Here is a 144,179-nt window from a genome sequence, read left to right as displayed (position 1 = left end):
CTCTATGCACTCGCAGTGTCCACCGTGTACGATATCTCTGTATATTATATGAGATATATTAGTGTGAGATCGCTGAGTTGTGTGCACACGAAACCTCCCACGTTTTGCCAGAGTGATGCGACATGCGAGTACCCGTATAGTGTTACGTATATGCATATATACATATAGTATTATGGAGACGCGACGGTACGTCCGTAAAATATAATATACAGTAAAACCTCAATAAGACGGAATCGCTTTGGGACCGTGCAATTGTTCCGTGTTACCAGGGTTTCCGTTTTACCGAAGTTCCGTCGTCTAGTCGAGGTTTTACTGTAATATTGCTAATATTAAAGATTATTGTTGTGTATGTGTTCGGTACGGTGTAACCACATACAAATGTATATACCTATATAAAACCGTATAGTATTTTGAGAAATGCATTATGCGTAGTATACTAAACTTGCAAGCAAAAAAGCAAAATAATGAACCAATCGGAGAGCATTTTTAAAGTTTGTCAAATAAGCTCTTTCAAAAAGATCTTGTTCGGACTTCTTACTAGTTTTACATCAATCAATAAATGGATATGAAAGAGACGATTTTCGCAGTTCGTGATGATATTTTTCGACAACCCTATTGCACAGGAATGCCTATAAACTACAATTTTCAGTTATTTCGCACCCGTAAAGGTACATATGTCATATGCACATACATATATAGGTATGTGTAATTGTGATTATGTATACAATATTGTGCTGCGCGATTTCGTTCTGTGCATCCGATTTATGAAAACATCACGTACTACACGATGTACTCGACATGCGTGCCGGTGCAAGCACCGTGCATAATAGTAAAACAGTTTTATTGGCTTCGTTTGGCGCATGTAACGCGCACACAATATAATAATTATTATATCACATATACGTTTGACACGATATATTATTGCCTATACGAATTAAATGATGTGATTTGTATATACCGTGTATGACATACATGCATGTATATGTAGATCCCGTCAATCAAAATAGAGAACGTGTTTGCGCGTATACCACATATAATTATTAACTATTTACCGCGGATTCGTTTGCACATCGGTAGTTCTATTATGAATATGAAGAGTAAATTATTTATGTTAACTAACTTCAGTTAACCATATATATATGGTTTAAGCGAGTTTCATTAAATTTGTTGAGTGGCAACAATGCTAAGTTTCAAGTAAATTTTACAATAAAAATATTATTTCCCTCACAAACTTTGGCCATCCCTACCGGCTTCCACCGGTATTAGGGGTTGAATTTCTCAAAACCCTTCTTAAACGATACATACATTATAAAATCAACAACCTCTCCATAATTTAAATCTATAATTTCTATCCACGCAATTGACTTTCAATCATATAAGAATGGTTATTCAGTTTCACCTCCTTATTAGGGGTTGATTAAAAAAAAAAAGTATGTACTATATGTTTTCTCCGGGTTGAAGCATATCTCCATATCAAATTTAATTTTAATCTGTACAGAATTCAACTGTATAAACGTAACTGCAGACAGATAGCGATATGACGCGCTATACATATTGTAATTTATAATAGTTCTATTGCATAGCTGATTACGCGTATAAACGTATTCACGCAATTGTGCACGCGTGCAATACACATTTTGACGAACGTTGTCATTAGAAAAAAAAATAAACTGAAAATCACGGCCATAAATATTATTATTTGTGTTACGTGTTTACCAATAAGGTTACCTGTATACTGTAGCAGTGAAACCTAATTGCCTCCTAAAGTTACAAATTTTTTAGTTGCATTGATATACACGAACATTGTAAAATTCCTATAATAATATAGCGTTTACACGATTATATATCGATTATAAATCATAATAAACTAACTTTAAGAATGAACATTTTACAATTTAGACTTTCCGGATTGATTTACGGAGTTTAGATTTAGCGGGGCATGCAGCTAACCCTCTTGTACAAGACTTTAAAAATCCGTCACTGACCCAGCTCGGCCATATGAGTATATGACCCTTAGAATAGACCCTTTTATAGATGAATACTCTATATAGGTATATATACCGTTATAAGTCCTGTTATACATTATTTATGTATTTATATTATATATATATATGTTATATAGTGAGAGAGGTACTTTGTTCGAGGATTGAACGGCGGTGGGTGTGCAGGACGTCGTTATTTAATTTTCGACGCGGAAAGACGAGTGCGATAAGTTCCGAAGTCGGAGGGTGGAAAACGGTTTACCCACGCCGCGGCGGTGGCGAAAGAAAAACAATTTAGTTCGGCGGTGGGATAAAAGGGAAGAGGAAACAACTTTTGATTTTCATATACGCGAGGTAAATATATATATATATTATATATGTGAGTGTGTGTGTGTGTGTGTGTATATACAACCGTACCCACTCGTTTTGACTGAAAACTGATTTCTTGGTAAATTATCAGTGCAAGCGCTACAAAACGCGATAATGTTTTCGCAGTTCGTGTAAATCTCTTTTTTCCTCCGTTCCGCTCGCGTTCACTTTCCTCTCACTCTACCTCTCATCTTTATACACTGTACACACCCGTACGTCTTCCAGCTTCACGTGTGTCTATCTGTCTCGCACGCACACGCAAACACATATATAACATAACACAACATAATATATATAATATAATATACGCCATACACAAGCGAGTGCGCCGTGAATAACGCGACGCGACGTAAATTCCACGAAATAGTCGAAACTTTTCAACAGGTATTGATCCGAGAATAACACGCGCGAGCTCCGCCGCTTGCACATTTGCCCGTCGCTGCCGCAGCATTGTATACACCAGTGTTATTCCCTTATTCGGCGAAAGCGATTTTTCTCTACTTGCTACGGTAACGCCATTTCGGGAGGACAGTGGTATGGTGTACCGTAGTGGCATCCCTTTATCTTTTCTACGTCTTATTACACCGCCGTGAAATTTACAAACGCACCGATGGCTGTGGGTGCATTAAACATAACAAACTGCATATTATTATTAAAACCATTATGCGCATAATATAATAACATTATAATTATTTGATGCGTATTAATCATAGAAATAATGTACGATATTAGATTCCGAACGGAACGATGAATGCATTGATTTTACAATGAGGTGTTCGTTTTTTCAAGGACGAGTACTACACACGATAAGTAGTAGATGAAATTCTTCGATTTTCAAAAATGAGTGTGATTTCGGATATCGAATTGAATTTGATTTGTACTCAAGAGAGGTCAAGCTTACAAATTCCCAGGTCTTAATTTTATAATCAAGTAAAACAAACAAAAAAAATCTATGCCCACCATATTGTTTTGTAAACGTTTAAAGATAAGCGAAAATTAGTAATTTAGTATTTTTTTAGTTAGAAATTCATACTTTAAATGTTTATGCTTAAGATTTAATCTTATTTATATTGGTATACACGACAAAAGCTATTTACAATTTTCCGATTTAAAATTATATTAAAATCCATGTATTTATTTAAGAAATTCAAATTGCGCCACCATAAGCACTGTCATCGCCTCAAAATATCATAATTGATGTGCGTGTTACACGTGTAACGTTATATTATGTACATTATATGTATACATAGGAACATTATGTATTCGTTGGGACTTCGGAGAATCCCTTTCGATCGCGAGTCGACGAACCGCGTCAGACGCAATTATTATATTATCACACATTGTAAATGTGTATACCAAAGTTTGAACTTCACTCTGAAAGAGTATCATGCATACATCAAAACTAATTTGAAAGTAAAAGTATAATGACAAGACGGTTAGACGCGTTCCGATCGTATAAGTATAGAATATATATTATATATATATATATAGGTATCAAAGCCGCGAATCCCGTTCGAGTACGCGGTAGCTGCCTATCGTGACTGTTCCCGCGAATCTTTTTACTAGACTATTTGAAGTATATATGACTCACAGATTATAATATCGTAATTTAATAACGCGTGTTATACCTCATCCTAACTTTGTCGATCTCGAGATTATTATTAACCATGACGATATCCATGAGGTAATATAACACAATATTATTATTATATTTATGCGTTGCGACCACGCTGCGGTGTATATATAAATATAGGTACTAATGCAGTATGATGAATGATTATTAACGCGTGGGATCGAGATTATAGAACTATTATGTTCTTTAAAGCAATTACAATTTCTTTGCGCATTGTGCGTCGGCGTTTTTTCACCATCTGCAAAAGTCTGTCTGTTCGCACACAACGCGATCGCGGTTTCAACAGCTTTGTATACAAATTAAATTATCATAAAATATATAATATTACACGTATCATATAGCTCGTTAACAGTTACGAAAATATTTCTAGGAATAATGGGTAGCTATAGGCCCAGCGTATTCGACTAGAGAATTTACGTGAGAATTCATCGCGTTTGAATAACAAATGTATACTGTATACACTATACATACACGTATGTACGCTGGATTAAATACTCAATGTTGATTTATGTTGAATTTTATAAATATTAAACACGGATAGAGATTAAATGAGAAATTTTCATATGGTTTTAAAATATTCACTTTTTTACACTCACAGTTTTAGGTCAACGATTTCTAGCATAATAATATACATGCCATATATATGTGACATATAATATACATCTACTCGTTTGAAAAAATCGCATACTTTCAATCGCATATAATATATATTGTACTAATAGAGGTATATCACCATATAGGTAGGTATATACATCCATATATATCGTGTATTTAAGTACATGTAAAAAAAACTTACTGCTGTTCTATTTATACGAATGACAAAGCCATAACACTTTTTTTTTAAAAAACTTCTCGTTAATTATCGACGTCTCACCCGTATAGGTATATTATTATAGAGTAGACAGATTACTAACACCTAAACCAAAGTTAACTACTAAGATTACCTTTAACGAATAACATTTTGAGATGTTCTATAAAAACATGATATATATTATATTATGTGTTAGTTGTTTACCATTAAATTCGAGTATTATGATATAGACCTAATCTAAGCCAAATATACGTAACTTTTTGTTATTGTTGCGTCTTAATCAGAAGACTTTATTACTTTTATCTTTAAGTAAGGACATTTTAATACAGTTATTATATTATAGAATCTCTGTCAAATTCTCATTGTTATTCTATATTTTTTTTTACAAAAGTTAAGTCTAAATGTTCGAAAGAAATTTAATTCTCAGACGTATTTTAAAATCTTCGTGTTTTATTATAAATATTATTGTCTGTTAAGAATTTGTGTAAAAAATGGTTATTTGATTACTTTTAAATTAGATAATATATGCTATAAGTAAGACAAAATGACATTATTTATCATTTTTGACTTACCTAAGTAAATATATCATTAAGAAAAAATAAATGTACTGTTTCCGTGTTTCGTTTGTGAAGTACTTGTCGCAGTGAGATAAGATTAATAAAGATTCGGGTAGAATACCTTTGTGCTAACGTATAGAATTGAAGAACAAGAAATATTAAAAGTCGTTTGGCAATCCAGAAATGTCGTGTAAGACAATAAATAGCTGGCGCTATTCGAGAATTATTAGATAATATTTCTCTAATGATAAGCTACGCGAGTCACTAGTATATTTTTATCTATACCCATGAGCAAAAGTCATTTTTATTTTTGCAGAAAGTCCGATATTATATATTTATTTTTATTGTAAATAATTTTTTATAAATATTTATTTAGTCTTCGACTTATTAGTGTTAACAGTTTGTAACTAAACTTTGAAATACTGTAATGTTGGATCATTATTTATAAGCGTCCGTACGTATTGTAAACGCCTATACGCATCTCCGTAAATATTAGGTATTTTAAAAATACTGTGCCGACAATAATAATACGTTATGAATGTATATGATTATGGCGGGTATACCAGCGATGTAGGTACACGCGATCAAAACCAGTCGCGACGACGATTTTATTTTTTTTTCCTAAAAAAAAAAAAAAAAATATGGTCAAACAAAATGGAGAATGGAAGCAAACGGCTTATTACATATTATTATCATTAGGAGGTACCTGGGTAGGTATAGAAAATAGAGATAGGTATAGCTATGTATTACGTAGGACTTAACCTCTATCTGCGTGTATGATGTACGTACTGTGCATATATAAATATATGATACAGTATCACGATGCTTCGGGCAACCAGTCGAATCAGTGGCGCAGTCGTATGCCTATTTTTACACGGATATTATAATAATATTATGTATTATTATAACGCGATGGTGCATGCGTGCAGCGTGCACACGCTCCGCCCAAAAAAAAATTATTGTCTCCGGGGCTTTGTCGACACAATTACGCCGCGGGAACTCTGGCCGATGATGTACACGTCGTAACAATAATATATAATGATATTATTATAATATTATGTTGTAGCGGACGAGAGGTCAAACGCCTTATTGACGATGACGCCGCGGACGCGGACTAGTCGAGCGTTTCTCGTCGCTGGCATACAAATATACAATTGTGTATATATATGCCGTACGCGCGACTGTCGTGAATGTGGCCCGCGGGTGATCCATATTAAACGTAAGACACTCACCATTTATCATTATTTCAGAAAACATCGTTAGCGTTTTTGAAAATATTTCTTTTGCATAATTTTTGGGTCGTTACATTTCTGAACAAGTTTTATTTTTATTGTTTTTTAAGATTTTTACTCTTTTGAATGATATAATATACAGTTTTAATTTCATGTTCCGAAGCAGGCTATTATTCAGAGTATTTTGAACTATAGTAGGTATAACCTATTATTTGTCAGTTGTAAACATATTATTTTATTTTATTTTTAATAAGTACAAGCCTAGGCCCAAAACAAATGAGATAAACTATATAGGTAACAAAGTAATAATTATAAATAGTAACAGTTATAAAAGTTAAAAATCTATCAAAACATAATAATGTTTCAAAAAATATTATCAACAACCCAGTTGAACAGATTTTACATATAATTGAAGGTGGGGGGTCTTCATTTGAAATTCACATATGATCGATAGGAGACTTATTAGCTAAATAATTAGTAGAAGAAAATTGAATTAAAAATGAGGGGTTATATCTAGTGGGACGAGGTGGAATTTTAAAACTCACTTGAGAGAGAAGGGAAGGAAGGGCAGTCAATTAAATCAGATAATAGCCTTTTAAAAAATGATAGTATATTAGCACTACGTCTACGATCAGTAAGACTAGATGAATTTAAAGCAATACGCACAGGCTCGTAAATTCGTAATCATGTGGGGGACAGGGTATTTTTAGTAAATAAGCAGCGAATGATATTATAAGTACCTATTTAAAGTTTGTACTTAATTAGTTGTAGTACTCCAAAAAAAATTCTGTCAAAAAGAAATTCTTAAAAAATATATTTTTTTAGAAGAATGTTGTTTTTTGATGATTTAAAATTACGTAAATCAAGTACGTTCAAAACGTTAATTGTTTTTGAAATAAATTATTATCTTACATTAAATTAACCACACAAATGAATTTAAAACATCCATTACTACACTATTATACAGTGACTCACCCTGGACACCTGCTGTTCAGAAGAGTGGTATCCACTTAGCTATCTCTCATTATTTCTATTGTTAATTTGTCATTTTATTATTTTAGACGTACCACAATATCGATGTATGTATAAAAAAACATGATCCAACCGCTAAAAGAGGGCGAAAGACAGTGATCCTCAATCCTAAAATGGGCCACTGTCGGAGTACTTGGTTATAAACTTAATAACTGTTTGTATTATAATTGTATAAGTATATTCGCGTATACTTACTATGCATATTATAGTAAACAACAGTGGTCAGATAGTATATATAATCAAGGTATAGTACCTACCTACGCACTTTAGAACATTATACACACACACATACACATCACTCTCTACAAATGCATAATGGACCGCCGCAATCCTTTTGGGATTCAACACTATATGTATAATATAATAATACTTATATATGCATATATAGTATATACATGTATATATATATATATATATATATATATACATACTCGTAGATATTTTATCCTACTCACATCCCTCCAGCAGCAGAAATGAAAACACGGTTCGCAGAAATAATCCTCTCAGGGACATCGGCGCGTTTCTGACACCAGATGGCGGTGCTCCTAAGAGCTTTCGGTACCACCCCCGCGTGAACACGACCCCTACACAAACACTCCTCCATCCCCACTCTCGCGCGTCGTCCTTAATCTCTGCGCAAACACCGTCGACCGATTACAATACGGCGCGCGCCCTAATGTGTACACACCCCGACCGCCTGCACCGCCGCCACATCGCCGTCATCTGCCGCGTCGGCTTTAACCGCGACCGACCGACCGACCGACCGACCGACGACCGATCGCGTTCGGCGCGGGGTGTGTGCGCCATCCACGCGGTTCGTCGCATTATTGTTTTTAACTTTTTTGTATTTTTCTTCCGACGCCCCCGCCCGACGACAATCCTCGTCGTCGGAGTAATTCTCCGTGGCACTATATATATATATGTATATTATATACGTTCGCGCGTGTACACATAATACATAAATATATACATGTACACTCGGTCTTATCGGAATAAGTGCGTGCATTTATATATGTATTTCACAACCACCGCGTATATACAACAATAACAGTAAAAAAAAAAAAAATAATAATAACGCTCCGCACAGAGCGAGACAACTGCTACTGCTGTGCTGCAGTTCAGACACGAGGAATACTATGCACCACGACGTGACGGCGGGAAAGTGTGAAAAATAATAATAATACAAATACCGAAATACGCAGCTGTATATACGCTTTTATAATATACATATACATATATATATATGTAAACACTGATGCAGTGCTGCTACAGATACGCACCAGCGCGGCCGACCGTATTATATACATATTAGTGTGTATTATACGCAGTAAAAGAGACTCAGAATTTACATGATTTTGTAACGAAAATGAGAATTACCGGTATCAAAAGAATAATGGTTTTTGGGCCTCGTTCCACAATCGAATTAGGTTGGATCTACACACACACACACACACCACAGATACACGGTCTTTGTGCCAAGGCTCACGCTCGGAAATGGTTTAAATCATATTTAGTCGTCAAAACGAACTACACGTATACGAGTATTATTATACTGCTTTATATAATATTTTATCGTATAATAGTTTATGCTTTATAATTTTTATATAGGTACATATAACTATATACACACGCGACGTTGTAATATACTTATTATAGGTATATAGAGACGAATAAAAATTCATTAGAAAAGTATCGAAACGAAATAACTAGTATAATATTGTATCAAGCGTATGATATGTACATAGAGTTATAGGTACCCACATATCTATTTAATGTACATAAACGTAATATAATATAGACGAGATATTCTTCTCGTGACACATTATAATAGTCATTAATCAAACGTGTCTTCGAGCATAATAGTTTTGGAGGTGCGATATAATAATATTATATACTATATGTGCATATGTATAGTATAATGTCTATAGGTGTATACCTAGGTGGTTACTGGTAAGGTATAGGTGTTGATAAGGTGTATCTAACGCGTTTTCAATACGATTTTGTCGTGACGTTCAAAACAATAAAGTAAAAAAATCTTTAGAACAGCGTGTATCCGTTAATGTGCATAATATACACTTAGGAAGGGAGTTTACCAAAAGCGCTAAAAAAAGTAGGTAACTTTATAAGGTCACCTGTATACATGTTATACCTATTTTAGTACAACATTTTTTCTTTGTCATCTTATACAAAAAATTATTAAGAATTTTTTGAAATAAACAATTTTTCTAAAATGTTATAAAATTAAAAATAATGTGTTACGTTCATAAAAAAGTCTGCGTGATAGGATCTACGACTTCTGTACAAAAAATTTGAGCAAGGCAATAATATCAATCAGGTATTCAGTCATTTTTTAGAAAGTCGAATTTGAATGTAAAATTTTTAGAAATGTTCAAGTGTCTTGCTTAGGTATCTACTAGCATACGTATGCATTGTATATTTTAGAACATATCTTAACACAATATTATTATATTATATTTAAATATATTTCACAATATACGAACGCAAATTTAATCTTTAAAAATAACAATAAATGCCACGAGGTGTATACCATGTGGAGATTCCCTCGTTTATGCGGGAATGCACTTATTGCCTATAATCAGTTCGGCAAATAGAATTTAAGTTGGCGTTCGCTGCATTAGTGCTGACTCCAGAGAGATTTTTCGTTTATTTTTATTAAGTATAATTATATTATGAAATCATACAAATATATTAAAATTGTCCATAACAGTAATAATATAACGCACCTACTGTTATCTGTTTTAATTAATACAAATTACACAAAACAATTGCAACATGTATACGTTTACATATATATATCAAAATATTTTTAAATCATATTGTATATCTCTATATTTTTTACAATAATAAACGTGCATTATGATAAAAAAAAAACATCCATGATGATAAATTCCATCAACTGCAGTATACAGTAGTTTTCACACTTTAATATTATACATTTATAATATTTAAATGTGTGTGTGTGTGCACTATGCAGGTATCAAACGATTTGTTTTAGGTTTCTTTCCACACACGACGGCAAGTCGATTTTAATAATTCACCTAGTTATACATGTATAATAATATAATGTATTATTATAAAACGTTAACGTCGCGGCGGTGGCGGTAATAGTAATAATAATAATATTCCGTCGAGAAGTCGGTCGGTCGATCGGCTGCCTACGGTTGTAAAATGGTAAATGGACAAATTACGACGTTCGTGGCGGCGGCGGCGATGGTGGCGGTGACGGGGCCTCCGACGATTATGATGTTGTTGGTGGTAACCGAAAGAGCTACCGGATAATTAGGGGTTATCGAGGAGGCCAGATCGTGACCGGCGCGGAGCTCCGGACGGGCGAGCGGGAAATCTTATATACCGACGTCGACATATATAATATCTAATATATGATATATATATGTATATGTGTGTGTGTGTGTGTGTGTATATATGTATATACATTCGTGTACATCTACGGTGTGGTTGATGTGCGCACAAAGCTATGGGTTTATACGTAATGAACAATATAATATTATGCTTATCTATGTATGTGTGCGTATACAGGACGATTCGCCGAAAATGTTCAACTCCACGTTTAATAATGAATTTATTGAAATTTCTGAGATTTTTTTTTTTTTGTATAACTTGAGGTTAGTATCTTGTAGTAGTAAAAACTTTTGTTCATTTGTTTGTTTTTTTATAGTAAATTAAAAAGTCGATAATTTTCATGAAAATTTGTATGTACCTAATTTAAAGTAGATAATAGTTTATCAATTATATTTTTACCGAGAATAATAGCCATTACAAACGATTTTATGAAAATATTAAATTTATACACATATGTAATATTGGAACTAGTAATTTTTATACTTGGACCATTTTTTTCAAATTATAAACGCTGTTAAATGAATATACATTTTCAGTCGAAATCGTTTATCCATAATACACTAAGTTAAATAACTCAACAACTATTCGTTCAAATTTTGATTTTGACGCATTAAAATATTCAGAAAAACGAACAACTGAAAAAATGAGCTAGCGAACATGCTTGGTTAATCACCCTGTATATATAATACATATAATGTATATATTATACAGGTATGTATATTATATGTACCTTCCTGCAGCCGCGATTCGACAACTCATCATCTAACGATTCATTATATTTACGCTCTCGTGAACCTCATTACATATTGTTATCAACACTAACACAGGCGCGCGCCGTCTGCGCCCGTCTAACCCCTTTTGTAGGTATTACAATCAAATTTGGCCTTTTGTATCGAATTATAAAATTTTATACGTATATATGATGTATATTTGTTCGGCGTATTATTATTATTACCGTCACGGTCGTTATTCTATTATTAAAATAGCCCTTCACCAATGACACCATGAGAAACTATAAAAAAAATACCAACAGGAAATGACTTATAGTAAATGCCATTCTAATTGTTCGTATAAATAATATATACGTATATACTCTCTATACTCCACTCCCCCGCGGTGTATATCACTCTAGTATATATATATAAGTATATAATAATATATAATACAGACATATATGTATATATAATATAATTCCACACACGCGAGAATTTCGACGACCATTGTTCTTCTACTGGCACATAGTAGGTACATAATATAATATACCTACCTATACCGAAGTTAAGTTTCATTTTTGCAGTACATACCGACCTACTTATTATTATTACGTACCGTAATTAATTCTTTCATTACACCGTTTTATTTTTCTATTCATTGTCATTTATACGTATAGTGATTTAGTATTAATACTTAGACTTACTCACGTGTAGTGACTCATTTTGAGTGAATTATTCCTTCTGATGTTATTTTAGCTACCTGTTTCAATTATTTATTTATTGAATATAAATATTGATGATTATGTTCAGTCGCTATTTGAATTATTTTAAACATGTTTTATATTTTAATACCTTATTTTAAATTAATTACGGAATATTTATTGCCGTCCTTGTACCTATATTAACTAGCTATACAAGAACATAACTATATTAATGGAAAATGTAAACAAAAATAAATAAGCTAAATAAAAATCAAACATTAGTAGCGAGTATATAATGAATCTAGCTAACGACGAACGACATTAAACATTAAAACAGAAAATAAATAAATTATATGTGATTTACTGAATATATTTCTTAAGTACCTATCCTTGGATTATTATTGTAAATGTAATCAGTTAAAAAAAAATAGTTATTTTAGCTAGATGAAAACTTGACGTTTAAATCTATCCTGCTAACAGAGCTAACTAGTGCTAACTAGTTACTATAATAACTCTATATACTTATAACTCATAAGCATGGAGTAAATTATATATTGCTGCAGTTCTCTTCTACAGTGTGGTATTATACATAGCAAAAGACATTTAAAATTTTAAACAAATAAACAATAAGTATTACTACAAAATTATATATATATATATATATATATATATAAATATGAATACGAATTATAAGAGATAAACAGTGAATTATTTGTACGTTTTATAATCCTGTACAACAATTTGCTGATGCGCAGCGTCCATTTGCTGTTTTATAAATGGTTACTACATTTCCACTAATGTATTTTGTACTTACTGAAATTTTAAGATATTATTTATACACACAACAGTTGTATAATATATATATATTATGGATGGTAAATAGTAATAACCCTTAATTTATAAAATGATATAAAATGGTTTCATTTTGTGAAAAAATTGTATAGTTACAAATTCACACAGCACTATTATTATAATAGTATAAGTATTAAAATATACCTATACCTATTTCTATGTATAATAATAACATGCAATACACACTTCAGCAAATAATTATTACTTCGTTGATTTTAATATAGTTTATGGGTAAATATTTGATATCCGACGATTTTCTGTTAATCTGTCGAGAAAAAACACTGTCGACATTTTGCTATACGTTCCTCGCGGCCACTGTAAGTTTGAAATCAAAATAAATCACGTACGTTTATGAACTATTTCAAGTATCGAATATAATATCGTCGATAGTGGATCGAGGTATGTTAATCTTTTTCGTTTAGTAGGTGTGTAATTTTCATTTATAATAACAGCCCTCCTTATCGACGAATTTAAACGCACCGTTAATCCGTTAATTAAATTACCAACGTTCGTTTTAGATATTTATCAAAAATGATTAGGTTTTTATATTTACCCCCGATAATGCGATTATATCATAACGTTTGTAAGTATATAACTATTAATTTGATATTAGATGAAACTAGTGTTTAAATGGACAGTACTAACTACAGTAACTAACTGTCTGTATTATAGACTCTGTAACAACCGTATATTATTATTATTTCTTTAAATTGTGTTATACTATTATTAGTTAACGACTAACTATTAGTATTTAATAATTTTATTATATTCTAATTACTCAATTATATGTTGTATTACCGTGGAACTGTTGAGCTACAATAACCTTATATTTAAAACTAATAAAAATAAAACCACCCTTGTATTCCTATATCTAGCAGCTGGCTACAAAAATCGAAAGTAAGGCCTTGCATGGTGCCCGTTCTTAACTATTATTTTTTTTTTCATTTTAGCTTTTATTTTTTGACACTGCGAATTGCGATATATTGTAATCTTTGGTACAATATACATATACTTGTGGTCAAGCCGAACAAACATCAAAGAAAAAACGTTTAACAGTATCACATTTAGATATGATACCGCCTATGTTATTATATATTTATGCATATCTGTGAATAGTATTGACAGTCAAACCTAAAGCGAAAACAACGGGTACGACAGTTGGAGTGCACATAGCATAGTTAAAAGTTCGATAACCGGTAAAACCGTTAAACTCTAGCACTACTCTGCGCGTCATTGTATACATTAATATATTTGTATAAAAAAAATTAATAGTGTCGCGAAATATCGACAAGTAATATTCATTATTATTATTATTATATTATATTATACGTTGCAGTAAAAACAATATTTTGCATAATTATGTGTACGGTTTACCTCTACCGATTGTATATCTGAACTATACAGTATACAGTGCTTATGCGCACTAGGTTTTGACTAACAAAGCTTTATGTATATCTGTAAGAGCAGTATATACCTAAGCGCTATACATGTATTATATATATATATATATATATATTATTATACACAAAGCGATTTAATATATTCTCATAGCGTGTTTGGTTTGACAGTAATAATAACAATGATAATAATAATATTTATAAAGATAATATGTGTAATAATGACGCGGGATGAAACGAAAACACGGTGAACTGGGCTAATTATCATTGTCCGACGTATTACACTTCACTTAATATCGATATAACGCGGCATTGTTTATCATTGTTATATATTTTATATTTACGTGTGATAAACGGCCGATGTTTGTTTTGTATATACGCGAGCTATACATACAGGACACCGGTCATCGCACATTTGTATAGATACAATATAATAAAATATAGTTGGCGTATAATAATAATAATCGTTTATACGATCGCGATGGGGTTGAAACCGTATACGTATTATTATTATTATTATTATATTGTACGTGGTCGCTGCTGTTACTACTGATGTGGGATGTGTATATATATATATATATATATATACGTGCATCTGGCACACAGCGCACTTGAAAGGGTTGCGGAGGGAATAGCTATGTCAAGACGCGCGCACAAGCTGTCAAAATATACGAACGCGCGCGTATATTTAATATATATCGTTTAGCCATATTGTTACTATTACTGTATACTATTATTATTATTATTGTTTATTATTATTATCATTATTATTATGGTTATTATTGTGTGTGTATGTGTGTGTTTCATGTGATATTTTATTGCTAATTTCATTCCATTCGTATAATACGGTAGGACCTACTTATAGGTCACAAGTGTATATACGATACGATATAATAATAGATAATGCGCTTTATAATATTAATATAATATTATTGTGCTATTGTCGTTATTATACTCGCGGTTAATAACATATATATATACGAATAAACCATATTACACGCGCACAAAATCCGGACTTGCTGCAGCCCCGGCGTTTGTATTGCGTATAAATCAGCTGCGCACATACTATTAATAAATTAGTAGTAGGTGGCAATGGTGGCAAGGGGCGCAAAGATAGTGTTTTTCCTCCCTCCTCAGGTATGCCAACAGTATAAATCATTAAATCTTCTAAAATAAAGAAAGAGTGACACACACCGAACATGGATTTAAAAGATAAGACGGATTTAGATATTTCTGCTAAGTATAACGTTTATTTCACGTTTCTCATCCGGTTGTATAAATGTATCATATGATATATTGACGTACGCATGATATGAGTACGGGATACCTGCGATTTCTTTCAAACCCATAAAACAAATTTTAAGACTCTTGTGTAAAATCAAACAATTTGCTGGTCATGGTTCGATTTTGGTGAACAAGTGATTCACTCCCTTCGCAGTTCTTACCCTGTTACGCCACTGTATTATACAATTATATGGCGTTAAATACAAATTTTAACATACGTCGTAATACCATTGAGTTTTTCGATTTTGATTTTCGCTATTGAGGGGTTGATAATGTTGATACGTCGGTTTCTTCAACGACGAAAATATGACAAATGTCTGTAAATGTCAAATACGCTTCGACTCGTATAATCCCGCCGAGACGCCAAGTAACTTGTTCGGCTCGTAACGAATTCACGAGTCGGATAAAAAAAAAGTACATTACAGCGCATAATAATACACACTCCAACGCGTGACAGTGTGGTTTTATAAAAGTCTGAAGTAACATTAAATTATTAAAAATAATCGTTATATTATTATTAGGTGGTATGTATATAATTGTAGTCATAACTGCAGCAATGTCGTTTGGAAAGCTTTCTATATGAATGACATCGAATCGAACATTAGAAATATAATACAGGAACACAATATTATAAATACGCGATACGCTTCTATAGTGTATACACCGGTACATACTACTGGATAAAAATAACTCATGTCATCGGATGAAACATCCCGTGGCATCGGTTGGTAAAACAAACATGTACAGTGACCAGACGGAAATTAAGCATACAACGAAATCATCCATATTTCAATATAAATATATAATAAGTATTACATCTTTCCAAAAGTCGTTATTTCCTAGTAAATAAGTGATGTAAAAAAAAAAAAACAGCAACGCTATACAGGGCCGACTAGTTCGCATTTTTTAATCCAACCTATAACGTACTGTGTGTTTTATCGTATTATTAGCTATATGTGTACCATCGTAATATTTTTACACTTGAATCCAAAAATATCCTTCGTTCTACAATCGGACAATCGGTGTATCGATATATGTACGTTTAAAAGCAACTTCACACTCCGCCTTGATAATCGAAACGGTGATTTTCGAAAAACAATTCAGCGCTGTGATTAGCTGAATCTAGGCGGTTGCCGGTTAGTAAGTGGTAAGCCACTGTATCATATGTTATCATAGACGAGTTAGACGACCATAACGCATTCCGTACACCAGAAAAATAGAACACAATCATACACAAAGCAGTCGAATCATATCACGTTGAACCAGTTACAACTTATTAGCAGTACAAACAACATGGATTACTTCATCACAGTCAAAAAACTGTAGTATGAATGTCTAAATGATTTTTTTCCGAAAATCGCGATGCAATTTGAAGTATAGCCTCAACGCAGCGTTATACATTACAATGCCTCATCATTTTACGTTATTATCGACGAACGTAATCGAAATTACGAATTGAACAAAATTGACAAAGATAATAATAAATTATTATAAACATGATACGATTGTATTATCTATACATGAGTATGGCTCGGCGCGGACATCGTGTTTTTCACGCTTTTCGTTTACACTGCGATGCACACTATAGCAGGCATCACCCCTGGAGCACCCACATTATTTATTTATGATATTTTAATAGGTCAATAATTGCGGTCCCCTCTTTAATACCGAACCCAAATCTCAATCACAAACTTTTTTTGTTGTTATTTTTATTTTTATTTTTTTTTCCCCGTTTTGTTGTCCAATAAATTTCCATCTCCCGCATCGGAAGTTAATACTTTTTGTTGGGTATCGGGTTACGCCGCAAATGTACGCCTGATCGAATCATCTTCATAAAAACGTTTATGCTCATCCGATTCCATTGTTGCTGTGGACGTTTCGTCGAAAAAAATAACCAACAATAAAAAAACACCCTTATGCACGCACTTTTGGGCCCATACAACGATGATTCGAAACCTTCAACAAGTCGACCGCCGCCGACTGCAGACTAATTTACCCGATGTACATTATACACGTATATAGGTCCGTGTAATTAGAGCTTTGTTATTGACGTCCTCCTATATCTAATATAATGTATTATTGAAAATATCAAATTTATTTTTTTTTTCTTCCACTGTCATATCATATAATATAATGTTATGAGTTATAACTATGCCTATTATGTTATAACACAATATAGGTATAGGGTATATTATATTATGTTTATACAATTATTTTTCTCACGTGGAAACACCCGTTATCGCGGCGGACGGGTGCGCGTGTGTAACTTATCCGCTTTCTGACGACCAATATAATTCCATTTCCATTCCGCGCGTCTGAATATCACATCGTTATATTATTGCAACGTGGTCTGAAAACAACAAAATATATACATTACTTACCTATATTGTTAGGAACCACTAATACTGGTTATTTAACACACGGTTATGTTATACTTCATCGTAAGTACCTATGTAGGTACCTATAACCAGAAGCGGCTCGTGGGTAAATATTCTAGGGAGACTTAAATTATGTAACATAAATTCCATATAACAACGAACATTTTTTTGTTCGTATGTTAAAGCATTAAAACCACTGGTCAGTAAAAATTCTATTATATTTTCTTTTTGCATTTTAAGATATGAATAGATGCTGAAATGCTTATAAAAATGTAAAAAATAATAAATATTGGACGAATATACGTATATTAATTATTAAATAATTAATAAATCGTGAATAGAACGTCTAAAACTAGAAAAAATAATTAAACACGGGCTACACGGCGCAGCGGCATGGCAATTACTGTCGTGAACCCAGGTCCAATAGCGTCTATGATACGCAGCTTTTTCTCCCCGGCTTCCACCGACCAACCAGCCTTGCCATTAAATGTTACGATTACAACTGACGGGCTTCAGTTTCACTGAACCGGCGACCGTCGTAGTGAGACGTAATGTGACCCGCAGAAATGACTAAAATAGTATTTTTATCGATTTTTATTAATAGGTTTTCGATTTTGTGACTTAATTCATAGTAATAAACAATGAAAACGATATAACATATTTTCAATTCAAATAAAAATATTTCTAATTTTTATACATTATTATTTTTAATTAATTATGTTGTTTACAAGTAGCTAATTTATTTTTAAGGGGATACGCAGTCTCAAAGTCTCCCCTGACGAGCCGCCCCCTCCTATAACGTATACATAATTTAACGAATTATTATAAATGTTCGGTTTTAACAACCTTGATAACAATAAATATTATTTTCAAGCACCGCGTCACGTATAAAAAAACTGAAATAATTTAATTAATATTTAAATTAGATGGTCTAAACATCTTGGTGGCTAATATTCGTATAACGCGGGTAAGCCCCCCGGTGCCTCATCCACCATAAATACATCTATATAAGCATTGCGTTCTACAGTTACTAATACAATGACTGTCGCACTAATACAGTATACGATTCTCAAAATATGATAAAACGAAAAAAAAAACTGTACGCAGCATGCGGCATGCTGAAATTGAAAATAAACTACATAGAATATTATTTCTTAATTTATCTTTATTTCTCACGTGACGTACCTACATAATGGAAATAAATTTATGACTTGAATTCATATTCAGTGATCTATATATTATTATCTCGAATCAAAATACGCGCGTGGGTGGTAATTTATTGTAAACAAATACGATTCAGCAATTTTATCCGATGAAGTCGACGCACAACGACTCAACGCTAAAACAAAATCAAAAAAAAAAAAAAAAAAATCTATATTGTCCTTATTATTATGATTATTATTGTCGACACGTATACAATAAAAATACCATAATATAAGATATAAACGAACGGCAATCGGATTTCGTAAATATAATATTTCGTGAAAAAATAAAATGTTAAGTTCATATTACAGCATACAGACGGGTACTTACGTGAGGTTTGTATTATTTTCGAACGGTAGGCGCTATATAGATAATATTTTTATTGGAAGATTTCGCGTTAAAATCACATGGCACGTTCACGTGTTATAATCTACTTTGAGACAGCCCAAAACCTTTTGAGCGGAGCAAACTGCACGCGCAGTCCTCCCCGAAATATTGTTGTAAACAGATTACGGTTTTATTATATTATATAGAAATATCGTCGTTTGTTTTTTTTTTTTTTGTTATTTCGTTCAATACGAAATGGAAATGTCAACGAATGTATATTGCTTAGTGAGTTTTCGAAAACCTTTGAAATTGGATTATACTTGGCGAATGTAAGGATGATGGATGATTGACCCCAAGTTTTTTTTTTTTATTTATAAATATACTCAATATATTATGTGTACTTATAAAGACCATATTTTAAAATATTATTGAGATTTTTTTGTACTGTTTAAAGGGTGTTTTATACTTTTATGGTGATATGAACTTCTGTTTTTCAAATTAGGATCATAGTTTTTTAGTAGGTATAAGCTATTTAGTGAATCATTTTATTGAAAATATTGATGTACCTAATTCGAAACTGAAACCATTAGGTAGTTCTTCAGTTAAGGAACTATTTATACTAAGAATAATAGTCTTTAAAAATGGTTTTACAAAAATATAATGTAATATATGTAATATTGGATTCTGTATTTATTATACTTGGACCATTTTTACAAATTAAATTACTGACATTTTTAATTCACAATGACCCCTATATTTTCCAAACTAAATTCTACATAGACTTATTATTCTTCGTAAAAGTTTAAATATCCCAAAAACTATTTGTTCGAATTTTTTTGATTTTCAGTTTTTACACATCATCATATTCAAAAAATTTTTTGCTAAATGTAATTTACAAAAGGGGGGTTCTTATTTGATAAACATAATTCTATATCTCTACTGGGCATTACTACTAAGTAGTAAAAAAAATCTCGAAAATAAAATATGCAGAAGGTTTGTTTAAAAATCAGGCTATGAATAATTGCGTAATTGAAGATAAAAAGGGTTACATGGTTGGTGAATTACCCTGTTTATGTTTAACTTGTTTAAGTACATCAAACATTTAATATCTTATACATTTGTACACCATTTACGCCTAGTGCTTTGCCTTTAAGAAAATTTACCATTCCAATTAAAATGTGCACTTAACAGACTCCGTTCCATGTCTCTTACTTTTATTACAACAGTGCACGACTTAAAGTATATTATACGTAAATATACGTAAATTTGTATTTGTGGGACAATATAATAATAACGAGAAAACGTTCGACGGGTATCGGATTCGTTGTCAAATATTATACGTCCGTCCTTTTTTTTTCCTTTCTAAATCTTATTATATTATTATTCGCGACCCGCAGCTGCCCCATTTAGATAATATATTTCACACGCGTGTGTGAATCATATCATAATATATATTATACACGTTTGCAAAAACGTGTGTGGTGCGTATTTGTTGTGAATCGCGGTGAATTGTGTAGTGTAAATTTCCAGCATTTCCACAGAGACGACTTGTCTAGAGAGGTCGTATTATCAATATTATTATTATTAAAATTGTGTACACCACAAAAATCGTATGGTGTAAATAAATATAACGTTCAATATAATATAATAACAGCACCGTCGTTGTCGTCGTCGTGGTCGACACGGGTCTAGCGGCCGAAATCACTACAACACGCCTAAACACAAACAATCCACACACTAACCTACTCCGATGACCTACGACGGGTCGTGTTATTATATTATTTATTCATCGGTTTGAAAAATAATAATAGTTGTTCCTACCTACTTTTTACAATAATATACACGAGCATAATCGACCCATCGCCGTTCCGGGAAAAATACTCGTATCAACTAGCAGGATGTACGACGCGTTCCTTTAGGGACGGTCACGTTCCATTTGCAAAACTCGTTTATTGTCAAAACATCGTTTTGTAGCTCCCGAAATCCCATCAAAACCGCACATTTGTCGTCCTACGCACCACACTCACACACACACGTATAATATACACATTTTTAATCCCTCTATCTGCGGTCGACGAAAATGCTGACAGATTTGGTCACGATCGATATCCGGCGGACGTCGTGACAATAATGTGATTATTATATTATATTATTATTATTATTATTATTATTTATTATTATTGTATTATCCCAAATACAATGCGACGCGCTTCTGCGGTGTGGCTGCTGCTGGTCAACCCATTCACTCCCGCGCGACCGTCCGGCCCCGGCCCGGGTATAGCCCGCCCGTGTTATAACAATATAATGAAGTGCGTATATTTGCACGTCCCGGTCTCTGTATACAGGAATCGTGTACAGTGCTCATTGTGCTCGGACGATCCGGGAAAATGGAACGCGACGATTGTCGCCGTGTTAACGAAAACGCCGCACACACGAATATGCCGGACGTCGGCTCGGGGGCACGTTTCCGCAGCTAACGGGGTGGTCATCATCTTCATAACGTGCGTGTCAGTAGCGGTTCTGGTATTAAATTTTCTAGATGGTGACAACTTGACGTATCGTCATTTCCAATACTCCTTATTATTGGGCTTAGAAGTATATATTTTCGATCAAAATCTCGCACGGAGGACAGTCATCACATTATATTTCTCGTAATCAGCATAACATAGTAAGGCCGAAAAAACAAAGCGAACAATACCTATACCGGCTATACCTACAATATCATAGTTAATCGAGTCTATAGTTTTTATTTTTAAACTAAAAAAATATTAGCCAAAAATATTAATTCAATCAAAACGTTTAAAACTACGTATATTTACTCATTAAAACGTCTCCCTTATTGTTTGGCTGGCAAAACCGCCACTATGTGTGTAGTGATTATCGTATTATAATATTGTGTCTTATTGCTATTTTCATTTTGCGCGTCCTCTGCCTTGTCCCATATTTTTATGTATACATACGATAGCTAGTGTCCAAACCTATTTGTTATTAATACGCAAACATCAGTTTAAAGCACGTCCCCCCCAATACTCTGCTATGGTTTGCCAAATGCCAACGTTGTCAGAAATAGTTAGTGTACACGACACACAATACCTGTGTAGGATATGGTATACGTGATATGATGGAACTTAAAGTATGCATGCTGTCTTTTTCTAAAAATACGCCTAAGGGCTTTAGTTCTACTTTGAAAATGTTATCAATTATGTATATATTTAAATTATTTAAAACCTTATTTAATTCTATATTCTATATTATGTAATAAAATTATAGCTGAAATTTTTTCTGAAAAAAATCTTTCCATTTTAAATTTATAGATCTACTTTCTAAGCTCTTGTATTGTCATATTAAACTGTTGACTTATAGAATATATAACAAGACAGGCGCCCATACTATTCTCCTTCTGCTTCTTATTTTTTCACTTTTAAAGCCCATTATTAAAGCTCACCATTGCTCTACAATCTACACATAATTCTTATCATTCATTTAAAACTTCTTTCAGGTTATTAACTCCAATAAGTTTTATCCAGAAATCTTGATTTCTTTAACGTAACCTAATCTATCCGCTTTTTCTTTATGCTGTCCAGTAGTCTTTTAGTGCTTTCCAGTTATCCAGTTAAGTGCGTTCTTTATTATGTCACTCGTTCTTCTTACGAGTCTCAGCCAGCTCATTTTCCTTTCTAAATATTTGTATATAAAATGTCTCTTATTCCCAAAAGTTATTTTATTTCATTATTTGTTTTTATTCCGTATTCCCCTACTGTTTTCTTCGGCTCACAAATATACACCTGATAAACTTTTCTAGAATTGTCGGTTTTGTTGAGATTTGTCACGTCTTGCATATGTTATACAATTCGTTATACGTTATACAACAATTCGGTGTATAGTTCGCTTTTTGGTAATAACTCAGATATTTTATTTAGAATTATTATTTTATAGTATGAAAACCGCGATTTTTCGTTTCGAACGTACGACACATTGCTCGTTAGATCATCGGCATGTTTCGGAATGTTTATATATATATATATATTTGGATAAATTGGCCGGTGGCCAGGCGTTTCATTCTATATACATCGAGATAACCCTACGCTTTTTTGAGTGCTTTGGCTAGAAATCAATATTAACAGTGCTGTATATAACGTACATGCCTTGGAGTTTTGCGACGAACATCCCAGCACATAATATAATATTATCTACCGATCATTCGTTGTAACTCTTGTCTCCTGTACCCTCCAGCACCACTTCGACAATGATGGCGTGTGGGGATACGACCGTCAACGACGTCAAAAGCTTTTCGACTGTTGTCTATATAATATTACACACATGCACATATAATGGACATATATATTATACATTATACAAATATATAGATTGTATATACCTATAGTATAAATCGTGTATAAATAAATATTGTTATAAATAAAAATTATTCGTTTGGGACGTACGAGTTTTACCGTTACGAATCCGGTGCTTTGTATATACGTAAGTTTATTATGCACTAAAATAATAGAAGACTTGTATACATAGTTATTTAATATACATGCGCGTTAAGGTGTATCATTTTTGTGTTGCATATTATAGATAATTATTTATAAATATTGTTAACGATAATCTATAATGGTACACATTGGTCAGTGCCAATATTATAGTAGAGTATATTGTTATTATCAAAGTTATTCTGACTTTTACGATTAATGAAGGAAATCGTAAATCGTAGCTTTCACAAAATAATATCTGATTAATAATCAAACATAAATAATTTAATATTTTTACCTAGCACACTACACTGTATAGTGTTGTTCTTGTTTTGTAAGCGTATAAAGCATACTGCATAGTAAATTTGTTTTTAGAAGTGGTATCACTAATATCTGGATTCTAATACTATTTGGATTATCCGGATATCCGAATACAAATCATATGACGGATAAAAATCGAATAATCCGAATATTTAAATTTTTGCTTTATTACAAGTATTTAAAATTTAAATATTTGTTATTTAATTTATAGGTTATAGACTGTGTTTTATTAAATCTGGTAAGACTTGAAATTATGCATTTTACATATTTTTAAAACCTTCCTTTATAATCATGAGATATGTGAAAATTCAAATTATCCAGATTATTCGAATTTTCAATTTTGGATCCGGATTTTTGACATCACTAGTTTTTAGTAGTTCCAAATTTGTTAAGTAACTTTTAATATTACTGTAAATTAACTATTATATAAAAAAAGAGATACCTAAGTAAAAATAGTATCCGTGTTTTCACTTAAGGTTATTAAGATATTTTAAGTCTTGACTTTTGAAAATTTTTAAATTATTGTAATATTTTAAATAATAAGACAGATAATTTACTTATAAATTAAATTCAAAAATATCATAATAAACCACATGAAAATACTTATAATATTTTTAGCATGTACACACATTGAAACTTTGAAATATGTGAATTTGTCTGTTAAATGTATGCAATATGTATGTGCTCGAGTTTTGACGGTTGCCAGTTTCATTAAACCGATTATTTCACGACGAAATGTGGGTTTTTTCTCACGCATTTCCTATTTTTTTTTTTTTTTTATAGAATATATAGGTACACAAAATACCGTTTTTTGGTCTATGCATTACACATTGCTCGAATAAGAATGAATCGAAAAGGATATAATACGTATACAGGAACGGAACGGGCGCATGGCGCGCTTATATATTATGTACGAAATACGTCAGTATATCAGATCGGATAAGATTATAGTAGTTCGATGGTATATAATAATGGAGTGGGTCATTTTGTTTACAGTGATCGGTGCAGTGCGCCAGAAGCGAATGGCATAGGTTAGGACAGCAGAAGCAGATGAAACGAGTTGATAATATAATAATAATATAAAATAATGATACGAGCAGGTATGTAGGTATACACAATATAAGATATAATAATCATAAATGTACATATATATATATATATATGTATTATAAATGTATAAAATAATATGAATGGTCGTTGCCGTCCGTCGTGCAGCACAGATGACGGAAACCGGTAAAATAGATGGATCAATGGTGATAAAAAAAGAAAAAAAAAGAGTAAATGACTATAGAGTGCATCAGAGATACAGACGACGCGGGATTATTCATGAACATCTCGCGTGAAGTGTAACGCAACACAAATACAATAACAAATGGTATTAAAATATTATATACACATTAATTTGACGAAGTATATACTATATACTTGTGTATATGTACATGTATGTGACGTGCACGGTGCACGAGCCGTATATACATAGACTGTAAAAAGAGAGAGAGATTGAGATTTTCGAAAACCTTTTATGTATACATGGTTAATGCGTATATACTATCTTATACAGGTAGGCAAGTACATAGGATGTTGTATAGGTACTGCATGCGGTACACTCTGACGACCGTCTAATATTATACACGTGTAACGATATTAATGTATAATATTATGTAGGCATATTATGTTTATGTATTATTTGGTGTTAAGACCGTGTCGATTTATTGATAAAATAAATATGTGTTTAGTTGTGTATAATATATGTATGTATTCATACATAGTATATACCTAACCGATACGGCGATAAGAAGAATACGATTTGGACCGTAAAAATATATCGTCATTTATATTTTAATATGTTCGACGATTGTTTGAAAACAACATCTGTCCAATAGGTAGGTACCACGGTGTCGTCCAGGTGACCTACACTGCGTGTTAAAAACGATTATGCACATCTGATGTTAATCGTAATGTTTAGTCGTGTAACTACGGATTGAAAATGTACATCGATAAAAACAAAAAAATTAACCATTACAAATAATGTCAATTCCTGTGCCATAGTCGTAATATATAAAAAATAATAATAATACAAGCCATTAGATTTATTTTGGAACGATTTCGATTACAATAAAAATGAAGAAGATATTCGTAAACATTTTCATTTTTGCAAAGTATTAAATTTCTAGACAATACGGTACCGTATTCAAAGCAAGAATACTTATGCAAAAAAAATTTCACAAAAATATGTTATTTATAATTAATGTGGTAAGAATCGTAAAAATATTTAACAAATGTACAAATATTTTATTTTTTTTCAAAAATAGATAATATAGTAAACTATTTTCTATTTACTCGGTATTAAATCGGATAATAATTATTGTAAATCAGGTATTATAACAGTATAAAATAAATTTAACAGCTTAATTACGTTGATATACCTATATTTAATACAAAATAAATAATATTTTTGTGAACTTGTCTAACAATATTATGAAAGAGAAAGTTCACATAAAAACGACGATAGATTCGTATAGTTGAAAAAATGTGTCATATTATAAATATGTACTCAAATATGTTCTACTCGCCAACGGATATTATTATTTTATACCTTTATAAGACTAAACAATTTTAATTATATAATTTAATGATTACACTTCAATGCGCATTAAACATTAACTGTCGAAACGTCCATAAATATACAATATAATCATCAAAAATTCAGAAATATGCAAAAAACAACAAAAATGTATAACATTCTAGCTTACAACTAATTCTATGAATTAATTAAAAGAATATTATACCGGTTAAATTATAATATTATAAATACAAAATAAGCATGTTAATAAGTATACATACATAAAAAATGTATTATCCTAATAAAAATTTAAGAAGGAGACAACACGCGCGTGTGTCCTCTTAAAAAAATCACCCAATCGCCACGTATATTATTGCTGTCGTTACACCCTATTTTAAGACTAATATAGTAATAAATTATCCACCGCGCTCCGGGCAGAAAATCGGCAGGGTTATAAAAATTTGCTATTACACACACACGCGCGCGCAAAACTACCGCATTTAGACCTTTGGCGCTCCAGGGCAAAAACTAATTTGCCCCCCGCCTCTACTCAAATATCATGGTCGTTATATAAATAAAATAAAGACTGAAGTCCTTGATTTCACTTTTTTCAATTTCACATTGTTTTTTGGGTGTATAATATAACATATTATACATCATTATATTATAATCGTGAAAAATTTCAAGTTATTTACAAAAATATTTTGGTAAATAAGTTGGCGACCATCTTATAAATTTGCTGCACCCTTAAATGTTTTTCGTTCGAGGCTCCATCCCTAAATACAGCCCTGTGCGCACATGCACACACACACGCGTGAAATATATTATAGGTACGATATCAATACTCTAACGTTGTATAATACAATCTGTGCTATTTTATTAAATTGTATAATATTTAAACAGTAATGAGGCTGTATAGCTGTTATTGTGTTACAGTTAGACTAGACGAACTGCACATTTATTATTGCGGCACAAACGATAATGTCCGATTTTTGAAAAAGTTTGTTGTCACGATGAGGGTCCATCTTAGCGCAGTATTGCCATGTACCTACGTATATATAATCAGAAACAGATTTTCACCGCTAAGCAACTTTTTTGACGTCGCCTTCGGTTTACTTATCCGATGGACCGTGATAATAGCTTTTACTTTAGAATGTAATTTTATTTTTTTCACTTACGTTAACTCGCACACCAAGGATATTAATGGTGGACCTATCCTCGAAATGCCTTGAATTTTCGTATGGGTCCACCCTGTAAAATATATGTACATATATTGATTATTATATTTCATTGAACAATTGTAAACATAAAATAGTATTAGTATATTACATACCTATTTTTATTTTCCCGTCAAACAAAACTTAATACAATTTTATATTCCTTTTTTTTAGAGTTTATTAATATTATATGGTACTATATACCTAAATAATAAACATTCATACTAAGTATTAAATAGTTTGTGTGTGCGCGTGAGTGAATCGTTAATCGCCAATAACTTTGAAATATCCCTGTACATAGTATATAGCTATAAATAGGTAATAAAAATATTCCGCTGTTACTTTTACCGTATAATAAAATAAATTTTTTGGATCCAAAACTCATTAAACTTGTTGGCATGTTTGATAACTCATATATTTTATGAAATAATGTTAGTAATATTACTATATCGGATTTGAGGAATATCAGATTATTTGATCGGCTCTACAGTAGTTATCCGCGATCTTGCAGACGGGGCCGCTTCCCATTTCGCCCAAAGGCTGTTGTATTCATTAGTTATAAGTTATAATCGACCATTGGGGATACTCGGTCTATATCAACCGATGTCGCATATAGTATCGTAAATTATTTTCGGATAATAAATCTTTGGTCTAAACGATTTGAGCTTGTCACTATTTATCAAGTATCTATATTAACAAATTAATGAAAATAAAACACACATGCAGTTTATACATTACACTATTTAAATTTTTTTTCGAAAATGTTGAAAATAAAATATTAGCAATATAATATTGATATTGCTCTTAAATTTTACGTAATTTAATTCCCATATTAGCCCAATACCACACATCTATAATATTATAGATATCTACTTACTTGCACGTTATACTTGTGTTATTTCACGATGTGGTTATAATCTGCTCTATAGTTTTGAATATTTAAAAAACAATAGAATATTGATTTAGTTATCCGAAAGGTACGGCGCATAATATACCGCCAGTTTATAACATCATTATACGACACTGCAAATGTATCGTTTGGCTTATATCGCGTAGGATTTCGTTTTTGATTCTGTAAGCCATCACTGTAAGTGATGATTGCGTTGAGCAGAACTCGCTGTGTAATAATATTATTATACGATCGCATAATACGACCTATAGCGCAGCTATAACACGCGGCGGGCACGTCTTTTATATACTTTATATTGTATCCGTCGTCTCCTCAACTTTCCACGCGCATTGATCAGATCCCTCGGTATACATATAATACATATTATGGCGTGTCTGTGTGTGTATATGGGAACCGAAGCACATGGGAAAAAGTAATTTCGCCGATGAATTTCTCTCGTCCTATCCTTTTGTGCGCATTTCGTATAAAAACACACACACAATCCGATTTTCTTGTTCTCGTGTTTGTGCACATACACACACACATACTCCCGTTTGCGTATGTCGGGAGGCGGAGAGAGCTAAAAGAAATGTGTTGTCGTTTTTCCATACACCCTTTATTTTATTTTATTTTTTACAAATGTTCTAAGCCTGTAGCCATTTAATACATTAGGTGTCGGTCTCACGAGCGCACAACAACAAATCGAAACAACCGCACGTCGTCGCCGCGGTGTACATTATATTATTTATTTATTTATTATTATTACTATTATTATTATTTTTTTATATACTTTACTACGCCCCGTTACGAAAATAAGGCTATTAAGGACCGCCGCCGCCGCCACCACCGATCTCCCGTTCTCATTATTAACCGCAACCGCGTGTATTTATTTTGTCACAACACACTCGCATACATAGAAAGGGGAAAAAACCCGACGTGGGGAAGGGTGGATAAAGGCGGGGTGGGGGTTGAGTCGGGGTGTAAAAAAAATGAGTATATGTGTGTGTGTGTGTGTGTGTGTGTGTGTGTGTGAGAGAGAGAGAAAATATTCTTTCGCGTACGTATAATAGGTATATAGGTACCTACACCGAATCGTATGGTATATAATACTATAATATACCTACGCGTTATATATACGGTATATAAACCGCACACAAACTGCATCCTGGAAATGGACATTTTTAAATAGTATTTAAAGATTAGTGTTGACGGGGGAACGAAACCCCGTGACAATGGCGGCTCAGCATGTGGCTGACATAATAGACTACGGCGTGTGTATATAATGCCAGCGTGCGTGCGTGCGTGCGTGTGTGTATAAAGAGAACTATATATTATTATTATTATTGTATATGCGCGCGAAGGACCAGTGAATCCATAGCTAAATTTATATATACATATATATACGCACGACCCTTGTCACGGAGATGTATATGTATATATATATATACACACACATATATATATATATATATAAATATACGTGTATAATGTGTATATGTGTTCCGAGACAACACCTTTTAACGATTAAGCTACCGGGTATTTTGGTCGCCTCGCGGGATTAAATCTCTCGCCCCGCGGTCCTCAGACGGGGCTTTTTAACATAAATGCCAATGTCCTTTATATATATTGTTACACGCGCGCATATAGTATATATATATATATTATCCTATGCATATGCGCGACACCTTTCTTATAATATATTCCCTCGTACCTCTTCTATCGCTGCTTTTTTTTTTTTTTTTGTCAACCATCCACACACACACACACACACACACACTCGTACCACATAATATATATAATATAATATTATACACACGCATTGTTGTCGTGTGGTCAGGCAAATGTGTTTATCCACGGCCGTCTGCGCAGAGTATGTGTTATATTATTATATACCCATAGGTGTTCATGCGTGACCCATCATAACGCGCCCGTTCGAGGAAATCTGATCTGATAATAGTTACATATATAATGTCCCGTCACGAGCACGTCCGTCTACTAGTAAACGCGTACACACACACACACACACATGCACGAGCGACAGTGTTCAGTAAGTATATAATAATAATAATATAATATTGTCACTCACAAGATTCCCATACAAAAGTAACGTGCATATCGATAATACGTATGTGTAAGAGTATATAAGTAAACGATAGCGACATATATGTATAGTGTTATACAGCAGTACATATAAATGAGTATGTAATATAGATGACGTGTCCACAAACATATATCGATGTGCAGACCACGACGACTGGTACAGTACACGATGTTCAATGTATGCAGCCACAACGTTTGTCGCTTTTCACTGCGAAAACTATATATATATATATATATATATTAATATTATTATATGCATATGTGTATATAATAACACCGCATAATAAGACTTACACTCATACTTCTGCGCGGTTGTCGCCGTCGTCCGTCAGACTAAAATAAAGTAAGTCCGGATCGAGTGCACTGCAGCGACACGGACACCGGATACTTGATCGTGTGCCTCGATCGACCGAATTCTGTATTCCTGTTACAATCAAAGATTCAAAAATGTAATCGTTGTATAACATGGGATATTATATATACCTGATGCTCTTTAACGTATAGTTTTATAACAATAAAAACTATAATTTTATTATTGGGGTAATTGAGTTTAAAGTAAAATGCTAAAATGTAATAACTTTGAATAAAGAAACACGAAATAAAAAGATAATTTACATAAATGTCAATTATAAATGTATAAATATAAACTATTTTATCAACAATATACTTAATATTATGTCATAATAATTATGAATATCATACTCGAATATAGTTTATTTCAACAATGGTCAACGCTCAACGTTATATTAAATCTATACAAGTATATCGACTGTGCTATTATAAAAAGTTTATACCTGCACGTATTTTAATGTTATCTGTACCTATATTAGGCAAATAGGTGGCTAATAATTAATAACCTACTAAATAATATACAATTTAATGACCAATAGGCAATACTGTAATAGAGTAATATCGAGGTGATACGTAACTACTTATTAGCTATTACAGTAACACTGTAACAGTATTAATTTTCATCGATAAATATTATTAGTTATAATACTATAACTACTCATCCAATCACGGTTTTAGTTGTTTCAAACGCAACATCTTGAGTGCACAGGTACTCTGCAGCGCCACTGATTCTTATAAGTTATAAGAATATACAGTTACGCTAAGTAATAACAGATTGAATTGGTTGGTAAAATTCTCCGGCTGAACAAATCATACGTCATTTAACGCTCCGAAGCGTGTTTTCTTCAATACTATATATATCGTACAATACACCACTTGTTGGCGACTGATCTCGGTAATAAATAATAATTTAAAGCCCCACCCAACAATTTAAAACGCACCGGCCGCGAACAATGTCTCACCACCACCATGTTGTTTTGATTTTTAAACGCGTTGTGCGATCGCCGGCGGAAAATGCGATTTCTAGTGAAAACTAAAAGCAGAATATTGTACAAAAAAAAAAAACACCTAACACTAGAGTACGAGTACCTACCAATATTATTATATTATCGTGTATATACCATCACTATGTGTCGTACAACTGGTACATTATATTATATTGTCGTGTATATTTTGTTCATGCAAGACAGTACAAAGCGTATACACTTTTGAAATGTGTAGATAATTATAACGAGAGTAAAATATACAATAAAATGTAAAGATAATATGGTATGGCTCGATGTATCTATTGAGTTTAGGTTTAGCGACGAATGTCATCGCGCGCACGACTTGCACGACGATTGACTATAACTACAGTGATGGGTTATACAATATCTGGTTAATTCAATATTCTGGGCATTTATTCAGTATTCACTTGTTATTTTGAGTATTAATAGATATACACGACAATGAATCGTTTGTTTAAACTGTAAAGTATATTAAATAGTATTAAATAGATAGTCTTTAGATAGTGTAAATATGAATACAAATTAATTCGTATTAGGTATGCGTATCACTGTCAATAAAAATACTTCTTTAAATGTCTAATTTAATTATTTTATCCCTATACGGACGTGAGTTATATTCCTATGGCATTAATCGTGAATATTATGGAGCAGAATTTATTCTGAATTATACAATAAGACAGTCGGTATTGATTAGATACAATATTAAATTGAATATAATGAAAAAATAAAATAAGTTATTACAAAAAAACAATAAAGACAATGTACAGAACTATTTAACATAATATATAAATAAAATATATATGTTATCAGAAACCGTTAGGGGGTTGCCTACACATATTAGGTTAGCTGCAGGGGAGCTTAAAATATCAAATTTAACGGTTTGAAAGCTCTAGATATTAAAGTATTAAAACATTTTAAAATAATTAATAAAATTAAAATTAAAAACAATCAGTTTATGACACTTATGAAGGTCATAATACCAATTTGTATAAAATTATATTATACTTTATTTGTACCATAATAAGTTCTATGATTTAGTTAGTATTCTTACCTACATAAATAACAATAACACACGTTCATATTGTCCATAATATATTATAAAGTATACGGTGATCGACGTATTATTTTTTATAATAATAAATGCAACTGTACGACTCAGTCGTGATATACTCTATATAATGTGTATAATGTATACACCACTATAGCTCGACCTGTAGAGTGTATATGGTATGATTCATTTAAAGGGAGACACTTATTTAATTAAGAAAACACGACATGTTTGAAAATATTTCTTTTATGTCATATCAAGACATTACAAAACATCATTTTTGGAAAAGAAATTGTATTCTTTTCTTCGCCATTACTTTAAAATGTTTTTTATTCTTTTGATTGGAAAAATATAATTTTAATATAATTAATAATAAAATATATTGTTTTAACGGCTTGATATAATATTATGTAAAAATAAATATTTTCAAAAACGGTAATAGTTTGTTAAATAACGAATGTCTTACGTTAAATCGATCACTTGAGATACATATATATATAGGTGGGTGTAGCACGTTTCAGCCATATATAATGCAGGTATACCTATATGGCTCGGCTCGTTCGTGCAGATGTTCACGCGGAATCATAAACAAACTTCAAGATTCCCTAGGACGCACACTACTTCAATTATTATTAAAGTTGCGTGTGAAGTGGTCAAATCAAATAAATAGGAACATGATGTTCACTTGGTAGGTTTACTTCATTTCGCCGCCATTACAACACTCGAGAATCGATCGAGAAACGTTTCCGAGTGTGCACTCAAAACGACTTTCAAAACACTGCATCTGTATGGACGTCTATCTGTTTATAAGTATATATATAAACGGTAAATACGCGTTTGTACACATTCGGACTGCGTCTGTGCGCATACTTAGGTGAGCGGTATTCGCCCATATACACATATTATAATAAGGCGTTATGGAAGTTTTGACTGCATAATTATATGCATATAATTATATTATATTATTTTTGTATAAATTATAAATATTATTAACGCCAAAAACATATATATATATACACCCTTTCCACATCGCAGTGCCTGAAAACTATACAGACAATACATATTATATATATGGCGGCGTGCTCACTCCATCAAATTGTTTCATTTAATAGCTACATTTTTTTCAAATCTGATTTTTGGAATTTGTAAATTGTTATTAAAGACAATATTTTTTAAAATACTCGATGTTTTTCTTATATTGCTTAAAGAGTTTTTTGTGGAAATACAATCATCTGTTTTTCAATTGGCAATCCCATCTTCTTTTTACTGTAAATAATTTAACGGATGATTTTTCCGAAAATTTGACGTAGGTTTACGTAGGTACCTACAAAAAGACTAAATTTAAACAGGTAATTTTTGAGTAATTTAACTTTGTGTTCTAAGTATAATATATAGGAATTGGGTACATCAATATTTCCAAAAAAATTATCCACATAATAGTTTATACAGTAAAAAGGGGCATTTCATTTGAAAAGTTTATACTGTAACGGAACATTTCTCAAGTAGAACGCACAAACCGTTAGGGTGCTTGCGAATCGCCCTGTTTATTGTGGAAATATCAACATCAATATATTATTCGTATATATGATGAGTTCCGCACGAATGTGGCATCATTTTTATGTATACATAATTATAAATTACAGTTAGATTTTATGTTTCCAAAATGTATATGTCCAAAACCGACGCGGAATCTATGTATGCCTACATATAATTAATGATTTATCATAAAAACATACGATATCACTAGGAATATGTAATATGTATTATATGCTTATATGATACACTATATTAGTATATTATTTTCTCTTGAAATAGGAAACGCGTAATTCGAGTTGCATATTATCAAAGACTCGGCTTAAATCTTTCATAGACCAAAATTATATTAGACCAGAAACTGAAAACAGTGTTGTTAAAATGTTACACGAGTATAATATTATAATTTGTATATAATATAATATTATTATTATGTTATGTTATAGAGTTGTTTATATTTAATACTTATTCTATACAATATAATAATATAAAGGCATATAGTATTTCATACCGAATAATGAAAAACTGTAGCGGGTTAATATGTTAATATTATAGTGAGCAATGGCGTTATGATTTTTAATTAATTTTATAATATTCCATATAGGTATTTATACTATCGTGGAAGTTATACCTATCGCTGTCGAACATTATATGCAGTTAATATAATACTACCGCAAGTTCTGGGGAGATAACATTTAACTGGACTATCAACTTACTATACTATTACTTTTTAAACAAAATCAGTTGCATAATAATATCGATGATATTATAATATTAATAAGGTGAACGATGTGTGAAATATACATATATATATAATATAGACACGTCGTCGTTGTTGGATTTGTTACCTATATTATATAGTTTACATATTATCATTTGCTATAGTGTTATAAAATTCGACAAACACTGTTGTATTATGCAGTGTTTATATGTTACACGAATTTAAGTAGATTGTGCAACATAATTACATGGAATACAATCATATATGTTTAACTAACAATCCAATATACTGAGTGATTTTGTAATGTATAACTAAAATATTAAGTATTAATACGTACAGTATATAATGTATCATATAAATATAATACACGAAAAAGCAGTCACCCTAATATTAATACCCTATAAATATACATTATAGGGGCTAGGAATACATTTTTTTTAGCGTCCCTCTCTTTTATAATATATGTTTTAGATACATAAAATATTATCTATATTTATTATATGTATAAAAAACACATGTTTAAATCACCCTCTCTATTATAATAATATGTATCAGTACTAATAATATACTCCATTATTAGGTATAATAATGGTTTCTATGTTATAGGTAGGTATAAAATATATACGACTTGTAAACGTATGTTTCTCTGTTTGTCCCCTTCTTAAACTACATTGGGTACCGCACTGGTCGCTATATACAATATATATAATATATATTATAATATTTGTTACGTCTTGTGTATAAAATATACACTAAATATACACACTTTAAAGTTGACCAGCACAAAATATATACACTCGAAACTTTTTGGCTTCGTCCAAATCGTTATTTATTATTGAAATGAATAAAATGACATACGACAGTCAGTTCGACAACCATTATCAACACGGATGAGGTCGAATATACAATTTATTATTCCGATATAATAAATATATACAGTAAAGTAATATTTAAAATATTATTATAAATAATTATTCTAGATTTGTAAGCCAAACATATATCTTATTGTTCTAAAAAAACTCTTGCACAAATGTTTGTGCTCTCGGGTAGCTACGGGAAAGAATAGAGAAATCCATCCCTGTGTAGATAACGATATGTATACTATACTATCTTAATAACCTGCTGGTTCCCCCAACCATTACATAGCATAGTTTAGTGGAGCGTCAAAGTTTTAGGTATGTGTAAAATTATCAAGAATACAACATTCTAGCTATTAGGTTAGGTTAATGTTTCACAGTGTGAAATTTTTTTAAATGTAATTGCCTATATGTAATATTAATATTTTTTTGTATGTAAAAGAACTGAATACATTTGTGGCCGTGAATTTTATTTATGAAAATTAATTATTTTTATACGTATATTTAATTGTACACAATAATTATTATATGTAATTCAACTTGTTAATATCATTTAATAGTGTATAATTCATCATACATATCATGTAAAAGTGATACATTAGACAACTGATGTTTTTTAAAATTCAAGCTATATAATTATATATATATGTGTGTGTGTGTGTGTGTGTGTGCGTGTGTGTATATTCCTATACGGAACATAATATAAAAATGTCTATAATGTCTATAAAATGTATATAAAAAAAATAAGTACCAATAGAAAATGATTTGATTCCACATCTACTATATATCTACTTAATATAAAATATACCTATGTGGCTATGTCCCATATAAACAAATTCAAGAAGTCTTATAATATAATTGTTATTATATAAATATGGCCTATCAATGATAAACATATTTGTTGAATACTTGTATTTTATGTATATATTTTCATACGAAAAATGGTTTTGAGCAAAAACAATCTATTTATAACAATGATTATATTGTTATTATTATTTTATATAACGTTAAAAGTTATATTTTATTTATAATATTTAAACCAATACACAGGTACGTAAAATCCGCAAAAAAATGTAAATTAATAGGTTTGTGGTAAAAATAGTTTAAAATCAGTTCAAAAATCTCATAAAGTATAGATAATGATAATTCAAGCAATAATATAATATTTTAAATTTTTATCACCAATATTTTTTTAGTTTTCTCCCAAGTCAGAAAGTATCTAGTATTTATACTAGTGATCCCCCTTATTCACGTTATTTATGTTGTTATTTTTGGTTACTGAATTAATTTTCTCACTGTTTATAAACATAACAGATTGTAATATTTATTGAGAAAAAATCGTTATAAGACGTTATTATACGTTTGAATATCCATTGTTGTCGAATTTTAGACTTTAATCGCTCTCATTAAAATTATATGTGATTTAGCGCGAAGATAGAAGTTATTAATTTTAGCAGTTATGTTTTATATTTTGTATTTTTGTTAGAAATATTTTTTAATTGTTGATTTTATTAGAAACCTTTTTCCATTTTGATTAAATTTCAATTTTTTTGAGGAATGAGAATGAATTTATGAGACTTATTATAATGTATGATTTTTAACACTAAAGTTCTTTTTTTTGTGTGTTGTAAGTAATAAAATTGTGAATTTTTGAATAAGAGGTTCGTATTAAACGGTTTTTAACAATAGTTAGCTAAAAAATATTTGTTTAAAAAATAATAACTCCCTTAGTTTATGTGTATACTGTATATATTATTATATACATACCTCCTAATAAGTATAATGTGTACACATATATAAATATATAGTAACCACAGGGTGCACACGAGACACATAACGCCACAGCCGGTTAAAAGAGAAAAATAATAAAAATGCTGCTCTCTTTGTATTATTCTAATATTATTATTGTCGCAAATGCGACGGCATCGAGTCCGTGCTTTCGGTCTTTCGCAATATAACAATGTATATATATATATATATATATATATACATAATATATAATAGTAGCATAAAATGAATATACAAATAAGAGCGAACGATTCGAATTACTGTACACACACTGCAACGCAACGTCTAAAATACTAACGCATATTATATTGTATATAATATAATATAATGTAATATTATGTTACGCGCGTTTTTTCCCTCCTCTATATGCACATAACTACGCGTATATCAATGAAACGGTTTTGTCCATTGACAACCACGTTGAAACTCAAGCACACAATATAATACACACACATATATATACAATATACATTATGTATTATACATACATAAATGTACCAGAATAAACAGTTTTCGTGTTTCATATAGTTTTTAGTCTGTACTACGACAATAAATAATGATAATAATTGGGCGGGGACTCTAGTTAATGTCAATCGTATATAATGTTGTGTTGTACTTGTACACCACTACAATGTCAAACATAATGTGTGCTTCGTCAAGCGTGCTCACCCCAATTTTTTTCTTTGACGACAATCCCCTCCTCCCTTTCCACTATAAATCATTTAACAGATATATTTTTTCTGGACATTTTGTGACATTTTGAAATCGAAATTCAAACGAGTATTTTTTGAGTTATCTGACTATTTGTGTACCAACTACTAAGAATAATACAGGTTTATGAATCATGGTAATACCGTATTGATGGTTTTGGAAAATATGGATGCTTAGGCAAATTTTAAATTTTATAGCCATTACTATTAATCTCTCGACATTTATAATTTGTAAAAGTTAGGTCTAGATTCAATATGACATCAATTTTTAATTTTTTAAAACCATTTTTAAGAATCATTATCCTTAGTGCCTATATAAACATATTGATAACTGAGAAGTGACTAGTTAAAATATTGAATTTAGGTATACCTATATGAAAATCGTCAAAAATATTATTCAATTTACAGTAAAAAAGTGCGTTTTAATTTGAAAACATAAGTTTATATCGCATTCTTTATAAATAGGTAATATATATATATATATATATATATATATATATATATATATATATATATATGAATTCTCAGGAATGTTAAAATACGGTCTTTAAGTATATATTTAAAAATTTCAAGTCATTACTCAAGGAAAACACGAGGGCGAGTATAATATAATATATACTTATATAGTTATATGTGACGTATACGATTATATATTAATAAATAATATACATAAACATATATAATAATATGTTCAATACATGCGATGTAAGGTGGACATTTTTCGCGAGTGGTCACCGTGGTTTATACCGTACCTGTTAGTGAACCCACTTATAAATATTAAAATCGTCACACAAATATTTACAATTCTACTACACACCAGCTACACCAAATATATACACATATAATATAAACGGTATACACGCGAGCACTCACACGAGCGCATGTACACAATATCATAATATATTATTACATACCGTGTAGGTATGTATACGCGCGTTCGTATTCACGTATTATACATAAGCTGCAGTGTGTGTACGAGAGAGATAGAGTTATATACATATATATACAGTAGCGTTTAGGCGTTTAAACTAAAACAGGAACAATAAGTATCAACAATACGTGAGGGCCTCGCGACCTCGTATCCGGTCGCACAAAGGTCTACATAATAATAATAATACGTGTACGCCACCGCCGCTCGCCATAATATAGACTTTCACAAACTACACGCCGCGTGGACACGCCCGCCGCCGAGTTCATTGATAATATTATACATGTACAATAATAATATTGAACACTTGTGGACACACAATAATATACATATATTGTATATAATGTGTGTGTGTGTGTGTGTGTGTGTGTACAGTAAACGTTAGAAGACGTCCCACTGTGAACATTTCGCCGGCAAACGGTGAAGCGGTGTACACATAATATACATATAGTGTTATACTGGTATTTGGGTGCGTGGCGAGTGACTGAGTTCGTGGAGGGGTTTTGTTGATGGGAGACAGAAGAATGTCGTCGTCGGGTGCGAAAATATATTAAAAATATATAAAATGTCATGTATTGTGCTGCAGTGTGCATTGTACGTCGTCTTTATTGTGAAGGGAGTACATTCGCACCTATCTTTTGTAAAATGTATTTTTTGGTCCGTCAAAAATAAAAATAAAATTCCGATATGTGTTATAAATTGAATACCGACACGGCGTTCAGTCAGTATTTTGTAGTTACCGTTTTTAAATTTTGAATACGTTTTTGCTATGGTGCGACAATTTAACCACTCAATAATGCTTTTTTTACTGTAAATTAACTAATGGATATTATTTTGAAAAAAACTGAAAGAGTAGTTTTTCTTTTATTAAAATGTTTATACTACAGATAAAAATCCTTAAAAATAGTTTTATAAAAGTATAAAATATATGTTATATTGGATCTAGTGCTTATTATACTTGGACCACTTTTATAAATTATACATTTTGATATATTATAATTTTTATTAAAATGTTCAAAACACCATAGCCCTTTTAATTTATATCTTTTAAACTCAATATCACGAGTTTACTAGCTATTATCCTTCGTATACAATGTTGAATATAACATTATAACTCGAAACTACTTGTTCGAATTTTAATTTTAATACATCAAATTACTCAGAAAAGTCATCATTATTATCAGTAAAAGAGGTGTTGTTTTAACACTGTTATTTGAAAACCAGAAGTCTGTATCCCCGTAGGACACTCTTCAAATAAAAAATCTCAAGAAATTAAAAATACGGTTTTAAATTATATTTAAAAATTTCAAAAATCAGATTTTGAATAACTATTATAATAAAGAAAAAAGTCGGTGAGCACTGAACGTGCTTGGTTAATCACCCTGTATACTATTTATATGTATACGACGAAATGCCGCAAAAATGTGCCTGTTGTTATTGTATATGTACGTGTAATATAATGGAATTGAGATTTCGTTTTCTTCATTATCATCATTATTATTAATATTTCGAAACGTGGCGACGGGAAATATTCACTAGAAAATCGTCGACAGGTCTTGAAATTCTTGTCGCACGCCGTCACAGCGCAGTCCGAGTCTTTCGCTCGCGTGAGTCGTAATAATGATTATTTTTATTATTATTACTATTTATTATAATATATATCATTATTGCGGTTATAATATACATATATATATATATTATCGTCGCGCGCTGTCTCTGCTGTCTCTGTGTCTGTCTCTCGTATTATAATATTCGTCGTCATTATTCAGTGTGCGAGCGAGTGTATAACGTATATTTATGAACGCCGATTTCAATGATGAGCGTGACGAAATGGTCTTTAATTTTTATGATTATCATCATTGTTTACACGAAGCCGTGACAAAATATCATTTATAAAATTATGCGTGTTTGACGTATAGAGGCACTGCACTTTTACACTAAAGGTATAAATAGCTTTTCTGTACTCGAGTTGTGTATTTTTTCCTCGATCATTATTCGTTTTCCAGGAAATCGCGGAATAATAGACCGACGGTATTATAATGATATCGGCGCGTAGGCACATGTACTCATTATGGTACGTCTGGAAATGGTCTCACGAATTCCTACAATAATGTCACACACCATATACTGAAATGCGTTTGCGAGACATCGCGATTGAGTCATAATTTATCTCCTAGGGGGGTTAGCCGTTAGGGAAACGTATCTCGTCCCCCCCTCCCCTCTTTCCACCATCTGTTGTAAGGAAATTGATTTTCTCTGGTAAATAGTGTCGTTAGGAATTCTTGGAATATGGTCTTACAAATCCACGGTAATTCCACACTATATACAATACGTGGGTGGAGATATTTTGAAATATGTCATCATTTCACTCTAAATGGGGACGACGTTTCTCCAGCGACTCCCGTAGATAATACACTAAATTGGTCGCCCTCGGGTAATAACATTGCGGTTAACGCATATTATTAGGTATTACATTTTTCTAGAAAAATGTTCTTAAAATTTGAATAGCGTGGTGTGATCGGGACGAGTGTCGACGACCGGCGCGGAACGTGCGTTATCTCAGTGTCTATATTTATATCTGCAGTTAAATAATTTTTTTCGTGAACAATATGGGTCACTTGCCTTGGATTATCAACGCGAAGCAATCAGATTTTTGACGATCGTTTTAAAACCGAGAAGTGTACGACTGGTGGCTTACGTCCATCGGTATATACAGACGTGTGCTGGTGATATTTGTCGATGATCCGGAAGCGTTTACATATTAAACTTATATCGACCTCGCCGCCGTCCGGGGGGTCGGTCGCTGTGGTGTACCCATTTCTCTACACGTATCTCAATACTCGTATACAATAATAATTATTACTATGTGTAAAAATACGTAATATCATAATTCATGATGATATGTGAACCGATGAACAATAGATCGACGTTCCGCCAATTGTTTATTGACGATTTTACTGCATATCTATTGCCGATCGACACGATTCTGTTATGTGATGTGTATTGTCATCATGGTGTGTAAAACGAATACACTGGCTTCGTTTAAGCTTTGTTATTCGCGTGCATAAGAGCCGGGAGAGTGAAGAGGAGAGAAGCAGAGATAAAAAGCGTGAACGGAGTACCTATATAAATTTGTAGGAAGTTATAAATCGTGTACGAAAGTCCGACGAGAAAATATTAACACAAAATCTATCGCATCACACACGTCCGTTTTGTTTGCGGACGACGGGCCGCCCGGAGGACCGAATGTATGTTTATCACGCTTGGCACTCGAAGTGACGACGGCGATAATAATGTATATAAATACTGCACCGCGCGCACACACAATATATACTCGATGTCCGAGAGTCTAATAAACGTTGTATAATATATTTATTGTTGTTATGAAATGTTGTTGTGAACGAAAAACAATCATCATTGTAATATACAATGTACTTTCGAGTGCGAGTCGGCTACACGATACACGTAGTATACAGTTGTAGCACAACAGTACTTACCTGTAAACACACACAAAAAAATCATCGTCGGAAGTCATCGTGTAGTGTATTATAATATTATTATTATCGTGTACACAAGAACATAGTATAAAACGACACGCATGCACGGCATATACCGCGGCATACCACGGTTGTGTGGTTGTGCACTTATAATAAAAATACATAGGTATACCGTGTGCGGCGAATGACGGGGATGACGGTAGTACGGCGTGCTGCAGGAGACGCGACGATGACGAATGAGAACTCGCTAAGGTAGTCATCGTTCTCTCCTCTCCCTCTGTCGCTCTGCGGTCTAGCTCGCTGTCTCTCTGTCTCTCACACTCCGCGGCCGTTGTTCTTTTTTTATTTTTTTTCCTTGTTTTCACTTCTCGTCCGACCGACTTCCCCGAGTGCTGCTGCGTGTTTGCCGCGCGTCGTACATCACGTACAAATCTAAATATTTATGGTGAGCTTCACGATTCGGCGGCGGTGGGATCCTCTCCAAACAAATTAACGAGCACCTCACGCCCCCGAAACCGCCGCGCGACGTTTGTAAGTATTTCCCATCGAATCGACACGAACTTGTACGCGGTTTTCCTACTCGTATGTTCTGTATAGTTGTTTTCGAGATTACATATACATGTACAGCATGTACACGCGGTGTATTAACACAACAATATAATAATACATAAGCGCGTGTGATACGTACTTGTGAAATATTCTCTAAGGGGTATCGGGGGTGTATTCTCAGTTCTCACTATCCCGTACATTTTTTGAGGTAATAAAGCTATCGATTTACTACAACCAAAAAATATTAGAATTTTGAAAACGTGTTAATCGTATTCGATTTTTATCATTGATGTATTGACGGAAACTATTTTATTGTTTTAGTAATAACTTGTGATTTATAGTAAAAAGTAAAAATATCAAACTATCAGAGTAAAAACAATTTTTTATTGTGGATATAGACAAACTAATAATTATTCTGTGAAAAGTGTGCAGTTTTTATTTAATTTTAAAGATTAAAAATTTGAGTTTAAATCTGATTGACAGCAATAGTATTGCAATAGCATGAAACTATATAATTTAACTGTATTTAAATATTATAGTAGACATTATAAAGTGCTATTACAGATATTAGTGAGCAACATATTTTTTCATTTTCAAAAAATAAACAAAATGCAAATTATTGTTTGCAAATTGTACGTAATTACGTACAATTTATACACGCAAAATATATTTCTATATTTAATATTAAGTTTATTTTGCAATATGATATAATCGCATCATTTAAATTGTCAAATCGCAAAGATATAATGCGTAGTCGTCCGTCACAATTGCGCCGGCACTATTGATTATTCGGACGACTTAATCACATTTAAACATATTTATATGGGTAGAATACTTTTTATTGTTTTAAATAGTGTGCGTCACGAAGAAATCTTATTGCCATTTATATAAAAATATCAAGAAATGGATGAGGAGAGTTTAAATAACTTGAGGTCAGTACCAAAATATAATAACAAAATTACTGAAAATTCTATTAAAAATGTTTTTATTGTTGTATACATTTAACGATTGCACTCGCGTATAAGAGCGTTTAACCCAATTAAATCTCACAAGTTCTTCAATTAAAGTTTCAGGTGGGTACACTACAATAGTGTAAAGACATTTCCGGTCTGTGAAACCGTATAAAATAAGGATAATAGTTTTTAAAAATGTTTTTTTAATTTATTAGGGTAAAAGTTAGTTTATTCTTTTATTAAAAATTTAAAACTTTTACGAAAGCGACTAAAACCATTCATACCTAACAAAAATAATAAATACGTACAGTCGTAAAATGAAGAACGTTTATCACAGCAGCTTTTTAACGACAACGTACATTTCACGCGCACATCATCGCGTTCTTAATTCTGTAGTACTTACTCTGCAACAAAGGCGAATGAAAACCACTTTTCTGATTAAATTTTTCCCGAGTAGACGTCGGAATTCACGTTTTGACAAAAGCCATCGACGCGATCACGATCCCGACTCCCGGGTAAATACGTTTTCAATAATAAGTAATGTTTAATATACTCGTAAGAAAAAAAACGAACAAGTTTTAATTGTTCGAAAAGGTATTCGCTTTTGCATTTTCTATTTTTATTTTGTATTTTTACTAATATTTACACATTATTGCGTTCATTCCAAAAAAACGGTCAGGTAATATTTTCGTATAATATTATTATTTTACGATGATTATAAGTTCTAACTTTGAAAAACCCCAATACTAGCGATACTCCTGTAGTCCTCTATATGTATAATTTGAGAGTTTATCAGTAGGATATCATAATCGAAAAATATATTAAATGCTCGTTTTTAGAACGTAGAATGAAGTAGGTAAACATCACAATTACCTACCTGGTTACGATGTGATTATTTTTTTTTATTCTTTCTCCTGTCCATCGACCCATTTTGAATAAATTGGATTCTAATTTGTGGGTTATCAGTTAATGTGTGTAAAAATGTACAATTGTCTAGGTCCGACGATGTATGATAGGTAAGCCGATTGCGGATTCTAATATTTTATGCATTAATTGTTTTCCAGAATCATCTTGGAAACGTATGAATTGATACCCATTATATACATAATAAAACTTATTCTCGAACTTCAATCTATAGACAATACTCAGGTCCAGCCGGGCGACACGAATTTTGAAGGTAATGTCTAATAACTGGTGCAGCATTTTTTTTTTTAAATTATTGTTTTCGGTCAATTGTTATATTTTAATTCATTATTCTATCAAAATTATTTAAAAGTAGGTTAAACTTTTTTTATTTATGTGGATAATTTTTATTTTTTTTAAATTTAATATTGTATAATTCGAAAACAGAAATAGTGTTTACTTTTAGCAGGTATATCGTTGTGATTGTATGTGTGTATAAAAAACAATAAAATCATTAAACCTCAATACTGTAGGCCTGTTGTTATGGAACTATATGGGATTCCTATATCGAAAGCTATATAAGATGCATTGAAACATTGTGAGAGCTATCTTCGTACAAATATATAACGAAAGTAGTCCATCTGATATATAAGCTATTTTATCTTGCACACATTTTTTAGGCTTGCAGATTATTAAGAATAGTAAAAGAAAATTGTTTTTAAACGAGTTAAAATGATATGTAAGAAAAAATATTTTTAAAAACGTCAATAATTATTGAAACAGTGCAAATTTAGAGTACTTAAATAGCGTTAAATGGATCACCTGGTATGTATACTATACCTATATAACATACAATATAAAATTAAGAACTATGCATATGGAGTGTTGATATTTATAGTGACGTACACGCGCAATTCGTCTGCGTTGGGTCGTTATAATATTATACTGAGATGAGAATTTCTATTTCGAATTGCTTGTAATAAGTACATGCTATTCCTACTTGTATATTAAAATATATATGTTTATACATACTTGGACCACACGGAAGCTGTGTGTTCGCCGCTCGACGATATGTATATAGAATTATAACATAAAAAAGAATATTCACACGCGCATATATATTTGTATGTGTGTGTGTGTGTGTGTGTGTGTGCGTGTGTTGTATGTATACAAATGGAAAAAGAAAATATAAAAACAGCAAAGAAAACTGCACCGTGTGCGCGATGGGCGTGGTTTTTCCGCTTGATTGGTCCGGGAAAAAACGGCGCCGCCAAAGTCGGCGAGATTATACTACGTATATATATATATATATATGGATTTATATACCCATTATATATACATATATATATATATATAGATATATAGATACGGCGCTAGTTGGCGGAGAAGAAGGAGAAAAAGAAGAAGAAGAAGAAGACGAATATAAGAAGAAGCGGTGGCGGCGGACGAGAGAGCCGTGTGCGCGATTATGTGTATATATTGTATATATAATATAAATACGCGCTGCGGTCGCCAGCCACCGCGTGGATCAATAGCGAAAACCTCGACGGAAAATATATAATATTATTATTATTATACACCCTGCGCATACACCCGTCACGGGACCGCGGAAAGTCTATATATTTTATTACACCGCGCGCGCGGTTGATTCGCTCTGGGCTCTACGTATCTTCGAATACCGCTCATAAGACCTCCGGCGTTACACAACGTTACAATACAATATAATATGTGTTCATACATACATACATACATACATACATACATTTAAACACGGCGTTGTTATTAATATATTACTACGATTATATGCGTTGAAAATCCCCTCAAACCTGCAGTGTATAGTATGATGGCGCATATGTGTACGTAAACATATATAAAATATCGTGTAATTTTCCACGGTAGGAAAACGACTAATAAAAGTCCTCCGCAGTAGTGCAATTCGGGAGTGGGAGGGGGGGGGGCGGGCAAAATTTAATTTCCCAGTAGCCCTCTCCCCAGATATGCCAACCGCAGGACTGCAGTAGTTTTCTCTAAATTGTCAACAATTATGAAAGAACACAATAAATTGCACATATAGGTATAGGTACGGATGTTCAAGATAAAAATACTTTTTTTCCTTAAGTTGTTGCGTGAAGTACACCTTCCTGATTCTTCCCTTCATATCACATGTATACTGATTGCACGTATTGTATTCATTCCTAAATAAACTGCAGTAAATTATCATATTTTAAATTGAATAAAAAAGTATAGATATACCTATTTACATTTGGATATTTTACGATTTTCCTGTTGTATAATATGTTGACGTTTTTTCAACGTTATCTGGGATAAAAAAAATTCGATTTTGCGAACATTCCAAAAATGTACGAACTTTTATGTATTTGATGTTATTTAACGATATCGGGTTCCTATGATTTGTTTCTAAGCCATAAAATGGGTTTTAATCATTTAAATACTTGTGTAAATACAATTAGGCTACGGTTTTGATTTAGACGAATAAATTATTTTACCCTCACTAGTTTTTTTTACTAAGTATAAGTAGTTACGTTAATTCTCCTCCGTATAGTAAGCGATATAAACATATAACATCATACCGATTTTACACTATTATAATTCCAAGAATTATAAATGGTTTTGAAATTATTTATTTTACACAATTTTAAGTTGTTAAAAACAACTTTGAATGATAACAATAAAAATAGTATAAAAATATAATTTTAATATGATAAAAAGTGTTTTATGTTATTGGATCGATCCGTACATAAAAGAGTTACGATAACACAAAGTTGGAAAGAAATATTTTCGAGATAGTAAATATAACTAAATTTGAACTAATCAAAATTGTAAGTCAAAACTTGGAATAAAATATTAAAAAATTTTTCATACGTGTATGTAAATTACGCTGAAAATAATATGTAAGAAAATTGCATTGTAATAACATTTTGTTAAAAGACGTTGTATTTAAAAATAATATGCACAGTGATATTTTACAGTATTATGATTATTATTAGACAGATATTTAGTTATTAATATATATATATTTAAGGTTTCGGATGTTTGTTAATTAAATGTTGTAATTTTCTTACTTTTCTAGTGCTTCGAATATAAATAACTGTCCTGAATGCCTTCGAAGAATTCGACAAATTAAATGGTAAACGGCTGGTTTATAATGATTAAATTGCTTGGTTCAAATAATATAGAAAAATTTTCTTTACGACTCGTAATTTTCATAAATTTTGAATTGATAGTTTCTGATATATTTATATAATTATTAAATTATATACTTACTTATATATATATATATATATATATATATATATATATATATTGCTATAAATTTAAAATAACTTATGTCATTACCATGTTAATAGTTATAATATGTGTATAACTAATTATTACCGCTTGTCCGCTTTTACGAGTAGGTGCAATATATAATATATAAAGCATAGGCACCGTGTACTGATCAATAATAATCAATAGTATATACTCATGAAATTGTTTGATTAATGATTATGTATAGGTATATTAGCAGGAACCAATATACGAGTTTATTATGTATAGATACGACAGTTTTCGAATATTGTGGAAATATATTCGTTTATTTGAATAATTTGATTTTTGTAATAAAATTGTATACAATGGTACTATTAAATGTATTTTATGTGTATACCAAAATATTAGAAAAAAATATAATTTAATATTAATATAGTTTGAGCGGAGACTGTATACCTATATATTCTATAAGTGGTTAGGTGGCTATATTTGTATTATTGAGCAACTATTGCTTATGTTGTATTGTTTAATAGTTTCATTACTTTAAGCTTATTTGTATTTGTCGTGCAAACCGATATTATATTTGTTTTAAATCAAATGGCCCGGTTTGCTGCAAGTATAAGTATGTACATTATTTATATTGACTATATTGCAGCATGCAGTTAATATATAATATAATATTATAAAGGTAGGTGTAGATACATATGTATAGTCAATTATAATACCTGGGTTATTTTTTATTTTTCGTTTCGGTTTTTTTTTATACGCATGAGATAATATTATTTGTTCCGGAATTTTCCTCTGACGTCTATGTACAATGTTTTGACTTGTTTATAATAAACTTGCGGAGGATTGTACGATGATCGTTCAAAAAATGTAATTGGGTTCTGTTTGGTGTTCGAGTGCGTTGTATGGGTACATAACCAGACAAACAAAACGTCATTGGTTGCTTATGGAAATTTGTGCATACAAAAAACACGTCTCAAGCGCATTTCCAACATATATATATATATATATATATTATACGTATACCTGAAGGCTCACGTATGTTTCAAGGGGTTCAACGCATAGTAAATTAAACACACGCATTCAAACAAATAATGTTGTATCTCACACAATCAGCTATATACGTAAGTTCAGAATACAATTATTATCCACGAGAAACTATTTAGGCGTAAAACATTTCTATTTCGTACACATTTTTCTTTAACCAAAATATTTTTTTATTATTATTGTTATTAAATAAAACTTCATTCGCAATATATAAAAAGAATAAACACAATAAGTTAATGTGATAACAAAATAAAATGAATACAAATGGTTTATTCTTTATTGGCGTGAGTGGGGAAACCGTTCATCAAATGCAGCACCTGTTATGTTTTACAAATCCTTTAATTGTTTTAGTTTTTTATTGTTATAATTTTTAAGAGCGTCTCGTGGTTATTTTATTTTAGCCTTCTTGCCTGACTATTAGGGACAGTAATTGGAGTGTAGTTTGGAATAGAATTTTCGTAGTTTCTGTAATTGCTATAATTCGTTAACTTTTAGTATTTGTAAATCCTTTAGCTTGTAAAGTCTGCATCATTGATCACATATCAAAGAGTTCCAGTTATTTATCTTTTGATATATACCTCCGCCTCCATCAATCTTATTGTCACTTATTGATCTACTTTACCAGATATAGCTATCTCCTCACAGTATCATTTAGTATTTAAGTATATCATTTATATTATCATTGGTGTATCGCCACAGGTACTCGTACATTGTTAATTAATTGAATCTTGTCAATATCACCCGATGGCCATTGTTTCCACGAGTTTATTTAAATAATAAAAATAAAAATATGTGTAATTTCCCCAGCACGCTATTATTATTTTATAAATTTAGGTTATTCGATACCATAATAACAGATTGCCTATAATAATATAATCTTTAAAGAAAAATGTTTTGGCCTGATGCCCGCCTATTTACTAATATATATATATATATGTACTATATATACGCTGCTGACTCGTGTCAACCGTTTTGATGCTGATTGCACATTCGAATCAGCCCAGAAAGAAATCCGTTTTGGGCCACAAGAAAAATACCACTGTCATATTTGTATTGGCAATGAAAAGTTGTGACAAGATGGGATATATAGTAGTATTGTACATCATGTATATACATATATATATATTAATTATATTATAGTGAGAGATGTGATGTTAATAATAAGTGTGCCCATCATTCGATGATCGTTATTAATAATAATAATTTATTTACGGAATAAAATTCCAAGTTTTAAATGTTATTATTGATGGCCATACTTTTTACTAAATAATTATAAATGCTTTTACGAAATGTAATGTATAACTTAAACTATAAAAAAAACACCGTCGTGAAGAATGTAAATGCAATGCCCATATATTTCATACAATATTAAGCAGTACCTACAAATCAGGTTTGATCTATTACTATTCTATAGAATATATATAATAAGTAGTAAAAGGTAAGAGGATGTCAGCGGACTATTTATTTCCTCTTCCTGCTAGCTCATGCGCAACTTGGCAAATTTGCGTCCAACAGAACTAACCACGTAAATTGAATTAAGCTATTAAAACTTAAATTTAAATTTAAAAGCAATAGATATACAAGAGCATTTTTAAATTGCAAATATTTATGAACTCATCATAATAACTTAAATAAAAATTTAAATATTGTAAAAAAGTCAACTTACATATACACAGCGAAATAATGTTCTTAATTTTCTTTCATTTCTTTCTTTAGTTTGGTCATATCAGAGATAATTCCCTTTTTAATGCTGAACCTAAAGATAAGCTGTATGGTGCTTGATTTTGCTGAATGCAAATTTTCTAAGTTTTGTATGGTTCAGAAAGAAAAAAAATATATGCATTTAACGTTGGTATACTCTTAAGCCATAATACACATTATTTCATATACTTTAATTATTATATACTACATCATATTATTATAATTTATTGAAATATTATTATATAAGCACTACTTACGTTTCTATCGCTACTAAACATGCATTGAATATCAGTTAGTTTTTATGATATGTTTAATTTTTACCGAAGTCTTACAAATCAACGATAACATTTTTTTTTTAAATATACTTATCGAAACTGTTCTAATCGTTCGTCGTAGCATATTTATACATATCTAAACATACATATTATTAATAATATGTCGAAACTTTTAGATTACATGTATAGGTTACCAGCTAAATATATCAGTAAAAAATAAAAAAAAATGCATTATTTATAATAGGAAATAGATTTAGTTATTTTAAATTTTAAGTGATTTAATTTTACAGTGATAGATGATTTTATTTATATTTTTATCTGAATAGATATATTATCGTAAAAATAATACTTCTATTATAATTTATAGACAAAGATTGAACAGTTTATTTAGTTTATACCCTTCTTTTTTGAGGGAGTCTAAATTAAAAATTACCGTTAACTGCTTTGCTTTACACTGTATTACAGTATAACCGCAAGGTGTCGAGTGTACTTCTGGCCATTGAGTAGATCACTGCAATTTATTTTTCCGTTGAACTAGATTTATATGATAAATCATTGTAAACGATGAATACCGATTTTGAGTGAAAAAGGTTATCAAACAATTATTTTAATAATAAAACTAAAATTTTAACGAATGATTTTTGTTTGTTGTACATCTATTTTATAATATAATTATATAATTATAGTTTTGTACTATACTTCTATCACGAATCCGATTCGAATTCACAGTGCCAGTCTACAAGTATAAGGTCTATGTAAAAAATGCACCTCATCGTCTTATTATTACGATAAAACTGCAGCAGAACATTACTATTATTACGCGTTAAGTAATTCACGACGACGTTGGACAGCGTGCCGGTGAGGTGCAACGAGCGTATATTATACAGTATACACACGCACAATATCATAAAAGACGCATTTCTCATGCGAGAGCGAAAATCCGTCGGATTATCATTCCTCTAGGCGGCGACAATGTTCATATTTTATATTATACGAGTCGTCGTTGTGTGTGCGTCTGACGCGCGCGTGTAAGAGTGTGTGTGTGTGTGTGTGTGTTCAACGAGTGACACAAGAAAAACACGTCCTATTGTACGATGTCGACGACCGAAAAACCACTTCATCTACAACACACGATTACTATATTATTATTATTATTATATATATATATATATATATATATTATTATTATCATCGTCATAATCATCACCATCACGTGTGCCACTCGCCCCATAAGTGACAAAATCCGCGGAACGATCTCATCAAGCATAATATGATATATTATAATGGGTATAAAGACGCACAGTGCGTGCGCTGTAAACACATCGAGTATAATAAAAATATATAGTTTATCGAACCGAAATGGATCGTCGGAGGGTGTCGCGCGATGGTACATCGTTATTATTATTATTATTAACGCCAATACGTCGATGGCTCGAGCATACAATATTGTATTATATAATATATTGTACGTCTTAGATATTGTAAATACCGTAAGACGATAAAGTGATATTATGTTCTTGCATCGCAATCATCTACCCTTGTATAATAACATATACAGGGCGATTCGCCGAGTATGTTCATTGTTCATCCAGATTTTTCCTTCGCCTAAACGGAAATTTATTTCGTTTACGCCGACACTAACAACGAGCGCAACACTGCGCCTGTACAGTGCCCCTTACGAGTATATAGTATACCGGCCAATATTTTAGTCAGTACTATATATAGTATATTGTAACGAATAAAATATATAATAATGAATTTATTCAAATTTTGACTTTATGTTTTTGTTATACCATTTTAATAAACTGTTATTCTTAATGTTTACATTTTAATGACTCAGAAATGGTTGGTTCACATTTTGATTGACGTTTTAAAAAAATCATCTACTCAATAATTTACAGTAAAAAAGATCGAAAGCTCATTTGAAAAATGGCGTTTATATCGCCAAACAACTCGTTTCTCTAAAGATGATATGAAAGATGTACGAGTATATAATTAAAAAAAAGGTCTTAGAAATAATAAAATTCAAAATTTGAATATATATACACTGTCGTTATTATTAAACGAGGAAATAATAGGAGTGAGTATGTTTGCAGGTGAATCGTCCTGTATATTATATCGTATGCGTCTGGATAAGCGTACGTAATGTGTGCAGTGTATATTATCTAATATGGACGTCGTGTGTATAATATAATATAATAAAATAATATATATCATATTATACTGTAAGTATTCGGGTAAATATTTTTACGAGCAGCAAGAGGTTCGATTGAGATATGTCACGGCGCAGCAGGACCGCGTGCGCACCAATACACTGCGATTATGAGGCGTGTAAGCGTAAAACACAATGACATATATTATTATTACATATTATAATGTGCTATTATATCGAATTCAATGATGGAATTTCCAGTCGAACCACCGCCGTTAGCACGCTGCGAAGACTTGACGAGTGGCAGAGGCAGAGGCTACGCGCATATCTCATATGTCGTGTACCGCGAAATGTGATGATGTTATGCGAAAACAGCAAGCGTAGTATTATACATACCTACGACTCGTGAAGGATTATATTACAATATAGTTACACAAATATATATATATATTCGATATTAGCCAGGAACGGATCTAGAAATCAAATATTGTTTGGCTATAGACACATAAATACATTATGCACGCTGTGCCTACACATAAATATATATATTATACTATATTAGTCATATAATAATTTATGGTTATCACTATAAAACTATATAGGTTTTAATTAGTGATAAATAGCTAGGGCAATGTAAAAATACATTATTTCAAGCTTACTGTAAAGCATAATTTCTTTTATTTTTGACACAAAGTTTGAATAAGACACTAAAGCGATGCAACAGCTAGGCTACGAACAAATTTTGAAACTATTATTTTTAAAAGTTCGAAATTTTTTGACACGCTCTTGTTTTAGCCTTTTTAAGTCACTTTTTCGTTTTTATCATTTTTGACGATAATTTCAATTATAATTACCACCAATTAAAATTGTTCACACATATTTTATGAATCGTTTTTTAAATTTTCGTTTACTTAAACACAGATTTATGCTATTTAATCTATTACTTACATGCAGATAACAAAATATTAATTATATAGGCGAGCATAACATATATTTTTTGAAAGTTGTGGAATGCAAAAAAAGATAATTATTACGGGCATTATGAATTTTTATTTCAAACGGAATTTGACTAAGTAGAAAAGAATCATCAATGTTATTGTTTAATAATGCATATGAAATGTGTATTATATTATATTATTACACACACACACACACACACACACACACACACACATTTTATATGCTGCGCTGGATGGAAATAATCTGCGCCAAGGCCTTATCTCCTTGTTATACTATGTTTATATCTAATAATAATATGATAATAATTCGCGGTCATCCACCGCGAAAATCGATTCGCCGTGAACGAAGCCAAACGATTTTCTGCACAAAAATACTCGTCTTGGCGCGTGAACCTTACAGTGAACACTGCGAATTAAATATCAAACGAGTCGTGTGCGCGTTGCAAATAACGTCCGTTCGAATTACCACTGCCGCGCTACGCCGCCGTCGAGAAGACCGACACACGAAAAACAATATTATATATTTTCATAATATGTCAACCGTATCGAAAGGATTTGTCGAATCCAAACATTGTATATGCAATTTATGCGCATGGAAAAAAACACGATTCGTTGTGTTCTATTATGATGACGGCGTGACACACACACCGCGGCATATAACGTGTCTATAGGTACCTACGTATATAATATTATGTGGACGAGTGCAGTAGACACAGTATTATATATATACCGCGGCGTGCGCTAAAGACGTTTTATAGATCTGCACGTACTGATTATTTTGAGCTAGTGAAAAAATTGATCGGTTGCTTCGCATGCTTAAATAATATTAATAAGTGTATAAAAATAGAAACTTATTACTTATCAGTAATAATGTAAAAAAAAAATACAAAAAATAACATTTTATATTAAATGTAACAATTATATTGGATTTATCGAACTTCTTATAAATTTATAAATTTTAACAAAACAAATACAAATTTAAGATGTTTTAACTAAAAAATTAACGTGACACCGACAAATTAGCGACAATTAACCGTGATGATACTTGTAAGAAAAAAATCACCAGAAAGTTGGTTACTGTATTTTTCAATTTTATTATTTCGATTTGATGAAATTTCAATACTCATCGTTTTACCGCTCACGAATGACACGCGAAACAATTTGGCTGAAATTCGAACGGACGCACAGTGGACGCGAACGGAAAACGGTCAGCGGTCACCGTGTACTTCATCATTACTGACCAACGAAACATATCACGGTTTTTCGTTCGTGAGTAAATCCGGACTCACAGTTATATGTTTCCAGTCGTATTATATGACATTTACCGTATTCTGATAGACTGTTCAACTGTTGTAATCGTAATATATCATTCACTAACTATAGCTTATTGACTACCCTGAAATATGCAGAAACGAGCCGAGTTCTGTCGACACAACCGTAGTCAGTATTAACCGTCAGAACTTTAAGAGTTCAAACTAAAGATAATAACGTATATTGTCCGCCGCAAATACCGAATAACCGAATTGTTGCAACTGCAGTTTTGTTTGTGCCCAATTGTATGGTTTTTTTTTTTTTTTTTATCGTTGTATACATTCCATTAGTATCACATAATATATTGTTATCTGTTATTGCTATTGCCTATTATACACTGTATAATTCACCTTTCCCACAAAAAAAAATTTAGCAATTGTTAAAAAATTAAAATACACCAAAATTAAAAACATAAAAGAAATATTTAAATCAGATGTTATCTCACGGATACTAATACACATATCATAAACGAATTAGGTGACGTATTATACTCGTAAATAATATTTACCACTTAAGGTTAACCAACAAAATAATTAATAATATAAGGTACCTATATTATGTATATAGTAGGCATAATACCTATATATTAATAATTATATCGTAAACATTTAATATGGTATTATTTGATTCTACAAGTGTATGAAATGCAAAAAATGCATAATATTAGTGTTATCATTAAGTATATAAAGTATATAAATATAATATACTCGATGATATTATAGGCATAGAAATTGACCTTAGGTTAGTAAGTAGGTAATATTGCTCTGTATATTACATAACCAGTAAATTATTATATAAATATAAAACTGTGATTGTAAAAAAAAAATCATATTTTAGTTTTTATATAATACCTAATATACCTATAAACTATAAGTGTGCTGATATGATACACGTTTGACTTGGCAATATAACTATTAAAACGATAAGTCGTATGCATTTTATTATATGTATAGTTATTATATTTTGCATGCACATGATCATATATATTATATAATTTGACAAAATATCTTCTACATACCAGCAACATACTTCAATTTAACCTTGTTATTTCGATACTCAAGCTCGAATTTGTTGATTATTTTTTTTTAAAAACATTTATTTCGTAAGTTATTTTTTCATACGTCCACAGGTCTTCTACTATCGAAATTTTACATGCATATTATACGCAGGATGTTTAGTTTATAGGTGTTGCGTTCTTTGCCAATATTCTAAAAACAAGTATAAAGATGAATCGGGTAGCGGATTAAAATAATTTTTTGGTTTAAAATAAAACCGTTTCAAAAAGTTAAAATCTTATTTTTTAGAATAATAATTATTGCACTGTCAAATAAATCACAGTTATTATTACTTATTAGCATTATCTATATTGTGTATACCTACCTAATACCTATAATAGTATCGTGAGTCTACATTGTAGGAGCGAATATTTAGTAATACTTTTTAGGGGTGGGGGGAAGGGAGAAAAAAAATTATCAAAACTAAACCTACCTACTACCTCCCCACTTCTAACTAATTACTATTTACAAGGTCCGAAACTAACTACCCACCAATATAAAGGTCACCTTTCGTTCGCATATCAATATATGCATACTCTTTCAAGCCTACATAGGTAAAACTAATAAAATAACTATAATCAAGTGATGTCTATTGACATATAATAACGTGAAGCCAATACATATAAGCAATAAGCGCGGAGTAAAGCTTATATATTGTAGATGAATTAATTAAAATTAAATCTTATTCTCATCAACACTAATGTATTATTTTGATATAGATGTATTGGCATTTTGGCCACATTGATTGTTTTTAAGTAATATTAAGGTCTGCAGGCTAGAATAATCTATACACCTATATTAGGATATAATACATGGTGTCCCGTCAAATTATCGCGATAATATAGTCGCGGTTCATTTCATGGGCACATCAATAATCTCCCGCGTCATTATTATCGCAATATTTATTATTTAAAAGATAGCAATAATTTGTTTGCTTCGCGTACGAACGCCCGTACACGACAGTATTCGTTTGGTATTATATTATAGATTACACAAAGCGCAGCAGGACAACTACCGAGTTAAAATCAATTAAAGCGTTCTATTCAGCGAATTCGAAAAATCGAAACATGTGCTCCACTTATTCCAAAATCGTTAAACGATCTTAAAATACCAGACGAGTACAAGAAAACAACAAGTGGTGAGACTTTTTTACAGTATGATAGCGTTAATTATGACGGTTACCATGATAGTTTTTTAATTTTTACAACTGAAACAAATTTAAAGTTAATGCAAATATGTGAACATTGGTTGGCGGATGGCACTTTTTCGTGTTCACCACATATTTTTAATCAATTTTACACAATACACGGAGTTAGTTATTCTAATTTCGTACCAACTGCATATATTTTACTACCAAATAAGAAAGAAGAGACTTATAAACGCATGTTTCTTGCATTAAAATCCTTACATCCACAACTCAGTCCAAAATCTATTATATTCGATTTCGAAAAAGGTGCAATGAATGCTGCAAAATGTGTATTTCCTTCAGTCGATATAAAGGGCTGTTTTTTCATTTATGTCAAAGTATTTGGCGACATATATACAGTCCAACGGATTACAGACCAAATATTCAAATGATTCCGATTTTGCTCTTAATTTGAGGAAACTAGCAGCACTTGCTTATATTCCAGAAAATGATGTAGTGTCCGCCTTTGAAACTTTACTCGAATCTCAATTTTACCAACAAGAAATATAATCAAATTTAACTGATTATTTTGAAGATACATGAATCGGTAGACCTAATCGTAGAACTAGAAGAGCCCCTTTATTTTCAATTAAAATTTGGAATTTTTATTTAATGTTAAACGATGATATTCCACGAACAAACAATCCGGTCGAAGGTTGGCATAATTATTTTAATTCTATGCTAAGTGCGCACCGTCCATCGATTTGGGCATTCATTACTGCATTAAAAAAAGAAGAAAGTTTAAACCGTCTCAACATTGAACAATATACTGCAGGATTTGAACCACCAGAGAAAAAAAAAATATAAAGATTCCACAATAAAACCGAAGAAAATATGTGATGACTATAAAAATAAATCAGTTGACGACTACTTACGTGGTATATCACACCATTCCCAATACCAGCAAATATAAATTAAATTAAAATTGGATATATGACTTAACTTATAATGAAAATAAAACGTTATTATTAATTATATATGACTGTACTAATTATTTTGTATCATAATATTTTTTTTTTACTTAAATTGTCACGAACTCTATATTATTGCGATATTTTTACCGCGACAATATTGCCGCGATGTTTTGACGTGTATCCATAATACATATTAGGACATAAGGTATGCATAAATGTATAATGCAAATATATAATGAAAGTTTTTACATTTTTATCATGTATAGGTCACCTACTGCCGTGGTTGGTATTACCTACCTATTACATATATAGATACATATTATGATTGAAATGCTGTCCATTATAATACAATTATCTGGTCCATTTACACTTAAATTAATTTTACTGTGTGTGTATTTCGATTATCTATTCATAGTAAGTAGATTTAGTTTCGACCATAAATGTACACGAGTGTATAACATTATATAAATGTATAAAATACGTATGAGCCACGAGGGAGGGATATATCGATTGTGTTGTTAAATTTCGCGGAAAATCATATTCACCGCGCGACAAAGTAACGGAAAAGATACGAATCGAATTAAATTCATCGCGAAATCGTCGTCGTTTATATTATAAAGGTCGAGGGATTACTTCGTGATTATATTATATAGACGTCACGCGCCGCCGCCGCCTCCATCACCGCGGCATCAGCGTCATTTTATACAGGGATCAACCGCACATTATAATATTACTATCGGAGTGCGGATTTAAATGCAAAATACATTATTTTTTTTTCTGAACGTTCAAAAAAATTGCTCTTCGAGCACAAAATGTGTTTCATACATCGAAGAACTTTAAAATGAAACTTATATTTTGAATTATTTAAATTTATTTTTATTTTAAGAACATTTTTTTTTTGTGCAATCATACGAATGGATAAAATCTGATAAAAATGTACCATAAAATAAAATAAAGAAAACCAATAAAGGAGAATATTAAATAGGTCTTATTTATTTTGCTTTTTCATAATATTATTTATATTAGGTACGTATGATTTTTAGTTTATACCAATATATTATATATCAGTCGGTGACTGCACAACGGTCTGACAAATGAAATTTTCATCACGTACAGCAGGTTTAATATAAACTTACAATTATATGACATGCATTGATTGTGATGATGCCAAATCGCATAAATTTAAATAATACAAATATATTTTTGTTAAATAATTTGTATTGAACATTATGATAAAAACAAATTTTTAAGGGCATTTTCGAAAGTTCTGTAATATTATGTCAATTAACTCTTAGGTCTTAGGTATAATATCTATAAAGCACATTCTTGTTATTCATAAGCATTAAAATTCGTTCCTAATGTTACTATACATTCTTCTGCAGTAGAGTGTACGTAATTATAGGTACCATAATATGACTTACTAAGAAGATCTGGCGATTTCACGTATCTAAATTACAATAATTCATAGATTATGTGGTAATATTCATGCGATACATCTACAAGTTGAAATCTAGTGTCGATACAGTGATTAAAAATAAAAATAAAAAAACCAAAAATTAGTTTCTTTAATAAAATATAATAAACATAATAACAAATGAACAATATTACGCTTGTGGACATGCCTCAGATATAAATAAAACGGCTAATAAAAAAACATGATTTGCACAAAATTAGGAGCATAATAATATACTATATGTAACGAAAAAAACGCATACCAAGTTATATATAAATAATGTACAATTATTTACATTGATTCGTGCATAGTGTTCCACGAATCATCCTGTTCTAGAAAACCACGCGTATATTATTATTAATGTTACCGTATCTATCCAATATATATTCGTAAAGTTGTTATAATGGTTTAGATATACCAAGTATATATTATATGTATAGCGGTTATTGAAAATGACAAAACCCCCTTATTACATATTTATATATAAGTACTTTACTACTTTAATTGATCGTGTTTGACGAATGATTTATTTTCTATTAATTTATAACGAATTTCAGGAAATACGGTTTTAGAACATTATTTTTTTATTATAATAATATATAAAATAGAGATCTAAAAACCATTACAACGTATCATGTTCTTTGCAGAGTTCAAGATAAAAAGAATGTTCGATTTGGGTCCGCCTTAATATTATATGAGCGAGTAAAAGTCGATTTGTGTAAGTATATTTTTTGAATGTTTGATTACTGATATCTATATCCGTTACAGAGTATTTAAATAATGAAATAATGCATAAGTAGGTCCGTTTAAAAGTTTAAAGAGGAAACTGAGGAGTATATATTTTTTAAGCCGAGTGATTTGTCAAATTTAAAACGCTCATAACTGAAAAAAACTATTAATGTTTTTGAAAATATTATTTTTACATAATTTTAAGCAGTAAAAAACCAAAAATTTTGTTAAAAAAAGAATAGTTTTCATTATTTTTTATCGTTATAATTTTTTTAAAATTACAATATGCATTCATAATTTATTTTTCCAAATCAAAATATTTTATGGAGTGCTTCGTACATAAATGTTGAACATTGGACGAGTAGCTTATGATTTATAAGTATTCGAAATGTACACGAGTCGAGAGAAGTGATGTACAATAATAAGAGTGACCCACAAGACATTGCTTCATTACTCCGCTCATCCAAACTTTGAATTTTTCTAACTAAAAAGTTACTTATCCGAAATGTGATTTTTATATACCAGAAAAATACTCGAAATAATATTTTTTGCCAAAAGTATTGGTTTGTAACGACTTAAAATCATGTAATAGAAATATTTTCAAAAACGTTAGAATAATTTCCGAAAAATGAGTTAATTTACGTTAAATAAATCACCCCACGTATTATAAAATAGGTATCTGTAGTAGTTGGTGGACGGCTTAGTTTACGAGGACGAATCAAGTGGACGCATCCTGCATCATTTTTATGCGATTTACGTGTTAACGCCACCACCGCGGAGAAGGCACGATGACAAAGCGGCGGCAGAACATATTATTATATGCATACTGTATACACACATAAAAGGTACTGAAACTCATTGGCCTTTAAGTGATTTCAAAATCGCGACTGGTGCGCACGCGCGTTGGCACTATATTCATATATATATAATGAACACCTGCCAATACATATATATATATAGTTGCGAAATGCCCTGTGTTGGTACCAGACGGGGTGGTATTTATGTGGTGAGAGGGGTGATAGAGTGACGCAAAAGGCTTTTGCGGTCGGCCGGCTAAAAGCTACTACGCGCTGGTAAGGCGTCGGACGAAGAGGGGGAGTGGGGCTTTTGTAGGATTTTGGCGCCGCTTGTCGGCAGCTCTTATTTCACACGTACACGACGCCATCGCGTCGACCCGCGTAGACCATATATAATATATGTGCGTATGTATTTATACGTGCTTATACCTATAAGCTTATATCAGCGTGTAATAATATTATGACGTAATATAACAAACGGGATTTCTACTCTTTGTCGTGTGCACTACCTCATCGTATTTGCAGTATGTATTATTGGTACCTTTCAAATGTCAATTTTACCCACAACAAACACGTGTACCAGCTGTGATTGTATTTTTGAAATACCGTTGAAGAAAATGGTCGTTTTTGAGTTTCTCAAATATTCCGTGATTACGTACTAAAATGGTCGATGTAAATATTTTAAGACAATTTTTTTTTTTTTTGTTAAGTCACAATATCAAAAAATTGTTGGCTCTTGATATATAATTTATATGAGGTGAGACTGGTAAGAATTAATTAGTTCTTGTACAATATTAAAATACAGTGGCGACAAATTATGTATATTTACTCATGACAATTGTCATAGGTAAATTTAATAGGCAGGGGATCACTTTTGTCATTGTGTGTACAAATTTACATTGTCTAACCTAGGCGGGTGTCAAAGGTGTCTATAATATAATGACTATATTGGGTTAAATTTTGGACTTCAGCGTCATTGCTAAAATATGTATTATAGTGGGAAAATTAAATAAAGTTATGAAATTTAAATTATTTAAAAAAAAAATAGAATAGGTACCATATGTAGGTATATTTATATTGTTTCTATTGTTGAAATCCTGGTCAGGGCCTTGAAACACTTCACGTGTTTGGGGATGTTTAGAATTTTTAAATTTGTCCGACTTTCCATGTTGTTTAAGATAATAGTTTAAAACATCGTACTTGAGATTGCTTCTCCGCATATGGATTTACTTCATCTGGTTTGTATTTATGACCGATAACGTGATGCGTCAACGTGCAGTTCTTCAATGGAAGTTGTACGTTTATACGGCCGATTGAAAGTCGAATTATTTTAACATCTACTAGAATCTCTCCGAAATGATAAGGAAAATGCTTAATAGCATGTACGGTGGATCTAGGATTTGATGGGGGGGAGGTGCAAAATGTATCATATTATAATATATCATCATATTATCGTATTTAATTTACAGTAAAAAAAAGTGGTAGGGTTCTCATTAGAAATATTAAAAGTTTGTATCTCTAATTAATAATAAGATCTTTGAGTATACTATTAGAAAATCCCAAGGTTAGGTCCATCAGCCAGTTCTGTAAAATAACTCCATATTATAATTTAAAGGAATAAAAAGGGGTGTTTTCGGGCTTGATGAATCACTCTGCATATGCAGTGTGTATGTGTACGGATAATGGAATTCACACCTCCCTCTGAATTTTATTATAACACCACAGCTCTATATATACAGTACATATAGATTGTTGATTTTGCGCGCATGAGGAATGTATGCGCATTATAAACACACCGACTAGCGTATACTTTAAATATATAATATTATACACGCGTACATGCGTATAATACACATCGTATAATATGTATGTATAAGCGGCCGCCGATGGTATTATAATATTACGCTCGCCCTTTAAATAAGTGCCGAACGCATATATATATATATATATATATACACACACACATGACTGTTGCGGATGTGGTGGCGGCGGCAGTATAGCGGCAGCAGCAGCCGTTAACACGCGGTTAATCCGTATTAAACAGAAATAATAATAACGGGGAACGAGAAAAAAAAATCGGAAAAATAACAACGACGTCGACCCGAAACGAAATCCGTTAAAAGCCCATTAAACGACGTCGCTTAACTATATATATATACAGGTTTTTTTTTGTATATATATATTGCACGGTCTCTTCATGGAAACTACTTAATATATATATATATATATATATTATTTTCTTAATATTCTCTGTCTCCCCTCTCTCTCTCTCTCTCTATTAATTTCACGTTTTGTTTTTTTTCTGTCGTACGACGCGCCCCCGTACTGGCCGTACTATATTATACAGGATCAAAGTAATGGGAAATCTTTTAAGATAATTTTCATAATTTAACAAATTATTTGCGGTTATGTACGTGTGTTTTATAGTATTATAAAGATAGCGAAAGGACGTTTTCGCCATTGATATTATTACATGATATTATATATGACTGCAAAGTCTGCGGTTGACTACGGTCTGGCGCGGTTTCAATCTTCTTCTATAGTTCATACCACATAATTATTATATTTTATTGCCTTGCTGGATCTTTATTTATTTTTTAAGCTAATTAAACATAAGGAAAAACTACAAAGTATAGAAAATAGAACACTCTTACCTGTAGTGTGGTGAATATGTACATCCAGGAAAATCATACGCCTTGCTCCTGGTATAATCTTACCGGGGGGGGGGGGTGGTAAAATTATCATACGATTATTATAAAAACGATTCGACTTATGATATCCTAGAAAAATAGGATAATAGGTATTGCTAATAACTGCAAGTCCGGAACAAAGGAGTACCTATGAACGTACACTCGTGGTTATTATATACGAAGTGGCTCGCAAATTTAAAAACAAAAGTTTTACCAGATATTATAACGTACACGTATTTTAGATTATACCTAGTTGAAAAGCTGTGTACTTATATAGTTATCAAATAAAGAAGTTACTTATAACTTATTAGTAAACCGTTCCATATGAATATCGTCGAGACGATAACTGGTTCAAAAGTATACAATTTGTAAAAATAAGCAAATATTATAGGTTAGGTACCTATACTTGCTGACACTGATACTGATCGATTCATATTGGCGCTTCGTACCAAACACGCTTACAATAATTATAATAACATACGATTATGTTGTACCACTTGTACCATCAATGACCTTTATCAAATTTGTTTTTCTATATATATATATATATTCACTTTATTTCGATAGTATCAAAAACGTGATTTATGTGCCTATGTACTTACTATAAATATAATAATATAACAATAATGTATTGCCAGTATTTGTGTAGCACTCCGGCCATAATAGACGGTCATCATACTATACTGTTCCTGTTTCGCCGTTATTGTATCTTAATAATAATAATAATAATAAGAAGAATAATACAATATTATTATATCGTGTACTATTATATATTATTATAAACCTATTTTTTTTTATGTTTTGCCTACCTGTAGCAGACCGCATGGGTAGCCCATAAAATATATTGTAATGTTTCTTAAATTGACAGCTTGCTGAGAAATCCGGAAAAAAGAATAACGATTAGAATAATAGTAACAATAATAACAATAATAATAATAATAATAATACATAAAGCCACTATTATAATAATGTAATATCATACACGACGTGCAAGCGTTGGACAAGTGATATATGTACGTCCAATTCAATATTCATCCAGTGTAATCCGTTCGTTTTCGAATAAATCACGTATCGTCAGGAATTCGATGAATTATCTCCGGGAGTGTCACTCACAAGACACAAACGCTTTGTGTCCGCGTGCATGCACTACGGTTTCGTACACTACACGTCGACCACACATGTAATATTTTAATGTTCAACAATCATAGTAAACATCACAAGTTGTCAATTTTTCAGCCATAAGCAAGTATATTCTAATATTAAAGAGCGGATTTTTGTGTAATAAAAAATAATCGAAATACGTAAATATATTTTGTGTTATCAGTTTTTCCACCAAATTACGGATTGAAAAACACAAATTACTTGACAAAAAGTTTTTATCCAACGTTCATTTTCTAAATTTGAGTCTTCTAAAAACGAGAAGTACTGAAACCAAGTACTAGATCAATACATTATCGTTACGCTCGGAATCTAAAATACCAAATGTTCTTACGAATTGTAAGGTATTTAGGTATTTCAATATGTGCGAACAGTTTTAGAGCGAATGGGTTTTATTTTATTTAGGATGTCTTATGTAATAATGGGTTAATTTTTAATCACAGCTAAGATATATCTACATTCAATCAAATTGTGTTTTTACATAAAAGTCCTCGCCATAGTTAAAATATTATTATTATTTTTATTAATAAGTGTCTGCGAATAATAATTAGAACGTCTGCAGGGTTCGACTACGCGATTGTTTGGCGGCGAGGCTGTGGTGAGTGTGCACAGTGCACGAGCGGAATGGAAATAATAAAAAAAAAAAATAATAAAAACATAATTAACAAACAATTAATAATAATATATATTTCGGTTTTGTTTTAATAAACAGCTCCGTTGCAGTGTGGTCGCAGTAAATCGATACAATAATATTATTTACTACGCGTCGCACAAAATCATTGAGAAATAGCACAAATAAATGAAACTACGTATGATTCGTATAATAACCATATGAGCCTTATTACATTATAATAATTTTATATCATATAATATTATAGTATAATAAGTTTGATTATTATGTTTAACACATTGAAAAAAAAAGTTACATATGTTTCTTGCGTATATATATATATACATATATGTAAATTATATATAGACATAATAGTATTAAATAATATAACACAAAGATATTATACTATATATATACCTATATATCAGTTGCTACGTGTATGTATATAATATAATAATAATAATAATAATAATAATAATATAAAGAATAGTTTTTGTACAATATATGTATGTAAATTATATAATGTTAATTGCACCGTTTAAACAAACTAAAATTAATTACTATTTACAAAATACTATAAACTAAATAGTAATCATATATATATATATAATATATATATATATAGGTACAATATAAGCGTCCTAACAGGGTAGGTTTATATATATAAATATATATACACTTTAGGGGTTGCAAAATACGGGATCATTCATTTTTACTGTGATTAATAATATATTTTATTATAATATTATGATCGCGGTACAAAGTATAATAATAATGTATAATATAATTTAAAGTGCGAAGTCTCTCGGCAATTCTACTAAAATTATACATTTATATCGTTTCAAAACAAAGTCATTATAGTATGTAAATATATATACATATATATTTACATACATATAACATATAATAGGTATATACACTGCGGACAAAGATTCTAAAGTATATAAAACGAATAGTCGAAGGGTATTTATACATATTTAAATTATACGCATCTGACACGTATCATCGATCGGATTGTCCGACAGAAAAATTACAATGATTTGTTTATTAATATTGTAGTTTTTAAATAAATAATAGGCAAAAATGTTCTTATTTTTACAAATACGGTACAACGTGTGTTACAACATTATGTATAATTATAATAATAATAATAATAATAATTTAATAATGATAATAATAATAGTCTTAATAATAATAATAATTAATGTATAATATTATGCATGTATCAAAATGGTGGAGGGAGGGTACCGCTAAATTTTTTCAATTTTGGTTTTCGGCAATCTCTTACGCACGTCGGTCAACGTAGTATCGATCACAAATTTATAACTAGACAGTCAAAACTCTTCAAATTCGACTTGGACTGCAATCTCTACTCATCGTTCGTATAATAAAAAAAAAAAAAAAAAAATACGAAATTATACCTACCGAATTGTGATTATCATTTATATTTAAAAAAAAAGAAAGTAACTTGATTATATTTGTATGTATATGTACGAGTATGTGTATTGCTCGTAAAAGTAATTTGCACTTTATATTGTAGTTATTTGCTGAAATTATAGGTAATGTCTTACGGTCAGAATTATTTTTTTTTCTGTTTATTGATCCACGAGGTTAAAAGTGTTGTATTGCAGAACATATCGATCAGCAATTACACAAATAATCAATGATATAGTTCAATCGAATTTAGTATAGTAAAATCAAAACATTTTACTATGACAAAACCCAAATGTGAAATGACTTATTTTATAGTACACTTATCAACGTCCGAACTTGTATACGTAAATCTGATACAAACATCGCTCGAGAATGACCATCATATTGGTGGCGCGGCGCGGAGATGAAGTAATCAACAGCTGCCTCTTGTGTTAGCAAACCGAGGTGGATGGTGGGAGGTCGTTGGTATACTCGACGGAAAACTATATCAACTAAATATTATCGTTTTCGTCGTGGAGTTTATCGCATTATTTATCGTGATATACACTCGCGAGCGTCCATTCGTCAAGTGTGTCGCATTATAACGGTCGAGTACGGGAATATAACATAAACTGTATACTACGGCTAAACGCGAAAACTTTTCATCGAGTCCGCCACGCCACTGTGACAGTGACACTGTTTGCAATGTAATATGCCTATCGTAGAACTGTCTAGTTATTTCTATCGTATCTGTGCAGATTTCGCGGATGCTGTACGCGTAGTTGTATACGACCGTCGGCGAATGACAATAATTGCATCGTTATCGTCGTGATAACACGACGACGTCGGACTATGATATTATTATTATTATTATTATTGTTGTTGTTGTTGTTGTTGTTGTTGTTGTTGTTGTTGTGGTGGTCGTCGTCGTCGTCGTACAGCGATGAGAGCGAGAGAGAGATGGAGACGGTGATATGGAGAGAGTGAGTGAGAGAGAGAGAGAGAGAGAGAGAGAAAACGAAAAACGAACAAATCAAACCGTGCGCGTCGTCGGCGGAAGGCGCGTCACCAGCCGGCGGTGATCGGCGGGTGAGGCGGGCTGTATCACGTGAACGGCCTGTGCAGCGCCAGCGGTTGCGGTAACGTGCACGGTGACGGGTTGGTGAGGCCGATGCGGGGCGGGTCGCCGGTCAGCTGGAGCGGCGGGGGCGGCAGCGACTGGAGCGGCAGCGGCGGCATGGACGGCGGGCCCGGCGACGGGGCGCCCAGGCTGATGCTCGACTCGGACCCGGTGGTGCTGGCCGCGCCCGGCGACATGGACCGCCGGAGGTTCAAGTGTCGGCCGCCCGAATGCGCCAACTGGGCGGCGAACTGCTGCTGTTGCATCCTGCGTGCGGCGCGAAAACAACAAAAAAAAAAAAAAAAAAAAAAAAAAAACCGATTATTATTTTTGTACAGTTATTATTGGAGGCTAGTGCGTGGACTGTTTTTCATGGACTGAGGTTTAACAGGACAATTATTTTATTGTATAGTGGTGGGACTGTGGGAGGGATCCGATATTTTACCGGACAAATAGACCCGCGTCGCATATCGTCCCGTTGGCACGACTATTGTAAATACCGCCGATTTTTATACCTGTTTGTATTTATACACCTATAGTAATATGTGCGTGCAAATTCCATTAGTACTATTTTTTTTTACCCGACATGAAAAATATATACATATACGTTGTGTAAATCCCACTGGTACTAATGACTTTTGACTTATAAACAAACGTATAACATTAAGCTCCCATAATCGCCAATATTATTTTCGACCGATTTTATTTTTAAATTTTAAATTATGTACAGTTGAATATTATTTAATTTTAAGGACACGCAATTTCTTTCTCGACTAAAATCAATTACACAACGCGTGTCGCGTTTAATATGTCATAATTGGCCATCACTATTGCTATGCAAATATTTGATTTATTGATTATTAAACGTGTATATAGATTATGCCAAAAAAAACACATTTGTAAATACAAGTTAATATTCTGCTCTGATAAAGTGTAATACATTGCAGCCGATTCAAAATAATTCAAAAACCTTATTCATGACTTAAATTTATGCTAGCCTCATAAGTTATGTTTTAGTGTTTTTCCGTCACCTTATAGGTACTACTCGACTTAAACATTATTTAATGTATTCCGCCATATGCTTTTGTAATTGAATTGATAATTATAATCTTCTCGTATACACCGCCACAATGACACTATCACTCTAGTATAGCAATACGCTTTTTGCAATAATAACTCTATACCTCATCAAATGTTGTATATTATGTATACGACGTCAAATGAATAAATAAATAATTATGCGTTCGCTTAAATATGGTGGCGTGTACTTACTACACAATATGTTTTAGTTTAAAAATTGGCGGTCGCACGATACTATACAATATATGCGATGTACATATTATATTATTATATTGTGCCGCGTTCATGACTGAAATCGGCTTATAAACTTGTGTATTCGCCGTTTCGCAGGCGAAAATGTCATTTTTACACCGCTGCCACCGTTATGGACCAACAGACGTGGTAGTGGTGGCGACGACATCGGCGACGACGACGACGACGGCGGCGGCGGACGTCAATAACCCGTTAAATTTTTTCGCGGATACGAACGTCCGTATTATAATAAACAGGAAGTGTGTATATAGCGGGTCACAAAAGGCGACGGTGATTTTGTTTGAAAGGATGTCGTCCCCTCGCACCGTCGCCGCCCCCACATCACTACCCGACGTCGCCGCCGAATACACACTAATCACGTTTAATGCGAACACAATCGCTACAGTTTAAAAAAATAAATAGAAAAAAGGCCACGCATCATCATTATTATTATATTATTATTGTCGATGTTGATATCAATCAATCCAGCCGCCACCCGTTCACGTGCTGCGTTCCAATTTTTATTTCCATAGTATTATAGTATACACATTATACGGTTATATTGTACCTATATATTATATTATAATAATAATATATTAAATTACGACGTGTGCAACGCGTATCGATTCTGAAATCGATAAAGCTATCCTCGATGACGATCGCGCCTATACCGTAACGATTATGCCTATGTCATCGGTTTATAACTTACTGTATATAGTCGTGTATACATAACGAGTACCCACTATATAACACAGAACGTGCGATCATTATTATATGCTAGACAAAATAATATATTATATACTATTTGTAGTAAGTTTATAGTCACCACGAGAAAGGCAGGGGCAAAATGAGACAATGCCTCTCCTAGACTCCCGTCTCCCCTGACATTTTTCCCTGGAATTAAATATTCATAATAAAACAACAATTAAAATAAATACAAAATTATTCTGTAAAACCTAATTATAATATATTAGTATTGATTTTAGTTTTTCCCAATTATTTTATAAATTGAGTTGGTACGAGAAATTTTCGATTTTTACCTCCCAAAGGTACCAGCTAGATTCGATTTTTTACCAGAAACCTCTGATGGTCAGAGTATTTTTCCACTAGAAAAAGTGTCATTAGCACAAAAATAAAAAACACTAATCATTGTAAAATCATTCATCTGCTAAACTCAGAATTTAAAATTTTACCTCATAATATATGTACAAATAAAATTAAAAATTGACAAATATTGTTTTTTTTTGTAATGCACTAATGCTCCCCCTCTCACCCTGAACAATGGGCCTGGGCCGCTAAATGCTGCAGCAAGGGCGGACAAATACAGAACTTATATTAATTAATACACGTCTGTTGTACGGTATAATTTATTTTATGATTTTGTATTATATACAATATAATAAGTACCACGATTGTAACCATTTGTAATATGCGTACAAATAAAAAATCATAAAGTGTAAAATATTATGATATCTGACAACTGGTAACAATCATAATCCATAATATTGACAGATGGCTTATATGTACTTATTGTACTTATATGATTTATATTATCGTGCAATTAGGATATTATTTTTGGAAGAACTTTTTGCGCTGAATCGTTTAAACGCATTTACAATAATTGACATAATATAATACTATAAAAGCCCATTGTCGTGTATTTTCCTATAATAATTATTTATCATTTTTTATTTTAAATCAGTTTATTTTCCAATATATTATAAAGTTTCAAAGTGGAAATCTGAGGACAAGGCTAGTTTGCAGATATACTTCCGATTAAATAACAAATAGATTCGTTGAAAATCGATTGGGCGTTCACCCATAAGCCAGTGCTGACTCCTGACCCAATATTATAGTATATTATATATAAGTAATATGTCTATATCTTATGATGTACTAAATAATTACAAACAGTCAATGTATAGTAAACGATCGCCAACAGAACGCGTATATCCAAATTATTACTTCTGTGGCATGCGGGTTATTATTTTATCATCACTCACAGCAGCTGTAATATTATTGTCCACCGTCCGTTTCACGCGCATAATAATATATTATAATCGTGTGTAATCGGGACTCGGGAGATGTCCATTCGCGTTGCATCACCGTCATCATGCGCCGTTGTTGCATGTATTATACGCGTATGCACTAGGTCGGATCTATATTGTAATATTTATTTATTCATTATATCATCTTTAACTTTTAAGCGCGCATTAAGCATTAAGCATTAAGCCCGCAGTTGTGCGGTGAACCGTCTGCGAACAGGGGTCGAAAGGATTTTCGAAATCATAACCGCGACCGGTGACGCCGATATAATATAATATTATATGTAGGTACTATACGTATCTATATATAATATTATGCGGAATAATATTATGCACTGTCCCCGCCGCCGAATTTTCCCGCAGACACACGACACGCGCGTATTCGTCGAATCACGGTTTTCTCTCACTCTCTGTCACCATCAGCTCTAATACGCATAAAACACACGCATATAATACAATATTATATACTAGGTACATACGGTGTTAGTGTATATAATAAACATTATTATTATTATGTTTTCGTACACTCTCTTTTATCCGGTTAACGGTCTTTTGAATACGTTCACCCTCGCCCTTTAATCGCCGTACGCCTAATCGGCCGTACAAAAACATATCCCCCCACCGACGACGATGCGCGTAACCCCTTGGCCCGTTTCGCGCTCTATTTACTCGGAGAATACAAAAACACATAATGCACGACAGTCGACATTATCGACGACGACGTCGACACAGGACACACTACTGCTCCGGCATATAATATACTAATAATATATATATATAGGACGGTGCTGCAGTATAGAGTTAGTGATTCGGTTTACGAGTATACATATTATTACGGTGTACTCGGGCCTAAAGAGCGCCCAAAGAAAAAAATAAATAAAGACTGTAGCAGTCTTCAAAGTACCTATAACAAAATAGATTGAAATCGATTTCCTTAATGACACGAATAGCTTCCTTTACCGTCGCTCTCTATCTATCTGTGTGCGTATAAACTGTGTACCTACTTGCCTTCCTAATATGTATATATATATATATACTTACACACTACTGCGTCTTCGTCTATTTTTTTTTCCCGGATTGAACAAAGAAAAACCGTTTTATCACCGATCGCCGCACGCAATATTCTGCCGGTTGCCGGACACTGCACAACTTGAATGTATACATATTATATATATATAAGTATAACACGTCTGTGTGTATGTGAGCGTGCCTCGAGGGTATTTGAAATGACAAAAATAAAAAATAAAGTACAAGTCCCTCGACGATCCTGCCGCAAACTCGCAAGTATCACGAGGGAGCGAATATGGTATTTTTTTCATTTTTTTTTATTTCATACTAATAATAATTGTTCCATTTCTTTTCACAACACTATATATAGCGGCAATCAAAGTCACATTTTGATTCGTTTTATTTTTGTGTAGGTACAACAATAATGTATATTATTATAACGACCGTCACTATACTGTCCCCGATTATATAATTTATGAAAACCAATGACACGAGTGCATCGTTATAATATGATGATGATGATGATGATAATTGATAAATTATACAATGTGTTCACATAATACGCATATAATATTAATAGGTACTGTATAATACGAGTATGTGAGTATACATTTTTTTTTTATAGACACGCGCGTATATATATATATATACCATATTATAATGTGATTTTTACTCGAGATTAATATTGGCTGCCTTTGCGCTGTGGTAATTGGAAAATATGAATTTTAGTACATATTATTTTCTTTTTCATTCCTTCAAGCCTTTCTTCCGCCCTTCCTTTCTTTCATTCCTTTTCGTTATTATTATATTGTTATTAATTTTATATTTTTTTTTTACTTTCGGTTTCCTCTTCTTTACCGCCCCGATCCGGGTAGGCGTGTATTATATGCATATATATAATACGCGTTTCTGTACACTGCAGCCTTCACTTCAATACGGCGCGGTGGCAGCTATACGACAACTACGACGACGACGACAACGAACAAGCCCCCCAAGTACCCGCCCACCAAAAAAACACTTGACAATTTAATGACTCCGACTCGCCAACGCTATATAATATATATTATAGGTACTACTACACCATCACTGCTATGACTACTATATTACTATCGGTGCCATGTTTATTTAACGACGATGACATTGACGATTTTCTAGCGTATTGCAGTGGTAAATATAATATTATAATATTATTACTATTATTACTATTATACTATACGTGTATACATACGAGTCGTTGTCGTAGTCATTCTCGTCATTTGTCAGTGTTTTTTTCCCCTACATATATTATTGTGACGCGAGGCGAAGGCAGAAATAATCCGAAGAATCGTCAAACAGTTTTTCGTCGCCCACACTCGTCCAGTCGTCCCTGTATATATGAGTATATACACGTCATATTATGTACATCGTAAACTTCATTTCGTTCAAGTTTTCATTTTTTTTAACTTTAATACACGCACAGCCAAAAATAACTCAATTACCTATGCGAGATACGTGCGTCGAGTCCCGTAATGTTATGTATTAGTCATTACTTAAATGATATAATATGTACTTACTTCAAATTCAGAACGATTCCGTTATTTATTTCATATAATATATTATATACTTTAATGACGAGGCCGATTTCGTTGGAGAACCGAGGATATATAACAAAATGTGTACGTGTGTGTGCGCCTGGTGAAACCAATATTTATTTTTGTATAAACCCGATGACTTGCGCGAATAACAGGCGCCAGTTGTAGTCCGTCCAGAAATAAAGAGACTTTTCGAAAAAAAAACCCGAAACGAAACCCACGTCCGTAGGAACGGGATGTGTATATAACCAAACCTATAGCAGACGAGCGTCATTAGAAAACAATTTCGAGTTCTCGACAGACTCCCCTCTGTAGAGATAACAAGCGCATTTAATGGCGCAAGTTTAAGAAGTATTTTCCTTTTAATTTCGTATACCGAGTCAAGTGGAAATTAATTATATGTACAACTATAATATATACGTATAGGGTATATTATCCATCACGTATATCGTATATATTATATTATTATATATACGCTGTAGGTATAGCAGCAGCTGATTTTTATACCGCCATAATATTATTGCGTTAACAACAAACCCACTTTCAAATCGGACTGTTGCCAATAATAAGAATAAAATAATAATACTTCGTATACCTATACGCTAATATGATACAACATTTTTGATACCTATTATGTGTACCTACTTTCAAATATAACAAGAAAAACATATAATCGCACGGTGTAGACATTAGGAAATGTCCCGCTATTTTTTATATATTACAAACGATCTCGAGGCACTATTAGTTATAAATTATAATTATAAAAATAATTAAGGTAATTACTAATTGAGTATCCTTATATATAATATAAAAGAGACTGGGGCGTGTCGATTGATGACAGCGACGGCGACGATGGCGTGATAAAATCGAATATTTTTAAAGGAGTATACCTTCGTGAAGCGAATCACTGCAAAGAAAATATGAGGTACCTATATTAATTGTTGACCAATACATTATGCATCTGCTACAATTTCAGATAGTGTATAACGTTCAGTTTATCTTTTTTATTCATTTAGGTATAAAAAGATATCTGAACGCAAATATTATCTAGATATAAATATGTATCGAAAACATTTAATATATCTAAGTATAGTGATGAAATTATGAAATATCTTGTATGCTTTATTAATTTAAAACATTATACGTATATTTTTCTTGATACATACAGAAAATAATAATGCTACGTTAATATTAGCTGACTTTAAAATTTAAATCACTAATTATTAATAAATATTGAATAGTTAAAATGAGTACGCAAAAATGCATCTAGACGGCTATAAATTCTATCGTAGGTAGTCACTTAGATATCGATTTTATAATTTATTTAAATATAATACATATATACATACAAAGATTCGATGATTTTATCCGATTAAATTTAGCTATTGCACAATACTGATTGCAGATCACGAGCCGGCTACGCCAGGGAGTCGATTTCAAGACCAGCTAAAAGCCGTAATACACATGAAATACCATCTAAGTCCAAATTATACTACTTCCTGTTTACGAAATATGTAATTTGCGTCGAAAAACCCTCTTCCGCATCGTCGCGATCGTTGACGGCGCAGTGCCAGCTGTAACACGATATGCATCGTACGCGGACCATTCGATTTTTATGTACATATAACATACGCCGCCGTTCAACATGTAAAAAGCACCGAGCCCGGGGGTTACTCCCACGGTTCTCACGTAAACAAATTTTACTTCCCCCGAAACGCACATGAAAAGTCATTGCATCGCGAGCGCTGTGCGCGGTGTCGGAGAGTAGGGTCCCATCATCATCGTGTGCGCCGATAAAAAGACGTAAAAATAGTCGTGTGTACAGTTTGTTTTGTATCAAGGGTAGCATCGCTCTATGTGTGCGTGTGTGAGTGTGTTTTTAGGGTGGTCTCGGTAAGGGAAAAATAAATATACACTACACACACACACACATATATAAATATATAAATGTGTTAGTGTGTGTGTGTGTGTGTGTGTGTGTGTGTGTGTGTGTGTAAAGAAACAGTCTGTGTTGTTTTTGGCCGTGTAGTACGGGCGCCTTTTAGCTTTTTGGTCAAGAGGCTCCCGATAAGCACACACATATATATTATATTGAAAGAGACAATAATATATCGGTGCAGACGCGGCGCCACATTGTTCGCGGGACAAATCGAAATTTACGCGCGTTTGATTTTCACTCTTCAATTTTGTAGATCTCCAATGTGCAATGTGCCAAGGATGATGATATAATGTATATAGCCTATACCTAATATATATTATATACGTATAGTAAGAGAGAGTTGGTGAGTTGGGTGTGAGGGAGAGGAACCATATTTTTGCGATGTTACGCCGTCATCGTAATTCGATATTTTTTTTCCACTGTTGTTTCATCTGGTTTGCCGTACAATAATATTATATATACATACGATACACACATATATATATTCGCTTTGTTGTGTGTTTGATCAAAACTGGACCTGACATAATACTTCCGGTCCTCGACATCGTCGTTTGAAGAAGAAAACCAGTTTTCTGTATCCCGGCAAAACACCGCCACGACCGTATTATGTTCTCAACAATATTTTACCGATCTTCGAGGCCAGATAGATAAACAATATAATAACGTCCGCGAGGCAGGTACATATTGTTTAGACTTTAAACGTTGCATTTTTACCTTTTTCCTTCGGACCGCAAATGACATTTTGTACACGCTGCTGCACAAAGTGAAACTGTTCTTGCGGGTTCGTATTCGTATACTTCTAATAATAATATATTATCTAATCGTTCTCAAATCTGTATATAATACATAGGAACGTTGTTTATTGTTCCGCCGATGCAGTGTGGTGGTCTACTTATTATTTCGGCGTACGCAAACAATTATATCGTATATAGATAAAAGGTAAAACCGTTTCCTTAGATCTGTGTATTTGATACTGTTTTGATATAATAATACACTGTTGCGGGGTCCTATATTTCGCAATTTTATTGTCATATGATATACCTACTGCAATACGAGTATAATAATCTATGAATATATCTTTATAAATACAATATTAAGTGTACGAAAACGGTTTTAGACCACACGTCCATTATCGGCAATATTATGAATATGTGTAAAAGTATATTATATTATAGTATTATACTACCTATTTATATTACATATTATACATAGAGCTAATATGGGAAATGTACACATTGCATTCATATTTGAATCACAAATAAAAACATGTTATTTTTTACGCAATATTTTATATTAGTTTATTATTATTGATAATTATAATATGTATTATTAATGAAAAAAACAAAACAAAATTAATTGACGTATTATTTAACAAAATTGTATTATATTCTTAATATTTTCAAACAATCTTAATAATAATGATAAATAAAATAAATTGTACCGTATAGATTTATTTAGAAAATCCAGATTGAACGAGTAGACACACATATACACTCACTTTATACACGTTTGCGACGAAGTACATTTGATTGGGAAATTCCCATATGGTTTTGAGATCAAAAGAGTTACTTTTGGGGGAGTCGCGACGAAATTGACTTTGTGCGCGCTCAGCAAAGGAGAGCAAAATAAATAACCAATTTATTTCTCCACATAATACTCGTTATTCAAATCAACAATACGCAAGATTCACATGCATATTGTTCCCCTCGTATTATTTCATCTCGTTTTTTATTTCATTTTCTTTATGCCTGGTTTTTTTTATTTTTACATTGTCCTTAAATTTGTTCCAAGTCACGAGATTCATCACCGCGTCTTTTGTCCCCCGGCTACGGCGGAGTCGACTTTCCAGTCGAATCATTTCAAATTCAATATTCCCTGATTTAAAAGTATACAGCGTATTATGATTACACACAAAAACGAAAACTCGAAAACGATTCCACGGCTGTATTTCGAACTGCACGAAGAGATATTTATTATACAATATATATAAATTATTATTATTGTACAGTCATCATTACGAAAATGGTCTTTCTGCGTTATTGATTTTAATTTAGACATTATTCTCCGAGCCGTCTTTATTTCCGTCTCTTTTCCTCGATTCTGTATAATATTGTCTGGATAAGTCGGTCGATCATTACCCCGGGCCGCCACACCAACGCTGCCGCCACTACTGCAGCAATGACAAAACAATTAAGTGTCCACCCCTTTTCGCTGTCGGCGAAACTAAGCGTACAATCGGCCTTTAGGCATTGTGTAAAAATAGGCTATTGTTGTATAGGGTATAAACGAATATTATTGCGAAGCTCGTGCGACAAATATTATTGATACTTATATTATTGTATAATAAAAGTATAGTCAGATTGAGTCATATTCTACAGTATTTCTTATACCAAAATGAATCTTATCATATTATTTTATTTTCAAATAACGTGTAAAATATTTTTCTATAAATGATATATACTGCCAAAAACAATTTAATCTTACGGTATCCAACTAAAGGGCTCAGCCAAAATTCCCAATAACAATTGTGTTCAAAAATCCCAATTCAAAGACCTTCACGCATCTTGAATAATGCTTTATTCTACATTTCCAATAATATCCTTTACATAGATTTAAAAATACCCACCGTCACTAAATAACTGCCAAGCTCCATTATAAGCGCTTCACTAACAAACTAATTCACCACACTAAAAACTGAAGTACATATCACCCATATCATCCTCAATCGTTCCGAAAAATCGTAAAAAATGTTTAAAAGACAGTGTTATTGTGACTTGTTTATCTAAAAAATAAATATTTATTTAATATTTTATTAAGCATTATTATTATTAAATTCTGTAATAGGCTACTTTATATAGAAAAGTATACTAAAAAAATTAATTATAATATGTAATTATAAATATGCCTATAATATTATCCAATACTATGTTGTGAACCTGCTATTATAGGTATAGCATATCATACATACTATGAAAACAATTTGTCGAGTAAAGGATTGCTGCAATTTGTACTCAATACACACGTACCTGCACTATATATCAATCGCAATAGTTGCTGTTGCATTAATAAATAATAATAATACAATAAAATATAGATTTGTTATAGAAAAAATTCATCGATCATCGATAACGTATAGTAATTCGCTATTAGTGATAAATTATTTCACACGAAAATACCACGCGAGTATATAATATTATGAGATATATAACCAATGATTAATTCGTTTTTTGAGTCGTCGGTTGTAATTTACATATATACGTATAGCGCCCAAGGAGTTTTCAAATGATACATAATTATTTTATGAGCAATCATTTTTATTATATATATTTTCTATACGGACTCGTATAGTGGAATAATATTATGCGTATTGTATAATACACATAATATGTAAGTCAATAGCGGTGGAATAATGCCGTATTTGTCATAATTTTATGCAAATACAGTATGTTACGTTATAATATTATATCAAAATTATTCCCTCTATTCAATATAATATATAATAACCGGCTAATATGGTATATTGTGTACAACCCCTTATAGAAAATCACGAAGTATTAACTGCTGATGTGCGTGTCGCGTAATACACAGCCCGTTCGCGTTAAAAATACGTATTCCGTTTCGTTTGTAAATATGTACAGTATAGATATGATATTATTATATGTATTTTGATCTTTGAAATCGCATAATTATTATATTGGCATATTGCTATTAATATTGTATTAGTTCTGATTTTCTACGCACAGATATATATTTATATTTATATATATAGTTGCGTATTCGTTCTTTTACCTTAAGCTTGTACTTATAATAAATGGCCGTTAATTAAAAGATTTCATTTCGTTATTATTAAATGAGTCATATTATTTACCTCCAAAACGTTGTTCGATTTTAATGAGTTTTTTACCTTTTTTGACTGAACGGTTCAGAAGGGTATATTTACTGCATCGATTAACAAATATAATTTCACATTAGTGTTCAGAAGGTTTGTCGGATAAGGTGGTCCTGCCAACCGGTTTTGTTTTGACGGTTCGTATAAAAAAGAAAATATAATACACCATATATATTGTTCACCGATACGTTTTATAATACTCGCATGATGGTCGGCGGCACCTATAACATTTAATTGACAAATTACACGCGCTCCAATGGACTTTACCAAAATGATTAATACGAAGGCTTACGGAACGATATACCTATATCTGTATAATGACTTAATTTAAAGAAATGTATATAATATTTTGAGCCACCGCGGTTACAGTTTCGCCGGCAACGAAACAAATTTTGTATAATAAACTCGGTATAGATTATGTGTGCTATACTGCTATATAGTATTCTTAGTATTACACCAAACAAAGATCGATACTGATATAAACATAAGTACATATTATATTATGCACGTGGTTATATCGTATTTTTCCATCTTTATACCATAAAGTTAACATGGTAATCCACTAATAATAATATAATGTAAAATGTCTTTGTGCGCAAATATGTCTCGGCGGTTTAATCTTAAATACAACTTCGGGGTAGCAGATCGCAATTTTTTTGCATTTATTGATAGCAAAAAAATATATCACAAGTGTCAAGTGATTTTGATGTGCGCATGTTCGAGAGCGGGAGAGAATAATTACGAAGTGAGTGCTTCTTTCAAGAGACGCATGCATGTGCTCCCGCATATATTGTATTACTACCATATAATATAATATAATAATATAATATTAATAACAGGTAGGCACATTCAATATACATATACAACAACGATGGCGTGCTCGTGTCCATTTGTCGATCCGACGCGAGAAATTGCCACGTGTATATGTATTATATCGTTTCGTTATACTATTATATGATTATCATTATTTATTGTACCTATATAATTATATAATATGATCGAAGCCCGTCGACTAATGATCGCAATCCGCGACGGTGCGTGCAATAACGTATATCCGTCTCCGTCGTCAGAGTACATACACACACACACACACACACACACACACACACACACATACTCATATGTGATATGTATAGGGAAAGATAAGTATAAAAATAATAGACGAAAATCGAAAAATTCGGGTCAACTAGTACTAATTTGTTAAAACGTCGATGGACGACTATAATATTATCTCAACAGGCGCGTGTGCGGACGAAAGACGAGAAGAACTCGATTACCATCGGCTGCCATGACGTATATTATATATTGTATTATTATATTATTATATACATACGATGATAATAATAATAATAATCGTATAACACGCGCGTTCGCCTTTTTCGTTATTCCCTCCGGCAAAGCAGATCAGCAAAAGTAATCCAAAGCGTGTACAATATTGTTCGGCTGCAGTAGTAGTAATACACGCAGAGTATATAAAGGACCGAAAACCAACCTGATCAACGGCCGTTTGTGTATATTATATAATACAACGCCGCTGTGTCGAGCTGGTATGTATAGATAGAGCTCGGCCGCCCTCGTGAGCGCGGAAATTGGATTTGAATTTCGCGTGCAAACAAATCGCCGTTCGTTTAATTTCCTACCATACTTTTTTCCCCTTGCCTCGACCCCGTTTGTGTATTATGTTTATACATATACATAAAAAAGGGAGCCGCGCGTTTAAAACGAGACAAAGAAACGAAAGCTCTGTAACGGCGTAATAATGTGTAAACGATTTTATTTTTTTTTATGCTCCTGAATGACGGCGGAGCAACAAGCCACAGCCTATATACAGGCATCTAGTATATTACCGTCAATCGTCGAATTATAATTTATACCTACACATTATTATCATTATTGTTACAGAGAAAAGTGCGACTCGCAGGCGTTTAGCTTTATCGAATAAACGCAAAAATTGAAACTCAAAATGCCGTCATAAACAGTTTCTATTACATTTTATTACAGATTGGTGTATAGGAACACTATTATATGTCTGTTATGCGAGCATTCTCGGGCAGAGCATTTCTTTCCGGCCATAGACCTTATAAAACAGGTATAGGTACATATTATATTTGTGTCTATAAAAAGTTTACGATTCCGGCACGCACTGCTAATTAAATCAGTCCCGGGCAAATGATAACGCGTTGCACACGTGTGTCCGTCTGCGCGATAACGCCGCTTTACAGACACTATATTATGTACATGATGCATAAATATTTATGAATATATACATAATAATATGTACATTGTAATTGACTCGGAAATGTCTCTGTGGCAAGTCAATTTAAAGTAGTTCGTTTAATAATATTTTTCTTTACGCGCGCGTTTCTGACAAATGACTGTAGCGTAACAATGGTATATTCATGATTTTTGAATGTGGAATGAAGAAATGGGGTGGGTCAGTAAATTCAAGACAAGTTTCTTAGGGACATAAACGTCAAAGAAAACATCGACTGTTGCTGTTAGCGATGTTAATTTATTAAAGTTTATCATAAATACATTTTAAAATTGATAATTTTATTATAAAACTTTTTCATCACCTAACTGTGTAAATATACATAAGATTCTAAGGCATTTTCATAGGAAATGTTTTCCACGCTTTCCACTTGTCATCGCAAACAAATGGTGTGTGTTCTGTCTCAGCACGAAATACGAGTACCTATTAGTGATTTCCGTCAAATAATACTTAGGAATATAAAGACGTATTACAGTTGAGTCACATAGACACAAATTTACATCTAACCCGATCCATTAATCATCTAGATTAAGTAAAAATAAAGGATAATTTAAAAAAAATCATTTTCCATTCCATTAGACAAATTTTTTTCTGTTAAATGTTAATTTATTAACTATATGTTAAAATATTGTAGTTAATACTTTAAAAGTATCTGCTATCAAATGCTAAAAAGATCAAATTATTAATAACTCATTAAATACACGTGTATTTTATTTCAATCCAATTTTTTTTATATTCATTAGTTATTATTATTTTCAAGTGTCGCTATACCCAGTAACAATATCGACGAGCGACGATCGCCTATATTTGTTTAAAAATAGTCTTCTCAGCCTATGGTGTACATATTTCAGATAGTTATCGTAGCAGGAAAATCTAATATCAAATATAGGTATATAATAATTTTATCGGATGGAATTTAGTCAAAAATATAATACTAAATAAGCGGCTAAACTGTACAACTCCATAACATATAATATATATAAGTCCCTAGATACCTCTATATGCAACAAATATTATAATTAATATAATACTCCTTTAAAAGTATCATATTCAGATCGGTTCTCCGCACACCCACCCCGAACGAAATCATATAATAAGTTTATTCCGACTACAACATTTGTCACTACGCTATATATACGTATTTCAAAGTTTTCAAAGCACGACAACGCATGCGACTCGCCTTGGATAATTAAAATCGATTTCTATATTAACAAATAATACGAACGTACCCATAATAATCGGGGCGTATTCGTGTCGTATCTGTTTATATAATATATTAAATATACGTATATATGAACGTCGGTAATAATTATATACTCAGCTACACCATATACTTATACCGATGGAGACAGTGCGCTTCTACCTAAAGAGTCGACGAGATTAGACGACGTCCGCGGAAAACATCATGTTAAACGTAACGGTATATACATAGACGATTATTAGTGTGCGTACGTATAATATAATAGGGTGAGCGCGCGGAAGGATCGCTCGGAAAATCGGGTAACGGGAGATCGCGCGCGTGGACCGCTATAATTAGGTTTCTCGATACAAACACGCGGGCGGGTGACGCACAAAAGAGAGTTTTGTTACAAAGAGAATTGTGTATTAGATATCATTAGGAGGGCTACCAGAAAATGAGAAATGTGATAACAGGCGTTGGCAATCTGCAGCAACACCGTTGGTATACTGTAGTGTGGGGGTGCGCTCATTTAATATATAGTCTTACGCCCCAACGTCGGCTGAGTTTTACGCGACTCAAAAGAAAGGATTTTATTCACCTATCTAAAGAAAAGATAGCAGCTAAAGCTCACGTACATATAAGCTTCGTCGTTTACCAGCTATTTGTCGTTGTGGCAGCGGCGGTCGGAATATAATAATTATTGGTATAATGGAATACACCTCTTCTACAGCAGACGATAATAATATTATATTTACGCATATACATATTATATACCGTCTAGTCGTATATACGCCATCACGGGTGTTCTATTAAAAGGATAAGTAATCAAAAAGAAAAATTCATTTAACGCGTAATAATTAAACGGCGTAGGATTACTTTGCAAGGTTATTTATTTTACAATTATAGGTACAACTTATTTCATAATCAATCGGCTTGGAAGTCACAGAAGCCGTGTCGTTTCAAATATTATTATTTTTTCGATTAAGTCATATAATGTAATATGTAAAGTAGTTAAGTGCAGTAAAAAAAAAAAAACAGTGATTTCGAAAAAACAGACGTTATATACTTATACTATAGTAGCTATCGTCGCCGTTTAATCGAACGCCCACGCGTGCAGGTTAACACACGTGCACTACTTTATAATATCAATGTATAATTTTCTCTATGTGTATATTATATACTGCAGGCATACAGATAGGCCACCGTATTTTCCGATTTCCCGTTTAACTAAACCTAATTGGAAAACGGAAAAACATGCAGGGTGGCCTGTACATCGCCACCACTTAATTTTTTTCCCCTCTGACTAACAATAATAATTTATAATAATATAGTCATAGGTATAATGTATATATATATAACAGACATATGGACACTACACCCCGCGAGGGATTATTAATTTTTGTAGATACCTTTCTATACCTATACGGCTATACATCTACTGTTTTTTTAACACCGTACAAAAATCGGTAATAAAAAACTACCAAAATAATGAATCGTATAGCCGTTTGGGATGTGACGACTCAATTACCCGAAGGGTGTCGGACTGAGCGATGGGCTTCATCGGCCGAGCAGTCATGACACATAATATCATCACGGAACGCGTAGTGATGTCTGTGTGTACGAGGAGCTGTGCCGCCACGACGTTGCGCGTTCGCGGGTTGACTGATTGTTGTTCATCAACGGGCGGACATTACCGTACGGCAATATTATTATTGCCGCCGAGGTGTTGGGATCGTCGTTCATTATTATTATTTTTTTTTTTTAACAGTTTTGGACGGTTTTTTCCCCCGTCTATAACATCTGTATTTGCCGCTGCCGCCAGGCCCTAATACGGTCTCTGAGTAATTTTTCTCTTTGTCACCTCTCCGATACAACATCATTTATCTCCGTGATCGTCCGGCCGCCGCTTTCTGCTGCAACGAGTATATATTATATAAATTTAATATATTTACCCACAGTGCATTACAATTGCAATTGATACCAACGCGGGCAAATACATCTCTATATTGGTACTTGTGTGTAATAGTAATCGTGCGTTAAATATAAAAATGTTTAATTAAAAATCGTCAAAAACACGAAACGTCTACGAATGTACAGATAGCCGGCGACAGAATGGTCACGAAAACCGCGATAAACACGTGCGAATGACGTACCAATATCTATAATACCATAAACAAAACGATTAAATTAATACAATCGTTGTAAATAATATACCAATATAATACGTTATGATATGCTGCATAGGACGAGCCGCAGCGTTTTCTCCAAAATCGACCGCTGATAGCATTAATATAACACTTATAGGCTCGTTCTGTATAATATAGGTATGTATATATACTACTCAACATACACGAGCTTACGTGAATAGTACACAATTTTATGTACGACATTCCTGCCAGTCATTTTTATGCACTATAAAATATTAGTCAATAAAAATTAAGTTAAAAAAAATTAGGAAGTGTTATTTTTAAAATGTTGATTAAATTAAAGCACTATATAATTTTAATTTAATTTCAATAAAATTTAACCTGACTCGTTAAGTTATAGACAAATTGTATAATCATAATTCATAAATAACCCTTATCTGGAAATTATCATCAACATTTCTCGTTATAAAATCCTGATAATCTCCATATTTGTAAGCAAATAACATTAATGGCCATCGAATAACATAATATAATAGTTATACTACGATATAATAAATCATTTATTATAATAAATATATATGATTTTCAGTACTTACACCACGTTACAATGATATTGTTGCAATCAATTGTTCTTATTTTAAAAACCAAATGTATAATATGATTTGTCACGAATTTTTGCAATGACTCATTTTTATTATGTAAGAACAGATACGTTTGTACGTGCGTTATTAGTGTGTTATCATTGACGATCGTTTTTGTGTAAACGCGCGAGCAGTGAGTTTATTTTGTTTCAAAGTCAAATGGTTGACGCATAGATATTATTATTATTATTATTATACACTTTTGTACAAGATGCTTAATGTATATGATATAGGTACTCAAATTTCACAAATACTATATATAATCTGTACAGGATAATGCACTTTGCTACTTTTAGACAAAATGTACTCCGGTGAAGGTTTTTTTTTCTCTTTTAAGTCACTCGTCATTATTTTACGAATAAGTAATACTCATGCACCTAACTATTATTATATAGCAAATAGGACTCCTCTTCCGTTGCATTACATCCAACGTACAACAGTATAGTGTAAATAATATATATGTAGTATATGTACGTATTGCATTATTATTATTATTATTAATGTTATTACATGACATAATATACTATTTACAAATTTAGGTTATAGAACTTATTTTGTCCGAGTATATGAACTATTTTATTTAAACTGTACCGTATATCATATGCGTACAACGGTGTATGGTGTATATATGCTATAAGTAGATACTTTAAATCATATTTATTATTACCCTTGTGAGTGGCAAAGTTTTCATTCTCTTAACCAAAACGGATTGTCATTGGACTAACGATATATGCACATATTATATTATCAGTATATTTAGCTAACAGTGCTAACACGATACTTCATAATAATAATACATTAGTTAACAATGCAATTATGTTACCTACCGAAAATTTCAAACACCAGCACAATTATTTTTTTTTTTTATGTCCGAAAAATATATTAACAACGATAAACATTAGTATTTATATCAAATATATCTCATTGCAAAACTATTACATGTTTATATATATTTAATCGCAATGCGTGTGTAATAAATTATATTAACGCCGAAATAGTATCTATACAACTTCGGTACATATACATAATAATATACATTCAAAAATTCAATAATAACCACATGCATACGCTTTCGCCCTAAATTCATACCACGCGTGATAACTATTATATACTAACTAGTAACTACTACACTGCCTACCTATATGAATGAGGTCGTTTGCAATTTTATTAATAATGTCAAAATCGCAAAATAGTTTCGATATAAATAAGTAATTCGTGTGTGTGCGATACGCGTTGCTATTGTATACATATAATATATTATTATATGTCGACTGCGTTGTTCCCCTCGAATAATTTCGAACACCGATTGTAACGTAAGCATATAGATGAGGTACATAATAATTTACGAATGCGACAGACCGCAACCAAATTGATAGAATCCAAAAAACGTATTATATTTTTGTTCTAGATCAAATACACATGAATGTATTACACCGAGTAATTCAACTAAATATAAGACAGTATCAAGTTGTTTCAAAAACTATTGATAACATATTACTATTTTTAAATGAATACCTGTTATGGCGTAAATAAATAATATTTTTTATTGTTAAAATGTGGTGAGTTGAATGATACAGACTGCAGAGGTACCTAACCTACAATATTATACTCTACTATTACGCTTATATAAACTTCTAACAATAATATAACTAATAAACTATACATATATATACTTGTAAAAAAATTGATTTTTATATATTAAAATATTCCAAATAATATTCTGCTTTGGAATATGAAATTAAAAATATAATATTTTGTCATTCTAAAGAAAGAGAAAAAAGGTAAATAATTAAAAAATTATAATGATAAAAAATAAAAAATATATATTGTTTTAAAAAATGTTGTTTTGTAACGACTTACAATTATGCAAAAGAAATAGTTACAATGAAACATAATAGTGTCTGCTGAAATAACGAATGTCTTAAGTTAAATGGATCATTCCGTAACGTTATATATTATTTATGCGCATATCTACAAAATGTACCCCGTGAGTTTCCCCCAACGATTATACACATAGATATAGGCACGTTATATTATAAATTGTTATATGCGATGATTACATTGTAATACACATCATATACATATATATAATATTATTATTATCGTTATCCGGTCGACCGCCCGTTCATACTATAACTACCCTACACTATATACTACCATCACTACCACCACAAGACAGGGTGCAATAATTATTATTGTCGTTGCTGCCGTAATCAGTGTGACGGGGATGACACAATGGTCACGCCCATCGTACACTGCGCGGGGTAACGGTCGACTTGGTACTCATATATATATATATGTGTGTGTGTGTGTGTGTGTACATATATATATATATACATTTTATAATATCACGTGCATAACGGGCGGTGAGTTACGTACTACCCCCGAAACATCCCATCGCGTAATCGCCATTCCTTTACCCCACGGTTCGTTCTCGTTACGTTATATGCCGGTAAAAAAATGAAAAATAATACTTAAAAAAAATGTTTGTCGTCCGGAATATGGGTACATATATATATATTAAACAAGTTTAATAATATTATATATCCTATTCAATTATGTATTATTAGAACCCGTCTATATATAAAATTTATAATAATGGACGTAAACGTATATGTATAACGCATACATAGATGTAACAACAATATTAGTAATATTTGTATCGTGTACTGGTGTACAGTAGTACATTATAATTAATATATATATATATCATATTATATACAATATACATCCCGTAACTCTCGCAACCGCATTTGTCGCCATATTATATGAAATTTATATTATGTATATGTTGTGTGTACATATGTACGCACCGCCATTGTGTCAAATTTGCATATATAATATCTAAAGGATATTATTATTATTTATGGATCTCACGTCGAACCGGCGGCAGTATAATAGTAATAATTTATAAAGGTGCATATATATATATAGTATGCGCATATACACTATAATCCGGAAACCGCACCTGCGTTGCTGCTAACAATGAACGACGGTGTTTGGAAAACTGATCATAAGCTATTTATTATACAGAGTAGTAAAGTACTAAAGTAGAAAGCGATAAATGAGAAGAAAAATCAAACTATTATTAGATCATGTCCTCTTGTTGTGGTGTTTATGTGGACAACACGCTGTACCTATGTAATATGAAATACACTCGATATAAAATATATTTATGGTAAAACATTAGAAACCTTAGAATTTATTAAACGTGTCTGTTGAAATTTTTCAAATATTATAACTGTTTAAAAGTTCTATACTTTTAATTGTATTATTTTGATACATCAAATCTTTACTTCATATCATTATTGTTTATAATCTAAATCTATATTAAAAAATGATGTAATTTAGTGATTTGTATAATTTTAAATTGTAAATTATCTATACTTTTACCCTGTAGAATGCAAGATGTTTATCATAATAAATAATAATGAAAATAATATAATATATAACGTGGAGGTATGCGGATTATGTGCATTGTGCATATAGTACCACTGTATAGTCTTCTCGTAAAGGGATGGTTTGGATTGCGCATGTAAAACGCGATGGGAAAATGTATAATTGTTTTACGGCCGGAAAATTCAGAAATCATAGCTTTTGTATAAATTTAGCTGTAACTAAAAGTATATATGAGAGGCGATGACAATAAAAGAACTAAGAATGTATAAACGACTATGTATATTTGAATTTTCTTACATGCAAAGGGGGTGGGAGCACGCACGATGTTTCGCCATAGCAACGGGCCACGATCTTGCAGTGTATAGGCGCGCGTCATCGTGGTCGTAAAAATTGATTTATAAAGGTTTGAAAAGGATATAAAAAAAAATGCCGTGCATATATTATAACTATATACACCACAGTGACAATTTCCTTTTTCTTCGCGCGCTGTACAGCATGATGTATATATTTTATAAGACTGCAATAAGTGTCGTATTCTGTATCTAATAATATCCATTTGCACGACGTTTGTTCGACATTTACGCATTACGCAATAAAAACAAATTAAAAGGTATTTATTTTGATCCTTTTTTCAATTAAATGTTGTATTATATTATTTAAATAAACACGATGATAGTTTTACTACAAATCAAGCAATATCTTAGAAAATTCATTTTTTCAATTTTAAAAGCAGAGTATACCGATAATCATAAAAAATTTAAAAAGTGTATGTTCTTATAAATATTCAAAAATAATTTATTAAAATATTCCTAGTATTTCCTGTACATATAACGTCATGCTTAACGATCAATATAATTACCGCTTATACATATACCTACATATACATATAATATTAGCATATTGGTTTTAATTTTTTACTCATTCAATATTTATTATATCCCTGTATAATATTATATACACCATACTGTCCATACTGTATATAATAAAATATGTAAGTATGTGATGATTTATTTGGAAATTGTTTAAGAGTAAAACCGTTCAAATCCAAGTTATTGAAATCAGTCTATATGAATTTCAATATTATACCTATAGTAATATTTGCTAAATATATTTTTTAACACATTTAGTTTAATTTTGATAATTATACATTTGAAAAAAAAACATCAAACTTCGAACTCGTTATTATAATATATACAATATACAATGTTAATATCAATTTCGTTTACTTAAACTTAACTTATAATTATATATAAATGTATAATTACGCCATTCTATATAAATATAATATTACAATCGCTTCAAATATTTAAAAGTTCTGGGATATTGCTGACTTTGAGACCTGAACGAGTGATTTTTTAAGTCCAAAAGAGAAAAAAACATAGGACATGAATAAATATACTTTTATATTTCTATAGGGTATAAAATTTTTAAACGTACAAGAAAGTGCTTATATAGGTACCTATAGTTGTAATGCGTATATATGATCGATTAAAATATTTAAAACCAACGACGGAGGAAAAGCACGTCACACGAAATTTACAGAAAGGCCCAAAATAAGAATTAAAACTACTTTAAAGCAACCAGCGGGCATCAAAGGTGCCTGTCGTGGATAAGTAATAAGTGCACGTGTCGGTCACAGCGAGGGGCTTATAGTTTAAGGGCTTTTGATGTTTTCTTTAAAAGTCTGACTCCAATATTATATAATATGCGCCCTGGTGGACTTTTAATGGGATTTTCATCGACACTATTTATTATTATTTAGTATCAAACTATTATATATATACGAGTATATATACTATATGAATAATTTAATATTTAAAACCTCGTAAAACTATGTATTATGTATAATAGTACTTAAACTTAATATAACACTATTATACTAGATTATTACACCTAAATTAAAGAAAGACAAGACCTTAGCTACACTAAACTCAAAATTAGCACTCGACCAACAATTGATATGAATGTATTAGGTTGATAATAAACTAAATAAACTGATTACAAGTGTCGGTATCAAAATACATTCATAAATTCATAATAATTTAATACAACCGTTACCCACACTTTTAAATTATATCACATACGTATTACATAATATAATATATACGTGTAATACTGCAGCATAGCATAAGTACCTATGTGGGATAGGTACAGTATTTGAATGTAAGAATATTTGTTTAAAATCAAGTAATATATAAAACAATATAGTTAAAAAAAATATTTACGGCGAATGCATGGTGTACGAGTATCTAAATCCCAGCGATAAGTAATATAGGTACGTACTTGTAAATTACATAAAAAGTACTAAAAAGCACCCCTATACGAAGAGACTAATTCCTGCGATTATTGACCTAAGCGCAAATCGACTATAAATTTATAATAACGTCGTCGCCGCCGCTAAAAACCCGTCGACTGCTAAAGGGCAAAAGTCCAAACTCGATGTGATAATAATAATAAACACACATTATACATAGACATAATGCAGACGACGCTCAATTAAAATTTGACAGTGTCGTCTGTTTGACAAACACTTGAAATGGTGCGGCGGCCAAAATTATTTATACAATATATAATCAGTTCGTCGTCATCGTATATAGTCACTATCGCCGCCTTCGCACGTCGTCCCTGCAGTAATTTACTGCCAGTAAATGAGTTGGCGCGACGGATTCGACGGGGAGTATAAGAGTGATAATATCCTCCTCATCGGACGCCGTCGAGTGCAGGCCATTTGCCCATCCCGCCCACCGATCACCGTCGTTTCCCCTGCCATCGTTCGGCAGTCGTGTGCAATATAATAATACATTTTATTATTAACAATAAATATCACATGGCGACAACGTTAAATGATTATTATCAACGATATGTGATTTATTTGCTATGCGTCTGCGTCCTTATAATCCTTGAATAGATTATAATAATGTATAAAAAGTGACGTATCCAGGAGAAGTTTCAAACTCCTTTTTCTCAATCATATTTATACAAAAAATAAATTTGTTGTACCTATTATGCTTCACATTTTTTTCAGGCTCGTGTATTATCCGATATTTTTTATAAATATTTTATCATTTTCAAGTTTTGACGATACAAATATAGACGCACACATATTACGTACACATATAATTAGCAAAAATATTATACTTCAACTAGGACTCATCACAATAATTATCGCATTATGTTAATAAAATACAGACACCCATATGTAACTTTATACATTGTTAAAACTTTCTATAACAATATATAAGCAATATCTTTAATAATGATAAATAAATACATATATATGATGTATAGAAACATATTAGAAACCAAGACAATCTCGTTATATATATGCGTTTACTTATACAATTAATTACCATATAATAATTTGACGGATTTTTGAGCGTAGGCCGGTTTTAAACTAATCTCTTCTTATTCATCTATAAGTAAGTCTTATAATATATTATATTATGTAAGTAGTCTAACATGATATTTTTAAACGATTTAATCCCGATTAATGTAAATTGGCAAAAAAACATCAATGGCGTACAACAAATGTATATAATATATACATTATATACATACATATTTGTATTATATAAACTTATACGAGTATTATACCCAACTCACACACGTATATTGAGTATATAGGTATTATATATGCACGTATAGCGTAAAAACATAATATATTGACCGCGCTAGGGGCCAAAGGATATAGATATATGCATGACAGACCACCACGAATGTGCGCCGTATGTCGGCTTAAACCTAACAGGTGTGTGTGTGTGTGTGTGTGTGTGTGTGTGTGTGTGTATTATAATCTGTAGATAAACGATACCGCGGTCCATGACGCAACGTTGAGCAAACCATGAATGAAAAAACGTATTATATTAAACGTACACTTAGTCGGGTTGGATACGTGAAAGAGTATATACAAGAAAAAAACTTAGGGAATGAGTTGTCGTCTACTCGACGTAGGATAATAATATGCGGTGCACAAGCACGCGAGATGTTATAATATTATAGCGCACGGTCCACTAGTAATGGCAAACGACGGCGACCCGGGCAAAGACGACGTACCGCGATCGTCGGCCAATATTGTGTTATAATATCGTATAACAGAACGTGCGGCTAACCAACTATCGGCTATATATTATATACGTATATTATTATTCATCTACCTATATACTATATAATATTACCTATAAATAAATATACCTATATATATGTATATACCTATATAAATTATAATATAATACTTACATAACATCACACAGACGTACACATAATACAATATATCGTTCGTCGACCATCGAGAGTCCCCCTTATTTCGACACGAGGTTTTTGTTCGTCTTCCAAATGATAGATATGTTATAATATATATATACCTAAGTTTTTTTTTTATCTTTGTAAATATATATAAAAAAAAATACGCGATGTTAGTGTATTATACTTACACACACATCTGCGATGCGCTCCGGTACAAAAGCTATATTGTATTATATATGTAGGTATACCGCCGCGATGACCGCAAACCAGGTGGACCCGGTCCGACGAGAAGTGTGTGCGTCGTGTGTGTAACCCGAAACGCCGCCACCAGAAACTCATCCGTACGGTGGCGGCTGCGAACTCCTCCACCGCGGGCCATTGTCAAGATGGCCCACAGCAGCAAGCAGTCAAACTGCCGCCGCCGAAACGGAAGTCTGCGGCGCCCACGATGTGACAATCTTGTCGCAGAGATCGTGGTCGAAAAAATATATACCGCGTACAGGTATACAGTGGCGTAATTGGGTATAAGGAACTATAGATAGGAAGGGGGAATAATTTATACATCAAAATAGAAATCATAACCTAATTGTTTATTTTTATACAAATTTTAAAACTCATTTTATGGCTTGGAAACAAATTTTGCGCACCCAATATCGTTAAGTAATATTGAGTACATAAAAATAGTTCATAAAAAAAAATGTCAGGTATATCTATATAATTTTGTTTGAAAAAAAATTTGTATAATAATCCTGCAAATAATCATTATACATGAAATAATATTATTGGGTTATATTTGTAGCCAAGATTGTGATTACGCTAACATACCTCAACATAAGACAAGAAAAACGTAAAATAAATGTATAGTTAAATAAGTATAATATGTATATAAGTACCTATATGCAATAATATTTTGAAGAAAAAATGTTTCCATCATACAAATGCATGTTAAATAAATTGATTTCTTTCTTTATTTAGAAAGACTTAAAGATTTCTGTTGCAGTATTCATATACTTAGAGAAAAATTATATCTTTGCCTAAAATTGCGACACTGTGTAGATAGTATCTACTAAAACCATACGTTTATTCCTTACACTGCGGTGGTTTTTCGTTTTCCGTCCGTAACTATTGACGGTAGTATGTTTTTTTTAAAATAATTTTTACGTATAAGTAATATCGTGTTGTGTACATAAGTCCGCGTGACTTTTAGGCGACGAACATTGGTGTGTGTAATGAGACGGGTGTAGGGGTTATTTCAATTTTCTAGATGTTCAACGCAGCAACGCACGACAAACTTTAATAGAGTTGCGAGTTTGAAAGAAATCAAAGGACTTAAGGATACGAGGACTATGAGATTGGTTTATAAAGTTGTTTTTATTATTATTTGTTCATGCGGACGATACATTAAACTAATAATTTTTAGCGAGCGACATTACTTTAATTAATAAGCCTACATAATGTTATTTATTAAATATATTCTGCACACTTTGGGGACCTATCAATTATCATACATATTCCTGCGGTCCGCCATACAATAAGTATTTTATAACCTGTATATTATATTTAGGGTATAATATAAACTATGAAGTCTTGATAATATTGGACTGCAGCAAGCTGTCTATATCTACTCGTAGGAACACAGATTATTGTTGTCAGAGTGTAATGTGATAGCATACTACATCAACCCCTATAATATGGCTATATATTTATATATATTATACATACACACACACACACATGTAAATAGTATTATATTATACTATTATAATGCGTGTGTGTGTCGTTGGACGAATCCACAACGGGTTTGGCACAGCGTGAAGTCGCGCTCCTCCGGTCGTCGGTCCTAGCTAATTACTGGCCGCCGACTATGACTGTATATTATACTTACATACATATATGCCCATGTATTATTACACCCGCGGCCTCCAGCTGAGAGTGATTACACTCTTGGTATACGTATATATGACCTATACACGAGTACACTTGGAGAGTAGAATATGATATACATAATCTATATATATTATTCACCGATATAATATGCATAATAATAGTTCTGTCCAGGTGACGGACGACGCTGAGTGTTGAAATGTATACCGCCATCGCCGCCACCGACAACCATATCAATGGAACGGTGCACGAGAAAAATACCTACATAATATTATAAGTAAGTATATAACGTGACACGCCGCGGTCACGTGAAATATAATATATTATATTCGAGTACGTATATACATAATATATTAATATAATATTATGTGCTACTCAGCTACTCTCGAGTTTACACAATTACACGACGATAATATCACGCTGCATTTATATTTTACAGGAAGATTATAAACCTTTATAAAATAATATGTTATATGGCACGTGATAATAGTATGCAAGTACTGCCTATATGCATATACGTATCGAAAGAGTTATCTGAAACAATCTGTGGCGACAATTCTGTTCGGGGTAACAGCGAAAAACCACACACGAATTGGTATCCCACAGAAAGTACGGGGAAATTTAATTTGGGGAGGAGCTCATAGCAACGCAGGTCTTTAAAAATGATAATACATTTCAATGAACGATTACTTCAGCTGGCAATGAGAGTAATAGAGAGTTCTACGAGTTCCGAATATATACACTGTTATAATATAATACACATCATATTATACTTTTGGAGTTTTGGACATCAACCATCATAAAACGCATCACGTGCACTTAAAGTGGTGTACATATATATTAAAAAAAATATGCATGCAAGCTATCTATAGAACGTTTTTTTTTTATATATATATTTCTATCCGGTTGTGGGGGCGTGCTGCTGTCACTATTAAAACAACGTTTTCCTACACATATATATTTGTAATATACATACTTATATATAAATATGTGTACCACGGGATGACACCCGTCGCATATAGTACGCGTATAGGTTAAGTTAGCAGGTATACATATGTACAATATACCACTCGTTCGCCCACCAACGACGAGGTCTGTCTATGCAACGGAGACACGACATAAACTCACCTACCTAAATATACATTATTGCTCACTTGGCCCCTTTTTATGCTTTTTCGTGATAATATTATACATATAAGTATTAAATATATACTATACATAGCGTGTATATATATAATATATATATAAACATTTTGACGTAAGACGTAACACATCTGTCATGGGCGACGACAACACGTCACTGCTAAGTCTACTGCCAGTATATTTTTATACATCGTGGGCGTTCATCAATTAAAAATTTAAAAGGCACTAAAAAGTGACATCTTTTTTTCATATATACTTGAGTTTTTGCATATTGCTGAACACTGCACCCGTGGTGTTTCGTTCAAAATATTAGTCTTAAAAATCGCACTAGGAAACAATAACTTAATCAAAAAGTAAAGAGTTATAGGTATTCATTTCAAAAATACCTGGTTTTCGTCTAGCCGTAATATGATTTAGAAAAGAGACATAATATTATTGTCGATGCCTTTGAATACCTGAACAAGCCGTGGCGTATACTTGCACGACGAGATGACGGATAGAGGGGTGCGTATCATGATGTTACTCGTCTATCATAACGCTTTTGGGGGCGACGAAAATATGGGTAGGTATATTATTATTATTTTACTGCGACTACCGCAAGTGTTGTTACCAAGAAATCGAGGTCATTTCGATAATATAATAATATTATTATTATCGTCATTGCGACACGACACGCCGGTTAATGATATATAATATAATATTATATTATAATGTATAGATGAGCGCGCGCTCGCGCGTATAGGGTTACGACGACTTTACGGCGGCGGCGTACCGCCCGAGACACAAAGCCAACCGGTTTTTATTTTCAGCAAACGCGCGCTGGGATCAATAATACCGTTGCGTTGCCGTGTATCGTCCGCACCGCCGTACGTCGAACACACAGCATAATATAATATAATATTATATTATATTATAATGGAAAACCCGAATCAATGAGCCGTGTAAACGAGATAGACTTGTTGCGTGCGCGCGGTGCTGGTCGTAACCGGATACCCGGTCCGCGGTGGCGACATCGTCGGCGGTACGATACAACGACGTAGGTAGGTATTACCTATAATACATATTATTTTATATAGTTGGCCCACATGTGCTATATACGTTTGCTTGTCGTCGATACAGGCTATAACATACAAGTTGATTCGCCATAGTATGCTTAACTCCCTTTTTTTCCTTAAATAATAAATTTATTTAAATTCTGATTTTTAGAATTTTTAAATACACTCAATCCATATTTTCAACTACTTAAGTTTTCTTGCATACCTACTATACTCAAGAAGTGTTCTGTGGTGATACAAACTACTGTTTTTCAAATTAGAACCCCTCTCATTTCTACTAATTATACACGGTATACATTTGTTTATTTTGATGTTATTTTTGTATGTTAATCTACATACCTAATTCAAAATTACAACATATTATACCTATAATTTCTTAATTATTAAAAAGCTTATATTACGAGAATGATAGTCTTAAAAATTGTTTTAAAAAAAATTTATGTAGAATATTAGATACTTTATAGTAAATATCATGGATTATCTTTACAAATTATAAAATAATGTTGATGAATTAATAACAGTTAGTAAAATTTAAATTCACCATAGCACCCATATCTTTCTAACCTATTATTATTATGAACTTATCATATTATCTTTAGTTTACAAAGTTAAATAACTCGTTCGAATTTTGATTTCACATATGTACTGAATAATTTACTATAAATGAAGGAGGTTTTTATTTTAAAAATAAAAGTTTACATATATCCATTTCCAAAGAACATTGCATTAGTAATACAAAAAATATTAAACATTTGAAAGTATGATCTTTAAGTATTCCTATTTAAAAATTCTAAACATAAAATTTAAAATAACTTAATTTTGAAGAAAAAATATATGGTAGGTAAGCATGCTTGGTGAATTATACTAAGCATATATTATATTATTATGGCGGCAAAACATACACAACTTAAATTATTTATCATTAATCGTTATTATTATTATTATCGCGCGTTAAAGACCGGCTGAAAGCAATCAATAGACTCACCGCCGCCGCCGGCGTAACCGTATACTTACCAACCTGCTGCTGCAGCAGCCGTTTTGCACGCGCGCAAAATTCCGGAATTAATTCGACAAAATGGTTGCGCAATATTATTTACAACGTTCACGATTATTATTATACTTCGAACATTGGCACTTAGCAGATCACTGTTCGGACGATGCAATAATAAATAATAATAAACGCGTCGCGCGTGGCAAACTTTTTTTTTGCATCGAGTTCGTCGGTCCGGTTTGTCATTTAACATTTGAGATGACAGGCCTGCGCAATTTAGTTTTTGTTTGGCTTCCTAACCTAAGCGGACGTATAAATTAATATTATATTATTTATATTTATACAATCCACAGATCACTGACTAGCCCAATGACATCTATATAATATGATAATATATAATTGATGATCCATACATTTATTTGATTAATGCGCTAATCCATATTTATGTTTATTGCATGCTTTAACTGATATATAAAGGATAGAAACTATAACAATATCGCATTCATCCCTGTATCTCACAACATAATAGCGTTATTTCTACCTCATCGTAAAGACAATTTACTAACGTTAAGACTAAATAGACGTTGCAAAGGAATATTACGCAGCGTAAGTATACCTATAGGTATTTAGATAGGCGTATATAGCTATATATATTATATATTACGACGACCACGAACATATTAAGCCATATTTCCATATTTGTACAATGTACATCATCAACATAATATAACTATATTATATTTTATTTCATAATTAATCCTGAGCTATTCAAGGTCCCAAACTTCTCCGAGGCACGTGTTTTTGTATTTTTGATTTTTGTGCGGGAGCGGCATATATTATAATAGCTATAGTATACGCGCATATATTAATAAATAAACAAGTTTATGTAGATTTTTGTGTAATATTATACTTCGGTACAGATTAAATGAGTGTATATGTTTATTGTACGCCGCACTGCTTTCAGAGATATTGATACATGTATAGGATATAAAAATACTGACCGTGTATATTATTATTATTAATATACGCCTAAAGTGGTTGAAAATATAAATTATATTTTTAAATTTAATTATACATCAAACCATATACGCAGTCCAAACCGGATGGACGGAAAGGGATGTTAAACGCATTATGTAGTTTTTTATTATTCATAAAATACATGATGTGTTTTTCCCATTTTCTGCCACCTAAGTTTTATACCTACATAATATGATATAATATATTTTTATATATTATTATATTATTATTACACAATAATATATATATATATATATTCAACTTTTTTCATTAGCAATAATAACACATTAACACACAATAACTATTAACTATAGTGGAGATTGAAAGTATATAAGTTATGTGGGAATTTAGTAAATTATAAGATCGAGTGAAGTCTACAACTCTTATGAGGATGCCAGCGTAGTATTAGTTATCTCTCTCTCTAACCCATGCGTAACATAGAAAATTTTACGTTTACAAAAATGACTATAACCATATTAATTTCTCAAATTAAAGGGAAATTACCTATTATAGAATATAAAGCTAAGAACATTATCGAGGGCATCTCATAAGCGTTTTATTACATTTTTATTTTAAAACAAGTTATAAGTATTTTAAAATTTTAAATTGTTTATACATCTTAAAAACTCATAACTCACTTTAAAATAAAAATATAATAAAACGGTTAAGAGATGCCCTCGATAATTTTCTTAGTTTTATATTCTATAATAGGTAATTTCACTCTAATTTGAGAAATTAATATGGTTATAGCCATTTTTGAGAACGTAAAATTTGCTATGTTGCGCGTGGGTTAGAGAGAGATAACTAATACTACGCTGGCATCCTCTTATAATTTAAAAATGAATATTACACAAAATTTACATTGCTGAATATATAATAATATTGTATTATCTATATCTTTATCTGTCAAAATTCGTTTTAATCATGTATGATCATATTTATAAATGTATTCTAAATTTTAGCTGAATCTTATCAAAAATTTAAGTATTCCAAAGTTTTTACGGTATATATTTTTGCTTGTAATCTAATAAAACCTTTACCTATCGCCGGGTTTGAAATAAATAAAATCACTTACTCGAAGTTATTGCGTGGCTTTTTTTTTTAACATTTGATCATTATATGTTTTATTTTCGAATTCAAAATACTTTTAACTTATATTTTACCTATATCTTATATACCAACAACAAGGATAAAATATTTTATAAGATCAGATACATTTTTATTTTATCCAAATCAAATATATGAAACAAATATAAATTTTCCGAATCGGGTTTATCTTTAAGCATATATACCATCACCGGCATCACCTATATTATAGTATACGAGTATATACGCGCCTAATAAAACTTGTTCGATATTATCGGTAACATTTAAGTATATAATTATTATATATAAATGTATATATTACAATAATATACTTAATATATTATATATACTCAATATAATATTAAATTTCGTAATGATTTTGACAATAGAAACTAGGCGTCATAAGGCGTTTAAGGTTTAACTGCAGAATAATTTTCTGTATGTATACCTATAATAATATAATATGATTTAATATAACAATGAATAATAATGCCTAATATATATATAATATAATATCGTTGACATTATAAAAGGGTTAATATGTATAATATTATATCGTTACACAAAGGTATAGGGTATATATATATAATATATATTTATATGTACTTCATATATATATACATTATATTGAATTGTTATTTTTTGATCTAATCACATTTTCTGATCGAATTTTTTTCACGGTACGCATTATATACATAATATTATATACTATATAATGTACTTCGTACATATATTGCACACACACACTAAAACACATATGTATATTGTATACCACATGTCAATGTAAACGAGAGGGTATACCTTTATCTAATATATATATAATATTATATAAATGTGTGTGCGTGTGTGCGTGCGTGCGTGCGTCCGGATTATACGTATTATTATTATATAGAGGTAGGTATACTTCGTATACACGCGTAGTAAAATAATATAAATATATATAACATGAATATATACGCGTTCACGTGTTATTTTTGATAATGGTCGCAGAATTTGACACCCGAAGGCAGCTGCTACTGTTGTACCACCGTTTGATCTGTCGTGATAACGCGCGCGCGCACGGACAATGGCCTAGGCAAAAATTACAGGGTATACACGCGTATCTATATAGAACAAGATCGAGTAACGCACAGCGTGCGTCTGTCTGCAGCACCTAAATGATATACATTATTATAGGCATGTACGGTGTATACATGGGATTTTTCGATTAAATATACTACGAACGTTTACGGCTATGTATATCATACATATAGATTTAAGATGTACCTACTTACTACTATAATACATTTATAGAAATCTACACGGATGTACCTATATATTAGACTTATATTACATATTATATAGGTATTATATTGGTACTTTCACTAAAATTCGATTTTTTTATCACAGACCATTTAATATTCTTAAATAATGTTTAATGATATAATATGCCCACGTGTATCATTGTAGTAACTATAATTATAATAACTAATAAGGAATTTATACATTACTACACCTACTATAAGTATATACATATTCCATATACAATAAAGTATGTTATATCTACACCGATACATAATATACATATCCTATCTATAATCATATTCGCGATATACACGTTTTTTTAAGTATCACATCTCGCATGATTCGTCTATCTATATATATAATATAGCAAATTCGTTTTTGTTTTATTATTATTTTTTTTTCCAAAAATACTGCCCAAAATTATTATTATTATTATTGTTATATCACGTGTAGAGAAGACGATCGTCCAAATAAATACATTCTATACGCGCGTGAAATCAATATAGGTTCAGAAGTGGCAGCGGCGGCACTGCGTCACGCGTATACATGGTGGGGTATACATATAATATAAGTTATATATATGTATAAAACAAAAGGTGGCGTATATTCACATATGACACACACACACTCGCATAATAATAATAATATATTATGGTATTGAATGTCATCATCGTTGGCATATAAAAGTGGTATACATGATTCTCACGGTCGTTATTCGTCAAAAATGTGTCCTCTTTTGGCCGCCTTCTGTTTGTATTTCGTCGTGGTGTAGGTCCATCGTCGTATACACATTATACACACAAACATAATATATATATTATGTGTTGTACAGTATATAATATTATTAAACACAGACAACAACCATCAACAAAAATATTATATTAGATATAGGTACACTGCAGCGGGAGCTGGCAAGAGGTATAGCTATACATACATCATTGCCCGCGTGAATGTATACATGTACCTATATCCTACACACACACACACACACACATATATATATATATACGTTTTCCTCCCAAATTCACGTGGGTAAACAACTCACTTGTAAATGTACTTATATATATATACCGAAATATACTTACACGTTATTATATATAAGTGTATACGGTAATAATATACACGAGAAGAAAGCTTTTATGGTGTTTTGAATTTTATTTTTCAAACACGACAATATATAATAGATGTATGTGTATGTATTATAGGAACAGTATACATAATATGTAAAGTGTACCTATCGCTGGTGCACCCATGAAAACAGTTTTAAAGCTTTCCAATCATATATATACTACTGCAGTACATATAGAACCACTATATAGTACATAGGTATTGGATAATATAAAATGTGCCTACATTATACACACTACACACTATGTAATAATTATATATATATATAATATATTACACTTGATTACTAATAATTATATAGAAGACATAAATTTTCTATTTTATCAATATGGTCATAAAAATAAAAAACGACGAAAAGTTTAATATGTTTTGGTACAACTTATTATAACAACGAAAGAAATCAATTTAAATTAAAAATAATTGCTCGTTTTATATAATATAATAGTTAATATGATATATATATATATGTGTGTGTGTGTGTGTGTGTGTGTATGTGTGTGTGTGTGTATTATTTTGCGATTCACACGCGGAATTTTAAAATTCGATAGCGTAATATAAACGTATAAATATAAATAATATAATGTAAATTTAAGTATGTAAGCAAGTATATATTATGCGCAAATACCACTGTTACTATTATATCAGTATATTTATGTGTATATGTACATATATAATCAATTATTTAATTCAAATATATTTTATCATTTAGAGATTAATATTAGGTTGGTACATTTATACCTATAAAAATATAAACATAATATCTTACACGCGTTTATAGCATCTGAAATGAATGGAGCAATAATATAATATACTGCAATGAAATAACAAGAGCACGCGCGCACACATTTAAAGTCATTTGAGACTCGTGACGATCGTAAATCACACGAACGTTATGTATTATAAATTATAATATATAGGTACCTGCGCGTCTAATCGTGCAGTGTACGTATGGTACCTACAGATAATTATAGGCATATATACAAGAGCGTTAACAACTACAGCAGTCAGCAGCCATATATATATATATATAAATATATATCGATTTTACAACACGTGTCTTTTAATATAGAATACATCGATATTATCATTATAATATATATTATGTATTATTTGTATTTTGTATACACCTTTACATACACTCCGACTATATATAAAGAAGTACCTACTGGACCGTTACGGTCATCCGTTGTGGTCTATGAGAACGTTATTTTGATATTACACACGTCTATATTATAAACATTAAACATGTATATAATATAAATATGGTGAAAAGACGTATTTTATTGGTGATTTTGATAGACAATTCTAAAATGTATATTGGGAATAAAATATTAATATTAGTGAAAAAAAATGAGCAGAAATAATAATAATAATAAAAAAAAAATAATCACAATTCGTAGTCATTATATATTATATTTTACGAGAAACGTGATGTATTACAATGCCATTTTTACCTTGCAAAATTCACAATAAAGTAAAAATTCAACGTCTAAAGAGTTTGAAAATATAAATATAACATTTTTTAACAAAACGTGATTTGATGGTATTTATGTATAATTATATCCTGTCCTATCTAGCTAGTATATCCACTATAGATTAATCGTCAAGAACGGAAAACGAAACAGTAGCCCTAGCGGTTGCTTGTACGTGTTACGTGTATCCCTTGAATAAATTATAGATAGGTATATATTATACATAATAGTCTCATCGCTTCACGTTTCTCTGAACGACGACAATTTAAATTATATTTACGACTTTGTCGCGTCGTTGGAAAATTAACTATATTTCATGCGTTATTACTAAACTATTATTATTATTGTTAAATACATATATACTGTACAACGCACAAGCCGAATGAATAGACGTATATGTCACTGTGCGTATATTATTAATATAATTTATAATATATTGAGTGATGAACGAGATATCCCCAGAAACTCGCCTTATAGGGTACGATATGTCAAAGATTATAGGTAAAACGTGTGCACGCGTCAGTTATTTGCACCCACTCTGTATATCTATATTATAATATGTATAGGTTCCCTTCGCTCAGTTAAACCGTCTTATATTATATTTCATATGCCGGCCGTGGCCTGTGATACGTGGAGCAGATATCATCTAAACAAACGATCGGATTTATAGATGTTACAATAAATGTTATTTTAAAAATAAAAATATTAAAAACTTTCCCCATACCTATCATTATTCCAATTTTAGCTGTAGAGACTAATAGCTGCGCCCATCAAATGATTTTTACGAATTAAAATAGGTATAAAAATAATACTCTCAAAAATTAGGTATATATATAATATGAATATTATACAAAAATGACAAATACTAAAATATACAAGTCCCCGCATCGAATGCCTCGGTAAAATTATATGATATAGATATATTATATGTACATATGTATAATATACATGAACACATGATATGTAATTATTATTTATATTGGTAGATAGTATAAATAACTATATTCTTGTAAGGTAAAATGTGGTGTGTCAATTAACGAAAGCGCTTATTTTCGGTCGGTGCTCGCGTAACAGGTTCGATGTAATTTGTACATGTCAATCGTTCAATCCTCCCTGGTATATGCAAGATTTTATTATGTAATATTATTATTATATGTGGTATTGCAATGTTCAATAATATAATACCTATACAAATTGAGTAGTCGATAATGAAACACACACGATTTATACATAATATAGTCAGTAACATTATTAATTGAGATATAATTAATACATATATATGTGCACCTACAACATATATATATATATATTATAGTCGTGTATGACTTGGTAGTTTTTACACTCAATCATTATATGTGTGGTAACTACATTATTACATATATATTTATATATTATACTACTATAGTATTTACTAAAGTTGTATAGTAGTTATATATTATTAAATATTGTACACTGCATAGTGCATATATAGATATATATAGATAGGTCACATATATGAGAACGGCTCGAGTCAATAACTACGGGGAATCGGATAAAATATGTCAAAATAACGGACGTCTACTTAGACGATTAGTGATGTAGCTATAGTAGGTATAATATGTACCTACGTCAGTAAATTATTCATTTATACCTGCAGCACTAACGCTATAGGTTTTTATATTATCATTTACATTGTATAGTACTCGCGATAGTCGATTACAATAATATTACGCGTACCTACATAATATACTCGTATTACTGGTGCTGGTGTTATAATATTAATTTATATAATATTATTATTATTAGTTTATCTTACGTTCGTACAATATATATTATATAATATGTTTTAGTAAAGCACTATTGCATATATTTTGTAGAATGATGATGATAAGAGCCCACAGGGCTCACATCACTTTATTTCTTATTGGATTAAATTTTAACCTTGATAAAAAAAAATATATATTTCTCACGTTAAAAATATTATTATGTAGAATTGAGAATTAAATATTTTAAATAAAAGTTAAGTTATTATTATTTATTATAAAATAGGAATATCGCTCTATAGCCAACACACCCTTCTCCAAAAAAAAAAAAATTTAATGAAGTCAAATGTAGCTATATTAGAATTATCAATGAAGTAATTTGTTATTATTAATATAGTTTGACTCAACCTCTTTACTTATAAATCTGCGTTGACAACGCGCTATAATATGTCGATAGGTATATATATATATATTAATTCGAGCAACAATGACTTAGAATATTGTGTTTAAAATATAGAAAATGATATACAGCACATTCGATTCCTGCAAATTACGACGAATATTCTTTTTGTACATATCTACTAATATAAACTCTCGTAATTAATCTACCATATCCCATAATATTGAATGTACCACCATAACCTGCCTTCGCTGCACTCATTCTTAAAAAAAAAACTTCGCATTCGTTCATAAAAATAAAAACCAGTTTATTTTTCTTATTTTTTATGTTTGGTTAATTTTTTAACGTGACTGTCGTATATATAATGTAAATATACAATGAATATTGAATATATAATATATATACATATAAATAGAGATGAATATTATTAAATATAATATATGTAGATTGTAGATTTATTATGCCTTATGGATATTGGGTATACATAAAAATAAAGCTAAATATATAGCATCTAAATAATAAAACTGCAGATATATAAAAATTAAATATACTAATATATCTATAAATTTAAATTCCAAAAAACATTAGTAGGGACATATATGTATATCGTTATTGGTTATAGATGTAACCAAATATTTTAATACTCATATATTGTTCCAAGTTCTTTAATACCAGCTATATATAGCTATATGCATCGAAAAATAATGTGCATTTCGTAATATATATATATACTAGCTATTATACTGTATAATATAATTATGATTATGTAAATATGTTGTATAGACGTATAGTTTATTGCATAATAATTAAATAATAATTCAATATGAAATTTTATACTTTTAAAATGGATATCATAATTTTATGATATAGTTTGCAGAATAATCAAATATTTTTTGCATTATTATCTATACCTGTATACGTTATATATACTTTACTATTATAATTTTTATTCAATAATGTGTCATTACATAAATCTGTCTAAAGTATATAAATGACTAATTAAAAAACATATATTATTTTAAATTTTAAGTAACTATTACAGAGTTAAAACGAATAAAACAACACATTAAATACCTTATAAAATATATATGTTTAATAATAATATATATAGGTATTTATAATCAATATCATTTAATGCAAAATAAATTGGTCTAAATATGTTAATCAAAAAAATATGTTTATAAATAGATACTATAATAATACTGTTATTTTATCTAAAAACTGTTTTGTAATTCGAATTTTAAATGTTATTAAAAAACAAAAACAACAATAATTTAATAATTCATCGAATAAGATTTTCGGAAAATTGTAAAAACGAATATATGTCTATTGATATTTAATATAACTATTGAATTTTGTATATTGTTAAATGTTTTATACATTTTTTTCATAAAAAATCACTATTATTATTATTATGAAAAAAAATATATTTATTTTTATCGGTGAATATGATTTTCGGTCAAAATTTCAATGTTAATTAATAACTATAATAATAATTATTATGTACTATAAAATAGATATTTAAAGAATCACAAACTGCTTATAGAGTATTATTGTTTCAATTTTATAAAAATTATTTTACCTAATTTACGAAGATATATAGACCTAGCTATTATACGGTAATACTGTAAACTACAGTTAAGTATTAGATATCTATATTTATATTATTATTGGTAACTGCAGGTCACTAATATACATCGCATTAAATAAGTTATTTTTATTAAGTTGTTTTATAATAAAAAGGAATATAGTAATTACTATTATATTACTTGCAGTATAATTTATCAGTATTTTACATACAATAGTTATTTTTTCGAATGTTAACCTACACCAATATATAGCGTAGTGTGTAAATAAATATCACATATTACTATAGGTAATATAACGATATAGCTATACCCCACAGATAGCTTATTTTTTACCTATCTACTCGTATCTAATAACCCATGATGCGACGAGCGTAGTTTTAAAAGAATAAATTTTACAATAAATTTTATATATATTATATATAGTTGTCACAATAAAATATATAACTATCATGTGACTATACGGTATATCGGAACGATTCATATATTTATTGTTGTATATTCAGTATATAGGATTATGAATATTATTAGTGCAAACAAAAATGACTTACCTGTTTTTGGCCGCCGCAGCCCTGTCGCGTTGCCTGCGGTTTTTGAACCAATTGCCCACCTGTGTGGGCGTCAGTCCGGTAGCCTGGGCCAGTTCCTTCTTCTTGGTGGGATTGGGGTACGGGTCCTGGAGGTACCATTCGCGGAGCAGGCTTCGGGTGCGCTCTTTGAAGCAGTGGGTCTTCTGCTCGCCGTCCCATATGGTCCGAGGTAGCGGGAACTTCTTGCGGACGCGGTACTTGTCAACCGGACCCAGCGGCCGGCCGCGCAGCTTCTCGGCCTCCTGGTAATGGGCCTCCAGCCACATGGCCTGCAGCTTGCCGTGCGAGTCCTTGGTGAACTTGTGGTGTTCGAGTATGGTGTACATGTCGCGGTAGTTGCCGCTGTGGAACGACACGATGGCCCGGGCCCGGAGCACGGCCTCGCTCTTGTTCAGCTCGACGATGTTGGGATGGGCGACAGGCAGCGACCACAGGAACCGGGCCAGCCGCTCGATGTCACCGCTCTCCTCGAGCGTCTCGCACACGCTGGCCACCTGCGACACGCTGAAGTTTAGCATGGGCAACCCGAACATGGGGTTGGGAACCATGGGTGGCATGGGCGCGAGCCGCGTGGCCAGCGGGGTCACGGGGCTGCTGATCGGGCTCACCGGCGATCCCCGGCCCGACGACGAGTCGGTGGGCGTCGAAGATATGCCCAGTGCCATCGCTCTACATGCCACGCGCCAGCCACGGAACCGACGGAATATTATGCGGATGAGCCGCCGCGGTGGTGGTGATTACGCAGCGGTGTACTGCTGCAGCTGCAGCACACGACGACGACGCGCAAGATGAAATATTATTACACGGCGAACGTAGTATTTCCAGTGTCCCGCGACGAGAACGCGAACCGCAAACGTATGAGTATATAATATATATATATATATATATGTGTATGTCGACGGTTATAAATATTTTATAATTATTATTACGGTTAAACGCGATCGGAACGTGTACGCAGATTCGGCGCGACAAAAATAATAATATTACGGTGACCGCAGTAGGTATATATTATAGTGTAACGCGTACGATAATGATTACGGCGGCGAACTAGGCGTACAGTATTATGGTACAGCGCACGGACGGGTAGGCATACAATATAATATGATACAGTGACTGTATTATACCTACAACGACGGACGTAGTGCGGTCGTCGCGGCGACGTACGTGTAGACTGTATACGGCCGAGCGGCGGTGTGTGTGATACGATACGATACGATACGTACGTGCGTGCGTGCGTGCGTGCGTGCGTGCGCGTGGATGCGTGCGCGCGCGTGGATGCGTGCGCGCGCGTGTGTCGTCGGTTCGGGGGGATATCGTTTGCGTCAGATCATCGGAATATCGTTGACCGGCCGAATACTACTGGTGCGCGTCAGTGGCGGCGGCGGCGGCGGCAGGGTGAGAGAGCGGGTGAGTGAGAGGTTTCGCCCGCCCGCCGGCCCCCCACTACACCGTCCTGCGGCCGCGACGGCGGCGGCGGTGACGCCTCCTCCAGTTCGCGCTCGCGATCCCGTTCCGACTCAAACTTCCGTTCCCGCTCCCGCACCCGCCCTTCGTCGTCGCCCCGCCCATGATTAGCCGCCCGTCGCCATGGCCACGGCCAATCCGGCACGGGCGTATCCCGTACAGCCCCGTATAGGTTACAGCGGCGGCGGACGGCTCGGTGCAGTGATTGATACACTCGGGTGGGGATTTCCACAAACAAAAACCGTGTTCGGTAGCGCTCAACCACACCTATATTATATTATATTCTATACACCGTGGCCGTCGTCTGCGTTCGGTCCGCGGCCGCCGTGACGACGCGCACACGCGCAACGCCAACTGCTCTACAGACGTCAATCGCCGCCGTGTGTAACAATATATTATATTGTAATAAACTAATAACATATTATATATATATAATAATATGTTTCATTTTTATTACATTATTTTCGCGGACGACGGACGTGTACGCGTCTATACCCCTTTATTATATGTACATACTGTGAAATGTGTACCCATATATAGAGTACGTCGTATAGAAACACTCGTCCGAATAGTCCGAAAAAAATTATTCGCACCAGAATATAATAAATAATATGTATAATATCACGTCGAAATAATACTGTAAACAAATCCCATCTCTATACGGACTGCAGCAACAACAGCTGCAGTGTCGTAAGTGCGGTATAGAGTGCGCAGGTATAAAATACAATATTGATGTATGTATATAGATACACGGATACTCCAATAATAATACTGTATGCATACCTATATATACTCAATACTCATGTATTATACATCAGCTCGTTTGTTTTCATCCTAATATAAGTATATATGTACTATATTGTGCGATTATTATATTATACTTGTATATTATTAAAAAATTGTTTAATCGCGATTTCTATAATGTTTGATTAGTAGGTGAGTATACTACGTTTTAGTGCTGTTTTATCTAATTAATATTACTTCTGTATAGAATAAGTGCAGTTGCTGATACAGTGATACATGAAGAAAGGAACCATATTCGGATATTATATATAAATAAGCTTCTTGCGGAATCACATGATACAATAACACATTAATAAGAATCTATATATAATTTATAAAAGTACATACCTAAATATATTCGATAATAGGTATAGTATATCTAATAAAATCATTCACTTAGTTTTTCAAATATTCCTTGATATAGTGTCCTCGTCACTATTACGCCCATTTTTTCATTTTTCTTCTGATAATAGGAGGAGGGTAGGAGATGCGTTGTATTCAAATGTTACAATTCTTTGGCAAGTCTTTAGAATAATTTTACGATTTTTTTTTTATATATTTATATAGAATTATAATACCTATATAATATATATTATATACATATACTCGTAAATATTGTAAATAGTTGCATTTTAGTTTAAAATTGCACATGGACGAAGCCGGAGAATTTAGCTATGGTTATTTATAAATCAAACACCTACCTACGTCGAATACGTTGCAACAACGCTAGATGGAAGGAATTCATTACCGGAATCAACCGTGGCACGCCATCTATACGTATAAATACATATACTTACATATTATACGCTCCAATGCGGCAGTGCATATATTTTATTCTGCGAAATTGCTTATAGGTAGGTACATAGATATTTACATAATATTATTTTGTTGGATTAACACTTTAAAAATTATAGTTCAAATTAATATTTGAAAATGTTTAAATGTCTGTACAATATACCACCACATATAACTACATATGTAAATACTATATATCAGTAGCGTACGCAGAATTTTAGTTCGGGTAGGGTTTTCACTATAGGTTGATCAGAGACGTGTGGGGGGCTTCCCCCCACGAACTATAGCTGAACTAGTAAATAATAAGTATCACCAACATTTCATAACACAAAATAATTCTTTCAAAATAAATTTAAAGTTTGAACTATAATTTATTATCAATATCTAATCAAATATTTGAATAATGATAATTGATAATATTAATATTATGGCGCGGTGTCGCGCTGATAACATGAAAATAAAAACATTGTTAATAGGTTTAACATAAGGTTAATCCTAAGGTTAGGTTAAATAAGGTTTATCATCTATGGTATTAACCCCCGCCTCGGTTTTAGGCCTAGACCTTCTATCAGTTATATCTACAACCATGATGTACTAGTGTAAACATTGCCAAGTGTCACAAATGGCAGACGTACTTCAGTGGTAATTTGGAGTTGGCAAGTTGTTTGTTCAAAAACCATAGTCCATAGGCAATAGACATATTATTTAATAAATAAAAAATTTTAAGAAGAGGAAGAAATTTCGGGAAGGGGGGTTATAACCCTAGAACCGTACCCCTGCGTACGCCACTGCTATATATATATACAATATACATAATAAATATATAAGAATTTGTTAATTTATATCGTACTATATAAAATATAAATTATTATAATTAATATTATGTAACTATATGTAAGTACCTTATATAATAACAACTATAATACGTGTGTAACCTATTATATATAGCTACGTACCTATAATATAAAATATGGATTGCGCAGAAATATATTTTTGGTCATAATTTGGGCAAAACAGTGGTTATATATAAATGTTATACTTATTTTAATGTACAGACAAAATATTTGAATTTCACGTGATCACCCACTACCCAACTCAACTGACGCATTAACGCTGCAATAATTATATAATATCTATTATATTACCTATATGAATATGTATAGGTATGAACTACCTATATGACATATAGGTAAACGTACCTATAGTTATATTAAATATTAATTATATAACTTATAGTGTTACTTGAATAAGGACATCTTAATATCTAATTAGTAATTATAATATATACATAGTTTTATATTAAAAATCGTGGAACAATTAACTTTTTTTTTTTTATTACTATAATTTCTAAATTACAATTAACTTATATAAATTGTAAAAGGTAAATTATATTACAAACGATTTTTAAATTAATGCGTGCATCAACTAAAATTTTAATTTGTGCCCTTATAGTTCAAAAATGCCATGATGCCCTGTTAATATATAGATTAATACACCTATAGTAGGTGTCACCTACCTTTAATAACGCGCACTCACGCTAATTACAACGTTAAAATGAACATATTTTCTATGTTATAATTACACACGGTGACGAGCGTAGATTAACCTGTTCAGACGATGATCATTTACTATTTCCCATAAACACACTAAGAATGAACGACTGAAGTGGTAACCCACGACTCCTATTATTATATCGTAGGTATTCTGATTGGCCGTTGTAATCACGGTATCATTCACTTTTAAGTCTATAACCATAATCTACCACAAGTTGGGCCGAGCTCAACTTTTGGACACAATAGACAACACAAAGTTGTAAACCCGACTTCATATAGTTTCATACGCAATATTCCATAAGGTCCATAATTAATTCCTCAGCAGATTAATTACCACGGTCGCAAAATCGGTAAACCCCGCGGGATTATACGACCTCACTGGATTAAAGCAACAATACTCCTATCAGAATTTATTTTTATAAGAACATATCATATACCTACCTATAATATTAAGAACGACGTAATTAATAATTATTTTGGATTATATGAATCTTGCCGTACCCATAAGTTATAATATATTGTATTTAGCAAATATCCTAATGGACTACATTAGGTAATTCTGCCAATCAAGATCTATTTTATAATAATGTTAATCATATTAAACAAATTTGTGATTTGATTTAATCCTATATAATATAGCTAATTTATATACTAAATATTATTTTGTTTATTATAATTATTTTTATTATTCATATTACATTCATATTAAATTCTTGTATTCTACCACATATACGAGTAAGTACCAAAAATTGTATTATTTCATTTGGTATAGCTGTATGTATATAAATTATATAGGTAGGACATACGAAAACTGCGCCCAAATTTGTATATCCATGTAAAAAAGTAGGTATAATTATGTAAACTAAACGCCCTTCAATCATACAAAATACTATTATTACTAAGCCCTGTAAAAAGTGATCTGAGTATTTTGTAAATTATTAAAGAAACAAAGCCTAATAACAAAAGAGTAATACGACTTGTAGATTATTTAGTATATATATATATAAGTAAAGAAGCTCAGTGTTTACCTGAAATGTGTGCTCAAGCATCAGCAGAGCCAACTTTAATCACTAATATGTATATTGTAAGTCATTTTATTATAACATTCTAATTATAACTTTCATACACCTCATTCAAATATTTTTATGTTTATAAATATAAATTAAAAAATTTTGAAATATAGGTATAGAAACATAATATATTAAATTAAATAATAAACCTAAATGAACCATTTATAAATATCAAAATAAAAAAAAAGTGAGAAATTATAGTGTAATTAATAAACATAATATAGTGGTGAAACTCCAATTGATCAATTGGTGAATATATATTATGTATTAACAGTGTGTTATTATTTGTCCTAATAATATTGTATCTAATGTTTAGTAGTTAGTTATAATATGCTTAAATCGACATATTGTACATAAATATAATTTAACGGGCAACAATAAATTGAATACAATATCCAATAAACTTACTGCAGATGTGTACCTAAATTGCCTATTCACAATGCCGTACAATTATCATTTTTACATTATTTAACATAAATATAAAATTATATTTACTTATAAGAGCATAAGACACGTGGAAAACGATATGGCTGAAATAAACCTAGTATTTATTCATATTGTTATATAATAATATTTATAACTTGTAACAATTGTATAAATTATTATATTAGCTTAAAACTTTTTAGAAAACGCTATGTATCTACTATCTACCTAATATGAAATGAGCAGCTATTAAAATATAAATACGTATTTTATATCATTTGAATAAATAAATAACTTAGAACAGATCCAGAGAATCTGATATAATATAATTTATTATTATAAAGCGATATTAAAAAAAAAACGAGTAGTTTTTTAATTGCAATCTATCAATATAATTGGGAAAAATATGTTATCATATTAAAAAATATAACGAATAAACAAATTATAATTTTATCTTTAAATATTTACTTTAAAAAAACTTACTTAATTAAATTATAAAATAATATTTTTATACTCTTATTCTTAAATAAACCATTTTGACTTATTATTAGTGTCGTATTTATATTTATTAATTTTGACAGTTGTATTGACATAAATTACATATTCTAAAAAAATATTCTGCAATGAAATTAAAAATGTATACTATGATTCAAAAAAGTAAGAACTAAAAAAATTATGAACATAACAATTTTAAAAAATATCTTTTTTTTGAGATTATGTTGCTGTTTTATTTCAACTGTAAATTTCATAAGAGTATAAACGTGCCCAAATCAATAACAAATCCTATTCACAATACTACGATAGCTTCAGAGGTTCCTCAGATAGGACCTCTCTTAATTTATTTTCTTACTACAGTCTTGAGGTGAGACGACATTTTTCGAAATAAATTCTCACACAAAAAAATGTATGTTAATAAGTCATACTAAACAAAATAAATTAAAACAATTATATCGATTTATACAATTATAGGTTTAAACTTTAAACATAAAAATATAAGTTTTCCCGTGTCCTTTTCTAAAAATAAAAAATATATATTAAATATAATGATAACAATTTTTGACGTTTAAATATTGTTATCAGGTTTGAGTGTTTGACTGATTTAAAGTTATATATGGTACCTAACCATTAGAAAATATAAAACTATAAATAACACAGTACAATATTATTTAGTACCTACTTTAATCACATAATACATATTGAAATTTTTTTTAAAAATATTGAATACTTAGACAAGATCTCAGGATTGGAGAACCTTGCAGGACCAGCTGCCTTCCTTACCACTTCTGTGTGCACACTTATGTATAAACGAAATGTTTTTTAAATAATCAACTTATATTATTAAGCAGTATTAAAGAATAAAATAAAATACATTTTGAGGCCCTTATCACTGGTATTCATTATTTTTATCATGAATTATTGACACATATATGATAAAAAAAAAAAATAAAGCATTTGCATTTTGATAAGTCTTAAATGAATTAAGTTCAGCTATTGTGGAATCTTTTTTATTATATTTTCAAGTGTTATGTCCCAGCGAAATTTTTTTTATCAATATTTATAAAAAAATAACTTAAAAAAAAAATCAAATATTTCAAACGCCTATCACTGTAACATAAAAACTATTGAAATATTTTGAAAAGAAAATGCCAATCACAACTGCTGATGAAAGTATCAAATTTTTACTACCTAATTTTTTTAGTAACAACAAATATATTAAATCGTTTTAAGATATATCGTTATATTACGCGATTACATAAACAATTAATTTTATATGCTCACAAAATGTTTTCTATATTGACGCTGGAGTTCTTTTTACAGTTATTTGAAGTAAAACTTATGGGAAACCTAGTATTGGGTTTTTTAACCTTAGGTATAAATAACAAAAATTGTATGAATTTTCAACTTCAAAATTCCTTGCTAATTTTTGCGATTTTGACATATTTTGTAAACATTTGAACTTTAAATACTTATAAACAAAAATTATGACAAACGATTTTTGATTTTTTTTTTTTCTGCGATAAGTACAACTTATATTAAACCTTGTATTAAATTTTTTGAATGGCCAAAATTTTTTTACCGGCATTTTGAGAAAAAAAAATTTAGAAAAATCGAAAATTTCAATTGTCTACAAATAGCTTAAAAAAAGTTAAAATATATTGAAAATTTTATCGTAAATAGATTACGCTAATACAAACATTTGGTGAAAATTTCAAGTATTTAAAATGATTTGTTTTTGAGTTACAGCAAAATAAAATTTTGTCGATTTTGTCAATAACTAGTTATACGTAAAAATGTCCGTTTTCCGGTTACTTTTTTTAGGGTTTTTCCTGAAACATTTAATATTACTGGATATTTTTTACTTTTGACTCCCCAAAGCACAAACTTTACCTTTTCAAAGAGGGGCTGAATATAATTCGCATACAAGTAAAACATAATGTATACTGTATATATTATACACAACATATGATAATATAATATTCAATAATCGATTATTAAATAATTATTTTGAAACTAACTCTAAATATATTTATTTCCATCATTATTAAGTCTTGTCTGCTCTAAGCAGAAATATGTATCCCTCTTAAAAAGAAACGATAAGTAATTAATATTAAATCTAAAGCAATATATTTATATAAAAATATTTTGATTATGTTTAAATATTAACATTGTATGATTAATGAAGATAAATGTGCTTCTACATTGTACAATATTCCATCCCATATTCTAAAAAGAAAATTACCTATAATACAATATTCAAAAACTGAACTAGTTAAAATGTTAACATTTATTAATTAACTTAATTAGTACAAAAATGAATAAATAAAAATTAGGGGACCTTTCATATTTTTTTCACTTAAAAATTAATTTGAGTATTTTGAGTGTTAAATAAGGCAATATAATTTACAATACATAACCCGAAAGTAATTATATGTAAAATAAGAAGCGCATTAAAACATTATAGTAAAATTAAACATTATTAACAATTACTGAGCCACCATGATCAGTTTTTTTTTCAACGCTTTGACTTTCAACCTCCTCTGATATCGGGGTAATTCCACCTCTAACTTGTATGTTATGTTTATTCTTGAAATCATTGATTTCAATTCCTTTTTTAGTTAATTGTTCATTCAATGTTTTCACAATTTTACCCATCTAAAACAAATTAATTCAATTAATAGTTATCACAAATATTAAATTATGAGATTTAGTAAATAATTGATTAATTACTGATCATTTTAGTTAATTACATATTGTTTACATTTAACTTAAAGTTTTAATAAAAAATTTATAAAAATTGAACTAAAAATATAAACAAGCATATTTTCTCAAAAAATAAAAAATGTACGCAATAGTTTAAAAATAGCCTTCATCTTTTACTAAATTTTACAATAATATGATTATGTTTATAACATAAGCTAGTTAAAATAAAAAATAATACGGTATATAATGAAGTAAAGAAGCAAGAGTTATTAAAAACAAGTTGAAAGTGTTTATACTAACAAATTCTATCATACATTTTTTATAATTAAGGATTATAATTCATCAAATACTCATATTTAATGATGAAAATTAATTTTCTTTAGATTAATACAATTTGTTTTAAGATATAAGGAAATTATAATAAAATACTTAAATGGCTCCTCAAAAAACATTTAAATTATTAAGTTATTGTAGGTCCGGGTTCATACAAATTATTTTTTTAAAATTAATAATGAAAAATGTTAACAATTGAAAATATATAACTAGAACTTTATGAATAGGTAAAACTAACTTCTCCTCTATTTTTAATTAGTGTAGGTAGAACATCACAAATCTTTCTTTCAACTAACACTCCGCCTATCAGTCTGAAACATTTTCTTTCTTCGTCCAACTTGTTTAGAGTGTCAATAACAATACTAAAACGAAATTAAGAGATATTAACATTTATAACCAATAGATATTATTAAAATAAGTAAAATATTATGCTATAATAAATGGACAAACCTATGTTCATTTAGATCGAGCTCGATTTCTGATAATTTTGTAGCAAGTTGTCGTTGTTCTGTTCGTAAGGCATTAAAAGTATTATGAATCAATTCCTCTTCTGTAGGTTTCTTAACTTTGACTAGTTTTTCCATTTTCAAAGATTAATGTATAAAACTATTTATTTTCTTAGTATAACATAAACACTAATACGGATCAAAGTTTACTCAACAATACTCAATTATAGTAGACTACAGAGCAGAACAGCAAAAGTAGCCGTTCAAACAAGTAAATTACTAAATTAGGTACAATAATCCAAGACCGTGGGTACAATATACTTCACTTAACCAAAACTTTATCAATTATTTGTAGGTTATGCTGCTACCATATTGTTACCGCATAAGTTCACTTGATATTATCAGCACATCACTGCCGGTTGATAGTAGTAAAGTATAATATCGTTTACAGTATTTTCATCCAGATATTAAATATATTTATATTTTCATGCATTTGCGTGCCATAAATCATGTCTGATACCCAATATAATACTCAAATATTTAACAGAAATTCCGTAAGTGGATTGAAAGCATAAATACTGTGTAGTGATTGTAATTTTTATTTCTGAGATTTTTATAGGTTGACGATGTTGATGATTCAGATCTCATCAATAGTTATGACAAACAATATGAAAAAGTGAAAAAAAAGGCCAAAGCGAAACTACCTCCTATTGATTCAATGTCTGAGCTAAGTTTAAACGACAAAGTAATTATTCGTATTTGAATATATTAATATATATACTAATATGAAATACTATTAATATATAATATTTTTAATTTGTTTATATATATCATCATGCTCTGAGTTACTGTTGTCTCTTTTTTACAGATCTTTAAGATATTTTATGTTCAGTATAAACCATTTTACTCTATTATTTTTAATATTTAAATGAATTTATTTATTCAAATTATGAATCAATTATTAAAAGTTAAAAATATCTATAACCTCAATGATGTTATCTTTGTGTTTAATTTTAAAATATGTTTCAAACATAAGTAAATAAAAATGAAAATATAAAATATATATATGATGCATTAGTCAATCATTAAAAAGTAACAAGTTAAATGTTTTATTCGGCATATAAAATTTACTACATTATGCATTACTTAGACAAAGATAGAACTTTATACTTAAAATTTGCAAACTCCAAAATTCAAATGTATGTGATTCGTTGATAGTTATACCAAGTTACTTTTTTTCTTGTGTTATAATTATCTCAAAAATATATAAATCTAAATTAAACTTTATTTATTTCATAATTAACTAAAGAACAAATTTAACAACTCATTTATATTGCAATGAGTAAATTTGTCTCTATATTTTGAATTAAGTTATTTTAAAACTATAATATATCATATTATGATGGTATAATATATATTATTAGTTTATAACGATTCTTGAAAAAAATTGCAGATTCAGTATTTAACTTGATTCTATTAATAAACAATATGTTAGATTGTATTTTATTATTTAATTACTTAATGTCTTGATAATTAATTTAGGAAAGCTGTGAATCTAGTGTAAAAACCAAACCCAAGAAAAAAGTAAGTTAATTCATTTTTTTTACAGTGTAATTATATATTCAAATGGCTTAACACACATAATATAGCAAACAACAATCTTAAATACAATAATACTCATAGGTTATATGATTAAATTAAATACAATTTGATAGAATTTACTGCTATTATATTGTGAAAATAAGAACTATCATCATATATAATGATTTTTGCATTCATAGTGTTTTGAGCCATGTGACCAATTGTACATTTAAGTTATGAAGATATCTTGCAAGCTCCTTTTGAATAAATTTAAACTGCATTCCACAATGATGTGAGACGCTACTTATCTATCAGCTTCACAACGACATTATTCCAAATCTTATTTTCCATTTCTTAAAAAATTCTGCAAATCTACCTTGATTTGTTCAAAATCTATTTAGAGTAGCCTATTATTAGGGTAATTATGTAGATCAAATCCAATCTAGGTAATTGGACAAGACCTTTATTTACTATATTTTGATCATCGGATTATCCCATATTGATTACCACTTTTAGTAGTAATTTTTTCCCTCTTTTAGTAAGTTATCAGCCACATCCCAAATAAGGATTTGGATGTTTTTTTAAACTTTTTTTGTATAATATAAATTATGTTTCTGCACTGAAACATTAAACTCTGCAGCTAAATAGAACAGTGTGAATACTAATTTCCTTACTGTAGGGAACATCAAACTTTTCAACTGGTTATGGCTAGAATTGTTAATAAGTTAATTCTTGTTTTAAGTTTTTAAGATAATCTTGCTTTGTCGATTTTATACTATTATTATTTTAACTTTTCCAGACTAATGCTAACAAAAATTATCAAACTGAATCAACAAATAAATATGAGGTATGCTATATTTAAGATTTTAAATCCTTTTAAAAGTTAAAATTATTCCCATTTTTTCTAGTTAAGCTAGTAAACTACAGAACATTGCTCTCAATTTATGTCTTATAATTTGTTTTGAAAAAAAAAAAAATGTAAACATGTGATAAATCATAACTAATAGTATTATGTAATAAATAGGGCCTGGATTAAATAGCCCTTAAAAACCATACAAGAGTTCTCTAAAAATAGCCAAAATTCCATTTATTTTTTTTATACTCTAGCAATTTATAAATAAGGTATAATTATTATTTTATTAAAAAAAACTGAAATTTGAAAAATTGATATGGTTCGGTGATGATGTTGACATGCATATATTTTGGGGTAGTATTATTCATTTTAAATATACATCTACCCAATAAATCTATTAAACAAAAACAAACTTAAATATCAAGAACACAATTTTTCTTTAGATATTATTTTAAATAAGCTAAATTTGTATAGTATATTGAACAAATATGCATTAAAACCGACAAAATGACCCAATAATGATAAAAAATGTCAGCTTTGAAGCACCCATTACACAAAACAAATTATGTACTTGGAAAGCATTGTTTAAGATGAGCCAAAAAAAGATTAAATTTGCATTAATATCCAGGCTCTAGTAATAAGTAATGAGTGACTTAAATGTATTTATTTGTTTTAAGGGTGCAGAAGTCCTTTTTCCACCGCCACCACCACCACCGGATAGTATAAAAAATTTACCTAAAACTGAAAGGGAAGCTCTCACATCAATGCTTATGTCATATTATATGAGTGGATTTCATACTGGTTTGTTAATTAATTATTAGTTATTATTAGTGTTACTTCTCTATTTTTCATTTTCTTATAATATAATAATTAAGTTATTGATAAAAATAATAAAGTATTATTATTTACTATCATACAAAAATAAGGTAAATTTTTAGGTAATCCATTTAAGTACTTAAGCAGTGTATACTATACACTCATTATTAAATATATATTTTTTTAATTTGTTATTGCTACCATTTTTGAAGTTTTTACTTTACTGAATGACAGCTTAAACTTTAATTTTCATATTTCAAAGTAGTAAATCAATCCATTTCATTTCAAATCAATACATTCATCAAAATCAACAATATTAGTTATTCTAAAACATAATTTCACTTAACAATAATAATAATAATTATATTATTAATAATATATATAAATATTATATATTCACAATAATAACGATAAAAATCATGTTTTCATTAAAAAGTTAAAACTTCTTGAAATAATGTATACATTTAATGGATCAACACATGTTTACAAGATATTTAATATCAAAATTTAAAATTTTTGAAACAGTTAGATTAATAGATTAGTATTTCATTTTCACTGTATAATTGAGCATTTTGCTACCTTTCTAAAAAATTAATTTTTTCTTTAAAATATATATAAAGCTAATCTAAAAATAAATTTATTCTATTCTATTATATTCCAGAAAATCATTTTTTTTATTTTTTTTATTTACTTTCAGATATATTATAAAGAATTTTTAAATTGTATTCATAAATATTGATTTCTCATTTAAAACGATTTTCCCAATGGCCATCCTTGATAAATAGGCAAATAGTATTAAAAATACTTAATATGTATATTATATTCAAATATTTACCATGTATCTACTACCTATGTTAAATTATTATTTATTTATGTTTGTTATTGAAATATATTTTAGGATATTATCTTGGAATGAAACAAAATAATTCTGAAAATTGATGTTTGCATGGTCACATGGATCAATCATTTATAAATTCCTAATGATTTAATGAATGTGTAAAAAATTGAAATCATGTTTTGCTTGCATAACATGTTAATTATTATTTTGTACATTGTACCTTATTGAATCAATATATAGTTTTGTACAATTTAAAATTATGTAAGTAAATAATTTTGTCTTATTATATAAAATCTATTGGATTTATATTGTCTAAACTATATTTATTTTATGAACAAAACTTTTATGATTTTGATATTACAATCATTATACTATTAAAGTTATACTATCCAGCGTCATTTTTTATCTAAACAATTTTTAGTTTATACATTATATGGTGCTTATCTGAATCTACCTAGAAAACTAAACTAAATTATCATATTAAATGAGCTTAGTATAGAAGATACAGGAGAAATAGAGTTTAGTAGAGTATGAGGCATAGAAGAAGCCTTCATAAAGATTGTAACTATATGACTATTGACTATGTTAGTCATAATTATTAGACTGGACACCCACTGGAATTGTTAACCACCAGTTAACTCAGCCAACTGATCCTTCTAGTATCAATAGCAGTAAGCAGATATGAAAAGAGGAAAAAGCATAGTATGAAATATAGATAAGGTTTATAAGTTTTTCTTTAAGTTAAATTTAAAATTAATACAATTTATAAATTAGGTATATCTAGGTATCCAATTAATATATTTGATGTTTAATGGTTGCTTAAAAATTCGGGCCTGTGTATATAAACTAAAATAATGATTAATTCAAAATATTAAATTTAAGATCAAAAATAACAATAAACTGTTATTAAAAAATGTTAAAACCAATTATCCAGTAAGTATACCTATTGACATGGACTAATTTAAAGGATTAAAATTTTGATAAAGTACTATCCATAACTTTTATTATAAAGATGAATTCTTACTATTCTAAATGAAACTAAACTTGGATTTTGCATTATTGCAAAAGCTCTGCTTAGTAGATACGTACAAACTAAAAACTACGATATTTTGCCTGATCATTAACAATGACCAAACCTGAAAATTTAAATCAATTTTTTTCTATACATTTTCATATAATATTTTGTTCGTTTGTAATGCACAATAATGTGGTAATATCACATTGACTGATTTTTGTATCTGGTCTGCTAAGTGCTACAGCAAACAATATTGATAATTAACGTTTATATGGCATATACCACTACACTGCCGAAATGTTTACGTACAATTTTCCTAAACTAATGTGTTTATCCATGAAACGAGCAATCGTCGATAATTTTTATGTAAACGAGTTTTGTTAAATATTAAAACTTTAAAATACTCGTAACTCGCTTAAAAATTAAAAGCCTATGAGATGCCCAAGATAATATTATTATTAGAGTCTTAGCAAGAGCGATTAAGTTTACGTCGTAATCGATTATTTATATTATAAATAAATATTTATTTTATATACATTTTTTTTAAATTTTCGCTTCGATATGCAATTAATTTTGAATTTTGCCAACATATGGATTAACATTTAAATATGCAGAAATATGCAAAAAAAATGTCACCATTCATTTTAAATTATGATGATTTGTGGAGATAACTAATAAAAATATTAATTATTGAAAGGAAAAAAATATGCAATTGCATAGGAATCCGCACTCTGATACATGATATTGTATTATGATACATGATCATAATTTTATTATTATCATAGATCTGTTATCAAAACTTATCATAAGATACTGGTAAAATTCACTGGTGGATCTTTCAGTGATAACACGTCTTGTCCAAAAAGAAATAAAGATTTATGATAAAAAAAAATTTAAGTATAATAATTATTTAATAATATATAACATCATTTTATTGTTCGTGGAAAAAAAGTTCTCTAACCTTAAGCATAAATTTTATTTTTGACTCCTCATACGTCATAATTTTACTACATCCATTCGAAAAACGTATCAGATAAAATTATTCTTCAAGTGTGCAAATACCAGTTTTTTGCGAAGTTTAAAACCATACATATAAAGATAACATTTAATCGAAGTATTTAAAAAAGTGTTAACAACATTTATTTAGTGGTTTTTAAAAATTTCTAATAGTCATGACATTTTGTTCCAGAAGAATTTTTCAACGAGTAAAATATCTATTTTATTATTCACTTTTTTTTTTATTTTAGTATGCCATTTTCCATAGATTATAGATATTGTTATAAACACTGACTGATTTTAATTAAATAATTATGTTTTTAAAATATAAACCTAAATGTAATTTTTTTTTTATAGTTCCAAATTAATCAAATTTCAAAATTCAACTTTAGTAATGTGTCAGGAGGACCAAATAAACATGAATTTCCAAAACGTAATAAAACAATATTTGGAAAGGATAGTCCAATTACGTGGAAAACTGTAGGAATTACTGGTATTTTAGGAGCGGGTATGGTCACATACTTGTTATATCTTAAAGAAGAACAAGAAGAGAGTAAGTGTTGATAATTTTTAAGTTAGATACCTAATTAAATAACTTCTGTTTTGATTATAATTACCTATGTATTATTTTTAATCAATATTTTATTTCAAAATTTTGAAAACCTTACATAAATATTAATGTACAGTAAACATTACATTAATTTAAATATTCTTGGTTGTAGTTATGTTATATTTTTATATAACTAAATATTTTATATTTCTTTTTTCTCATAGTCTTTTTGATGTAAGAGGTAGTTACATGCATTTATTATATTATTTTTGTAATTATTTACTATTGAGCTACCTACCTGTATCTCTATTAAATAAATTAAAAATATATACATTAAATTATTTAATGATAAAGTTAACATCTTATCATTATTTAATATTATATTAGCTATTTATGACTAAAATAAATTTAAAAAAAAAAAAAAATGTTTTATTTTCAGAACAAAGACGAGAAAGAAAACGTCAGCTAGGAAAAGCACAAATTGGAGGTCCATTTGAATTACTTGATGGATCCAACAATATTGTAAAAAGTGAACAATTTTTGGGGAAATGGATGCTCATCTATTTTGGGTTCAGTCATTGTCCAGATATATGTCCTGATGAATTAGAAAAAATGGCGTTAGTTGTAGATAATCTCGGTAACTATATAATAAAATTAAATATAGTTTGATGATAACTTTGTCATGTGGTAATAATCATATCATATCATTGCAATTTTTTTAGAAAAAGAAGACATGAACACAGGCATTCAAGGTATTTTCATAACTGTAGATCCAGACAGAGATACTCCTCAAATAGTAGATAAATACATAAAGGAATTTTCTCCAAAATTCATTGGTTTAAGTGGTACATCAGATCAAATTCAGCAAGTGTGTAAAAGATATAGAGTTTATTATAGCCCTGGAAAGAAAGATGTTGATAATGATTATATTGTGAGTTTGTGACCAAATTATAAATAATTATTATACTTTTAGAATTAGTTGCTTATTTATATTTTTATTTATAATTTCAGGTGGATCATACAATCATTATGTACTTGGTCAATCCAGAAGGTGAATTTATAGATTATTTCGGACAAAATAAAACTGCCCCTGAAATAGTTGAACACATTTTATTACACATGTTTAAATTCAAACAAGAAAAAGGTTCATTATTGAGCAGCACTTTAGAAAAGATAAACTCATTTAGTGGAAAAAAAATTGCTACATCTTAAACGTATATGCAAATGCAATCAAATTTTTTTTACATTTAGTCTATCTTCAGTTGCTGTTAATTGTTACAATAATTTTTAATAAATACATAAATTTAAAAAAAGTATTGGCTTTAATATTTTATTTTTTCAGTCCTACAATCACTTCATTTTCATGACATATCCTATACGGTTTTACCCATGGAAGTCCAGACCCAAAGAGTCTAGAATCGACAATGTTGAGTCCTACAAACTATAAGCCATAGACATAGAAAATATATACCATAAACTTTTCTATTTCTTACTAATTAAACTAGTATATTTTGAACGGATTAAAAAAAAATTCGTTTTTCCTCCAGGACTGCCTGGAACAAAAACTCCAAATGTTTACATCTAACTAAGCCACGCCCCAAAGGTCATTGATTATTTTTCCATTTTGATTTTAATATTTTATTACGAAAAGTGGTACCTATAGTATTCTAGTCTTGTTATTGTATTGTTAAAACACTAATCGAATAAACATTTAAGTTTTGGTGTTCGAGTTAACCATAACAACTTAAACCTATACATTAATTTCACCGTTTTTTATAATATAAAAAAAAAAGAATAAAGTTGGTCTAAGTACAGTTATCGTAGTGTTCGTACAATCCTATAATTAATTGGAGTTTTGATTTAATTTTTGTAAAAATAATCTTCTTAAGGTAAAGTATTGACAATTATTACAATATACCAATATTATCATTATGTACAATGACTTGCCCTTATAGTTATTAACGACATTTTGCGCTAAGCCGCCTCAATTGCCAGAGACCTCGTCTTTAGTTTTAGTGGACATTTTGGCGATACTTACAACTGTCCAACGCCGGTCGTTCAATTGTATATTCACAATCAAATTTTAGTTTTTATGAACTGCCAACGTCGCATGCGCTTTACCCGGCCATCGAATTTTCCATTGGCGTCGCGCGTAATTTGCGCCGATTAATTGAATATTTACGCAGCGAGTATATATTATATCTATTAACTGTGTTAATAATTATTATTTGGCAATGATTTACTGAAGTTGGGTAGGTAATTGGTATAATAGTGCTTGCAAACATGTGCAAGGTTTTCACTTTCTTTCATTGACAACATTCAAAAATAATTTAATAAATTTGATTAATTATTTAAGATTTACCTATTTCTTAGACCATAATATGAAATATTTAAACTTCAAAAACTTTGTTTCCATAATTGTCTAACAATATTAATTAGACTAAATTAATAACAATTGTCATTAAAACAATATTCTTTAAATAATATAATTAAATTAAATAGGTATATTATATATTATATACTGTATACACCAAATTTTAGATTTTGAAATGCTAAGTGCATACAAATTTGTATAATAGTCTGAAATCGCAGGGATGAAGGGGAAAAAGGATCAGGAATCAGAAACAAATGACAATGTATGTCGTGATTTCATGCGAAATGTGTGCAATAGAGGCAAATCTTGCAAATTTTTTCATCCTCCTGTCGAAGAGGATAAGCGCAAATATGTATTTTGCCATGACTTTCAAAATGGCAAGTGTAGTCGACACGACTGCCGGTTCATTCATTGTTCTCGTGAGGATGAGGAATATTATAATCGGACCGGACGCATGGCACCAGAAGTGTTGAGAACAATTGAAATAACTGGTGCGCCTCCTTCTGATGATATACCTATTTGTAAAGATTATTTAAAAGGCAATTGCCATCGTAGCCAAGCTCATTGTAAATTTCGTCATGTAGATCAACCACTTGATGTACCTGTTAGAGGTCCAAATGGTCCTTTCAATTCACCCCAGCCAGCGATGCCACCTAACTTCGGTAATGAGTTGTTCCGCAGACGCTTTGATTTTGATGAAGAGCCCGATCCCAAGCGTAGGCGCTACGAATTTGACAACAGAATGCCGCTAGGGCGCCCATTCCCCAATCGCGACATGGACTTTTCCGCGCCACCTGGGCCTGTGCATCAACAGCCGTATTGGCTGTTGCAAGATGAGGTGGAAATGTTGCGCAAGCGTGTGGCTGAGTTGAAAAAGCGCAATGAGGAATTGCAAGCGACTAATGAATTCTTGTTGGAGCAAAACGCACAGCTGCGCATAAATGAACAAGCGCCCCTACGCAGCACCCAGCAAATGGTGAGCGCTATACGCACCGTGACCACAGTCCCAGTCAGCTTGGCGGCGGTGGCTGCGGCCGGCACACCCGTGTCCATAGCTACCGTCTCCATGGCTCCAATTCAGATACCACCTGTTGTATCTGGATCTGGCCCGCCGCCCCTGCCGCAGCCAACTAACTCGCAGCCTTTGGTTTCTTATCCTATTGGCAGATCGACATCGGCCCAACACTATATCCAACCGTAGGTATGTTCCTACCATTAATTTTTTTTTATTCTCAAAAATCTCGATTTGCTTTTATTATGTTTACATGACATTATTAGCATGTTTAAACTTCCATTATTTTATGTTTAATATTAGTTTGTATTATGTCTTCTAGTCTGAACAATTGAATAATTCACCCTTTTGGTGCAAACTCGAGGGATTTTATGTGCGGCATTTATTTAGGATCTGTTTCATCTTGGCAGGGGCGTGGGCATGGCAGTCGATAACTGCCTAGATGAAATGGACTGACTTGTATTCAATATTATTTTTATCATTTCAATTAAAATGTTTGTGTTTGGATTGTTTCAGTTTATGAACAGAGAAAATGGAAACATTGCTAATAAGAATTTGACATTAACAAAACAAAGAATGTACAATCTGTGTTACAATAATAGAATGTAAGGAATACTTTTTTTACAATTTGAGTACCATAATATTTTTGATGTTGGAAAGATAAATTTCTTTTAATTGTAAAATGTATAAATTTAATAAAAATATAATTTATTTCATTCTAGTTTAATGTTTCATATTCTTAAGCCATTTGATTATAAACATCAACATTTGTGTTCTGATTAATAACACTATTTTAATTGCTAATAATTTGTATAAATTTGATATTTATAAAAATTTTAGTTAAGTAACACCATTTATTTCTTATCATAATATATTGTTTGTTTATATTACGGTGAAGGTCCTTGAAAATCAATCATTGAATACAATACATTGGTAATGTAAATAAAGTATTTAGTAGAAAACAAAAATTTATTTAACTAACTTGTATTTTTCACCTTTGTTGCCTCTTAATTTATATTTATTTTTCAAAAGAATTTTACTTATCATATAAGTAAGCAATTAACTATTTGATTACTATATTAATTGATAAGGTGTAGTATTATAAAAGTTTCCACATTTGAGTAATACAATATTAAATTAATTTATACAATTTTGAACGGATATATTCTAAAACTATCACTTTTAGATTGATAATTAGTTGTATATGTCATTATGTCAGTGTTTTTAATAATAATAATAAATATTATAATTGGCATAACAACTTTGTGAGTTGTGTACAATTTTAATTTTTAATTAAGCAGTCACTTGCTATTTTCAAATGTAAATCATTAATTTTGCTACTAATTCATTATGTTCATATTCAAAAATATATAATTTAAATTCAATTTATTTGTATTTCTTACTATTTATATTTAAATTCATTAAGTAAGTTATAAATGTAACTAGTCTTTTAATTTATGTTATAGTAAAATTTTATAGATTATATTTAAATCATTAGAATGTCTTCAGTGCATTAAAAAAAATATATATATATGTATGTAACATGTAAACATGGATATGTAATTAATGTTTAGCTTTATTATTTATGTATAATAAACTTAACACTATTTATTTCTTCAATTGATTTAGTGCAATTTTTAAAAAACTTTTTTCTATAACGAGTTGGAGATATTTAAAATGCTCTATATTATCCTATGTATTTCACAAAAAATAATAATCTAGTTTTCATGTATGTTACAAGTTACAATATTGTTTGAAATATACATGCCACTTGGCATATTAATTATTTAATATTCTTCAAATCTAAATAATGCACTAACTGATAAAAGCTTAATTCCCTATACAACAACAAGTTCTAAGAAGACGTCTGTTACTGATCCAAAGGAAATGCTGAGAATCAAATATTTTATACTCTTTCAACATGAATAAATATTTCAAACACAATTATTTAAAGGCATCTAGTGAGGTATGACTGTAATCAGAAGGGAATGCACAGTAAACCTTTGAGTCCAACCTAGTCATAATTTACGGGCAAAACAAATATAATAAAAAGATAAATTAATTTATTTTTAGGATTTTTTGTTTGTAAAACCTAACTTTCTTTATAAATCAAAACAATTAAAAGACAATCATGTGTCGTTGGTTTTGCAAAAAATAATTGTTAAGAGGTCTTTGTACATGTTTATTGTCACCATCTTACTCTTACATATATACAACAGGAAAAATTTGTGTTCAGTAGGATTCATTTTATGTTGTTAGCTTTAATAGTAAACTTATATTATCAAAACTGAAAGGTAAAAATATCTTTAAGATGGAAACAATATAATATACAGGTATGGTTTTAAATCTCATTGATACCAAGGTTTTCCAACATCATATATTAATATACCAGTTTAAAGCCATTTATTTTCTTAAGTCTGTCAACACTAAGATACTTTAAGGAAAGCACAAAAAGTTTGATAGTTACAACTAAAATAACAATATGTTTGTTATAACCTATTATAATATTCTATTTGATATTAATCATACATAACTATAATAAATGTATTATAAGAAATTGCATTAAAAAAAAAAAAAAAATCTTTACATTAAATAATTATTTATTATCTACTACCTAATTGTATCATACTTTTAACATAACATTATTTAATAGAGGATTTTTGGCATTACAAACTTACAAACACGTACAAAAAAGTACGGAATGAATGTTTTATGAAATTATCAGTATATCAGTCAACTATTAAATAAATATATATGAATATATTTACAAAAAAATAACCAATTTTATACAAATCACTATAGTATAATAACATCATAATTTTAAATGTTACTAACTACTTACAAAGTAAACAATATACAACAAAATTGAAAACAGAATTATATTAAGTCAACATTAAATGTTAAAAACCCTTAAATGAAACATAATAGTATGTATAAATTAATGATCAAGTTAAATTATTATTTTTCTTTATTCAATGCTTGAATGAAATCTTCTAGTTTTTCTTGAATTTGTTTGACTTTATCTAAAATAAAAAATGCTCATAAAAATACATATTCTAGACTTTAAAATAGCTTAATAAACTCACTAAGTTCTTCAACTAGAGTTACTCGGCGACCTGTCAACAGTTTGCATTTGATCTCATTATTCTGGCTGTACTCATCCAAAACTTCTTTTAATTCTTTATGTAAACGTCTCACTAGTGTGAAAAAAAACTCATTTTAATTTTAGTTTTTTATGATAAGTAAATTAAAACTTAAAAATATACATTCTCTGTTGGTAATTTGTTGTCTCAAGACGTTGGCAGTTACTTTGATCATACGTGTTATTCTCCAAAACATTTCAATATCATAATATTCATTCTAAATAAATAATATTTTTTAGTATATAAATATTATGTTTTAAACATATATATGTCACAAATCTTGAGTGAAATCACTCTTTTCATAACTGGATATAATATACAAGGTAAATGAGAAATACTTTTGTGTAATGTGGTTATATTGTTAGGTTAAGTCTATAAGTAAATCAAAGTTAAATTTTTTGATTTTTTAATAGTATAATCTATCTAGAAAGAGACTGTATCCTAATTCCTGATTTCACTACACAACGGACTTACAGATGTCAGATGGTAAATTTGGTAAAGGCTATGGACAAGCATTACTTGACCACTGCTGACAAAAACTGGTTGCAACCAAGGGTACAATCTCATTCCAGATATAGTATGACTGTTTATTTATAAAAATTTTAGATATATATTTACGCTATTAAAAAATAAAGTTTAATCACTAAATGGATAAATACATTACATGTGGTATTGTATTCAATAACATTATTGAGGTTAATTTTCATTAATTAATTTGTTTTTATTTTTATTTTAAATAATTTTAGGTTTCAAATGAATACCTGTAAGCCATTTGATTCTTGATAGTGGTAAAATTGTTTTTTAATATTTTGTGCATTTTCTAGAGCTATTTTGAAATAATGACGCCTATATACTAAATACCACGTTTGCCATATATCATCAAGTTCATAAGGTGTTCCATTTTTTTGTTTCAAATTGTTACTTATGGTTATCTGTTCATCTTTACTTAATAAATTACTATGGTTCTAAACAGAATAATGTGGCATAAGTATGACAATTTAGTTACAAATATAATATAAAATTTAAAAAAATTTAATTACGGGATTTGAATGCAATAAATTTTCCAGTTCGTATTTAATATTATTTCTTTTAGTTTGCTCAGCTGTAGAACTTTGCCAGTAAAACCATTTCTCATAGTTAGAAGGGCCAACCATTTCTTTCAGTGAACTATCAGTTACCTATGTAAAATAAATCAAACGACATTGTTATAAACCATCAAAAATAATAAGAAATAAATTGTTTACTTTTAAATTATGTTCAAGGGTACTAGTAAGAAATTGGGCAGCTTGATCCCAGTTATGTTTATCTTTTATACATCTATCTTCCAAAGTGTTCAATTGAATAACTCGTAACATTTCTAATGCCTATAAAAAATATTTAAATTTTCTCATTCATCTTTTTAGCAATTTCTATTAATAATAATACTTTACCTTCTCTTCCCAAGAGTGCCTTGTTAATGCTTCATCAATAACAGCAGTTTTTAAATTCTCTAAAATTTCATCAGATGCTTGAAGTTTTTGGTTTTGGTTTTCTTCAAACATAGTTTTGAACATGTCTTTCAACACAACCCAACCTATATTAATTGATTTTCTGGGTAATTGCTCCTCTGCCCACTGCTTTAATTTAATATCAACCATTGTATTAAAGCTTGCTATATAATAACATAAAAAATAAAGTTTTAGATTTCATGGTTTTTTTATTATTATTATTATTATTATTATGATTATTACCGGTACTGTTGGTTTGATTCACCGAATAACCTGCAGGCAAATAGACATTTTCAATTATATAGTGAGATATGCCATTCCACAGTTCAGCATTAAGTTTCTCTTCCCAATCCTTAACAGACACAAGACTAAGATTTACCACTTCATTTAAGACTTCTCCCCGAGCTTTTTCAAATAATTCGTCTCTGTCAAGTTCTAAATACCTAAAGTAAAGTCAATGTTAACAATTCATACTTTTAGTTTTGGTTTCTGAGAAATTTATAATAGTTTGTCAAAAACCTTGGAAAATTATTTTTCCATTCTGTTTCCAAATTGTATCTAGTCGCTTTAAAAGAATCAGCTTGTTGTTCCACTGTTTCGCGAACCATTTTCCAAAAACAATCAGAAACAGCCATACTCAAGTTGCGCGTTGTCAATTGCGATGAAATACCAATAGAATCTCTGTAAGAAAACAACAAAAAACAGTAACAATGAATTCTTCAAAAGTATTATAAGTTTTACCTGAATAGCTTTGAACTCCTAAAAAACTTCTCTTCATATTCCTTTATACTCTCAATACTATCATTTTGACTGCCTTTGCCAGTTATAACGGCAAAGTATCCTAATGCTTTCATAGGAAATAGACTACCACTAAGAATTTTATTAACCTTAAAAATAATATGTAAATTAATTAAGAACACTGAAAATTAGTTATAATTCAGATAAAAAAAGATTCTATTCACATACACGATCTGCATTGGCCATGTTTTTTTCAGCTAAATCAACTTTAGTTAAAACTAAAATAGTACGCCGACCATGTGGATCAATTTGGGATACCAAATCTGTGACATTACTTCTCTCTGCATCTACAGATCCGTCTTGAATACAGAGAATGATTGCATTTGGATTAGACATATATGCTGTAGACATCTGACGAATACATTCTCGCGTGTCAGGTGCCATGCCTTGGGTTACACTCTAATAAATAAATTTTAAATTAATAATTGATCGTTTTATAGAGACAATTCTAACTAACACTAATGATGCCCGGTAGATCGACAAGCACCATTCGTTGAAGACCAGGACCACGGACCGTCATAGAAATAACTTCATTACTCACAGAATTTCCACGGCTTACAGTGTTCTTCATTCTTACTTCTACCTTTTTTTAAAGTTTAGGATTACATTGGTCAAAAATTAATAATTGGTATTAAATAATAAATTATACAAAAACTTCTTACTTCTTTTCTTAGTTCAGCTAACTCAGATTCTTTAGTTAAATCAAATTCTCTAGCACTATCTTTAAATTGTGCTACATGATATGGACCTTCGCTTAAAGTTACTTTAACAGGTGCTCTGGTCATCATTTCTCCAGCACCCCTAAAAAAATATAATAAAATAGCAATGTATCATTTTTGTATTAAAATAATTTTATATATGTTAAATATTACCTAGGAAAAATTCTTGCTTGTGCTATCATTTCTAATACCGAAGTTTTTCCAGAACTTTGATCACCGATTACAATAACTCTAGGCAAATGGTCTTGAGTTTGGTAATTTGAATCATAATCATTCAATTCATCAAGTAGTTCAGAGTACATATCTATTAATGATTTCTAAACAATAAAAATAGTATTCATTAGAAAATATATATAGACAAGATTCAAAACTAATCAGAACTGTTTTTGATAATTACTTTAACTTTCCTCATGTTCATTTTATGATTTTTTGCAAGTAAAAGTATTTTTCGCAATTCTTTATTTTCCTTTTCCAGTTTTTCCAATTCTTTTTGGTACCTCAACTGTATTTCTATAAGTTCTTGTTGAGATATTTCTAATATATAAAATATAATTAATTAGAACAAACAATATAATGTGTAATTTAGATAATTCATATGTACTTTCAACAACATATACTAACCCAATTTCTGTTTATAATCTTTAGAGTTTGGTGTTGCAGCTTTAGTCACAATGGGAGATATATCTTCAACAATTTTAGCTATACAAATATTAAATAAAGATATGGTACATTTAAAAATGTTATTATTTTTGTTTTTTAAAAAAAAAATCTATACCAAATGTAATCTAAGATTAAATTTTTATGGACACAATTAAATAATTACAAATTATTTAGATTAAAAAATATATATATATATATAATATTAGGTGCAGTAAATTAGGTAAGTATTAAAAAGAAATTGTTTAAAAATAAAATAATATTCAAAAAAAATCTAATTTATGAAATAAATAGAAAATACAACTGAAAATGGAAGAACTTAAATAAGTTACAAAATAAAATTATAATATGTCAAATTGAAGTTAACTAAAATGAACATGTTGCATTTGCTCAAATTAAATTACAAGTAACTTAACTTCATACTGGTAAATTTATTAATTAATTAGTAGTTACTTGATTTTAAATTTGATCAAGTGCATACTTGTGTATAAAAAATTATTAAAAATAAATAAATAAAGCAAGGGGAATAAAGTACAATTTTTTTTCACAACACTAACAAACTATTAAACATATTGAAAATTAAGATGGTTATTTGTTTTTCTCTGGTAGATAAAAACTCACATTGGTCATTTGATTCAGTAATTTCTGCAGCCTTAAATGCTTGGTCAATATGAGAATCAAACCAGACCTTTAATTTTTCCAATTTTTCATTAGATTTTGAGGAGTCTATAACATACAATATGAACTGTTTGTACAGTCTTAACACTAAATTATCTCAGATTTTAACAAATTTAAGTTCTTCCACAAAACATTATCAGTTTTAAAGTCTTACCAAAATCAATATTTTGCACAGTATCCATAATTGATTTCAATGACGTTTGAATAGTATTGGCTACATCATTGTTGGGAAAAATATCTTCCAACCAACTAAGATCAGGTAATGAATCTTTCCATTCTTGGTATTTCTATAATATTACATACAATTTACAAATTATAATAATAACTCATCATTTTTTTTCTTTTGATGTAACAACTGTAAGGTTGGTTTGACTGTTATATACTAGAAAAGGTTTTAATTGTGCATGATTTCTAGTTGCCTTCTGTACAAGGAGGTGGCAATACCTCACTCTCTAGACAGTCATTTGCCCAAGGAGAAAGGCCTACCCATGACTGAGGTATAAACCTGCGACAGTATGCGCAAGCCACATCCCCATTAATTAATTAACAACGATCATAATTAGTGATTATAAATTTAGTTATGTATTTAATACCTTTGAAACAGATACACCACCACCAACAGCACTGCCTATCACTAAATATCGTAATTTTAAAACTGAATTTAAAACACGCATTATTGCAAAATGCCTTGACAACTGTGGATTATTTATTTTAAATAATGGATTTCTGTCCATTCTACGCAGCATAATATTGCTCATACTTCTTTGTTGAATATGAGAGTATGTATTACACCTTTTTATGAGCTTTCGGTTCTTTAAAATGCTCACTAGAACAGGTCGTCGACAAGCCAATATCTCCATTATTAAATTAATCTGAAAATATAATAAAAATTTCAGATTTTAGTTATTTAACACATCAGTTTAAATAATTGAATAATTTCTAGCTTTACATTTGAATTTATTTTTAAATGTTTAAGAAAATATAGACTTTTTTTTAAATAATACAACAAAATATATGTTAACAATGTTTAATTTTCAAACGTTTAGATTAAATACTACCTACTAGATAGACAATTCAAAATAGGTTTAAATAAGGTTATCAGCTATTTTTTTAAATTATAAAATATCATAAAGGGCGACAAACAATATTTAGTTACCTCTTAAGTTGTTTTAATTGTATAAAATAGAATCAATGAAAAACTATTTTCTTAGTTAATATTGAATAAAAAAAATCTTATTACTTATTTCTTAATTTCTTAATTTCAACTGGCTAGTGGCTAGCAATAATATAATTATTTTAGACTTCGATTAAAATATGTTAGTGAAGATAACTCATAGAGTAACTCTATGAGATAACTCCTGCAAATTTAACTTCTATACCACTGATAAGAGATTGGTTAGTACCAGTCATAATAAGTTGCATTTCCTACGTTTATTAGAGGCAATTTAGTAACTAAAATGAACACGATAATAATCATTACCTATATCATATGTATTATGAATACATATACATTATTCAAATAATATGAATATACAGAATCTGGCAAAAAAACCTCTTGTGTTTAGAGATAGCGCTGTGTGAATTGTGGCGGTGGTACAACACTGGAAAAGGTATCGATGGATAGTGTTATACGTACCATTTTTAGTATATGTAATGGCAGGGAACAAAAATAATTAAACAAAAAAATTAATTTAAATTTTTTAACTTGATCACCCTATGATTACATTCTTTGGGAATATGTAAATGCACAGCGTACGATCATCGCCCCGCATCACCAGGCATTGGCAGCCATTACATGCACCAAAAATAACACGAAGAGTTATGGAAAACTATCAGGAAAAGTTTCGTGAATGTATTAACAATAGAAGACACCATTTAACATATCACAACGCTATGAACATTTTAAACTTATACTTATACTATTACTTTAGTAATTTTAAAAATATTTAAATACTTTAAAGTTAAGTACTTTTCATAGGCGTTTCCAGACCTTTGACGCAGAGGGTCCAATCTGGTGCGTACGCAGGGGGCCAAAAAGGCTTTAGCCTCTTTTTTGAACAATTTTTCTTAATTCATTGTGCCATCTGAAATTGCGGGGGGTGCAGGTGCATACCCTACCCCCCCCCCTTGGACACGCCTATGGTACTTTTAAAAATGCATCAAATCATTATTAATAGACAACTTTAATTTAAGTGAATTTTTTTTTTTTAGAAATGTCAACGTTATATTACTTTTATTACTCTAACTTACATGTAACATAGACAAAATGTATTCATGAAAAAATCTTTTTTTTCTATATTTGAATAATCGGTGTAAAATTACCAATAATATTTTTGTGGATTTACATTTTATCTAAATATTATATCGAAAATATCCATTTTACAGCTTTGTCAAAGTTGTAGAAGATTGTTAGAAAGGCACCATAGTGGTTTATAAAATATTTTATTGAAAAAGTTGTAAAAACAATATCTTTGTTCAAAAATGTCGTTAAATCAACAATAATTAAATATAGAAACGAAATAAAAATATATTAACCATTTCATCATTATTTTGGTTAACACGATAACGAGTTTACCCGTGGTCTTTGAGGATGACTGGACGGTCTGAAAGAAAGTACAACAGGCACACATTATAAGAATTTCTTATAGAATTTAATTTAAAATTTTAAAAATAGCGGTATAAATATGAAAAGTTTCTGGTGAGTCGTGAGATAATACCTATATAATAATCAAATGTATTCCATTATAATTGTGCGAATGTGCAATATTATACAAAGCATGCAGTTTGGAACTATCACTTTAATTGTTTTGTTAATGTAGAACAAATATTATATAGTTGCTTATTTAAAATTAATAAATTAATATGAACACTTCAAAGTTTAAAGTCATAGAGATGTTATTTCAAAAGCTGATTTTAATTTTTACACGACTTTGTCAAAGTTATAAGAATCTACTGTATTCCTACGGCCACGTAACAGAAATAAGATAGAACTATAGAAGGGACCCTCTATACTAAAAATAAGATTAATTCTGTAGATTGTGCTTCTATAGTAAATGTATATTACCTGAAAATAATTCAATCACAATATTGCTTAAAGGATAAACATGGAGTGCATTTGGATGAACAAGTTCTGGACAAGAATAATTTCACCTTGGAAAATGGAAATAAACAAAAATATTTTTGTATCAACTACAGATATAAAACAAGTAACAGATTGCCAATCAATCCAAATTCAACAGAAATTGAAAACGTGATACATGTAAAGAATCTAATATTCTAATGAAGAAGTTCTGGCCGTTCTGAGCCAGGAAAATTTCACCCTGGAATAGAATAAAAATACTTCGTTACTAAACGCAGATATTCAATACGTCACAGAAATTAATCTAAGTATACAAATAAACTTGAAAAAGTTATGGGTGAAGCTATTCTGGAAATAGGTAATTCTACACCGGAACCAAATTTATATAGGCTAATCCAATTACATTTGTGACTTAGTGAATGATTCTATCAAATGATGATATGGATAGCAATTGTGAGCCACAACACTTGGAACTGTTAGCGCGAATAATAACGAATGATGCAATAGTGATTATCTATTCACACAATCAAAACATTCCCACTATCACATCTACTTATAATATTTGATGTTACAGATGTTTGTATGTTTCTTAAAAACTTATATATTATTAATAAAAAATCTAAAACATATGTGTTTTTTACCCCGAATAGTATATCTTAATTTTAGGCTATATCGAAAAAAAATTGTGGTATGTGATCATATTTGTACTTTAAATAATTGGGTACTAATTTCTACTTTACTATATCAAAAGGTGACTTCCACTATTTTTTTTTTTTATGTATATGAATTTATCATGTCATATGATGTCGTTTCGTATTTGTACACTTGTAATTGTATGTCATGTTTTTATGTAGACGATAGTTAAACATTTTTGATATTATGTAAGTTCACTAATTATTTACCTTGAATCAGTTGAATCTTAAATTATCTCTAAAAAATAATTATGTTTATTAAAACTTTTCGTTAAAAGGTTTATATCAACTTAGGTGTAATGCTGCAGTTATGGCTTATGATGCGGGATCTAATCGATTATCATTATTTAATAAGCACGAAACCAAAAAATAAATCTAAAATTTCCTACGTTGGACCAGACGAGAACTATGGGAACGTCTATAATAGTTTAACACACTTAACAACAGAAGAAAAAGAAAAATTAAAAAATTATTTTTTAAAAAAGCTACAACTTGATAAAAATGAAATTCAAAATTTAGAAAAAAGACCAATAAGATAAAACCAATGTAATGAATGGCATTTGGAAGGAAAGAAAGAAAAGATTTGTTTTAATTTTTTTTATTATATAAAACAATATTTGTATTTGTTATTGCATAAATGTGTATTTCTTTAAACTTATTATAGGTTAACAGCGTCTGTATTCGGTAAAATATGTAAATTGCGTGAATCCACTTCACGTGACAAAGTCGCCAAGGAGTTATTGTTTGGTACTTTTACCGGTAATGTTGCCACCAGGTATGGAATCCAGCACGAAGACATGTCCAAAGAATAACTACAAAAAGTTATAGGGAAAAATATAAAAATGTAGGCCTAATAGTAGATCATGGTCTATCATTTTTAGCAGCATCTCCTGATGGTCTTGTAGACAATAATGCTTTAATTGAAATAGTGTTTAGCATCAGCGAAAAGTATGAGTTCAGAAGATGGAAACACGACGAAAAAAATAAAATCTTGTGAAATAAAAGATGAACAGTTGCATCTAAAACGTAATCACAACTACTATTATCAAGTATAAGGGCAATTGCACATTTCAAATAAATTACACTGCTATTTTTGTATTTGGACGCCTAAAGGTTTGTGGATACCTATATTGTATGTGTACTCATTACGGTTTATAATTTATTATGTATATTTATATAGATTTGGTGTTTGAAAAAATAAAACGTGACGACAGTTTAAAGTTTTTGGGAAAATAAAATGAAAATGAAACTAAAAATATTTTATTTAGAAAATATGTTGCTAATACTTGCTGAAGGAATCAGCTAATTATTATTATAATACTCTGTTCTTTTTTTTAAATAATATTATTGTTATTGTTTGTTATGATTTGTGGTTAAAAATAAACAGAAAAATAATATAGTTACTATTTTTATTTTATGTAAATTAATTGTTCATTTATTTATCATATTCTATGATGCGGGTACGACGCGACTATATTATGAATGAATATTTATAGTAGTTACATAGAAAAATAATAATATTATTTTTTCAGACGAATTCTCATACAGCATTGTTTATTTTGATTATTATCATAAATCTAGGAATTCAAATTTCGTCGCGAAAAATGCGATAATGGATCACACACACACTAATGTTCATTTACTTCTCAAACATTGACTTAGCCAAAATGTACATGTAATATGAAATGCCTAAACA

The 144,179-nt window shown here is 30.7% G+C and overlaps 6 protein-coding genes across 12 annotated transcripts; 3 read left to right on the top strand and 3 right to left on the bottom strand.

Moving 5' to 3' along the window:
- Nucleotides 1–68,172: 68,172 nt before the first annotated feature.
- LOC113555487 (homeobox protein SIX6) lies at nt 68,173–112,307 on the bottom strand. Its single transcript, XM_026959818.1, has 2 exons — nt 111,089–112,307; nt 68,173–70,372 (listed from the first exon to the last, which is right to left on the bottom strand). The coding sequence occupies exons 1-2, from the start codon at nt 111,790–111,792 to the stop codon at nt 70,090–70,092; spliced, it is 987 nt and encodes a 328-aa protein (XP_026815619.1). The 5' UTR covers nt 111,793–112,307; the 3' UTR covers nt 68,173–70,089.
- A 7,674-nt stretch (nt 112,308–119,981) lies between these two features.
- LOC113561093 (prefoldin subunit 2) lies at nt 119,982–121,507 on the bottom strand. The gene is made up of 3 exons (XM_026967313.1): nt 121,200–121,507; nt 120,988–121,111; nt 119,982–120,368 (listed from the first exon to the last, which is right to left on the bottom strand). Exons 1-3 carry the CDS (start codon nt 121,331–121,333, stop codon nt 120,183–120,185), a joined length of 444 nt encoding a protein of 147 aa, XP_026823114.1. The 5' UTR covers nt 121,334–121,507; the 3' UTR covers nt 119,982–120,182.
- Nucleotides 121,508–121,589: 82 nt separating this feature from the next.
- On the top strand, nt 121,590–125,505 carry LOC113561095. Its single transcript, XM_026967314.1, has 6 exons — nt 121,590–121,749; nt 121,815–121,940; nt 122,738–122,779; nt 123,576–123,623; nt 124,307–124,430; nt 125,344–125,505. Exons 1-6 carry the CDS (start codon nt 121,705–121,707, stop codon nt 125,382–125,384), a joined length of 426 nt encoding a protein of 141 aa, XP_026823115.1. The 5' UTR covers nt 121,590–121,704; the 3' UTR covers nt 125,385–125,505.
- A 1,694-nt stretch (nt 125,506–127,199) lies between these two features.
- LOC113548621 (protein SCO1 homolog, mitochondrial) lies at nt 127,200–129,145 on the top strand. Its single transcript, XM_026949591.1, has 5 exons — nt 127,200–127,503; nt 127,652–127,847; nt 128,284–128,481; nt 128,567–128,775; nt 128,856–129,145. Exons 1-5 carry the CDS (start codon nt 127,471–127,473, stop codon nt 129,054–129,056), a joined length of 837 nt encoding a protein of 278 aa, XP_026805392.1. The 5' UTR covers nt 127,200–127,470; the 3' UTR covers nt 129,057–129,145.
- A 327-nt stretch (nt 129,146–129,472) lies between these two features.
- LOC113560781 (zinc finger CCCH domain-containing protein 10-like) lies at nt 129,473–132,390 on the top strand. 6 transcript variants are annotated; one of them, XM_026966847.1, is made up of 4 exons: nt 129,473–129,733; nt 130,437–130,709; nt 130,803–131,415; nt 131,747–132,387. In XM_026966847.1, the coding sequence occupies exons 2-4, from the start codon at nt 130,439–130,441 to the stop codon at nt 131,751–131,753; spliced, it is 891 nt and encodes a 296-aa protein (XP_026822648.1). In that variant the 5' UTR covers nt 129,473–129,733; nt 130,437–130,438; the 3' UTR covers nt 131,754–132,387. The 6 variants fall into 6 exon arrangements, with proteins under 6 accessions (XP_026822648.1, XP_026822647.1, XP_026822649.1 ...); XM_026966846.1 differs by having other exon boundaries at nt 130,437–130,739; XM_026966848.1 differs by having other exon boundaries at nt 130,437–131,194; nt 131,747–132,390.
- A 1,703-nt stretch (nt 132,391–134,093) lies between these two features.
- On the bottom strand, nt 134,094–139,928 carry LOC113550067 (dynamin-like 120 kDa protein, mitochondrial). 2 transcript variants are annotated; one of them, XM_026951681.1, is made up of 20 exons: nt 139,869–139,928; nt 139,306–139,584; nt 138,867–138,999; nt 138,656–138,760; nt 137,999–138,076; nt 137,775–137,911; nt 137,531–137,694; nt 137,321–137,459; nt 137,116–137,241; nt 136,827–137,057; nt 136,602–136,747; nt 136,380–136,541; nt 136,104–136,303; nt 135,804–136,024; nt 135,618–135,737; nt 135,414–135,551; nt 135,135–135,338; nt 134,497–134,590; nt 134,317–134,427; nt 134,094–134,253 (listed from the first exon to the last, which is right to left on the bottom strand). In XM_026951681.1, the coding sequence occupies exons 2-20, from the start codon at nt 139,570–139,572 to the stop codon at nt 134,189–134,191; spliced, it is 2,841 nt and encodes a 946-aa protein (XP_026807482.1). In that variant the 5' UTR covers nt 139,573–139,584; nt 139,869–139,928; the 3' UTR covers nt 134,094–134,188. The 2 variants fall into 2 exon arrangements, with proteins under 2 accessions (XP_026807482.1, XP_026807487.1); XM_026951686.1 differs by lacking the exon at nt 138,656–138,760.
- Nucleotides 139,929–144,179: the final 4,251 nt, after the last annotated feature.

Source organism: Rhopalosiphum maidis, chromosome 4 (assembly GCF_003676215.2).
Source record: "Rhopalosiphum maidis isolate BTI-1 chromosome 4, ASM367621v3, whole genome shotgun sequence".
Lineage (NCBI taxonomy): Eukaryota > Metazoa > Arthropoda > Insecta > Hemiptera > Aphididae > Rhopalosiphum > Rhopalosiphum maidis.
Note: the sequence above shows the minus strand (reverse complement) of the source record. Positions and strands in the feature narration are given on the sequence as shown.

What these genes read in the sequence shown, in the direction of transcription:
- LOC113561095 (XM_026967314.1), top strand. Translation starts at nt 121,705, where the DNA reads ATGTCTGATACCCAATATAATACTCAAATATTTAACAGAAATTCC. An exon ending in AGCTAAGTTTAAACGACAAA is followed by an intron (nt 121,941 to 122,737) that starts GTAATTATTCGT and finishes TAATTAATTTAG; the next exon opens with GAAAGCTGTGAATCTAGTGT. An exon ending in TATGAGTGGATTTCATACTG is followed by an intron (nt 124,431 to 125,343) that starts GTTTGTTAATTA and finishes AATATATTTTAG; the next exon opens with GATATTATCTTGGAATGAAA.
- LOC113550067 (XM_026951681.1), bottom strand. Translation starts at nt 139,572, where the DNA reads ATGGAGATATTGGCTTGTCGACGACCTGTTCTAGTGAGCATTTTAAAG. An exon ending in TACTGAATCAAATGACCAAT is followed by an intron (nt 138,077 to 138,655) that starts GTGAGTTTTTAT and finishes ATATTTGTATAG; the next exon opens with CTAAAATTGTTGAAGATATA. An exon ending in AGGAGTTCAAAGCTATTCAG is followed by an intron (nt 136,542 to 136,601) that starts GTAAAACTTATA and finishes GTTTTCTTACAG; the next exon opens with AGATTCTATTGGTATTTCAT.
- LOC113561093 (XM_026967313.1), bottom strand. Translation starts at nt 121,333, where the DNA reads ATGGAAAAACTAGTCAAAGTTAAGAAACCTACAGAAGAGGAATTGATT. An exon ending in CTCGATCTAAATGAACATAG is followed by an intron (nt 121,112 to 121,199) that starts GTTTGTCCATTT and finishes ATTTCGTTTTAG; the next exon opens with TATTGTTATTGACACTCTAA. An exon ending in TAATTAAAAATAGAGGAGAA is followed by an intron (nt 120,369 to 120,987) that starts GTTAGTTTTACC and finishes AATTTGTTTTAG; the next exon opens with ATGGGTAAAATTGTGAAAAC.
- LOC113555487 (XM_026959818.1), bottom strand. Translation starts at nt 111,792, where the DNA reads ATGGCACTGGGCATATCTTCGACGCCCACCGACTCGTCGTCGGGCCGG. An exon ending in GCTGCGGCGGCCAAAAACAG is followed by an intron (nt 70,373 to 111,088) that starts GTAAGTCATTTT and finishes CGCCGCACGCAG; the next exon opens with GATGCAACAGCAGCAGTTCG.
- LOC113560781 (XM_026966844.1), top strand. Translation starts at nt 130,439, where the DNA reads ATGAAGGGGAAAAAGGATCAGGAATCAGAAACAAATGACAATGTATGT.
- LOC113548621 (XM_026949591.1), top strand. Translation starts at nt 127,471, where the DNA reads ATGACATTTTGTTCCAGAAGAATTTTTCAACGA. An exon ending in CCAGAAGAATTTTTCAACGA is followed by an intron (nt 127,504 to 127,651) that starts GTAAAATATCTA and finishes TTTTTTTTATAG; the next exon opens with TTCCAAATTAATCAAATTTC. An exon ending in ATGTTGATAATGATTATATT is followed by an intron (nt 128,776 to 128,855) that starts GTGAGTTTGTGA and finishes TTATAATTTCAG; the next exon opens with GTGGATCATACAATCATTAT.